The following is a 139,928-nucleotide window of genomic DNA, read 5'->3' on the forward strand; positions in this document are numbered from 1 at the left end:
GGCTGTGGCGGCCATTGGAGGGTGAACCAACGGCAAAGGAAGACCTTTCTCTCTGTCTCTCTCTCTCACTGTCCACTCTGCCTGTCAAAAAAATAAAAAAATAAAAAAAAAAAAAACTTAGGACCCATCGCAGAGAGGGCTGTTTCTCGGGGAAGAGAGGACTGGAGACTAGCTTTCCGCTCTAGGTACTTTTGCATTATTTAAATGTTTTAAAAGCCGCCTGTGTGTCACTTTTAGAACTAGGAAAAAAAAGTACAAATCCCTCAAATGGGAAACCACGGGGTGACTTAACAGCGAAGGGGAGGTTTGCCTTTCACACCTCCCCGTCCTCATGGACGTCTTAATGAGCAAGACAAACCCGCTCTTCAGAACTAAATTCCCCCAGGGCCCAACTGCACTGCTCCAAATAAACGCGCCACGGTGTAGACGGTTCGTTCCTGCAGCACACTTTCGTGAGACTAAGACGCGCGTCCACACGGCTCTGGAAGCTCCCAGCTTTAGCTGATGTGAGAAGAAAAACAAAACCCGAACTGCGCCAAAAACCGACTCCAGGAGCCCAGCGACTTCCCGACGTGCACTCCGGGCGCGGGCACGGCCGCCTCGCCCCGCCCCCTCACGTGACTCTGTGACCCAGGAAGCCATCTTAGGCCTCCGGCCTTACAGAGGAACTACATTTCCCAGGATCCCCGCGCGCGGCGTCGCGCTGGCACTTGCACTAGCCGGGCCTTAGAGTCGAGTCTGTAGCCGGGCGCCATCTTTGACGCTGGCAGTCTTGGATTTCTGCTGGTTTTGCTGCTGGGCGGACGGCGGGCGGCAGCGCTTAAGAAAGAAGAAAGACGTGGCAGCGAGCAGGAGTCGGGGATAGTGTCATCGGTTCGGTAAAGTTTCTGTTCTCTGGTAACTAGACCCGTTTTTTCGTTCCCGGGAGGCTCGGGGCCGGGGAGGTGGGGGAGAGGGCGAGGGGAGTGGCAGCGGCCTCCCCTCGCCCCTGGGTCGCGGCCTAGCCGGGGGAGTCAGAGCGGGGGTCCTTCAGCCCCGCCGGGACGACCCTCCCGCATCCCCCGGCCGCGGCCCGCACGGGGAGCCCCGGGCTCCCGCTCGCTTCTCCGTCTCCCCGCCCCCACCCTCCCTGCGGCGCCTGCTCCGGTCCCGAGCGGCCGCCTCCCCTCCCCCACATCCGGTGTCGGCGACTCGGGCACCCGGGAGCAGCCCCGCTGGCCGGCTCCCGCGGCTCCGGGGGGGGTGAGCTGACACCGGCGAGCTTCCTGCCTCCCCGCCTCCGTCAGGCCGGGTGCCGGGAGCTGAATTTACCTCCTCTCCTTCCTCTCCAGGGCCCCAGCACTTTGGAGGTTTTCTCAAACTCCACACACAGAAAGCCACCGACCGCATTCCGGTATCCTACCCCCATTCCCCACGCTCGCACGCTCCCGCCCCCGCCCGCAGCATCGGAGTCCGGAGCTGCAGGGACACTGCCGATCTCCCCGAGGGGTCGCTGGGACCGTGCTGAGGAGCGCCCCTAGGCTCCCATAAGCGGTGCGGATTCTTAGCGGGCAGGCCTCTGTGCTTGACAGCTTCCAGGCCTTGGCTCTGGGCTGGAGGAGGAGGCGGTGGGGCTAGGGGGTAGCGATGCTTTCTAGGGTGAACGTGCGTAGGCCTTGGGCGGGGAGGGAGCCACCCAGCAGGAGTGCAGGAGCCCCGGCCGGTGGTGAGCTGTGATGCTGCTCCGGGCTAAGCACACCTGCGCCCCAGAGGTACAAACAGGGAGTCAGAAATGCACCTTGCTACCTGGCTTTTCTATCACAGCGTTTTTTCCAGCTATCCGCACTTTTAAAAATTGTGTTACTTTTTAGTTAGAGCCCAAAGAGCTGAACGCGCATTTGCTGTTAATGACCAGTATGTGGAGTCTGATTTAGCTTTCCAGAATTGACTTTGGGGGTTGCATTGGCAAATCTCAGTCCTCTGATGAATGCTGAATGATGCACTATGTTTTTGTTTAAATGAAATTTGCTGAAAATAATTAATTGCAGAGTTAAGGGAAAGTCGATGTTGCTTGCTATGGCGAGGCATCATAAAAACACGTGTCTTGAAAGCCGAAGGCATTTCAGACAGAGTTCTTGATGAAGCAGAAGGAACACGAGCCTGGGATTTGGGAGACCTGGCTTCTAGCTGCTGCCACCAGCTCTGTGCCTGTGGGAGAGTGGACTTCAGCTCTGATTTCTGGAGCATGACAACACTGAACGATTTGAATTCAGAGCTCAGAAAGTTAGAAGGGATCTTAGAGCCCTTTAAGGAAGTGTGTGGGAATGTTCTCCATTGCCCTCAGTTTTCCTGCACAAGTAAGCTGGCTTGGAAGTCATTGGTCCGCAGGGAATCTGACCGCCGTAGAAGCCGGAGGACAGACCCTGCACGCCAGCCGGAGTGGTAGACCCACGAGCCGAGCCCGGCGTGGAGAGGATGAGTGTGTGTGCTCTCAGTGTGCCGGTCTCCTCCCTCTCTCCTGGCAGAAGGTGCAGCACCTTCGGGGGTGCTGGGATTCTGGGGTGCGTTCCTGTTCATTCTAACACCGATGAGGATGACGTGGTAGACGGAAAGATGGTGGCAGAGGCAGTGGACAGAGAGGCAAAACTGCCTGCTAAAAAGAAGAGAAAGAAGGGGCTGCGGATCAAAGGGAAGAGGCGCCGAAAAAAGCTGCTTCTTGCTAAGAAGTTCAGTAAGGACCTGGGCTCGGGGAGGCCTGTTGCAGACACCCCTGCCTTGTTGGCTCCCAGTGCCCCTGAGCAGGATGAGGAGGGGCTTTTCGAGAGCAACATAGAGAAACAGATTTATCTACCCAGCACCAGAGCGAAGACCTCCATCGTGTGGCACTTCTTCCACGTGGACCCCCAGTACACCTGGCGAGCCATCTGCAACCTCTGTGAGAAGAGCGTCAGCAGGGGCAAGCCAGGCAGCCATCTCGGCACGTCCACGCTCCAGCGGCACCTGCAGGCGCGGCATTCGCCGCACTGGACCAGGGCCAACAAATTTGGAGTCACTAGTGGGGAGGAGGACTTCAGCTTGGATGTATCTCTGTCTCCCTCTTCTCCTGGAAGCAATGGAAGCTTTGAATATATTCCCACCGACCCATTAGATGATAGTAGGATGGGTAAGAAACGTGATAAATCAGCGTCTGATGCCCTGAGGGCAGAAAGAGGGAGATTTCTCATCAAAAGTAACATTGTCAAGCATGCCTTGATTCCTGGAACCCGAGCCAAGACATCTGCAGTTTGGAATTTTTTTTACACCGATCCTCAGCACATTTCCAGAGCTGTGTGTAATATTTGTAAGAGGAGCGTGAGCCGGGGCAGGCCAGGCTCCCACTTGGGAACCTCAACCCTTCAGAGACACCTGCAGGCCACGCACCCCATCCACTGGGCTGTTGCCAACAAGGACAGTGGAGCTGTTGGCAACGGCTCAGACGAGGCAGAGACTGAAAGCAATGATCTCTTGAGTGATGCTGTGCACGGAGAGAAGTCCACCGGCAGCCAGGAGCTCACAGCCGAGGACCTCAGTGACTCTGATTCAGACGAACCTCCCGTGTTGGAGGTTGAGAATAGGCCCGAGAGTCCTGTTCCTGCTGTCGAGCAGGGCAGTCTGCAGCCCGTGCCGGAGAAGCAGACCGCGCGTTGTGAGAACCCAGGCTCCAGTCAGATCAGTCAGGCCGTCATTCAGATGATCGTGGAGGACATGCACCCCTACAGCTACTTCTCGAGCCCGGCCTTCCAGCGCTTCCTGCAGGTTGTGGCCCCAGACTACAGACTGCCGTCAGAGACTTACTTTTTCACTAAGGCTGTGCCTCAGTTGTACGACTGTGTCAGAGAAAAAATTTTCTTGACTCTGGAGAATGTTCAGAGCCAAAAGATCCACCTGACTGTTGACATATGGACCCACGACCCATCCACTGACTACTTCATCGTGACTGTACACTGGGTCTCCTTGGAAACTGCCTCTTCCCATGATGACAGGATGCCCAGTTTTAGGAAGTGGGCAGTGCTTTGTGTTACAGGTTTAGCCAAAGACTGTTTGATAACCAACATTTTACAAGAATTGAATGACCAGATCGGTCTGTGGCTTTCACCTAATTTCCTTATCCCTAGCTTCATTGTTTCTGACAATTCCTCAAGTGTGGTACATGCAATCAGAGATGGCGGTTTTACCCATGTGCCGTGCTTCCTGCATTGCTTGAATATAGTCATTCAGGACTTTTTCTGTGAGCACAAAAGCATTGAGAATATGTTAGTGGCAGCTAGGAAAACATGTCATCATTTTAGCCATTCCGTCAAGGCCCGTCAGATACTGCAGGAGTTCCAAAATGATCACCAACTTCCATGGAAGAACCTGAAGCAGGATGAAGCTGGCCATTGGATTTCCACCTTCCATATGTTAAAGTGGCTCTTGGAGCATTGCTACTCAGTGCACCACAGCCTTGGGAGAGCCAGTGGGGTTGTGCTGACTTCCCTGCAGTGGACTCTGATGACCTACGTCTGTGATATTCTGAAGCCTTTTGAGGAGGCCACGCAGAAAGTGAGCGTGAGGACCACAGGACTGAATCAGGTGCTGCCCCTGATCCGCCACCTGCTGCTTTCCTTACAGAGACTCAGAGAGGAGTTTCAGCTCAGAGGCATCACTCAGGCCCTCAATCTGGTGGACAGTTTATCTCTGAAACTCGAGACCGACACCCTGCTGAGTGCCATGCTCAGATCCAAGCCCTGTATCCTGGCTGCTTTGTTAGATCCTTGCTTTAAAAACAGTTTGGAAGACTTTTTCCCTCAAGGTGCTGATTTAGAAACCTACAAACAAATCCTTGCGGAAGAGGTTTGTAATTACATGGCATCGTCACCAGAGGTGTGCCAGGTTGCCTCTTCAGGAGGCTCTGGGCCCTTAGCTGCAGTAGGGGCCGATTCATTTAGCTCCGCTCTGAAAGAAGGCGCCTCCAGTTCAGTGTCTCTCGAGAGCGCAGCTGCAGGCGGTGCTGCGGCTGGAAGCAGAAGCTCCCTGTTCCCTTGTGCTGCAGCAGTAGTGGACGAGTACTTCCAGGAGGAGTACTCAGAGCCCGCGGGAGGCGATGACCCCTTGGTGTACTGGCAGGGGAAGGTGAGCCTCTGGCCAGCGTTGACCCAAGTTGCGGTTCAGTATCTGAGCTGCCCCATGTGTAGCTGGCAGTCTGAATGTATCTTTACTACCAATAGCCACTTTCATCCAAAGCAGATCATGAGCCTGGACTTCGACAATGTAGAACAGCTGATGTTTCTGAAAATGAACTTGAAAAATGTTAACTATGATTATTCTACATTGGTTCTGAGTTGGGATCCTGAGAATGAAGCTGTTCAAAGGACTGAAAAAGAAATACTACCTTAATTTTTTTCCTTTCTCCATTTAAAATGGGAACTTTTTGCTATGTTACCATATCCTTATTGTTATAGTTGTTACATATAGTCATACTAATCACTCTTTATAAAACAAATCTGGGGAAACCTGAAAACACAGAAGGGGCTGAAAATTCCTCAGAGGCAATATGATATTGATAAAGTTAACCTCAGAAAGACTTCACAGTTGTAGCTCAGTGTAGCTAGCACTTGAAATTTTTATATTGACTGAGAGAGAAAATATATTTTTTTAACTAAAAAAAATATAGTGCAGCATTGAAAAGCCTTAGACTGTTTCTGGTTGGTGGGTTGATCTACTAGTAATTGGTTTTAAGTAAAAATTTCCCCCAGTATGGGAAGTTTGATTATTCAGAAACCAATGAAACGAGAGGGAAAAAAACAGGCTACTAAGATGATATTTCCTTTCCCCGCCCCCTCCATTTTTCTCTTTCATTAAAACCCTGGTGCTTACAACTTGGCCAAAAGAAAATCCGCAAATTGTTTTATGATTGGAAATTTACAATTACCTCCTCATACTGGTCAGCTTTATGATTTCAAATTACCAAATGTGATAGTTAGCCTCTATGTTTAGGATGGGATCTATGGGAAACGGAAGCAATAGAAACCAGTTAGGAAAAAATTACGTTTAGTCCTGGAATTGCCTTTTTTAACCTTTATAAAGTAGTATAAAAACAATAAGATTTTACAGGTGCGTTGTATACTTTATGGGTAAATAAGAGGAAGCTTGTAAGAATTGAATGGGAATTGAAATGAAAGTCCTCCGAGCATACTTTGACAAACCCATTATGCATTTCCCAAAGAATGTTTCTCTAACTTCAGGTGCTCTTTTAAAGAACATACCTAATAATCCATAATGCTGTATTCTTAACTAAAAATAAGCAGTCAGTGTTCTCCGTCAGGAATCATTGATGAAGCGAGTGAGTCGATTGCAGTGATCTTTAAGATTCCTTTCCACCCTGGAAATAGGTTTCAGTGATTGAGTGGGAGGCCAGGAAATTTTAGTGAAAGTCTATTAGAAGTTTCAGACTGAATAACTAATGTAAGATCCCAATTTTTCCTTTTTTTCATTTTAGATTTGGGGATATTCCCTGCCCAAAAAAATCCTGGAAAATTGACTAGTATTAAGTGTGAGTAAAAGGTGTCCACTTTTTTTAAGTTTTGATTTTAGTTTTGTCTTGGATAGTATTTGGCAAGATTTAGCCTAGAAATTATGTAGTATTTATTACGTAAAAATCAAAATTGCTTTGTTACTGGGCTGTTTTCAAAAATTTAGAACTCATTTTATGTATCAAGAAAGTTTTTTTTTTTTTTATTTTGTCTTTTTAAAATTTCTTAAATGGTAACTGTACCATTGTGAAATGAAATTTCAACTCCCAAAAGTTTACCCTTTTACTAAGCAGAACAAATGGATAATAACAAAGTCTTCAGCCTTGGCCGTCACTAGTAAAGAATTTGGAACTAGACCGCATGAGCAAGCCTTTGCAGGGCCGGTATTGACTGTCCTGCCGGCGACTCTGGTGCTGCTGTGAGAAGCGAAGCTCCCCCATAGGCGCTGCTCTGACAGTGCGGGCCGGGTCGGAATGGCTCTGCCGCCGCTCTGCCTCCCACAGCTCGCTGCACTGCTCTGCAGTTACTCTGTAACTCTGCGTTTCTATCTTTTTTGGTTAAACACTCCCTGATGGTGATGATAAAACATGCATCTATATTATACACCTCAAACTATAGAAAGGGGTTTCCCTTCTTAATTTTGTGGGCTGTGCAAAATTTAGTGTAATGTTAACTTCATGGTGCTTTGATGTAAGTTCACTATTTTTACAATGAACCCAAATCCAAAGGCTTTTACAGTGTATTTTAAAAGGGGAAACTTACCCAGATGTTTTATTTCTACACCTTTGTGTATATGTATGTGTGTGTTTAAGCCAGTTAGTGTATATGTATATGTATATTTTATACATAAAACACTTTATTTTTACATACAATTATGCTTTTATTATACAGATAATAAAGATGGGGGAAGGTTTCTGTTTTTTTCTTAATAGGTGAAGAAATCTTGAAGACCAGAAATTGGATCTTATTGAATTTTGGTGTGCTTTTTCTTTTTTTTTTTCTTTTTTTTTTCCTTTTTAAAATTACATTGTTCGGCTATGGAAGATGGATTTTTTTATATATATATATAACTTTTAACCTCAAGTTCATCCTTAAATGAACTCTTTTTTTCTTCGTCTTGTTGTTTTTTGGCTTTGAGGAGATAACTAAACCTAGCTGTCTCCAGTCTGACAAAGGTTATTCGAATGGACTTAATCTCCCAGTAGTTGGGGGATATTTTAAAACACATCCTGTGTTTCAATTGTGGATGAGAGGTTTCCTTGGCAATGTGAGGAGGAAAATTCTTTCTGCCTCATTATTATTAATTCATGGATTGAGTGTTGGTTCGACCTACAGGCGTGATAGATTGGACTCAGTGAAGACACAGACGTTCCTGTTGAGAGCAACCAGCTAATGTAAGTGGGATCTTTCATCAGTAAAAGAGTGAATGTTTATAATTTCAGGCCTAATTTTCCTGGATCAGTAAGAAATTAAAAGGTTGTCCATTTTTTTTCCTTGTGATTGTATACAGACTTTTAGATTTTCATCATTTTTCCTTCTTTCCTTTTTGGACTATATATGTATTTATTTATTTATTTATTTATTTATTTATTTATTTATTTTTGACAGGCGGAGTGGATAATGAGAGAGAGACAGAGAGAAAGGTCTTCCTTTGCCTTTGGCTTACCTTCCAATGGCTGCCACGGCTGGCGCGCTGCGGCCGGCGCACCGCGCTGATCCGAAGGCAGGAGCCAGGTGCTTCTCCTGGTCTCCCATGGGGTGCAGGGCCCAAGCACTTGGGCCATCCTCCACTGCACTCCCGGGCCACAGCAGAGAGCCTGCCTGGAAGAGGGGCAACCGGGAAAGAATCTGGCGCCCTGACCAGGACTAGAACCTGGTGTGCCGGTGCCGCTAGGTGGCCTATATATGCATATTGTAAAAGAAAAATAAGACTAGCCCAGGAGACATCTCCTTGTAGTCACACCTCCTCGGGGAAGACACCGGTCATGTTTGCTCACAGCACGGCTTTGCTCTGCATCTTCTTTTCCATGACTGCATAGCGTTCCTGTTGTGGGGATGGATCAGGATTTAGGGGACCGGTGAACTTTGACCATTACAAACAAAAAGAGTAGCAGCCTTCAGCACTCCTCTGTGAATGCCTGAGAAGCAGCTCTTGGGTGCTGATGTTTACAGTTGTTAAGCTAATCTGTAAAGGGGCTGCATCAGTTTTCCCGAACCACTCCTGAGGCCTTTGGGCCCCTTTCAGTAGGTGCAGTCATCTTTGGCCATGGTGCTTGTGGATCTCTTGCTGTGTGAATGCTTTGCATCTTCTCTATCTCTTGATCTCTCTGGCTTTGGAAGGTTTTTCACCCTGAGCTGATGCACTTTTCCCAGTGCTCCGATGATTGTGTGAACAGTGCTGTCTGGAGATCAGGTGTTACTCTCTTCCTCCCACAGGCGTAGGAGACAGTGTCAGGTGTGCTGTGCCTTTTTGCTGAGTGCAGTCATGAATTCTTGAGACTCTTTCTCACTAGCAAACTCTACTTTTAATTCCCCTGAATTCTGCTGATCCGTGTACTTATTTATTTGTTATATTTGAACATTGTTAGATTCACTGTCTGTAGTAAGACTCTCCAGTTCCTTTTTTTTTTTTTTTTTTTTTTTTTGACAGGCAGAGTGGAGAGTGAGAGAGAGACAGAGAGAAAGGTCTTCCTTTGACGTTGGTTCACCCTCCAATGGCCGCCGCGGCCGGCGCGAGGATTAGCCTAGTGAGCCGCGGCGCCGGCCCCAGTTCCTTTTTTAATGTGTTCTCAAACACGTGTTCTGGATGATTTTACAGTCTGTCAGGTTCCAGTAATAACTCGTATCGTAATTTTGACTTGAAATGTGTTCAACATATATTTGGGGGAGAGGTGGTACTTTAAAACTCTACTCCATTTATGTGTGTTATCCAGGTTTTCTGTGCTTTAGTAGTAATTTCATAGTTTTTTGCTTTTCTTTGTAATGTGGCTCTTACACTATTGCGCTATGATTTCTAGTTTTGTTTTGAATGAGACTCTGTGTTTTACCTGAATGATGGTTGCTGGAATAGAGGAAATTTACTGCTTTTTGTGTATCTTCTTTTTTTTAATAGTTGGTATATTTTCTGATTTTTTTCTAATCCCCTGTTACTGTTAAAATAATTAATTTCTTTTATTTTTATTTATTTGAAAGACAGTTACAGAGAAAGGTAGAGACAGAGAGAGAGGTTTTCCATCTGCTGGTTCACTCCCCAAATGGTCGCAACAGCCAGAGCTGCGCCAATCCGAAGGCAGGAGCCAGGAGCTTCTTTTGTGTCCCCCACGCGGGTGCAGGGACCCAAGGACTTGGGCCATCCTCTACTGCTTTCCTAGGCCATAGCAGAGAGCTGGATCGGAATAGGAGCAGCTGGGACTCGAACTAGCAACCATATGGGATGTCGGCGCTTCAGGCCAGGGCTTTAACCTGCTATGCCACAGCACTGGCCCTAAAATAATGAATTTCTAATGTTAAGCCATTCTTATTTTGGGGACAAATCTAAATAAAAGGTCATAATGTGGTTTTTTTTTATTTTTTTAAAGGTTTATTTGTTTGAAATTGAGAGAGAGAGTGAGAGTCTTCCATCCACTGGTTCACTCCCCAGTTGGCTACAACAGCCAGAGCTGTGTCGATCAGGAAGCCAGGAGCTTCCTCCAGGTCTCCTACATGGGTGCAGGGGTCCTTAAGAACTTGGGCCATCTGCTGCTGCTTTCCCAGGCCATAGCAGAGAGCTGGATTGGAAGTAGAGCAGCCTGGACTTGAACCTGCGCCCAAATGGGATGCCGGCACAGCTGGTGGTGGCTTTACCTGCTGTGCCACAGCACCAGCCCCCATAATGTGTTTTAAATGCTGCATGTATGGCAGACATCTTTGACATTATTCAAATGGAAAAAACTGATAATGTCAAATGTAATTTTGTTATCAGTCTTTTTCCCCCCCTGGAAGTTTGTATCATCACTGGAATTCAAAAATTCCTCTGTGAATAGTAGAGAAGTCTTCAGAGAAAAGTTCTGTTTGGCATGTAACAATCCCTTTAAAGAATTAAGTCCTGGGGCCAGTGTTGTGGCATAGTAGGTAAAGCCAACCCCTTGGCACCATCCGGCAACCCATAGGGGCGCTGGTTTGAGCCCCAGGTGCTCTACTTGAGATGCGGCTCCCTGCTCATGTGCCTGAGAAAAGCAATGGAGGATGAGCCAGAGAGAGGTCTTCCATCTGCTGGTTCATTCCCCAGTTGGCCACAACGGCTGGAGCTGCGCTGATCTGAAACCAGGAACCAGGAGCTTCTTCTGGGTCTCCCACGTGGGTGCAGGGGACCAAGGACGTGAGCCATCTGCTGCTGCTTTCCCAGGCCATAGCAGAGAGCTGGATTGGAAGTGGAGCAACCGGGACTCGAACCAGTGCCCATAAGGGATGCTGGCACTGCAGGTGGTGGCTTTACCCACCTCTACACAGTGCCGGCCCTGAACATAAAGTTGTGTTTTGTTTGTTTGTTTTGACAGGCAGAGTGGACAGTGAGAGAGAGACAGACAGAAAGGTCTTCCTTTTCCGTTGGTTCACTGCCCAATGGCCACTGCAGCTGGTGCGCTGCGGCCGGCGCACCGCGCTGATCCGATGGCAGGAGCCAGGAACTTATCCTGGTCTCCCATGGGGTGCAGGGCCCAAGCACTTGGGCCATCCTCCACTGCACTCCCTGGCCACAGCAGAGAGCTGGCCTGGAAGAGGGGCAACCGGGACAGAATCCGGGGCCCCGACCGGGACTAGAACCCGGTGTGCCGGCGCCGCTAGGCGGAGGATTAGCCTGTTGAGCCGTGGCGCCGGCCTGAGGTGGTTTTTTAAGTTACCTTTTGGCACATGCTAGAATGGATTCCCTGGGTTTGAGGTCAAGGGAGCCCTACTGAGTGGATCAGTGAGGTCCAGCCCTTGTCCCAAGCTATAGCAAATCAATAATGGTCAGGCCAACTAGAGCAGGCTTAAATCCTTATTATATATTATATTAGAAAACTTAATTTTTAAAAAAAGATTTATGAATTTATTTGAAAGGCATAGTTACGGGGGAGAAGGGAGGGAGATCTTCAGTCCACACTCACTCCCCAAAATGGCTGCAGCAGCCAGGACTGAATCAGGCCAAAGCCATGAGTCTGAAACTCCCATGTGGGTGGCAGGGGCCCAAGCATTTGGGCCATCCTCTGCTGCTTTTCCAGGTGCATTAGCAGGAAACTGGGACAGAAGTAGAGTACCTGAGACTCAAACCAGTGCTGATGTGGGATGCTGGCATTGCAGGCAGCTAAGCTGAACCCTTTATACCGCAATCCCAAACCCATGTTATTTTTTTTCCTTTTTTTTTTTTTTAAAGACTTATTTATTTTACTGGAAGGGCATTTACAGACAGAGCATCATGTTATTCTGATTGTCAAAATAATACCCTATGCTCTTACCACCATGGCATTAACTGCTGCTAACGTTATAGTGTATATTTTCGGTACTTCCCTGTTCTACGTCTTCATTCTCATTTACTGTTGTCAGTGATTTGAGTTTTAGCCTTTTAAAAAGGAATTTGCGGTCTCTATTAAAATGAAATGGAGGATCCTATTTATTTATTTATTTTTTTAATTTGAAAGAGTCACAGAGAGAGAGGGAGAGACAGAAATCTTTCATCTGCTGGGTCACTCTCCAGATGGCTACAGCTGTCAGGGCTGGGCCAGCCTGAAATCCAGAGCCATTCCAGTCTCCCACGTGGATGCAGGGGCCCAAACACTTGGGCCATCCTCTGCTGACTTTCCCAGGTCATCAGCAGGGAGCTGGATCGGAAGCAGAACTGCTGGGATGCCCATGTGGGATGCTGGTGTCATAGGCAGCGGCAAAATTGGGGATCTTCTCATGTGCTTATTTACCATCTGGCGTTTTGTTTTCTTGTTGAGTTTTAAGAGTTCTTTGTGGATTTTGGGTATCAGTCCTTATCAGATAAGTGTTTCGCAACATTTTTTTCTCCAAGCCTGTGGCTCCTTTCATTCTCTTAGCAGTGCTTTCACAGAGCCAACATTTGTGATTTCCGTGATGTCCAGTAAGGAGCTTTCCTTCAAGAATTTTGCTTTCAGTGTTAAATATGAAGAGTCGTCACCATCCTCAGGGTCACTTGTCTCTTGTGTCTGTAAGAGTTCTGTAGTTTAGTATTTTATATTTAGATCTGTAATCCATTTGAACTTTTGAGAAAGTCAGAGGTTTTTCTCTAGATTGACATTTTTGCTTTAGATAATAGAAATTTGTAACATCACAGTTGTGGAATCTTTTTCCTGAAAAGGTCAGCAGGGTCATTCTCCCTCTAAAACTGGTAGTGGCATCCTTGCCTCCTGTAGCTTCTGGTGTTCTTGCATTCCTTGACAGCAGGTACATGGCTGTCCTCTTCCTGTGTGTCTTCACATCATCTTCCTCATGTGCACGTCTGTCCCTTTCCGTACAAACTGACAGCATGTGTTTCCCCCCGATTTGAAAGGCGGTGTGCAAGAGAGACAGAGGTCTTTAATTCACCGATTCACTCGCTAGATTCCTGTAACAGGGCTGGGCCACACCAAAGTCAGGAGCCAGACAGTATAGGTCTCCCACATGGATGACAGGGACCCAGGTACTCGCGTTGTCGTCCGCTGCCTCCTAGGTTGTGCATTAGCAGGAAGCTGGGATTGGAGGCAGAGGAGCCAGGACTCCAACCACACGGTCAGGTGAGGGATGCAGGCGTGCCTTAGAGGCATCTCAGCTGCTGCGTTGAGCTGGCAGGGATTTTTGCTGGGGTGGTTGATTGGATCCATAGTCACACAGCTCATCTCTTCAGCAAACATCCTTGGCATTCTCTACAAAACAGGCTTCTTAGGGTTTTTTTGCAGTATTGAAAGGCTGAAATTTTACGAGTTTTTCCAAGTTCTGGTTTCTTAATAGTTCATTTTTTATGTATCATTTTCCTCTCTTTTTTTTTTTTAAGATTTATTTATTTATTTGAAAGGCAGAATTACAGAGAGGCAGAGGCAGGGGGTGGTCTTCCATATGGTTCAGTGCTCAGATGGCTGCAATGGCCAGAGCTGCACCTGTCCACAGCCAGGAGCCAGGAGCTTCTTCTGAGTCTCCCATACGGGTGCAGGGGCCCAAGGACTTGGACCATCTTCTGCCTTCCCAGGCCATAACAGAGAGCTGGATCAGAAGTGGAGCATCAGGGACTTGAACTGGTGCCCATATAGGATGCTGGCACTGCAGGTGGCAGCTTTATCCACTAAGCGCCAGCCCCATCCCCTTATATTTTCTTATAAAGCAGCAAGGACAGGACCTCAAAACTCTCAGGCTACATCCATCACCCAATTCCAAAGCTACTCCGCATTTCTAGGTATTCTTTTCCCTGCAGCATCCACTTTTGGTTCCAAACCTTGAAATGTCTGTATATTGTCATATTATATGTATATGTCATAAGGTTTTTTTCTTAGGGTTTATTTATATATTTGAAAAGCAGATTTACAGAGAGGCAGAGGGAGAGAGACAGACAGAGGGAAGTCTTCCATCCAGTGGTTCACTTCCCAAATGGCCTCATGGCTGGAGCTGGGCTGGTTCAAAGCCAGGAGCCAGGAGCTTCTTCAGGGTCTCCCATATGGGTGCAAGGGCCCCAGGACTTGGGCCATCTTCCACTGCTTTCCCAGGCCATAGCAGAGAGCTGGATCAGAAGTGGAACAGCCAGGACTTGAACCTGCGCATCCAATATGGGGTGCTGGCGCTACAGGCCAGCCACAGTGCCAGCCCCTATATCATAAATTTTTTAAACAGTCTCCAACTTTTGAGCATTTGGTTTTATGGGTTGTTGTTTCATGAGTAGAAGCAACATAGTGACAAACTTAGGCATTATAACCTTGAATATTTGTCAGTATTTTTACCCCAGGATAAATTCTAGAAATGGAATTGTGTTAAAAATTTGGGTACATATTTAGGTGCAGACTCTTCCTCCTAATCCAGACTGTTGACTCAAGGCTGGTACTCATCATCATGGCATACTCTTCTTGGTGAGGAATTCCTAGTGGGAGACATGTGGAATTTTACGTGATTTCTGTAGATTTTGTATAGTTTGTAGGTCAGTGTTTCTGAAACCTAATCTTTTGGTATATGACTTTGTAGAAACCCTTCCAGATTCTCTTGTGTGTTTTGTTAGTGTTTTCGCTTTCACAGAAGCTCTCTGAGATCCTGTAGGTGTGGAGAACAGGAAATGGCAGGAAGTAGGCCGAGTTTGGTTGTTTTGTTGAGTCACTGTTCCATGGGAAGAACCAGGAAGATTGAAGCTGCTCCTTGATTGAAATTGGGGTGCAGCTCTTCAGCCAGCTTCTTCTCGAAGCTAGCTTTAGAAGATGCCTCATGAGTATTCTATCTGAATAGGATTTCCCACCTCATAATTACATACTTTTTAAATACAAACATACTTTTCTTAAAAAATTTATTTATTTTACTTGAAAGTCACAGTTACATAGAGAGAGAAGGATAGGCACAGAAGGAGAGAGAGAGGTCTTTCACTCGCTGGTTCACTCCCCAGTTAGGCGCAACGGCCGAACCGAAGCCAGGAGCCAGGAGCATCTTCTGGGTATCCCGTGCGAGTGCAGGGGCCCAAGGACTTGGGCCATCTTCTTCTGCTATCCCAGGCCACAGCAGAGAGCTGGAATGGAAGTGGAGCGGCCAGGACTCGAACTGGCGCCCATATGGGATGCCAGCCAGTACTGCAGGCGGCGGCTTTACCCGCTATGCCCCAGCCCCAGCCCCACAAAAATACTTTTATGAAGGCATTTGAATTCTTTCATTTCAATGAAAACTACTTTATCAAAACTATAAATTTCTTTTTATTTATTTATTTTTAAAGATTTATTTATTATTAACTTGGAAGTCAAGAGTTAAACACAGAGAGAAGTAGAGGCAGAGAGAGAGGGAGAGAGAGGTCTTCAATCCGCTGGTTCACTCCCCAGATGTCCACAATGGCCGGAGCTGCGCCGATCTGAAGCCAGGAGCCAGGAGGTTCTTCTGGGTCTCCCACACAGGTGCAGAGGCCCAAGGATTTGGGCCATCTTCTGCCTTCCTAGGCCATAGCTGAGAGCTGGATTGGAAGAGGAGCTGCCAGGACTAGAACCGGCGCCCATATGGGATGCCTGTGCTTCAGGCCAGGGCTTTAGATCACTGTGCCACAGAGCCGGTCCCCAGGAATATAAATTTAGCATGTATCATGTGTAAATGAATGTAAGCGGGCATAATCTAATCTAAACTACAGATCATTTGTTTAGTTAGCAGTGCTTAATTGTTTGCTGAAGCAACGTTAAGAAGACCTAGAGGTGGCTGGCGCTGTGGCTCACTTGGCTAATCCTCCACCTGCAGCGCCGGCATCCCATATGGGCGCCAGGTTCTAGTCCCGGCTGCTCCTCTTCCAGTCCAGCTCTCTCTGCTGTGGCCCCGGGAAGGCAGTGGAGGATGGCACAAGTGCTTTGGCACCTGCACCCACATGGGAGACCAGGAGGAAGCACCTGGCTCCTGGCTTTGGATTGGTGCAGTGCTGGCCGTAGTGGCCATTTGGGGAGTGGACCAACGGAAGGAAGACCTTTCTCTTTCTCTCTCTCTCTCTCTCTCTCACTGTCTAACTCTATCTGTCAAATAAATTACAAAAAAAAAAAAAAAAAAAAGACCTAGAGAAATAAAAGAAAGGAACGTATTGCAGTCCTTACCAAAAGTGTTACCTTGTCAGTTGGAATATACAGTATTCAGTCTTCATATTCAGCATGCTTGCAAGACTCTGTATAAGGCAAACCAAGCGTTAGTATAATTAAAATTTGATTTTAGCAGTGTCTCATTAATCGAGGTGATTTGGAGGAAGAAGTTGGAAGAATTTCCCTGAAATACTTAATTGATTGTCTTCTCATTTTAGGATTACATTGTAAAGACGATTTCTGTGAGTGAATTGTCATTTGGAAGAATAAACCCATTGCAAGAGGACGTGGAGCTGGTCCTCACCTTGAGGAAGCAGTGGCTTGTTTGAAGAAGCCACTCCTGGTCTGAGAATTTACCCAGCATGCCCAATCAAGGAGAAGATTGCTATTTTTTTTTCTATTCTACATGTACCAAAGTAAGATCATCCTAAGTTGTTTTTAACTAATTTTCTCAAGTTCTACAGAAGAGAAAGCCCATGACGGGCAGTCAGCACTGCATGTGTGTTTTCCACAGTTACCTGTTTAGAGTCCTGTGAAATGGGACCCTTCCCTGTGGCTTGTTTAGAGTCCTATGAAATGGGACCTTTCACCTTGCTAACTTTAATTTTATATGATTTTATTCAGTTGGGTGGGTAAATTGTATTGTACTTCTAGAAACTGTTTTGGGTTGAATTTGACCTCCTCTTTTTCCAGATTTCCTGCTGCCAAAAGTATAAAGCCATCTTTCTAAATATGCTTTGGCAGCTTTTTTGCTTTTTCTTTGTCAACATTTACTTTTTTTTCCCCACTTCTATAACACTATTTGTGTATATCTGCTATTTTCTGTTGCTTTTGACTAGTTCTATAAATTTATGCTGTTAAAAACTTCCTTAAATCATTTTGCTTTGCTCAAAAGTCCATGTCATCCATGTCCTGATAATTTCATTTATTAGCACTTTGCACAGCAGTAGCATTTTGTTTTAGATATTGCCGCTGTATAAAGTATATAGAGGAACATAATTATGTTAATTATATGCTAATTATACTTAGCTTCTTAGATGTGTATTATTTATTTGTTTTTACCTGCTTCCATCTACTGGTTCACTCCCCTAATAGCCACAGCAGCCAGGTCTGGCAAGGCTGAAGCCAGGAGCCAGGAAACTACATCCAGGCCTCCCATGTAGGGTGGCAGGGGTCCACGCTCCTGAGCCACCTGCTGCCTTCCTTGTGCATTAATAGGAAGTAGAGCAGCTGGGACTTGAACCAGCTCTCTGATACGCAAACATTGCAGTAGGCAGCAGTGTAGCCCACTGTCCCAATGCCAGCCCTTCAGGTCGTCTTTTTTTTTTTTTTTTTTTTTTTTTTAAGGATTTATTTATTTGAGAGGCAGAGTTATAGAGAGAAAGAGGCACAGAGAGAGAGAGAGAGAGAGAGAGAAGTCTTCCATCCGATGGTTTATTCCCCAGATGGCAGCAGTGGCTGAAGCTGGGCTGATCTAAAGCCAGGAGTCTGTAGCTTCTTCCGGGTCTCCCATGTGGGCACAGGGGCCCAAGGATGTGGGCCATCTTCTGCTGCTTTCCCAGGCCATAGCAGAGAGCTGGATCGGAAGTGGAGCAGCTGGGACACGAACCGGCGCCCATATGGGATGCTGGCACTGCAGGCAGTGGCTATTCCCGCTATGCCACAGCACCGGCCCCTTAGGTATGCTTTTTTTATTTTTAATTTTTTTTTTTTTTTTTTTTGACAGGCAGAGTGGACAGTGAGAGAGAGAGAGACAGAGAGAAAGGTCTTCCTTTGCCGTTGGTTCACCCTCCAATGGCCGCCGCGGCCGGCGCGCTGTGGCCGGCGCACCGCGCTGATCCGATGGCAGGAGCCAGGAGCCAGGTGCTTTTCCTGGTCTCCCATGGGGTGCAGGGCCCAAGCACCTGGGCCATCCTCCACTGCACTCCCTGGCCACAGCAGAGGGCTGGCCTGGAAGAGGGGCAACCGGGACAGAATCCGGTGCCCCGACCGGGACTAGAACCCGGTGTGCCGGCGCCGCTAGGCGGAGGATATTTTTTATTTTTTTTGACAGGCAGAGTGGACAGTGAGAGAGAGAGACAGAAAGGTTTTCCTTTGCCGTTGGCTCACCCTCCATTGGCCGCCGCGGCCGGCGCACTGCGCTGATCCGATGGCAGGAGCCAGGTGCTTCTCCTGGTCTCCCATGGGGTGCAGGGCCCAAGCACTTGGGCCATCCTCCACTGCACTCCTGGGCCACAGCAGAGAGCTGGCCTGGAAGAGGGGCAACCGGGACAGAATCAGGTGCCCCGACCGGGACTAGAACCTGGTGTGCCGGCGCCACTAGGCGGAGGATTAGCCTAGTGAGCCGCGGCGCCGGCCCCCTTAGGTATTCTTTAAAAATATATTTTATAGACTCTGCTTCTGTCTCTGTAATTTTGCCTTTCAAATAAATAAATAAATACATCTTTAAGATGTGTGTGTGTGTGTGTGTGTATTTTACAGGAGTACTGGGAAGTGTCATTCATGTCAGAGTGGATGAAAGGTGCTAGCAAGGAATATGCTGTAGGAAGCTTGTTGCTCTCAGCATGTCCTTGTCATCCCATCTACTTTGCTCCTTACCAGTTTGTGCTTCTCTCAATTGCAGGAAATGTGTGGGCATTTTACTGGGTTGTGTTTGAGTACCACAGTTCTGTTCTGAGTCCACTCTTTGTTTACAGGGTGATAGCTGCCCGTTCCGTCACTGTGAAGCTGCACTAGGAAATGAAACTGTTTGCACGCTATGGCAAGAAGGGCGCTGCTTTCGACAAGTGTGCAGGTTTCGGCACATGGAGATTGATGTAGGTTTCGATTTGCATCATCATAATATACTAATAGTCTGGGGTCATGGTGGGCCTTGTAAGGACAGAAGTTGCTGGTGCCGTGGCTCAACAGGCTAATCCTCCGCCTTGCGGCGCCGGCACACCGGGTTCTAGTCCCGGTCGGGGCGCCGGATTCTGTCCCGGTTGCCCCTCTTCCAGGCCAGCTCTCTGCTGTGGCCAGGGAGTGCAGTGGAGGATGGCCCAAGTGCTTGGGCCCTGCACCCCATGGGAGACCAGGAGAAGCACCTGGCTCCTGCCTTTGGATCAGCGTGGTGCGCCGGCCACAGCGTGCCAGCCGCAGCGGCCTTTGGAGGGTGAACCAACTGGCAAAGGAAGACCTTTCTCTCTATCTCTCTCTCTCACTGTCCACTCTGCCTGTCAAAAAAATATATATATTTAAAAAATAAAAAAAGGACAAAAGTTATACTTTGCTTTATATGTTGTAACATGGAGGTTGATTTTTTTTTTAATGATCCAGTGAAACTGCCTATGATATTAATGCTCACTTAATATCTCAATGGTAAGGAACTGGAATTGGTATAATTTTTCTAGAAGGCAGTTGGGTAGTATATGTAAGCTTAAAAATGTTGTGTATATTTAAATTAGGGAAAATTCGTCCTTTTTTTTTTTAACTGCATTTTTTTTTTAATTTATTTTTATTTTTTTTTGACAGGCAGAGTGGACAGTGAGAGAGAGAGAGAGAGAAAGGTCTTCCTTTGCCGTTGGTTCACCCTCCAATGGCCGCCACGGCTGGCGCACTGCGGCCGGCGCACCGCGCTGATCCGATGGCAGGAGCCAGGTGCTTCTCCTGGTCTCCCATGGGGTGCAGGGCCTAAGCACTTGGGCCATCCTCCACTGCACTCCCTGGCCACAGCAGAGAGCTGGCCTGGAAGAGGGGCAACCGGGACAGAATCCGGCGCCCCGACCGGGACTAGAACCTGGTGTGCCGGCGCCGCTAGGCGGAGGATTAGCCTAGTGAGCCGCGGCGCCGGCCCTTTTTTAAAAATTTTAAACTCAGAAGTTGCCAATACAGGATAAAATTTCTTTTCTAAGGGATTTGGGAATAAATGCCATTCTCTGTCACTTCCAAACTTTGAGCATTTCCTACAAATAAGGACATTCTCCCACATAGTCACATTACAACCATCAAAATTAGAAAATGAATATTGATGTGTTACTTCCATTGAATCCTGATCCCAGCGGAGTCGCCAGTTGTCCCAGCAGTGTCTGTGCTGTGGAAGGAGCAAGTCCAGACTCAGGTGCTGCGTGCTGTCATCCTGCCGCCTCAGGTGCCTTCAGCAGAGAGCATTGGATCCATCTGTGTCTGCCTGTCATTGACCTTGATATTTTTGGTAGTGATAGCCCAGTTACTTTGTCAGATGTCCCTAAATTAGCATTTGCCTATATCTCCTCATTACTAAATTAAGACTGTGTCTGTAGCAGAATTATGATTACACACCATCAGATGACATGATTTTAATGTTCTCATTACTCTTTTTTTGATTCCTCTTCTATTTGGAAGAGTCAGGCAGATTTTTTTTTTTTTTTTAACATTTATTTCTTTGAAAAGCAGAGTTACAGAGATGGAAAGGTAGAGAGAAAGAGATGCTGTTTTCTATCTGCTATTTCACTCTCCAAGTGGCGGCAGCATCCAGTGCTGAACCAAGCTGAACCAAAGAGCTTCCAGGTCTCCCACGTGGGTGCAGGGGCCCAGGCACTTGGGCATCTTCCACAGCTTTCCCAGGCACATTAGCAGGGAGCTGGATTGGAAGTGAAGCAGCCAGGACAGAAACCAGCACCCCATGGGATGCTGGCATTGCAGGCTTACCCTACTGCACCGCAAGGCCAGCCTGCTCATTACTGGTGATGACCTTTGGTCACCGGATCAACATCATATCTGTCAGATTGCTTCATTATAAAGTTTTTCTTTTTGTATTTAATAATTATTTTGTAAAGGACTATTTCGAAACTGTAAAGAACCATTTCTTTCAACTTTTTCCAGTTATTTATTTGAATTAATAGGACATCCATCATTCTTGGAATACTTCTTTGTTGTTTGGCCTGACAAGATTTTCTAGGCTTTTACTTGTCCTGCTCCTGCTCTGGAGTCCGTCATTTCTCCAGTGTACTCTGGTTCCTTTTAGTGAAGAACAGCAGGTAGAAACAGACTTGAACTTTTTGTTGTTGCTGGCGTTTGTTTTTAATGGCATTGGCCTCTTTGAATTTCTGTTTATTAAATGTTCACTTTACTTGAAAAGCAGAGGACAGAGGAGATCTTTTCATCTACTGGTTTAAGTCCCAAATGCCTACAACAACCAGGGCTGAGCCAGGCCGAAGCCAGGAGCCCTGAACTCCGTGTAGGGCTCCCACGTGGGGGCAGGGGTCCAGGTGCCCAAGCTGTCACCTGTTGTCTTCCAGGATGTGCATTAGCAGGGAACTGGGTCAGAAATGAAGTTGGGGGCCAGTGCTTTAGCGGAGCGAGTAAAGCTGCTGCCTGCCGTGCCAGCATCCTGTATGGGCATTGATTTGAGTCCTGGCCGCTCCACTTCCAATCCAGATCCCTGCTAATGGCCTGGGAAAGCAGCAGAAGATGGCCCAAATGTTTGGACCCCCTGCACCCACATGGGAGACCTGGCTCCTGGCTCATGACTTTGGATTGGCCCAGCCCTGGCTGTTGCGGCCATTTGGGGAGTGAACCAGCAGATGGAAAAACTCTGTCTCTCCCTTTCTCTCTGTAACTTTGTGTGATAGTGATAGTGTGTAACAATAGTTAATTCCTTCTTGTGGGGAGCAGCCGGACTAGACTGAGTTACTGGAATTAAGACTTATTCTATGCATCTGCTCTCCCACAATATGGCGCTGGGAGAGAAGTAAACAGCTTCCGCACAGCTGCCTCCAGTTCAGCTAATAGACTGTAGGACTTGCTCCTGATTGGAGAGCGGCGTACTCGGCGTGTGGGCAGCCGAGTTGGGATTGGCGGAGGAGGACTATAAAGGAGGAGAGAGACGGCATGCACCAGGAACATCTATGGGGAACATCTAAGGGAACCCGTGCAGCCCCCGAGAAAGCCGGCCGGCGGTGTGCCGCTCCCCTGCGGAAGTGGGGAATGCGGCCAGGGGGAACTGCCCTTCCACGGAGGTGGAAGGGATAGTAGCCAACCCGGGAAGAACCAGCAGCAAACCCGGGGAGGGCCGAGCAGACGAAAGAACAGCGCAGGGTCTTGTGTCATTCCTCCACGAAGAGGGGGAGCGACACCTTCTAATTACTGGAGGACATTATGTTGTGTGAATACAATGTATTTATGCATTCTAGTGTTGATACAAGTTTTGGTTGTTTGCAGAATTTTGGAGCTGTGTCTAATAGAATGGCTTTGAACCACAAAACGAATTGTTGAAAAAATATAGGTCTCACTTCACACTTTATTTGAAAACTATGCTCTTCCCTCTTACAGAAAAAACGCAGTGAAATTCCTTGTTATTGGGAAAACCAGCCAATGGGATGTCAAAAATTAAACTGCGCTTTCCACCACAACAGAGGACGTTATGTTGATGGCCTTTTCCTACCTCCAAGCAAAAGTGAGATCACTTTTTAATTTTAAAAGAATAATTAATATTTAGTGAATACCTATTATGCGTACTGTGTGAAATCTTTGTTTAATGGGAGAATAGTAGTTCCACTTAACAAAAGGGTGAACTGAACCCTGTGAAAGTCAGATGACTTGCATGTGGCCATGGAACCAAATATTTCTTCTTCTTTTTTTTTTATTTATTTATTTGCAAGGTAGAGATACAAAGAGGAGGCTAGAGAGATATAGTGGTTCACTCCCCAAATGACTGCAGTGGCCAGAGCTCTGCCGAGCTTCACCTGTGTCTCCCACAAGGGTGCAAGGGCCCAAGCACTTGGGCCATCTTCTGCTTTCCCAGGTGCATAAGCAGGATGCTGATTGGAAGTGGAGCAGCCGGGACTTGATGCTGTGTCCATATGGGATGCCGGCACTGAAGACAGAGGCTTAACCTCCTATGCCACAGTGCTGGCCCTGGAAACAAGTATTTCTTAGCATGCTGACTTAGATCATGCAGCTTACTTCTTTTTTCATTTTCTTACCAGAGATTTTCAGGAGAAACTTGTTTCTCCATACCAGGAGTTGGCAGATCTAGTGCTCTTCCTATTTTGCAAAATAAAGTTTTATTGGAATGGCCTTGCCCTTCATCTACACATTTTTACAGTCAGTTTTGTGCTACTGTTACAGGATTCTGTAATTGAGACAGACACTTTATGGCTCACAAGGCCTAAAATATTAATGTGGCAGGAAAGTTTGCCAGACTTGCTCTGGGCTAAAATAGAACATATACCCTATACAAAACTAGTATTATTTCTTTGTAAAATCCCTTTGAAACAATTTCCTATTGGGATTTTTCACCATTTAAAGGCCACATCTATGTGATAACAATTTGATGCCATATCTTTGACCTCTAGGAGGGAAATGTAGGCTCACTCTTCTGCTTTGGTTCAAACAACCAAAGAGGGAGTGAATGTTTCTCTCTCTCTGTCTCTTAGGTTTATTTTGTTTGAAAGGCAAAGTGACCATAAGAGAATCGGAGGCGCCAGCGCTGTGGTATAGTGGGTAAAGTCGCCACCTGCAGTGCCAGCATCCCCTATGGGTGCCGGTTCGAGTCCCGGCTGCTCCACTTTCAATCCAGTTCTCTGCTAATGGCCTGGGAAAGCAGTAGAAGTTGGCCCAAATGCTTAGGCCCTTGCACCCATGTAGGAGACCTGGAAGAAGCTCCTGCCTGGCCCCTGGCTTTGGATCAGCACAGCTCCAGCTGTTGCAGCCACTTGGGGAGTGAACCAGTGGATGGAAGACCCTTTCTCTCTCTCTCTCTCTCTCTGCCTCTGCAAATCTGCCTTTCAAATAAATAAATAAATCTTCCAAAAAATAAGAAGGTGAGGCACAGAGGCCGCTGGCTCACTTCCTACCTGGCTGCAATGGTCAGAGCCATTGGGCCATGCCAAGGCCAGGAACTCCGTCTGGTTCTACGTGAGTCACAGGTACCCAAGTACTTGGGCCATCCTCCACTGCTTTCTCAGGTGGGTTAGCCAGGAGCTGGGTCAAAAGTGGAGCAGCTGGAACTGCAGTGCTCTCATGTGGAATGCTGGTGTCACAGACAGCAGTTTAGCCCACGGCGCCCCAACACTGGCACCAACTGCTGACTTGTAAAAGCTACATCTTTGCTGAGCAAACCGCCCAGGAGTAAATGTTTGGAATGTGCAAATAGATACTGAGTGTCTGGCCCTATGTTCATTCTGTTTTGAACCTTTTTGTACCATGAAGAGTTATTGAAAGCACATTTTCTGGGACTGATACTGTAGCACAGCAGGTTAAGCCTCTGTCTGTGACACCAGCATTCAGTATGAGCACTGGGTTGATTTGAGTCTCAGCTGTTCCACTTCTGATCCAGCTCCCTGCTGATGTGCCTGGGAAAGCAGTGGAGGATGGCCCATGTGCTTAGGCTCCTGCCTGCCAGGTGGGATACTGGAATGAAGCTCCTGGCTATGGGCTTCTGACTGGCCCTGGCCCAGCCCCAGCTGTTACAGACATTTGGAGAGTGAACCAGTGGGTGGACAATCTCTTTCTGTCTCTTTCTGTTTCTCTCTGTAACTCTGCCTTTCAAATAAATAAATCTAAAAAAAATTTCCCTTCCTGAGAGTTTGGAACTTAAGTGGGAAGATGGACGGAGATTTTTGATGAATTGAGATTATATCTTCTGCTTTTGACTTACGCCTGTTTTGTTTGTCCAGCTGTGTTGCCCACTGTAACCGAGTCTCCAGAAGAGGAAGTGAAGACGAGCCAGCTCACAGCTCAGCAGAACAAGTTGTCCGTCCAGTCCAATCCCTGCCCTCAGCTGCGGAGTGTCATGAAAGTAGAGAGCTCTGAAAATGTTCCCAGCCCCACACACCCCCCAGTTGTAATCAATGCTGCAGATGATGACGAAGATGATGATGGTGAGTGATAGTTCTTTTCTTATGGCAGATGGGTAGTCAGCATCGCTGGGTGGAACCTTGAACTGCAGCTCCACGTGAGTGTTTAATCGTTGCTGTGTCTTAAATGTTGACAGATCAGTTTTCTGAGGAGGGTGATGAAACCAAAACGCCCACCCTACAGCCAACTCCTGAAGTTCATAATGGATTACGAGTGGCTTCTGCCCGGAAACCTGGGGTGAACTTAAAGCAAGGTAAGCGGAAGACTGCGTGGTTGCTAAGTCTCAGCATTATTTTTGATGTGTCCAGATCACTTCGACTGCCTGAAGTTTAGCTCACAGTCACTCACTCACCAGTCCCTTCCCTCCCCCATGCTGTGCTCATCTGTACTTTGTTTTAATCATTTATTCCAAAAATACTCCAATATCTGCTATGTACAGGTGAAATGCAAGGGCAAAGAGGCTGCAGTTGCTCATCTGATTTTCATTTGGGTTTCTCAGGTGAATGTTTGAATTTTGGAATAAAAACTCTGGAGGAAATTAAATCAAAGAAGATGAAGGAAAAATCCAAGAAGCAAGGTGGTAAGTCAGCCCACAGTCTGGCCCCAGCCTGCGGCTGGAGAAGGATGTTAGGGGCACTTCTGGAAGCAGCAGCCATCATGAGCACAAGTGGGCGTCTTCAAGAAAGTCCATGGGAATGTGCTTTCTGAAGAAACTGCATGAATTTCAAAAACATTTTGCACTAAAATAAATTTACCTTTTAATTCAGTTTTCTAATTTCTGAAGTCCTCGTATCAATTTTGATTTCTGTGGCCTGTTTGAAGTAAAACAGATTTACTTAAATTGTGTTTGCTTTTTAAATTGTTTTGGTTCCTAATGATTCAGCTAAGTACATATAATAAATAAGGCACCTAAAAGCCATCTGTCTCTAAAGAGCACCATCTAGGAACCATAACAGGGGCTGGTGCTGTGGCTTAGCAGGTTAAAGCTGTGGCCTACAGCACTGGCATCCATATGGGTGCTGGTTTGAGTCCTGGCTGCTCCACTGCTAATCCAGCTCCCTGTTAATGTGCCTGGGAAAACAGCAGAGGATGGCCCAAGTCCTTGGGCCCCTGCACCCACATGGAGATCCAGAAAAAGCTCCTGTCTTTGGTTTGTCCCTGCCCCAGTCATTGTGGCCATTTGGAGAGCAGAATCAGCACATGGAAGATAGCTCTTTCTAACTCCACCTCTCAAATAAATAAATAAGTCTTAACAAAAAGAACCATAAAAAGAGGGAATTCTTATTTTGTATAGCAGAGATCTTCCTATAGGATTGCTTTGTGGAGCTTACCTCAGCCTGGTTGATTAATGTTCTCAATCATAAAAATTGTGAAAACTGTGAAATGTGATATAGAGAAAAAGGCTAATGGCTGCTTCCAAGAACCCTCTTGTTAAAGCTTTCTTACAGGAACCTGTGAGAGGTTTTGCAGATGCCTGAATGGCTGCTATGTTCCTGAGGTTAACTTTAGAATAATACTGGTAGATAAAGGTGATTGAGTGCGTAAGTCCTCAAAACAATTTTATATTTGTTTTCACATTCTCATGGCTTCCCCCAAAATGGCAGCATTTCCCTGTAGCCAGACAAGAAACAGAGAGGCTAACTGGCTTGTAATCGTATAGCAGGCTGCATTGGGTTTATGTGGTCACAAAAACAATTTCTTGACTTACGACAGCTGTGTTCTCCATCACTTACTTACTGTTCTTCTGTTTGCTTCATTCAGAAGGTTCTTCGGGAGTTTCCGGTCTCTTACTCCAACCTCAGTCCGTTCCAGGTCCTGAAAAAGAGAATGTGCGGACTGTGGTGAGGACAGTGACTCTGTCCAGCAAACAAGGTAAAGGGCTGGTTAGCTTGTCTCAGAGCTGTCAGACTCCTGCTTTCGTATGATTGGAAGATACCCGTGTTTGTGTTTCAGCTTTGATGGACTTGCATAAAGACTTTATCATGTTGATTGGATATAAGGATGAAAAGAAAAATCAGTGCACTTGACTCCACTGTTTAAGCCCTTGATGCACGTACATTTATGTCCTGTTTATTTGCACATGTATTGACTTTACATTATTTGTAAAGAATTGTAAGAAACTTTTGAATTATAGAAAACCGTAAAAGTCTTTTCACTAGTTTTAAACCTATACAACACAAGTTAACTGTAGTGTGTCATTACATTGAAGTGCTTTTGCCATTCAGACAACAAAGAATCGGAAGAAGGAGAGTTCACTTGTTGCTGGGATGATAAGAGGAAGAGTTAGCATTGGAGTAGAGTACAATTTTATTTAATGCCCAAGTACATAAGCGGAAGTACAGCTTGGGTTTTTATCACCAGTTTAAAAGCACTTTATCTTCTTACACTTTACTGCTGTGTTGTTGGTTCTGCTGGGGCCGTGTGAATTGTCACAGGTTTGTTTCTTTACTGTGACAGTCTTCCTTAAGACAGACCTGGTCTACAGAGGACTTTTTGGGTGGGCTTGTACTAAAGTCAGAACATACTTTGTACCCATAGTAGTTGCTGAATACAGCAATGCTGGCTAATGGTAGAGGAATTCTGTTTTTGCTGTTTCAGGAGAAGAACCGTTGGTTAGATTGAGTCTTACCGAGAGACTTGGGAAACGAAAATTCTCTGCAGGTGAGATAAGTTTTGTGTATATCCTGTTTTCTGCTCGTTTGTGAGTTGACACATACTGTCTCCAAACTCTATACAGATCCATGCATGCTGTTTGTCAGTTTTCTCCTGTACACTTGGCTGGAAGCACTTAACAGATTCCCTTGTGTTATTCTTGTATGCATCATTGAAGTTGTAGAATCTTTTAAAAAATGTATTTATTTACTTGAAAGGCAAAAGTGCAGACAGAAAGGGAGAGACAGGCATCTTCCATCTGCTGATTCACTCCCCATATGTCTGTAATGGTTAGGGCTGGGCCAGGCCAAGGCCTGGATCCAGGCGCCTCATCCTGGTCTCCCACATGGGTGCAGGGGCCCAAGTATTTGGGCCATCCCTCCACTGCTTTTGTAGGCGTAAAAGCAGGGAGCTGGATTGGAAATGGAGCAGCCGGACTTGAACTGGCCCCTATATGGGATGCCATGATCACAGGTGACTGCTTAACTTGCTACACCACAACTCTGGCCCCTGAAGTTGTGGAAATGTAAAGTGCTTCAATTTGATTACATTATGACCATAGCAACCTTTTTGGAAGTTACTAGATTTAAAAAACAATAAAGAATACCTCTTCTCTTTGGATAGTTTAAGCATGAGTTTCCTAGGAAAAAATTATGGGGCCAGCAATGTGGTATAGTGGGTTAAGCCACTGGCCTACAATGCTGTCATCCCATATTGGGTGCCAGTTCAAGTCCTGGCTGCTCCATTTCTGATCCAACTCCCCGCTAATGCCCCTAGGAAAGCAGTGGAAGATGATCCAGGTGCTTGAGCCCCTGTACCCATGTGGGAGACCCAGAAGAAGCTCCTGGCTCCTGGTTTCAGTCTGGCCCGGTTTGACTACTGGTGGCCATTTGGGGAGTGAACCACCAGATGAAGATCTCTCTCCTCTTACCTCTATCTGTCCCTCTCTGTAACTCTTGTCTTTCAAATAAAACAAATCTTTTTAAAAAAGTCTTATGTGATTTAATTAATTCAGTGGTGCTGTTTTATGCTTATAGAAATACTTATCGTTATTAAATTATTGTATACCTGCCCTAGTGTGTCCATCTCAAAGAATTTTTTTGAAAATTTTTTGACTTAATAGGTCCCTTAACAAATACTGTTTTAAATGTACTTAAAATCTAATCTCCATTTGTTTTCTTTGACACTGTTAGTGCTGTAACTTCAAAGCTGTTCTGAACTGGTGGCATTTCAAGTTTGCAGATGGTTGGAGAATGTGAATGTGTTACTGAATCAGCTAGGCCATTATTGCAGCAAGTAATTTAAAACAAAAGAAAAACTCGCAGTGAAGAAATCATACCTATGAATGATGTAGGATTACTAGTATCTGCTGTGTGTCAGTGCTTTATATGCGTTTTCACTAATCCCAGCAGCTGTGTGGAAGCTGGGCGTAGTACCTGGCACTCAGTAAATAACAATAAACAGCTTGACGATTAAGCTCAGACTTAGTGGAGTTTAAGTAACTTGCCCAAAGTTATCTTTAAATGAATATATTATTGATTGTGTAGTCATTTCCAAAAAGAGAACTTAGAAATGAGGCAACCTTTAGAAATCTCTGTTTCAAGAAAATGCCATCTTCAATTTTAAGAGCAGTATTTGATTACGTCACTGTGTATTTAGAGCACAAACCAAGCCAGGGTTCCAAAAATGAAACTGTTCAGCTTGGGAGCTTGGGTGAAACTGATTTAGACTTTTTTTTTTTTTTTTTAAAGATTGATTGATTTATTTGAAAGAGAGAGGGAGAGACAGAAAGAAATCTTCCATCTGTTGTTTCAACCCCCAGATGGCCACAATGGCCAGGACTGGGCCAGGCCAAACCTAGGAGCTTCTTCCAGGTCTCCCACATGGAGAGTAGGGGCCTAGGCACTTCAGCCATCTGCTGCTGCTTTCCCAGGTACATTAGCGGGGAGCTGGATCGGAAGTGGAGCAGCCGGGACATGAACTGGCACCTGTATGGAATGTCAGCATAGCAGGCAGAGGCTTTTACCCACTAGGCCACAATGCTGGCCCCTAGAAGTTTCAGATTAAAATAAAAATAGAAGTAAACTATTGTGATATCAGCATACATGCACATTTTACAATTTGGTGTTTTATATTTAAATTTAAATGGTGACAGTCATATTCTGTGAAGACTATCACTTCAATCAAGCAATCCAAAAGCATCTTTAAAAACTGGTTTACAACTTGTGTTAAACATTTTAACAGCTTTAATAAGCAGGAGTCAGGAAATTTGATTTGGGTCTTGGCTTGTCACTAAGCAGTAAGTGATTGGTGGCTGCGCAAGTTACAGAGTCTTTCAGAATTGGTATTGAAGAGGGACTGTGTGACCCTCAGAGTCTTCATATTGCAGGAAAACTTGAAATTTTACGAGTCTTTTTCTGTACTCCGTGTCACCCCAGTACATTTAGCACAAATTCAGCAATTAGCTGGTTAAGGTTTTGTGTGTTTCCTTTGTCAGTAACTCTGGTGAGACTTGGCAAGATTTAATTGTATGTGAAGATTTTTCACATTTCTAAGTGAACGTCATCCTCAACCTGTGCTTACGATCCTTCATTTGTAGTTTAATCAGTTATTTAGGAAATACTTACTTGTGCATTCTAGTTTTTCACCCCTTTTCTTACCTCTTCTTTTTGGGACATATTCCTCTGTAACGCTGAGTTGCAGGAACGCTAGTGAATGAACACTGCAGTATTATTCTGCGTTATCTGTTTTGCTGGTATTTCTTGGCCTTGCTCAAGATTGACTTGAAATAAACTAAGTTCCCCTATTTGTAGGTGGTGACAGCGACCCTCCCTTAAAGCGCAGCCTTGCTCAGAGGCTGGGGAAGAAAGTTGAAGCTCCGGAAACAAACACTGACAAAACACCAAAGAGAGGTTGGTACCTTGCTGTAAAGGCAGTTTGTGAGTGTGTGCAGCAGAACGCTTGTTTCTTGTCATGTTGGCAGCTGTGGCTTGCATTCCTCTGTTTAAGTAAAGTAGCCCATTATTTTCTGGTGGTTTAAGTTCATTCCATTACTCTGAGTTACTCTGCTGGATTCTGAGTATTGAACAAAGTGAATGGCATTGTGTTTCTTGGGAGCTTGTGAATAATGGCAAACGGAAATACTTTGAATGTCATGGTACATGTTGTGATGGGGAAAAGCACCTGGTGCTCAAGGAAGGACACCTAATGCCATCCTGCTAGGAAAGTTCGCAGAGGAGGAAGTTTAGCCCTGCGACTGACAGGAGTTAGAGCTAGGTGAGGTTGGAGGGCCAGGGCCTGTGTTCCAGAGAGTGTTCCTGCGGAGGCACAAAGTTCAGAGAGCACGCTGTGCTCAAGACTCGGAGGATGGGGGTGGGCTGAAGAGCTTGGTTACCAGAGGATCACACAGAGCTTTTGTAGCCGCTTTGGAGTTTGAAAGGTGGTAAACAGAGATCAAAGGCTCAGATTTGCATTTTAGAACCATTACCCTGCCTGAAATGTGAGCATAGTTGGAAGTGGACAAGCATCCTCATCAGGATATGGATTAACGGACTATTGGGACCAGCCAGAGTAAAGGGAGTAGTGGTGTAAATTTTGTGTTATAAATTGATGTGGACTAAATCAAGATATTCGGGAGTTCTGCTGATTTGTAGTTGAAAGAGAGAAACAAGTCAAGGGCTAGGGCTTTGCTCCTCCCTGTGTGACCTGCAAATATTGGAATTGTTTACTAATAAACAGGTACTTTTTTCCCCTCTCACTGTGTTTTGGCTTTGAACATAGGAACCTTCTTTGTGCTTTGCCTTTAGCTCAAGAGGCTTTAATGGATAGATGTTTGTATTGGAGGCCTTCGTGGGTTCTCGGAGCAAGCAGAAGTTATTCTAATTCTTTGCCAAGTTCCCTTCCTCCTTGCCTATTGATTTGAAGATGCGTACAGCTGAAGAGTATATTTCAAATAGATTTAGGGGGAAAAAAACTGTTTGATGCCAGTAACATTTTAGGAGATTGTACAGTAACAAAATTATTTCCCTGGTTTCGGTAATTGCTGCTTTTCAGATCTAAAGAGTAGGGTTTTTTAAAGCTTTCCAGAGTGCGCTAGGCAATCTGATTCACAAAAATCTTTTCTGTGGGGAAGAAAAATGTAAGACCTTGTGAGTGGTTTGTTGTTGTTGTTGTTGTTATTGGAAGAGAAGTATAGTGTAATTTGTAAATTTTGAAAAAGATATTTGACCTATTTTTTTAAAACCTCTGGTTCGGCTCCTTTTTTAATAAAAGACTTATTTGAAAGGCAGAGCAGCAGAGAGCAGAGGGAGATACACAGAGATCTTCCATCTGCTGGTTTGTGCTCAGGCTGTCTTGCCTTCCCAGGGCACTGGCAGAGCGCTGGTGTGCGGGCACAGCAGGTGGCGCTCGAGCCAACACTCTGATTCGGGGTGCTGGAGTTGCAAGCTGGGGCTCAACCTGCTGCACCACAGCATCACTCCCAGCTTTTGGTTTTTGAAATTCTTTCTGCAGTTCAAGTGTCCAAATCTCTGAAGGAGCGATTGGGCACGTCAGCTGGTCCAGACAGCGAGGAGGTGACAGGTAAGACCCGAGGTTTTCTCCTTCGATAAGCCTTTGCTTAACCCACTGCGCCCAGCCCTCGCCTGCTCCTGTAGGTCTTCTGTTCGTTCTGCCCAGGGTCAGTGACCTCTGAATCTGAGTGCTTGTCTCCTTCGGTTCTAGCAGACATTCTTCATGTTTCTATAAGTAGATATCCTCACCTTTATTTTTGTTTTCTTCTTAGAAAAAATTTTTTTTTTTTTTTTTTTTTTTTGAAAGGCCGGGTTACAGAGAGAGAGAAGGGGAGACAGATCTTCCATCCGCTGGTTCATTCCCCAAATGGCTGCCGTGAACAACCTGGCTGGGTTGGGCTGGAGCCAGCAGCTCCTTGTAGGTCTCCTACCTGGTTGCAAGGGCACAAGCACTGGACCATCTTCCACTGATTGTCCGAGCTCATTAGCACAGAGCTGGATCAGAAGTGGAGCACTGGGGTCAGTGCTGAGGCGTAGCGGGTAAAGCCGCCGCCTACAGTGCCAGTATCCCACATGGGCACCAGTTCTAGTCCCGGCTGCTCCACTTTTGATTCAGCTCTCTGCTGTGGCCTGGGAAAGCAATGGAAGATGACCCAAGTCCTTGGGCCCCTGCACCTGCATGGGAGACCCGGAAGAAGCTCCTGGCTTCAGATTGACACAGCTCCAGCCCTTGCAGCCAATTGGGGAATGAACCAGTGGATGGAAGACTTCTCTCTCTTTATTCTCTCTTTATCTCTCTCTGCCTCTCCTCCTCTCTCTCTGTAACTCTTTCAAATAAAATAAATAAATCTTTAAAAATAAAAAACTCCATGTCTCTTGACCTTGCCTTTATACTTTCCTGGCCTTTGTTTTTGGCTTGCCTGCCTGCCTGCCTGCCTGCCTTTCTTTCTTTCTTTCTTTCTTTTTTTTTTTTTTTTTTGATTTATTTATTTATTTATTTGAAAGTTAGTTATACAAAGAGAAGAGAGGCAGAGAGAGAGAGAGAGAGAGAGTTCTTTAATCCGCTGGTTCACTCCCTAACTGGCTGCAATGGCCAGAGCTGTGCTGATCCGAAGCCAGGAGCCAGGAGCTTCTTCTGGGTCTCTCATGTGGGTGCAGGGGCCCAAGCACTTGGGCCATCTTTCACTGCTTTCCCAGGCCATAGCAGAGAGCTGAATCAGAAGTGGAGCAGCCAGGTCTCGAAACGGCACCCATATGGGATGCTATGCCACAGCGCCAGCGCCGGCTCCGGCCTTCCTTTCTATGAACTTTGTTTTCTATGAGGAATTGACAGGTTTTTGTTTTTTTCTCTAAAGGGTCAGATAGTAAATATTTTAGATTTGCTGTTCACAGTGTCTGTTGCAGCTAGTCAACTCTGCTGTCATAGTGTGACAGCCACCATATGTGATATGTAAATGAATGAGTTGGCTGTGTGCCAGCAAAAGTCTACTTAACAGAACTGGGTGGTGGCCACATTAACTCCACAGGCTGTAGTTTTCTTGCCTTGTTGTAAACACCTGATTTGGGACAGCCTTGTCTTCAATATTGAGTCCTTCAAATGAATTTTTTGTGGCACTTTAAGATTTATTTATTTATTTGAAGTCAGAGTGGCATCCTTCCTCAAATGGCAGCAACAGCCAGGACTGAGCCAAGCTGAAGCCGGGAGCCTGGCACCCCATCCAGGTCTCTCACATGTGTGCAGGGGCCCAAGCACTTGGGTCTTCCGTTGATTTTCCAGGTGCATTAGCAGGGAGCTGGGTTGGAAGAAGAGCAGCCAGTTCTGGTGCCCATATGGGCTGCCAGCATTGCAATCAGTGGCTCACCTCCTACGCCACAGTTCGGGCCCTTACTTGTTGCATTTTTTAATGTCTTCTCTGTCAGTTTGATAAAATTTTGGTAGGGGAGGGAAACAGGGTTTCTGTGACTAAGCATGTATTTTCTTAAGAGTGCTCATTTCAAGATGAGTCTGCCATCTTGACATCAAGGACTTGACTTCTTATTTAAAACCTAAAGAAATAATTCAGTGGGGCAGGCATTATGGAGCAGTGGGTTAAGCCACATTGGAATGCCTGGGTTCAAGTCCTGGCTCCACTTCCAATTCTAGCTTCCGGCTAATGTGCACCCTGGGAGACAGCAAGTGATGGCTCAAGTACTTAGCACCCTGCCACCCACATGGTAGACCTGGACATCAAGTCCCCTCTCCTGGCTTCCAGCTGGCCCGGTCCCAGCTGTTGGACTATTGGAGGAGTGAAGTACCAGATGGAAGATCTCTCTCTTTCTTTTTTAAGCAAAATGTTTTTAAAAGGAAAAGAAAAAAAAAAAAAACCAAGCAACTAAATAGTCAAACAAATCAATTTTCTCTTCAAGAGTTTTCCTTGCTGGGCCACTACCAGAAATATGCAATAATCCAAAATTGAGAACAAAACAAATTCTACAGTCTGTCACTTTAATTGCTTGCTTGCAAGATTCCTCTCTGTTGGGCTGATGTGATGATCCAAGAGAAGAGAAATGGTAAATCAGTAAGAGATGAACTCCAGGCCGGCGCCACGGCTCACTTGGCTAATCCTCTGCCTGTGGCTCCAGCACCCAAGTTCTAGTCCCGGTTGGGGCGCCGGATTATGTCCCGGTCACCCCTCTTCTAGTCCAGCTCTCTGCTGTGGCCCGGGAAGACAGTGGAGATGGCCCACGTGCTTGGGCCCTGCACCCCCATGGGAGACCAGGAGGAAGCATCTGGCTCCTGGCTTTGGATCAGCGCAGGACGCCAGGCGTAGCAGCCATTTTGGGGGGGGGTGGGTGAACCAACAACGGAAAAGGAAGACCTTTCTCTCGATCTCTCTCACTGTCTGCCTGCCTGTCAAATAAAATTAAAAAAAATATGAACTCCAAGTCCAATGACATGTTCTTCCCTCATGAAAACAGAGAGAGTTAATAAAGTTGGTGAGATCCACGTGAAGACATTAGAAGAAATTCTTCTTGAAAGAGCCAGTCAGAAACGTGGAGAATTGCAAACCAAGCTCAAGACAGAGGGCCCTTCAAAAGCCGATGATTCTCCTTCAGGGACAAGAGGCTCCTCCACTGTCCGAATTAAAACCTTCTCTGAGGTCCTGGCTGAGAAAAAACATCGGCAGCAGGAAGCTGACAGACAGAAAGGCAAAAAGGATACAGCCTGCATCAAGTTAAAGACTGACAGTGAAACTAAAAAAACAGTGGTTTTGCCAGCCGTAGTTGTCAGCAAAGGACAATCCGAGGAGCCTGTGAGTAGAGCCAAGTCTATGCAGGAGGTGCACATCAAGACACTGGAGGAAATTAAACTGGAGAAGGCTCTGAGGGTGCAGCAGAGCTGCGAGAGCAGTACCAGCTCCCAGCCTCCGCCTGAGGCCACCCCCGGGGCCCGGCGGCTGCTTCGGATCACCAAGAGAGCAGGTAAGGAGAGCTGATCCGAAGGACCTCTTCCCCAAGTCGGACTCCGAGGGGCAGCGTGCCAGGGCGTCTCCCGGGGACTTCTTGGAGAACTTACGCAGCTAATTTTGTAAACTAGTAGATCAAGTGCAGTATAAGCTGCTGCTTTATAACACCACCCTGTGGGCCTTTGGTGTTTAATGTGCATTTCAGGACTGTGAGGGCCAGTGTTTTTTCTCATTTTCTTTGACTTCTTATTTTCATTACGAAAAGGTTTGTTTAACTTCCTCTGTTGTGATGCTGTAGCCTAAAAGGAATAACAGCCAGTGCTGTCTTTAATGTAAACATAGGTGTGAAAGAAGAGAAGAAACTTCAGGAAGGAAGTGAAGTTGCCTCTCAAAGGAGCCTCAGTAGAACAGAGCCTAAAGAGGTGAGTTTTTAATGATCACATGGTTTTATTCACGCCAGACAAAGGCTAGGTGAAGAATGAACAAACTCCCTAGTTCTACAACCCCAGTGGAGCCACCATTAGTTGGGGTTTTTGTTTGGGATTTCTGTTAAACTCTTTGTTTATGCATGCATGCACGTTAATTTGTTTAATTCATGTTTAGAACATAATTGAGAACTTCACAATGTATCTTCAGGGGGCAGGTGTCAGGCCTAACCTTTAAGCTTGTCAGGTAGGATGCCTGCTTCCCACATAGAGTACCTTAGCTCAGTTCTCCACACCAGCTCCTGGTGCCAGCTTCCTGCTAATGCCGACCAGGCAGAGGCAGCAGTGATGGCTCCGGTCAGCCACCTGCCACCCGTGAAGTACACCTGGATTGATTCCCAGGATCCTGGCATCAGCTCTGAGCTGTTGGAAGCATTTATGGAATGAGCCAGCACGTGGAAACCAGCATGATTGCTCGTGCTTACTCCCTCTGTCCCTCTCAAATAAATACATAAAACGGAGAAAGTAATAGTAATTCCTTCTGGTATTTAAATATTTCTACCTTCCACATAATACTCTATTAATATGAATATTTGTGTTTCTGACATTGAAGCTGTTGCGCTACATTGGGGGTTTTGGTTTCTGTTTTATTTGAAAAGCAGACAGATGGAGAGGGATTTTCCATTTGTGGTTCATTACCCAAATGCCTGCAACAGCCAGGGCTGGGCCAGGCTGGAGCCAGAAGCCTGAAACTCAATCTAGGACTCCCATGTGAGTGGCTCAAGGAATTGAGCCATCACCTGCTGCCTCCCACGTGCACAGCAAGAGGACGCTGCATTGGAAACCTGAACAGGCACTCCAGTATGGGATGCAGGCGTCACACATGATGCCTTAATTGCTACACCACTTACCTAGCCCCTGAACATTAAGGTTTTTTTCTTACACTGTAAAAAATATCTTCACATAAACCTCTGTGTAGGGTCCAACATTGTGGTGTAACAGGTTAAGCTGCCATCTACAATGCTGGCATCCCATATGGGCGCTGATTCAAGCAGTCCTGGCTGCCCCACTTCTGATACAGGTTCTTGCTAACACACCTGGTAAGGCAGTGGAGGATGGGTCCCTATACCCACGTGGGAGGCCCGGATGAAGCTCCTGGCTCCTGGCTTTGGCCTGGTGCAGCCCTGGCCGTTGCAGCCATTTGAGGAGTGAACCAGAGGATGGAAGCCCCCTCTCTCTCTAACTCTGCATTTCAGATAAATAAATCTTTTTTTAAAATTATGTCTTAAGTTTTTAGAAATTAATGTTTGACTTAGAGCCATGGTTGTCTAGCCTGTAAAAATCGGGGTTTTATTTTCCCACACAAATTTAATCCTAATCTTTCATCTTTAAAAGTATAATTTATACTTTTTTTCAAGGATTTTATTTATTCGAAAATTAGAGAGTTAGACAGAGAGAGAGGTCTTCCATCCGCTGGTTCACTCCCCAATTGGCCACAACGGCCGGAGCTGTGCTGACCCAAAGCCAGGAGCCAGGAGCCTCCTCTGGGTCCCCCACATGGGCACAGGGACCCATCCTCTACTGCTTTCCCAGGCTACAGCAGAGAGCTAGATTGGAAGAGGAGCAGCCGGGACTAGAACCAGTGCCCACATGTGATGCCGGCACCTCAGGCCAGGGCATTAACCCGCTGCACCCTAGCGCTGGCCCCGTATAATTTATATGTAATTAACATCAGATAAAGAACATTTCCCTGAGGTTCTGGGTCGTGTCTGACTGCCTGACTTAGATCTTAGCTTGCTACTTGATCAGTAGTAATCAGCGGTGGGCCTTTGGTGCAGTGCTACCAGAGACCCTGATTTGGAGTCCTGACTGCTTCAGTGCCAGCCCAGCTGCTTTCTGGGGCCTACCGTGAGAGGCAGCAGAGGAGGAGTCACGGAGCTGGGTCCCTGATAGCCGCACAGGAGACCCAGCTTGAATTTCAAGCTCCTGGCTTTGGCCTACCCCAGCCCTGGCTGTTGGTGTCATTGGGAAATGAACCCACAGATGGACGATCTCTGTGTCCCTCCTGTCTCCCTCTCTCTGCCCCTCCATCCTTCAGTGAAAGGAAATAGGCTGTTCGAGGGACTCGATGTGAATTCTGTCCTGTACGATTTGCCCTCAGGCTTCAGATGAGACCATTGGAGTTGACAGCACTAAAATGCAGGACAAGAGATGTGAAACCACGAAAGAAAAGCACACGCAGAAACAGCCGGAGAAGGGAGCAGCACAGAAGGAAAACTCAGTCCTGGCGCCGCTTCCGGGAGCTGCGCAAGGGGTGGAGTCACCAGTGCTCCCTGCTGTGCCCGGGGGCCCACGGCACCTGGCCAAGCGGCTTCCCACAAAGGTAGCCCAGAAGGTGGAGGTGGAAACCTTAGGGACTGGGGACTCGATATTGAATGTGAAATGTACAGCACAGACCTTGGAGAAAAGAGGTAAAGGTGAGTGTTGCATGCGTGTGTCGCGTCTTGCTGTAGTGTCTGTAGAAAGGCAGAGCTAGCTGAGTTCCTCTCTGTTTAGCATCGCTGTTTTGAAAGTGCGGTAGGCTGTCTTCCCTCTGGCTTTGAGGAAGAGAAACCCCAGGGAGGGGACAACAGTGGTGAAGTACCGAGCCTTAGGAGAGCCTGTGTGTGAGAGCGCCTGTCATCCAGGCTGGGGGTCGTTTTCAGTCTGTGTGCTTCTGATAGGTTTTGATTTTATTTGTAGTATTTCTAATTTGATGGAATTTTGATATTGTGAGTTACTGTCAATGTCAGAGAGAGACTATTACAGCCAATACTTTCTGACCTTTGTAGTTAAACCCAAAGTGAATGTGAAGCCATCCGTGGTTAAAGTTGTCTCCTCCTCCAAGTTGGCTCCCAAACGCAAGGCACTGGAGATGCACCCTGCTGTCGTGGCGGCCGTGAAGCCCCTCAGCGCCAGCAGTGTCCTGGAGGACAGCCCCGCCAAGAGGGCGGCTGTGGTAAGGAGAGGAGTGCTGTAGTGGGGCTGGGTTCTGTTGGAAGACTCGCTCATATATTTATTTGAAAGACAGAGACATCTTCTGTCCTCTGGGCCAGGCCAAAGCCGAGAGCCAGGAACTCCATCTGGGTCTCCCACGTGTGTGGAAAGGCCCAGGAACCTGAGTCATTGCCCACTGCCTTCCTAGGTGTGTGCACAGGAAGCTAGACTGAAAGTGGAGCAGCCAGGACTTGAATTGGTACTTTAGTATGGAGTACTAGCATCATATGTGGTGGCTTAACCTGCTTTGCCACAGTGCCAGTCGCGAAACAACTTTTGTATTATTGATGCTTAAACGGCCAGGCTGAACGAGTAATAGCCAAGGTGAGCCTTGTGGTGCCCTGGGAGGCTAAGCCTCCACCTGCAGCACTGGCATCCCATATGGGCGCCGGTTCAAGTCCTAGCTGCTCCTCTTCTGATCCAGCTCCCTGCTAATGGCCTGGAAAAGCAGCTGAGGATGGCCTCTGCACCCATGTGGGAGACCCGGAAGGAGCTCCTGGCTCCTGGCTTTGGATTGGCCCAGCTCCTGCCATCGCAGCCATTTGGGAAGTGAACCAGTGGATGGAAGTTCTTTCTGCCTCTCCTTCTCTCTGTAACTCTGTCTCTCTCAGATAAATAAAATCTTTTAAAAAAGAAAAAAAAGAAACTGAATGTGCTCAAATGAAAAAGTTGGCTCTCCGGCTGAGTCCCTGTAACACTTTCTTCTGTAGGCTGTCGTCCCACTCCTCACGGAGGACACATCAGTCACCCTGCCTGGGACAGAAGAGCCTGGAGACAGGTAACACCGTATTCTTCTTAACCAAGCTCTGGGACAGTTGCTGTGTCTGCTGTCTCGGGAATAAAACTAATAAACAGCTTTAACTAGGTACTGTTCAGCTACTACCTCTAAATCTGCTGGACTTTCAGAGTAATTGCCAGAATGCATGAAACTCAAGTTTGTTTTTTATACTATTGTTCATGTCTTGCTTATGTTATGTAAAAGATGTTTTTAATACCTGGCTGAATGTAAGTTACGGAAATGCTGGGTTCCAACCATTAGAACAGTTCTGTACGTGTGTCCTCGGACACAGCGACTGCTCACGCTTGTGTATCCCGAGACTGGGGGTTCAGTCACCATTGGAGGGGCTGGTCTTCTCAGAATCTGTCTTGTCTTTTCCTTGCAGTCTTGTGCTGCCTCCAGCTCAGTCCTCTTCAGAGCCCCCACCCCCAGAAGGCTCTGGCCCCTCCTCATCCCAGGTGGCCACGAAAACTCGCCGGCTCAGCTCCGCCTCCACAGGGAGGCCCCCGCTGTCTGTGGAGGACGACTTTGAGAAGCTCATATGGGAGATTTCAGGAGGCAAATTGGAAGCAGAGATTGACCTGGACCCAGGGAAGGATGAAGATGACCTTCTTCTCGAGCTGTCGGAAATGATCGATAGCTGAAGTCGGCAGTGAGAACACTTTAAAAAAAAAAAAACTCACCAAAAAACTGGACTTAGTTTCATCTATTATAATATTTACCTGAAATGATTATCTCTTTAGTCTAGAATTTGCCCCGAATCAGAAGTATACCTCTGAATTACCTGTATGTGTCCTGGATTCCTTGGGGTCAGATTTTTAAAGTCCCTTGATAACCATTTTGTCCGCTTGATGCCACTGTGGCATCTTTGAGGAGAAGTTCTGTCGTACCCTACTCCACAGAAGAGGCTGAGCGGGGAATCCACGCGCAAGGGGGCAAGAGGACCTGGGGGCTCCTTGAGGTGTTCGTCAGCTTTGGCTTTTTTGCCCGTTGTCGTACCCTTTCTTTTGTGTATTGTCTGATGTACTTGATAGCACCTGAGTTGGAAATGGATGAGGACAGCTGCTACCGTTGAGGACCAAATTCCCTGCTGCCACTGAACAGAAAGCCCGCGGAGTCCGTGCTGCGTCGTGTGTCTTTGTAAGCGTCGGGGGACTCAGCCGAGCTCCAGAGGGCGGAGCGGCTCGTTGAGCCTGGTGTGGCTGCTCCTGCTGCCCCGCGAGCCTCTGAAGAGCAATAGCTAACTTATTATTACTGTAATTTTTTAAGGCTTTAAAGTGCCTCGGGGGTCCCCTGAAACTAATTTTCTATTTCTGGGATGCCCTGGATTCTTTGTAAGAGACGTGACGTCCGAGGAGCTATTTCTTAGTATGGACGCGGTCCCTTCTCTAGTACTTGCCTCTTACCGGCACTGAATTATCCCAGGGACAAAAATTGGTTACCTTTTTTATTTCTAACTTTCCCAGCAAACTCTCCTTGCCCAGTATTTATTTGGTGCCCTTTAACCAGCTGAGAGAAAAGAGAAATGAACTTCCTGAAGCTGCCAGGAACGTCTGTGGCCCGTGGCGGCGCGCTGTGCTGCGGCAGGGCGCCCAGACGCTCGGGGGTGTATTGGATACCTTCCAGCTCCTTCGTTTCTGGACGGATTTTCTGTTCTTGATGTTCGTCTCCTTCATCTCACCTCAAGGTTTTGACTTGGGAAGGAACCACATGGGATGGGGTACTGCGCTGGAAGGAGGACGACGTGTCCACTCTGCTGTTCGGCTGCAGGTGGCCGCTTGTGTTGCTCAGACGGCAGTCTGGCCCACCTGTCGCGTTGGCTCCTAAGGAACTGCTGTTCTGAACGGCTCATCGAGAGTTGAACTTCTGTAGCCTTGTTGAGAATGTGGAAAAGGAAAAAAGCCACAGGACTGCGCGTTCAGTCTTGGGAAGAGCTGGGTGACTGCACAGACAACCGCGACTTGGCATTGATGTACAGACACACCTCTCCCAGTCCATCGTCAGCCGGCTGAATGCTGTGTGACGCCCTCCTCTGCAGCAGGGCTGCAATGTTCTGGCTTCACCACAGATTTCTGTTCATTTCATTTTTGGAGTCAGCTTATAGATTCCAGGTCCTTGTTTTGTATATAACCTCTTTCTTTCGCCTTTAAAAAAAAAAATTTGTTTCATATTTAAACCCCTTGTATTAGTCAATGATTCATGTTTCGCATTATTTGAACTATTTGCCATTACAGAAAGACTCATATGTGTTTTAAAATAAAACTGGTGTAGGAAAGGCTCGGTGTGGTGACTAAGTCGTGTTGTATCACATTAGCCAAGGGCCCCGTCAGACTTGGTGGCCTCTGTGCCCCAGGTCTGTGGACATCACTTGACCTCGGCAGCCTCTCACAGGGTGCATCGCCTGACCTCCCCACACGCGGCTCACCTGCAGGCTCCGTTTGCCTCAGGTGAGACTGCAGGCTACTCTGTGTGAGGATTTTTTTTTCCTGACCCTGAGGCTTAGTCTTTCTCGTAACTGAAGTGATGCTGGTAATTTTTTTAAAAGGGGGAGAGGTTTGAGAATGATCCTGAGAGAGGGTGGACATGGTAGTGCAGTGGGTTAGGCCACGCGTGGGCTGTCTGCATCCCGTGTCACAGTGCCAGTCCAGGTCCCAGCTCGCCCACACTTCTGATCCAGCTTCCCACCACCCACATGGGAGACTTGAGTGGAGTTCCTGGCTACTGGTTTTGGCGAGAGCTGCTCCTGGCTGTTGGGAGCATTTGGGGACTAAACCAGCAGTAGATCCCACTCTCTGACTGCCATTCAAATATATAAATCTTTTTTTTACAAAGTGATTTTTTTAAAATGTCTTATGGCAGGGGGAAAAGGCAGCAAGAACCTCCATTTGCTGGTACATTCTGCAAGAGCCAGGGTGGGCCAGACTGAAGCCAGGAGCCAGGAACTCCAATCCGGGGCTCCCACGTGGGTGCAGAACTTGGGCTGTCATCCACTGCCTTCCCAGGCAAATGAACAGGGAGCTGGGTCCAAAGCAGAGAAGCCAGGACTTGAAGCAGTACTCAGATACGGGATGCCAGCTTTTCAGTGGTCAGTTTAACTCACTGTGCCACAATGCCAGCCCTGAAAGTAATCTTAGATTCAGCAAGTGAGAGTTTCCAAGCATAAACATGTAGCATGTGAGAAAATCAGCTCCAAAGAAGCCGGATTTTTCAGATTTTAATTGTTGTAGGGATACATATAAATTTGTCAGCTACCAAAGAACACAGATTTTTCCTATTAGTATAAAATTAGTTCTAACAGGTTAAGTCAGCTTTTGACAAGCAAAGCAAAACCTAGTTTTTTAAATTTGTTTTATTATTTATTTGACAGAATCATAGAGACAGAAAGGTCTTCCTTCCATTGGTTCACTCCCCAAATGGCTGCTATGGTCGGCGCGCTGCGCCAATCCAAAGCCAAGAGCCAGGTGCCTCCTCCTGGTCTGCCATGTGGGTGCAGGGCCGAAGCACTTGGGCCATCCTCCACTGTCCTCTTGGGACACAGCAGAGAGCTGGACTGGAAGAGGAGCAACCGGGACTAGAACCCGGCACCCATATGGGATGCCAGCGCCGCAGGCGGAGGATTAACCAAGTGAGCCACGGAGCCTGCCCCCAAAGCATAGTTTTGATGATGGTTTTAAGTTTGAACTATATAGAAAGGGCCTAGATGTTGTAGTTTGGCCATAGCAAGAAACATGAAGATAGTTTTACAGTTCATGGGTTCATCCCGGAAGTTCTGACTTTGACCCTAAACCCCGATGGGTGATGTGTCATACACCAAGATGTAGTGAATTTTCACCTCAACCAGTCTTTGAAACTACCTGGTGGTAAGGCTGGTGTCTGGTAGTTGCAAAAGTAAACCTTGATTTCTCTTGAAGATTTATTTTAATTATTTGAGAGAGGTAGAAACAGAGAGGTCTCCCATCTGCTCGTTCGTTTACTCCCCAAATGGCTGCAACAGCCGGAGCTGAGCCAATCCGGAACCAGGAGCTGCTGGGTCTCCCACGGGGGTTCAGGAGCCCAAGGACTTGAGCCATCCTCCTTTGTTTTCCCAGCCACATTAGCAGGGAGCTGGATCAGAAGTGTAGCCGCCAGGACTCCAGCCAGTGCCCATATGGGATGTCGATGCTGCAGGCCGGCCCCAAAACTAATCTGATGATTAAAGTTGTGTGAACCTTTGCTAAACTTGTAGCTGTATTTTGCCAAGGTGATTCTGCCATTTAAAAATACTTGATTGTGGGGCTGGCGTTGTGGCGGAGCCAGTAGAGCTGCCACCAGCATCCCTGGTCGGCTCCTTTTGTGTGCCAGCTGCTCTGCTGCCAAGCCGGCGCCCTGCTGCTGGCCTGGGAGAAGCACCAAAGAAGCTTGGGCCCCTGCCACTCATGGGAGCCCCAGCTGAAGCTGGCTGCTGGCTCCTGGCTCAGCTTTGGCCTTGCAGCCACTTGGGGAGTGAACCAGTGGATGGACGATCCCTGTCTCTCCCTATCTGTGTTAATTCTTGACTTAAATAAATCTTTTAAAGTGTACACTTGATTGCTTTGAATTTGGCAGTTAAACGTCAAGAAATGCATGGATTCTGCTGTTTAATAGGTGACTCCAGGGCCCGGCGCCGTGGCTCACTTGATTAATCCTCCGCCTGCAGCGCCAGCATCCCATATGGGCGCCGGGTTCTAGTCCCAGTTGCTCCTCTTCCAGTCCAGCTCTCTGCTGTGGCCCGGGAAGGCAGTGGAGGATGGCCCAAGTGCTTGGGCCCTGGCCCCTGCACCTGCATGGGAGACCAGGAGGAAGCACCTGGCTCCTGGCTTCAGATTGGCACAGCACCAGGCGTAGTGGCCATTTTGGGGGTGAACCCGGAAGGAAGACCTTTCTCTCTCTCTCTCACTGTCTATAACTCTACCTGTCAAATAAGTAAATTTAAAAAAGTATTAAATAGGTGACTAATTTTGTTCTAATTTTTATTTTTATTTGAAAGGCAGAGAAGTAGAAATCTATCGGTTCACTCCCCAAAAGCCCATAACAGCCGAGGATGGACCAGGGGCAAAACTAGGGGCCTAGAATTCAATCCAGGTATCACATGAGTGAGAGACCCAAGTATTGGAACCATCACCTGCTTCCTCCCAGAGGGTGCATTAGCAGGAAGCTGCGGTGGGAAAAGAGCCAGAACCCAGGCATCTGAGGAACGTGGATGTCCATTGCAGCAGCTTAACTGACACACCAAGCTCCACCTCTAGTTCTTTATTAGTTTACTTGCATTTATTTGAAAAGCAGAGAGAGAGAGAGAGAGGTATCTCCCAACTGCTGGTTCCCTCCTCAACAGCCCAAGCGGGGCCAGGCTGAAGCCAGGAGCCCGGAACTCAATTTGGGTCTCCCCTCTAGGTGGCAGGGACTTGGAGTACTTGAGCCATCACTTGGCTGCCTCCCAGGCTGCACTTCTGCAGGAGGCGAGAATCGGAGGTGGAGCATGAATTCAAAAACCCAGACTCCTGTGTGGGACGCAGGTGACCCCAAGGGTGGCTTAACCACCACGCCGTACCTCGCTCCCAGCAGGTTTTTAAACTAACGTTTGTTGAGTGCTTGCTGTGTGTCTTTCATTCCACACAGCCATTTTGCCACCACATCCTATACCGCCTGCACCGTGTGCTCAGATTTGACAGCGAGAAAGCATGCTTCAGTACCACTGGCTTTGACTGATTCAACTTTCAAGAGTTCTTTTTAAGAACCTGGCTTTAGCAACCCATGCAGTAAATCGCTGAAAGTTCCCTCAATCCAGACATCAGACTGCCTTAAAAATCGTCACCAAACTGCGATTTTATTTTGAATTTGCAAAATGATGTTAAGAGCACAACAAGAATACTTGATCTTCACCATTCTCTCCACACTGTACATAAAATGAGGTAGAAATAAGCAATACCCTAAGTTCAGGTTTTGAAAAGATTTGGCATTCAGGTTTACTCTGGGGCCGGCTTAACCGCCGAGCCACTAGGGCCCCTTCCTCTTTCCTTTTGGCAAACTCCTACCTAATCTGTGAGCCCCGGGCTGCACCCCAACGCCCTGCTCCCTCCCCAAAATGGGGTTTAGTGCCTGTCCACGATGTATTAACAAATTCATTGAGTTGGTGATACATTCATTCACACTTCAGAATTTGTATAAGAATATATAAGGCATGTACCATATATATAAATATTTATATAAGTATATATTTGTATGTAAGAATATACAAAAAGTAAAAGCCAGCCTCTGCCCCAACCACGCAGTTCTCCAAAGCCCAGGTGACGAGTGTCTCAGTGTTCTGCAGAGAGATTGTAGGCAGCCACAAGCAAAACACCAGGTGCGCCTCGCTTCGCTGTTGCCAGGGAACACCTCGGACATAAGCAGAGAAGTGTCATAAGCCCCGCGTAGTCTCCAGCTTCACGAATTACAAATTCATGGCCAAGCCTGGTTCAGCTAGACGCATACCAATTTTTTTTTTTTTTTAAAACAGGCAGAGTGGACAGTGAGAGAGAGAGAGAGAAAGGTCTTCCTTTTGCCGTTGGTTCACCCTCCAATGGCCGCCGCGGCCGGCGCGCTGATCTGAAGGCAGGAGCCAGGTGCCTCTCCTGGTCTCCCATGGGGTGCAGGGCCCAAGCACCTGGGCCATCCTCCACTGCACTCCCTGGCCACAGCAGAGAGCTGGCCTGGAAGAGGGGCAACCAGGACAGAATCCGGCGCCCCGACCGGGACTAGAACCCGGTGTGCTGGCGCCGCTAGGCGGAGGATTAGCCTAGTGAGCCGCGGCACCGGCTCCCATACCAACTCTTGTGGGTCCCTGGGCGTGGGACTGGAGTGAAGAAGCAACCAAGCTGGTTGGCACGAGTTGAGGGGTGCTCGGTCTCGGGTTTGTATCTGCACGTAGGAATGTGAAAGTGGATGGAAGCTCTCGACCTCTGTCACTCTGCTTTTCAAAAGGGCGGGTGGGGGTGCTGGTGATGTGGATGGAAGGTTCTTTCTCTGCCTTTCAAATCCTTTGGTGCGCCCCATCTGCGATGCACCCTGCAGCTCCACTGTTACTTTGAAGTGCATCGCCAGCACACCATAGCCCTGACTTTTCTCTCCACGTATATTGTTTACCAGTTCCGTTAGGACTCAGAAGATACACAGCCTTCTTCAATCTTGATCATAGTTGCACAGTAAGTATTACACTATGGACTTGCAGTAGTTTAGCTAGTCCCTACTGATACCCATTTGTTTCCTGGCTTGCTATTTTAAACCACGTGCAATGACTACACTATAACACACCTGCGAGGTTACCTGGAGGATAAAGACATAGAAGTTAGAGTTTAACGATTTCCCACCACTTTTTATGTTTGCCAGTCTCATGGGGGACACGGTGTCTCAGTGTAGTTTTCCTGTCAGTGAGTGGAGTGGCATCTTCCTGCTTCTTGGCTACCATCTGCTCACGTCCATTGCCAGTACTAACCTGGGGTCTTGGTGGCAGACTTAAAGCGCCTGCAAATTCGTTGACAGAGCCTGCATCCTGTTCTTCCAGCCATTGGTTGAGTCTGGCCTGGCGTGTGGACGCCATGCTAGTTCCAGGGCTGGCCCCGTGTGTGGACACTGCTAGTTCCAGGCCTTGGGTTGTAGAAAGCTGCTGGAGGCGCGATGTGGCAAGCGCCCGGGGCTACAGAGCGACAGGGATCAGTGCCAAGACCTAAGATGCCACTCCTGGAGCAGGGGAGCTGCCCCAACAGGCGGCCTCTCAAGTTCTTGACCTACAAAATCCTGAGTTATGACCAGCTTTGGGATATTACACAGCAACAGAGAATCAGAACAGCACTCATTGGAAAGAAACTCTTTAAAAAAAAAAAAAAAAAGATTTATTTTATTTATTTGAAAGACAGAGTTACAGAGAGAGGTAGAGACAGAGAGAGAGGTCCCCCATCCGCTGGTTCACTCCCCAGCTGGCCACAACAACTGGAGCTGAGCTGATCTGAAGCCAGGACCCAGGAGCTTCTTCTGGGTCTCCCATGTGGGTGCAGGGACCCAAGCACTTGGGCCATCTTCCACTGCTTTCCCAGGCCATAGCAGAGAGCTGGATCAGAAGAGGAGCAGCCGGGACTAGAACCGGTGCCCACACGGGATGCCAGCACTTCAGGCCAGGGCCTTAACCCACTGCGCCACAGTGCCAGCCCCAAAGAAACTCTTTATATATTACCAAAACCAGCCATTTATCTGGCATGGTACAGACATTTTGTTTCTAGAACTTTTCACTTTATTTATTGTGGTCATTGCTTAGCCATAGAAAACTTTTTATCATTTTTATGCCGCTAAATTGGTCATTCTGTGCCTGGGGAGGTGGCACGTGATGGCTCAAGTGCCCAAACACAGGTGGTAGACGCGGACGGAGCTCCTGGCTCCTGGCTGCAGCCTGGCCCACCCCTGGCCGTTGCAGGCATTTGAGGAGTGAACCAGCAGAGGAAGATTCTCCCTCTCTCTCCCTTCAATTTTTTTTTTTTTTTTTTTTGACAGGCAGAGTGGACAGTGAGAGAGAGAGACAGAGAGAGAAAGGTCTTCCTTTGCCACTGGTTCACCCTCCAATGGCTGCCGTGGCCAGCGCACCGCGCTGATCCGATGGCAGGAGCCAGGTGCTTCTCCTGGTCTCCCGTGGGGTGCAGGGCCCAAGCACTTGGGCCATCCTCCACTGCCTTCCCGGGCCACAGCAGAGAGCTGGCCTGGAAGAGGGGCAACCGGGACAGAATCTGGCGCCCTGACTGGGACTAGAACCCGGTGTGCCGGCGCCACAAGGCGGAGGATTAGCCTATTGAGCTGCAGCGCCGGCTCAAATAAATTTTTTTTAATTAGAAGAGGAGGGGTGGGCATTTGGCACACACAGCAGTTAGGATGTTGCCCGGGACACCTGCATTCCATGTGCCTGGGATCCAGACCCAACTCCGCTTCCAGTTCCAGTTTCCTGACGATGGGCACCTCAGAGGCAGTAAGTACTTGCGTCCCTGTCACCCAGAGACTTCTGGGCTCCTGGCTTCAGCCAGGCCCACCCCCAGCAACTGCAAACATTTGGAGACTGAACAAGGCATGGAAGATGTTTATCTGCCTCTCTGTCTCTGCCTCCCAAAACTCTATAAACTTGAAATATTTAAAGGAAACTGAACAAACAAAAAGCTTGTGCGTGGATTCTAAAGTAAGTTATACTAGAGCTTAATATAATCACAATAACAATCTAGAAACAGGGGCGCGCATTGTGGTACAGTGGGGTAAGCTGCCCTGTGGGGGGCTGCCCAGATCCCCCATCAGAGTGCCCAGTTCAGGCCCAGCTACTCCAATTTGGATGCAGATTCCTGCTAATGTGCATGGGAGATAGTGGGTGATGGTCCCAGTACTTGGGTTCCTGACACCCACACGAGACCCAGATGGAGTTCCTGGCTCCTGGCTTCGGCCTTGCCCAGTCCTGGTTGTTGGGGCACTTGGTGAGTGAACCAGGAATGGCAGATCTCACCACCTCTCCCTTTCTCTCTGTCCCTCTTTCAAATAAATAAATGTTAAAAAAATTTTAGGAGCCAACATCCTGGCCTAGTGAGTTAAGCCACCACGTGTGATGCCAGCATCCCATGTGGGCACTAGTTCCAGTCCCAGCTGCTCCACTCCAATCCAGCTCCCTGCTACTGTGCCTGGGAGAGCAGTGGAAGATGGCCCAAGCACCTGGGCCCCTGCACCCACGTGGGAGACCGGGAAGAAGCTCCTGTTTCCTGGCCTCGGCCTGGCCCAGCCCCAGCCATCGCAGCCATCTGGGGAGTCAATCAACAGATGGAAGATCTTTCTGTCTCTCCCTCCCTACATCTGTCTGTAACTCTTGACTTTCAAATCAATAAAATTAAATACATCTTTTTTTTTTTTTTTTTTTAAGGATCTTCTCCGGGAGGTGGGCGGCGGACTGAGCCGCTGCGGGGTCCGCAGGCGGAGGGAGAGTTCCGAGGTGCCATGGTCTACCCGGCCATGGCCCCAACACGGTTCGAGCAGCGCGTGTGGACCAGGACTTCACAGAGCATCAGCGCCACCCGCACCCGGGGTGTGTGTATCTCCATGTGTGCATGTGTGTGTCTGGTGTGTGTGTGTGTGCGGGGTGTGTGTGCATCTTTATGTGTGTGTGCATCTGTCTCCATTTGGAACCGGCCACGCACCCCGGGGTGTGTGTGTGTGTGTGTGTCTGGGGTGTGTCCGGGGTGTGTGTGTGCACGTCCGGGGTGTGTGTCCAGGGTGTGTGTGTGTGCGCGTGTGTGCATCTTCGTCTCCGTGTGTGCCCTGAGGGTGTGTGTGTGTGTGTGCATCTTTGTCTCCATTTGGAACTGGCCATGCACCCAGGGTGTGTGTGTGTGTGTCTGGTGTGTGTGTGTGCACGTCCGGGGTGTGTGTGTCCGGGGTGTGTGTGTGTGTGCAACTTTGTCTCCATTTGGAACCGGCCACGCACCCTGGGGTGTGTGTGTTTGTGCGCGCGCGTGTGTGCATCTTCGTCTCCATTTGGAACCGGCCACGCTCCTGCGGGCTCGCGACGCTCTGGAGCTGGATGCGGGCTCGGCGCCATCGCGGGGCGCTGGAAGGCACGCGGGCGGCCTGCGTCGGGGGCCGCGCTGCCCCCTTCTGCCGCAGCGCGCCCAGGAAAGCGCGGGCCTCGGGGAACGCGCGTCACTACATTCTACAGAGGCTGCAGTGACGCAATTCTAGGGTCTTGGAAGTGAACTCAAAATGAACGCTGCCGCGGCTGCCGCCGTGCCCCGAAGGCCCTCGGCGCCTGCCCCGACCGCCCCCAGGTGGCGCTGCAGGACCGACCCAGGTTCCCAAGAGCGCCCGCTCAGCCGCCTCGGATGCTCGGAAACAGAGAGAGGCAACTCGGCTGGCTAGAGAGGTCTTTCCCAGGCCCCGCCCAGCCGCCCACGTGACCACGCGCACTTCCACATCCGGTCCCTAATTCCGGAAGTTGCTTTCCCAGGCGGCGTGTGCGTCCGGTGTGGTCTTTGTGAGATTCCACCATGGCGTACCGTGGCCAGGGCCAGAAAGTGCAGAAGGTGATGGTGCAGCCCATCGTATCTTACGCGGCGTGGTGGGGCGAGGAGGTTCGGGCCAGAACACGAGAGGGCGGGGAGCAGGCCTGAGGGCAGGGACGGCGGGCTCGCATCCCGTGAGCCCCCGCGGCGGCCGAGCCCGGGAGAAAGCGCGGGAGGCGGAGGGGCGGCGGGCCGGGCGGCCGTGCGTGGGGGACGCGGGCAGGCAACTTTGGGGCGCTGTGGAGTGAGAGGGGGGCTCCCGGCGGGCCTGGGTCGCCGGTGGGCTCGGAGCTCGCGTTCGGAAAGCAGAAGCCGGAGCGGAGCCGGGGGGCGGAGTCCGCGCTGTTCCTGCGTTTTTTCCTTAACCGCTGTGGTGCAGAACCTCATCTTCAGATACTTGCAAAACGTACGTAAGTTGTCTGTCGTTGAAGGGGTGCGGGCGAGGCCGGGGGGTGCGGGCGGGACGGCGGCGGCCGGGCGCGGCCCTTCGATGGTGATCAGGACCCTGGAGCCTCTCCGCTCCCTGCTGCTCTCGGAGGAAGCGAACCTGCGCCGCGTGGTGACAGCGCGAGCGTAGGACGCGCGTGGCGGTGCGCAGCCTCGGTGTGGGAGCCGGACAGCACGGTTGCACAGCGACGTAAGCCCGTGTAGCTTCGGCTCCCTGGAGCTGAGGGCCCCGCGGCTGGTGCTCAGCCGTGTGGCGCGCGCGCACAGCGGAGCCTAGGGACAGTCGGGTTGGGAGCAGAGAACATTGCTAAAAAGCGTTGGTCTGTAGCCGCTGCGTCTACACTGGCCGCGGCGCAGCGCGAAGACGCAGCGGGACCGGACGCAGTGAGAAGCGGGGTTGAGTTTCCTGACCACCGGCAGATCTGTTAGCTTGGGTACGCGGAATAGAGTGTCTGCTAAACGAAAATATTGCTTAGCAAGGGTTACTCTGCTTAGGTTTCGCTGACGAGTGGAGCCCCGGCACGTACTCGCTGAAGTGGTTCTTAGGGGCTGTGTTGCTGGTTTCGGACCGCAGCGCTGGGGTTGGTCGGGTCACGTAACGTTTCTGTGTTTGGTCATTTCAGCGGTCTCGCATTCAGGTGTGGCTGTATGAACAAGTGAACATGCGGATAGAGGGCTGCATCATTGTGAGTACCCGCGGACGCTGGTTGGCAGGAGCCCAGGCACCGAGAATGGCAGCCAGAGCCCAGCCCGGGGAGGTGTTCAGGGCCTGCTGTGGCGCTTTGCTCACTGTTCAAGTCGGTGGGAATTATTTTAAAACCAGAAGGGAACTCGAGCTGTGACAATCCCACCCACAGCACGGAAGCCTGTGGGGGGAGGGAAGGAGCGGAGGGCGTGGCTCCCCGTGTGGGTGGCGCCTGACTAGAGCCCGGTGGACTAAGGCAGTGAGACTTCGGGATAGCAGGGGACCCCGAGTGTGTTTTAAAGAAAGGAGGAGCGTGGCTGGCAGCGTTGCTGTTCCAGTTAGACGTGAGTGATTGACAGGTGTGGTAGTGTGTAGGTAGGATGGTTTGTGGGAGGCAGAAGGATGGCCTGGGGTAACCCACGCATGCACACGTCCTCTGTGCTGGGCTTCAAGGGGTGAGGCGAGGGTACTGCCGAGTCTAATGAAGTCCCGCGTGTGTGTGTGTGTGGAGGAAGTGATTCACACTGCTCTGGCTTTGCTGTCCACACGGGGGCTTCAGGGGAGGGGCGTTTGAGCTGGACGTGCACGGGGGCGGGGAGGGGGATGAACTTCCTAAGGCTGGGCTTTCTGCATTTTGATAGGACGGTTTGGGTGTGATTTTACCTGAAGGTGACTGTCAGTTGACCTATTCTAGGGTTTTGATGAATACATGAACCTCGTATTAGATGATGCAGAAGAGATTCATTCTAAAACAAAGTCAAGAAAACAACTGGGTAAGATCTCAGTGCTTTTATGGAATTCTACTGTCGTTTACTTGCAGAATTGGATGAACTCCAGCCCTGTTCATGTTTGAATTGAGTTTACTTTGGAGAAGTTATTTGGGAGAGTATTACACACTGCTGCTTACTTCTTACCCTGTCATTTCTGCTTGTATTTCTTCATTCAGCTTTTTTTTTTCTTTCTTTTTTTTTTTGATAGGCAGAGTGGACAGTGAGAGAGAGAGAAAGGTCTTTCTTTTTCCGTTGGTTCATCCCCCAATGGCCGCTGCAGCCGGCGCACTGCGCTGATCCGAAGCCAGGAGCTTCTCCTGGTCTCCCATGCGGGTGCAGGGCCCAAAGACTTGAGCCATCCTCCACTGTACTCCCGGGCCATAGCAGAGAGCTGGACAGGAAGAAGAGCGACCAGGACAGAATCTGGCGCCCCAACCGGGACTAGAACCCAGGGTGCCGGCACTGCAGGCGGAGGATTAGCCTAGTGAGCCGCAGCGCCAGCTTTCACTCAGCTTTTGCGAAGGTCGTCAAAGACTGGTGACAGTAAATCGAGTGGCCAGGGACAAGCATTTGGCCTAACAGTGAAGACACTGGTGGGGCACCTGCACCCCACATTGGCGTGCCTCGATTCATGTCCCCGCCCCGCTTATATTTTCTCCTTCCTGAATGGAGACCCCAGAAGCAGCAGTTGATGGTTCAAGTAGTCCCACAGGAGAGATCTGGATTGAGTTCCCAGCTCCTGGTTTTGGCCCAGCCCATACCCTGCTATGGAAGAATCTGAGGAGTGAACCAGTGGACAGGAGCTTTCTGTCTCTTAAGTAAAGAAAATAAAGTAACCATCAAAACAAAAGTACTTTGAAATCTGATGGTCAACATCAGACTTCATTTAACTCCTTTTTTCATTAACATAATAAACATTTATGGCATACGGTATGATTTCAGCACATGTATACAGCGTGTACGTGTACTGTTTGAGTCAGAGTAATTGACATTTCCATCTTTTTTTTTTTTTTTTTTGGGACAGAGAGAGAGAAAGGTCTTCCTTTGCCATTGGTTGGTTCACCCTCCAATGGCCGACACGGCCGGTGCGCTGAGGCTGGCGCACCGCGCTGATCTGAAGCCAGGAGCCAGGTGCTTATCCTGGTCTCCCATGTGGGTGCAGGGCCCAAGCACTTGGGCCATCCTCCACTGCACTCCTGGGCCATAGTAGAACCTGGTGTACCGGCGCCTCAAGGCGGAGGATTAGCCTATTGAGCCACGGCACTGGCCGACATTTCCATCTCTTTAAAAAATCTTTTTTCAATTTATTTTTGTTTGAGAAGCAGACATTTATCTACTGGTTCACTCCCCAGATGCCCCAACAGCCTGAGGCAGGCCTGGCTGAAGCCAGGAGCCTGCAGCATGATCAGGTCTCCCACTTTGGTGGTAACGCAGGTACTTGTGCCTTCACCTCTCGCCTCCCAGCAAGTACGCTAGCAAGGAACTGGAATTGAGGGCGGAGCCGGGGCTCAAGCCCAGGCTCTCTGCTGTGGAACATAGGCATCATCTCTGGCACTGCTGTGCCAAAGCCTGCCCCTTTGTCTCTTCATTTAAAGATTATTGATTTGGAAGACAGAGAGAGAGAGAGAGGAGACACAGAGATCCTCCTTCTGCTGGGTCACTTCCCAAACGGCCTCAGTGGCCCAAGCAGGCTGAAGCCAGGGAGAGGCCTAGAACTCACACTGAGGACTCCCATGTATTTGGACCATCGCCTGCTGCCTTCCCAGGTGCATTAGCAGGGAGCTGGATTGGAAGTGGATCAGCCAGGTCTTGAAACAGTGCCCATGTGGGATGCAGGCATCGCAGGCAGATTAACCACTGTGCCACAGTGCTATCTGCTAAGGTTTTTTAAATTTCAGACATTGAATGTGCTCTGATCTGCCGGGTTCATTCCCCAGATGCCTTCGATGGCCAGGATGGGGCAAAGCCGGAAGCAGGAGCTCAGTCTAGGTGTGCCGTGTGGGTGGCAGGATCCCAGTCTGCCGAGCTGGCGCTGCTGCCTCTCAGGGTCTGCATGAGCAGGAAGCTGGCTGGTGTCAGGAACCAGAGCCAGGCTTTGAACCCAGGCACTCCATTATAGCAACTGGGTAGCTTTGTTTGTTTGTTTTTCCCCCAGTACGTGGGTATCTTAACAGATAGCAAAACACCTGCCCCCTCCTTATCACTTGTTTCTGTTTGGAGTCTTTGAGGTCATCTCCTCCTAGTTCTTCATACACGTAAGTCATTGTGAAGTGTAGTCACGTATTCCTGCCGTGTGACCGGGACTCATCCTCCCTGGGCTCCCTCTGCCCCACACTTTTCCTGTCTTTCAGATAAATAAAACGTCTTAAAATGTTCTGTAGAGTCCTCCGGGACTCACCTGATCTCGCTCTGCTTATCTCGCATCGTTTTCGGCCTCATTTTTCTGAGGTTTCAGGTCTTTGAGTCTGCAGGTTTGCCTCACCATGCATTCTGTATATGCTGTTCCCTGTGTTTTTAGGACTCAAGTGAAAAATCACTTCCTCTAAGAAACTCAGGGTTTAATTTGGTGTTGCTGGGGGTGGGGAGAGGGTAGGGAGTGATAATGCTCTCTGAGTCTGTAGTAAAACATGCGTTGATGGGATTATTTATTAATATCTTTCCCATCAGACTAGATGGCCCATAAGTGCCCGAGTCATGTCTCTCTCAGTCCCTGATATGCTCTGTACCTAACTAAATGGCTCGTACGTAGTAGAAATTTATTTCATTTGAAAGTCAGAGTTACACAGAAAGGAGAGGCAGAGACAGACAGACAGACAGGTCTTCCATCCGGTGGTTTACTCCCCAATTGGCTGCAACGGCTGAAACTGCACCAATCTGAAGCCAGGAGCTTCTTCTGGTCTCCCACGTGGGTGCAGGGGCCCAAGGGCCTGGGCCATCTTCAGCTGCTTTCCCAGGCCATAGCAGAGAGCTGGACAGGAAGTGGAGCAGCCGGTCTCAAACCAGCGCCCATATGGGATGCCGGCGCTTCAGGCCAGGGCGTTAACCCACTGCGCCACAGTGCCAGCCCCGTTTTTTGTTTTTGTTTTTGTTTTTGTTTTTGTTTTTTTCCTTTCTAGAAATGATTTTTTTTTTTTTAAGGTTGATTTGTTTATTTGAGAGGGAAAAGCAGAGAGAAATCTTCCTTCTACTGATTCTCTCCCCAAATGGCCACAATGGCCAGGGCTAGGCCAGAACAAAGCCAGCAGCTTCCTCTGGGTCTCCTACGTGGGTGCAGGGGCCCAAGCACTTGGGGCGTCTTCCACTGCTTCCCCAGGCCATAGCAGGGAGCTGGATGGGAAGTGGAGCAGCTGGGACTCGAACCAGGGCCCAGATTGTGGCTTTCCTGCTGTACCGCAACACTGGCCCCGATGCAGTTTCTTAACCGTTAGTGCAGTCTTGAAGACTGATGATTTTATGTGGAGACACAGAATGGCTTGTCCCCGCAGCCCATCACCATGAAGTTAATTTGGCATTTTGTCCGTTAAATGCTCATCCACAGTTCACTGGTGCATCAGTAGTGGGTTTCAGGTGTCTGTGTGCCAGACCTTGAGGATCTCTTGAACCTCTACGGGATAAGTGGACAGTAGATTCTGAGAAGTGCTGGCGTGTTTTGCTGTGCTTCTTCCTGGTTAAGCTATTTTTATGAAAGCTTTTTTTTTTTTTTTTTCATATTTAAAGATCTTTGTCTTACGAAGAAGGGTAAACCAACCTTTTTGAGGTCATATTATTTATAAATTATTTGCCAAATGTTAAATTCCCGTGGTATTGTCCATGTAAAATAGACTGACACCTCCTGTAGAGGCCTGGGAAAGTCCCAAACAGAGTTTTGTGGTTTCTTTTTTTCTTTTCTTTTCTTTTTCTTTTTCTTTTTTTCTTTTTTTTTTTTAAGATTTGCTTATTTTATTTGAAAGAGTTGGAGCAGTTACAGATTGAGGGAGAGGGAAGACTTCCATCCGCTGATTCACTCCAAATGGCTACAACAGCCAGAGCTGAGCTGGTCCAAAACCAGGAGCCAGGAGCTTCTTCCAGATCTCTCATGTGGGTGCAGTGGCCCAAAGACTTGGGCTGTCTTCCACTGCTTTCCCAGGCCATTAGCAAGGAGCTGGATCAGATGTGGAGCAGCCAGGACTTGAACCACTGGCCGTATAGGATGCCACATGGCCACAGTGCCAGTCCCAGGGTCACAGTTTCATTTCTGTTGGAGTTGATCAGCATTTCTACAGGTTTTACCTGTGCCTGAAGATGTTTATAGATGTTTTTCAGAAAAAAAAAAAGTCTTTTCAAAGAAGTTTAGGTAATACTGGGTAAAGGGGCTAGTCTTGTGCCGAGGGTTAACCCACCTGGTGCGGTGCCAGCGTTTCCACATCAGAGCACGGGTTTGACTCCTGCTGCTCCACCTCCGATCCAGCTCCCCGCTGATGTGCTTTGCAAAGCAGTGGAAGACGCCCAAGTACCAAGTGGGAGACCCAACTGGAGTTCTGGGCTCCTGACTTTGGCCTGGTCCAGCCCTGACAGTTATGGCTGTTTGGGGATTGTGAACCACAAGATAGAAGATATGTCCTTCTCTGTCACTCTGTCTTTCAAATAAATAGATAAATTTATTGCAGGATAGTTTTTTTAGTGTACTGAGAGCTCAAAGAATGGGCTAATATGCTGCATTTCCCAAACTTGACATTCAGCTCATTTCTACACGTTTACAGATGTTTTCATTTTCAGTGTTGGGAAATGTGAAGTTACGTTCAGTTGACTTCACCTGTAGAAATTGTACTTTTCATAAAATAAATCTCTTTATTAAGTTACTGTTGGAAAGATTCATGGGTGCTAATGGAGCTGGAGGGCCTTTCAGAAGAATATGGATGCATACTTTCCCAAGAGAAAACGCTTTCAAAATATTGTTCAAAAACTGGATAGAAAAGTCAGGCTAACAGATGATTGTATGTCCCAGTGGGTGACTCCTAAAAGCTTTTTTGTTTTTTTGTTGCAGGTCGGATCATGCTAAAAGGAGATAATATTACTTTGCTACAAAGTGTCTCCAACTAGAAATGATGGATGAAGTGAGAAAATACTGAGAAGGCAATGCTGTGTGTTTTGGTTTGTTTTGTAGGTGCCCTTTCATTGCGAGTGTAGTTCCAAAACACTTGTTCATGTTGTTTTTATTACCCTTATGTTATTACAAGAAGACAATAAATACAGTGGGAATTTTATTAAAAATTTTACTTTGCTTCTTTCTATCCAGTGGTAGAGACCTTTTCCTCAGTGGTGCTGTTAGCTGTTGGTGTTTCAAGTTTCTGGGGGTGGCAGTTGCCCTGAGTATTTGTTTTTCTCAGAGCTTGGACCTGTAGATGCCTGAGGGAGGCAGAGTGGGAGGTCTGACAGGTAGCTTCCAGTCTTGGTGGTGGAGAGGAGGAGGGCTGTGTAGACTAAGTGAGACCAGCACATTACTGTATATTTCGATCAGTACTGATTCTGGGTGCTAGCGTTTCTAACCAAAATGGATCGAGGGTGGTTGGAAGCTCCAGTATTTCCTCCGTAGTCTCCTTGAGTTACCGTGAGATCTTTGTGAATCTTATCACTGTGATCAGAAGGTGGCATTTTTTAAAATATTATTTTATTTTATTAAGATTTTTTTTTTTTTTTTTGACAGGCAGAATGGACAGTGAGAGAGAGAGACAGAGAGAAAGGTCTTCCTTTGCCGTTGGTTCACCCTCCAATGGCCACTGCGGTCGGTGCGCTGCGGCCAGCACACCGCGCTGATCCGATGGCAGGAGCCAGGAGCCAGGTGCTTTTCCTGGTCTCCCATGGGGTGCAGGGCCCAAGCACCTGGGACATCCTCCACTGCACTCCCGGGCCACAGCAGAGAGCTGGCCTGGAAGAGGGGCAGCCGGGACAGAATCCGGCGCCCCAACCGGGACTAGAACCCGGTGTGCTGGCGCCACTAGGCGGAGGATTAGCCTAGTGAGCCGCGGCGCCGGCTATTTTATTAAGATTTTTATTTGAGAGGTAGAGTTAGAGAGAGGGAGAGACAGAGAGGTCTTCCATCCACTGGTTCACTCCCCAGATGGTTGCAATGGCCAGAGCTGGGCTGATCCGAAGCCAGGAACTTCTTCTGGGTTTCCCATGTGAATACAGGGGCCCAAGGATTTGGGCCATGCTTTCCCAGGCCATCAGCAGGGAGCTGGATTGGAAGTAGAACACCTGGGACTTAAACTGGCGCCTGTATGGGATGCTGGCACTGTAGGTTGGTGGCTTTACCTACTATGTCACATTAGTTTATAAATGTCATTTTTGCCATAAAATTTCTTATTTATTTCAGAGATGTGTCAATTCACTCCCGAAATACCCTTGACAGCCAGGGCTGAGCTGCACAAAAACTGGGATCCAGGAACTCAGTGCGGGTCTTTCACTGAGCCATCACGTGCTGCCCCCTGGGGTGTGCACGAGCAGGAAGCTGGAATTGGGAGCAGAGTCAGGACTCAAACCCAGGCACTTTGGTATGGGGTACAGTGGGTTCTTAACCACCGCAGCAGATGTCTCCCCAGAGAATGTGAGGAGTATTTGGGCATAGGCAAGGAATGAAGTATCTTTAAAATACATTAAAGACAAACTCTGTTAGGAGTTAACAGGAAGGAGTCTTGGTAAAATTCATTGTCTAAGAAAGGCCACAAGCAGAGCTGATAAGTTGTTAGGCAGAACAGTAGTATGTTGTAAAAATACACCCCTTACTCCTACCTCTGAGGGTATTGATTCCGCCCCGTGGTTTATCTCCCAGTTCTTGTGTGGACAAGCCTCTCTCCCTCCTGTATTTCAGGGTGGTTCTGGTTGGGCTTCTTTGTACTAGTTATTGCACGTCTGCTGTTGGTCACACAGCTGAGGAAGGGCAGTGAGACAGGCTGGTAAACCGCTAGCCTCAGTGCCGGGCGCTACGTGCTAGTTAAACTGCATCTTGAAAGGTGAGTACGTTCTACCTTGAATTCTGCAAAAGGCAGTGTTAATAGTGGTGGGCAAGGAAGCACCATGGAGTCCAGCTCCTGCTTTTTCTTGACACAGGGGGGAGGTAGAGAATTTGTTAAACTGGGGATAGAGAAGACCTGTAATGTGTGTAAAAGTCCAACATTGAAATTTGCGTTTCAGTTGTGGTCCTCTCCTATCTGATCTGTGCCTTTTTAATTAAAGGCTGCTTTACTTATTTTGACATATTTTGGGTCTGAAATTCATTAAATCAGCCGTAGCATGCAAAGATACTGCTGAGCAGCAGAGGGAGTTGCAGCCCTGAGTCTGCTTCAGCCCTGCTGGTGAGAAGGTGGACGCTTTGCAGGGCCGAGCGGAGAGCTCCCTGCAGCTTCCTCGGTGTTAGAACAGCTGGGAAGGAGGATGAAAGCTGGGCGGCCTAATCCCCAAGAAAACCTGCTGGCTGCCTTTCCACTTCCCTGCGCCACCTTTCTGACCCGGCTGCCCTCCGTCAGCAGAGCTGTGCCTGCTGTGGCTCACTCTGAATGGATCAAGACACGGACGTTCTATTTTTGACAGAGCAGATGATGACAGTGAGAAATAGGTACAGTGAACGCTTACAATTGGGCTCCGTGTGCGCTCTGCTCCACTGGAGCCGGTGCGGTTTGCTTTGTAAGTTGCATTTTTGCACAGTCTGTGTGTCCCTTTCCTCGACCAGAATCTGTGTGGCAGGAGGCGTTCCTCTCCGCTTCCTTAAGGCTGCTGGGCCGCTGCTCTTGGCAACAGCCCGTGGGGCCTGAGCAGTTACTTCTCTGGAATGGCTGTTGGTGTCTGAGGGGGTCTTGCTCACCACCCGTTAACTCTTTTGTAACATTCTTGAAGAGAGAGTAGGAGGACTAGAATCAGGCCCTGAAGGAAAAGAAGTGCTGGTGTGGGCTGACGGCCTGCCAGTAGCGATGAAGGACAAGAAAAGCGTTGGAAAACAGTGGGATCTAGTGTGTGTTGGTGGCACATCTTGGATCCCATTTGTCAGCAGTTTGAGGATTAGTGACTGGATCTCAATCTAATTTGGCTTAGAGCCCAAGGCCTGGGACTTTTTGCACATTCCTCATATATGAATTTCAGAAATTTTCTTTTAATTCTATTTTTCTTGAACCTCATTTTTTTTAAGGTGAGAATGTTTAAAATTTTATTCTAAGAAATTTTGAAATGCATAGTACACTACTATATTCATAATGCCATGTAATTAAAAAAAAAAAAAAAACCTTATTCTTGGGCTTGTCACTGTGGTACAGCAGGTTAAAGGTTAAACCTCTGCCTGGGATGCCAGCATCCCATAGGAGCACCGGTTCAAGTCTGGCCGCTCCACTTCTGACTCCACTTCCTGCTAATGTTTCTGGGAAAGCAGCAGAAGATGGCCCCTGCAGTCCAAGTGGGAGATGCGGGTGGAGCTCCAGGCTCCTGGAGAATCTCTCTGCAGCTCTGCCTTTCAAGTAAACAAATCTTTAGAAATGAAAAAACAAAAACCTCCTCCTCCTATCAGATTTTGTTGTCCCCTTTGGCCATCATTTCCCCATTCCTTTATTTCTATTTATTTCTCTGTCTCTATTCCTTTATTTCATTTATTTATAAATGACAGAGGGAGAGACAAAGATCTTCTATTCACTGATTTACTCCCAAAATGTTTGCAACACGTAGTGTTGGACAAGCCAAAGCTAAGAGCCAGGAGATCCTATTTGGGCCTCCCCTGTGGGTGGCAAGAACCCAGGTATGTGGGCCATCATCCACTGCCTTCCAGGCACATTGGCAGAAAGCTAGATCAGAAGTGGAACTCGTACTCCGTGTGGGATGTGACTGTCCTGAGTGGCAGCTCTGCGCTGCACCGCAACTCCTACTGCTTCCTGTTACTTCTACCTCTGAACCTCTGTAAGCAGTGTTCTGCTCCCTCTTTCTATGGCCTCAGTTGCTTTAGATTCTATGTGTAAGTGGGAAAAACACATTCCTTGTCTTTCTCTGCCTGGTTGTTGCAAATTACCGAGGTGTTTTTGTTATCTCTTTTAAAAGATTTATTTATTTTAAAGAGTTACACAGAGAAAGAAGGAGAGGCAGAGAGAGAGATTGTCCATCCTCTGGTTCACTCCTCAGTTGGCCGCAACAGCCAGAGCTGCGCTGATCCAAAGCCAGGAGGCAGGAACTTTTTCTGAGTCTCCCATGCAGCTGCAGAGGCCCAAGGACTTGGGCCATCTTCTACTGCTTTCCCAGGCCATAGCAGAGAGCTGGATCAGAAGTGGAGCAGCTGGAACTCGAACCAGTACCCATATGGGATGCCAGCACTGCAGGCAGCAGCTTTACCCGCTACACCACAACACCAGCCCCCAGGTTTTTGTGTGTGTGTGTTTAAAATTTACTTTATTTACTTGAAAGGGATATTTACAGAGGAAGGAAAAGAGAGATCCTCCATTCTCTAGTTCACTTCCTAGATGGCCCCCCAGCTGGGGCTGGGCCAGGCTGAAGCCAGGAGCCAGAAACTGTCTCCCACGTGGGTAGCAGGGGCCCAAATACTTGAGCCATTTTCAGCTGCCTTCCCAGGCACATTAGCAGGGAGCATGGTCAGAAGTGGAGCAGCCAGGACTCAAAACTGGTGCTCACATGGGATGCTGGTATTGCAGGCAGTGGAGTGACCTTGCCCACTATGCCACAACACCAGCTCCAGAGCTTTCTTTTTCAAAGTATGTTGTGTTTCTATACCACATTTTCTTTCTTTCTTTTTTTTTTTTTAAAAGCTTTATTTTATTTATTTGAAATGCAGAGTTAAGAGAAAGTTGGAGATAGAGATAGAGATGTCTTCATCCACTGGTTCACTCCTCAAATGGCTGGATCTGGGCCAGGCTGGAGCCAGCAACTTCTGCATCTCCAGTGGGTTTGTGACAAGTACTTGAGTGGTTCTCCACTGCTTCCCCAGGTGCAGGGGGTGCTGGATAGGAAGTAGAACAGCTGGGACTCGAACCAGCACCCATATGGGATGCCAGCACTGCAGGCAGTGGCTTTACATGCTATGCCATAGCACCCTGCCCCCCACCCCCCGCCTACCATTTTTAAAATGTTTTTTTATTTGTTTAAAGGCAGAGTTAGAGTAAGAGGGAGAGACAGATTTCTATCTACTGGTTCACTCCCCATATGCTGCAACAGCCTGGCTAGGCCAGGCCAAAGCCAGGAGCTTCTTCCAGGTCTCCCACGTGGGTGCAGGGGCCCAAACATTTGGGCCATCCTCTGCTGCTTTCTCAGGCAAATTAGCAGGGAGCTGGGTCAGAAAGTGGAGCAGCCATGACTCCCAACTAGCACTCATGGGATGCTGGCATCATAGGTGGTGGCTTTTCTTGCTGTGCCACAGTGCCAGCTTCATCTCTTGTATTTTCGATAGTAGCCATTCTGACAGGCTTGAGATGGCATCTCATTAAGGGTTTATTTGGTTTGGGGGGATTTTATTTTTAGTAAATTATTTATTTATTTGAGAGGCAAAGTGAAAGTGATCTTCCGTCTGCGGGTTCACTCCCCAAATGGCCACGATGGCCAGGGCTGGGCCAGGCTGAACCAGGAGCCACGAGCTCCATCCCTGTCTCCAGTGTGGGTAGCAGGGGCCCACATCTTTCCCAGCCCTCCAGACACATGAGCAGGAAGCTGGATCTAGGGAGGCAGTGGGAGTCAAACTGGCTTTGAAATCACAAGTGTGATTCACCAGCTGTGCCACATCAGCATCCTTCAGTTTTTTTAAAAGAATTTATTAATAACATTTTATCCTCAGGGTCACAGCAGATGCCTGGTAATTACTACAGCACAGTTCTCATCAATTCTCATGTTAATTTGATATTAGTACAAAGAACAGATTGAATGTAGTCCACAGATAGAATTATACGAGTGTGATGATACTTCCCTCTTTCCCTCTCTCCCTGCCCTCTTCATTTTCTTTAACCTACATTTAATTTTCCAAATACAGGTCTCCCACCTCCTTGATTAAATTTGTACCTGTGTTTTTCTTCTTGCCCTTGTAAGAGGACAGTGTTGGCACAGGGAGTTAAGGCTGCCTATGATGCTGGCATCTCATGTGAAAACCCTGGGTGGGATTCCTGGCTCCGGGCTTATGCCTCACGTGCCCTGGCTGTTGCATACATTTGGAGAGTAAACTAATGGAAGATTTCTCTCTCTGTTTTCTCCCTCTGTAACCCTGCCTTTCAAATAATTTTGTTTTTAAACAACTGTTCTCTTGATTTCTTTTTCAAATAGTGGTTAATGTGTAAAATGTTACTGATTTTTGGTATTAATTCTATATCCTGCAGCCGTACTTATTAATTTTATTTATTTATTTATTTGTACTGTTAGTTTCTTGGTGGTGTCCTTCAGGTTTTAACAGGGACAATTTCATTTCTTCCTCCTATTTGGGTGCCTTTTCTTTCTTTCTTGCCTAATGGTGCTGGCAACAACACCCAATATCCTGTTGAATAGAAGTGGTAAGATTGGGCATCCTTTCCTTTTTTTTTTTTTTTTTTTAAAGATTTATTTATTTATTTGAAAGGAAGAGTTACAGAGAGGCAGAGGCAGAAGCAGGCACAGAGGGAGCTCTTCCATCCGATGGTGCACTCCCCAAATGGCCTCAACCGCCAGGGCCGGGTCAGGCCGAAGCCAGGAGTCAGGAGCTTCTTCCATGTCTCCCACGCGGGTGCAGAGGCCCAAGGACTTAGGCCATCTCCTGTTGTTTTCCAGGCACATTAGCAGGGAGCTAATGTGGAACAGATGGGACTTGAACCAGCACCGATTTGGGATGCCAGCACTGTAGGCGTCAGCTTTACTCTACATCACAGCACCAGCTGGGGCATCCTTGTCTTGTTTCAGATCTCAGAGGAATGAATGGTTTTGAATTTTTCACTGTTGAGTGATTAGATGTGGGATTACACAATGGCCTTTATTGTGTTGAGGTACATTCCTCCCATACCCAATTCATTGAGTTTTTTTTTTTTTTTTTTTTTTTCATGAGAGGATGTTGGGTTTTGTCCAGTGTTTTTTGATACCTAATGAGATGATCAGTCATAGGGATTTTGTCTGAAATTCTGTAAGTGTTGTTGGAGGAGATTTAGTGGAGCAGTAAGAAGCTACTTAGGATGTCCCCGTCCTTTATCAGCATGCCTGGGTGCAAGTCCTGGCTCCACTCAGCTTCCCGCTGATGCTCACTCTGAGAGGTAGCAGATGATGGCTGAAGTGCTTGGGTTCCTACCACCTTCGTGCAAGACCTGGATGGAATTCCCAGCTCCTAGTGAATTGACTATCTGTCTCTCTGCCATTCAAATATAATGAAAATAAATAGGGGTTAGCATTGTGGTGTAGCAGGTAAAGCCGCCACCTGCAGTACCGGCATCCTATATGGGCACCGGTTCAAGTCCTGGCTGCTCCACTTCTAATCCAGCTCTGCTGTGTCCTGGGAAAGCAGTAGAAGATGGCCCAAGTCGTTGGGCCCCTGCACCGGATGGGAAGACCCAGAGGAAGCTCCAGGCTTCTGGCTTCTGGCCGTTGTGGCCAACTGGGGAGTGAACCAGTGGATGGAAGATTCCTCTTATCTCTCTGTGTAACTCTGACTTTCAAATAAATCTTTAAGAAAAAAAAAAAGAATTAGGAAAAAAAAAATCTGAATTCAATTTGCCAGTATTTTGCTGAAGTTTTTTTGGCTTTAATTTTTTTGTGTTTTAATTTTTAGTTTTATCAGAGCTGGATGGAAATGGAGTGGCCGGGACACAAACCAACGCCTGTATGGGAAGCCAGCATCGTAGACAGTGGCTTAACCTGCTGTGCCGCAACATTGGCCCCTGCATTATTTTTCTAGTCATATTTTATTATTTCTGTTCCAATCTTAATATTTCATTCCTTCTGCTATCTTTGGCCTTAGTTTGTCCTTTTTCTGGTTTCTTGAAGAGTGATATTTGAATTCTTTTTATGTAAGTGTTATTGTTATACACTTTATTAGAATTCCTTTGTGTGGGGCTGGTGTTGAAGCTTAATGGGCTTAAGCTGCTATGTACAACATTGGCATTCCATATGGATGCCAGTTCAAGTCCCGGCTGCTCCACTTCCAGCTTCCTGCTAATGTGTCTGAAAAAGCAGCAAAAGATATCTCAAGTGGTTGGGCTCCTATCATCCATGTGGGAGACCTGGAAAAATCTTTAAAACAAAATTTCCTCTGTGTGTGTGTGTGTGTGTGTGTGTGTGTGTAAACATTTATTGGCTGATTAGGAAAGATACAGCCCCACAGTGAAGAGGACTTCACATGCCGAGGTTTTTCCGTGTTGACACGCATTATCAAGTGGCTGCTGGCTGGAGTTCGCCCCATCCCAGTCTTATCTCCCTCCCATCCATAGGGCCAAGGCCCTGCCCGCTGTGGACAGGTTCCTGCCACCCGCTCCCTGTCTGCCGCTGCCCAGCTCTGGTCTCCTTTCCCAGCGTTGATGGTGGGGCTCGTGGGCAGTGTTAAGGCTGTGTCCTGGTTCCCCGTGTAATGCCTTAGCTGTCTGCGAGTCCTCTGGTCACGCCTGTGTGTGGGCTTTGCTGTAGGAAGCATATCTCAGACTGACCTGTGGCTCTGGCTGATGGAAAAACTGTTGGTGGGGGGATGTGAAGATTCGTGCTAGGAGTGGACCAGTGAGGAAAGTCACCGTCCTTCCCCCCCAAGCACATCACAACTTCAAGCAAGAATCATCACTGGATGCCAATCCATCATGGAAGGGTTGGTGACGACTCGGTCCTTGTCACATGGGGATGAGTCTCACTGTCCCCAAGTGCCACCCCTGCTGGCTCCTGGTGTCCTGTGTTTGACTAGGCGACCATCCCTGGTTTCCAGCTTGATACCTCCCATGATGGCCTTGCCAGTGAAAGAGTCTAAAAGAATGTTTCCCTGGCCGGCGCTGTGGCGTAGTGGGTAAAGCTGCCACCTGCAGTGCCGGCATCCTGTATGGGCGCCAGTTTGAGACCCGGTTGCTCCACTTCCAATCCAGCTCTCTGCTATGGCCTGGGAAAGCAGTGGAAGATGGCCCAAGCCCTTGGGCCCCTGCACCCATGTGGGAGACCCAGAAGAGGCTCCTGGCTCCTGGTTTTGGATCAGTGCAGCTCCAGCTGCTGCGGCCAATTGCTGGGGGTGAACCGGTGGATGAAAGACCTCACCCTCTCCTCTCTCTGTAACTCTTGACTTTCAAATAAATAAATCTTAAAAAAAGTTCAAGAATAAAATACTATGAAATAATTCAGAGTGCTTCAAAAAACAGATGGAGATGTGATACACTGTTAGCAGTGGTTAAACCTGGGCTGTGGTGCGAGGAAATGCTTGATCCAGTTTGTATTTGGGGAAGACACCCGGCAGTGGTTTTCCGAGTGTGCCCCCATCACCTGCACGCTTCCTGGGGGAAGTGCTGCACTGAGCCCCCAGCGGCTTCTGCCACTGCAAACACAGAGCCTCTGCTGCTGGGTGTGGTGCAGTCGGGAACAGCTTGGGGTGGGAGAGGCCTTCTGCTGTTGGACGTGACCTGCCGAGATCGGGCTGATCTTGCCAAGGTTAGTCCGTGCTGTGGAGGCCGGCATGAAAAGGGACTTCAGGTTTCTCTTAATTTTTTGCTGTTAATTTCCATGTGTTGTGAATTTTCTGATATCTCCCTCTTTTATTGACTTGTAGTTTTCTGCCATGGTGGTGAGAAGAGACTTGATATGATTTTGTTATTACATTTGCTAAGCTTGTTTTGTGCCTTATATGGGATGTTAGGAGAATGTTCCCTGTGTATGTGTGAAGAATGTTTGTTGCTGAGGTTGGATAGGATGTTCTCTGTGTGTATTTGAATTCCATGTGGTCTGAAGTGTTGTTCAAGGTGTTTCCTTATTTTTCTCTGGGTGATCAGTCCATTGCTGAAGGTGGGTATTGACTTACAGCCCCTGCATTGGTTGCAATGTCTCTTCCTTCGGGTCCTTTACGCTTGTTTTACTTTACAGAGATCTGTGCTCTGATCCTGGGTACGTCCATATTTCCAAGTGCTCTATCCTCTTGATGAGTTGATCCCTTATCATTATATAATGTCCTTCTTTGTCTATTTTTAGTTTCTGATTTAAAGTTTATTTTGCTGACAGGAGTGTAACTACCCCTGTTCTCTTTTGGTTTCCATTTGCTGATAGAATATCTTTTTCTTTTTTTAAGATTTATTTATTTATTTGTGTCGCTCCCCGTCTTCATGGAGGAACGACACAGGACCCTGCGCTGTTCTTTCGTCTGCTCGGCCCTCCCCGGGTTTGCTGCTGGTTCTTCCCGGGTTGGCTACCGTCCCTCCACCTCCGTGGAAGGGCGGTTCCCCCTGCCACATTCCCCACTTCTGCGGGGGAGCGGCACACCGCTGGCCGGCTCTCTCGGGGGCTGCACAGGTGTTCCCCTTAGATGTTCCTGGTGCATGTTGTCTCTCTCCTCCTTTATAGTCCTCTTCCGCCAATCCCAACTCGGCTGCCCACACGCCGAGTACGCTGCTCTCCTCCAATCAGGAGCAGGTCCTACAGTTTATTGGTTGAACTGGAGGCAGCTGTGTAGAAGCTGTTTTCTCCTCTCCCAGTGCCATATTGTGGGAGAGCAGATGCATAGAATAAGTCTTAATTCCAGTAACAGTCTAGTCCGGGTTGCTCCCCACAATTTGAAGGTCAGAGTTACAAGGAGAGAGAAGGAGAGGCAGAGAGAGAGAGAGAGAGATGTCTTCCATCCACTGGTTCACTTCCCAATTGGCCACAATGGCCAGAGCTGCGCCAATCAGGAGCCAGGAGCCAGGAGCTTCTTCCAGGTCTTACACGGGTGCAGGGACCCAAGGACTTGGGCCATCTGCTGCTTTCCCAGGGCATAGCAGAGAGCTGGATCGGAAGTGGAGCAGCCGGGACATGAACTGGCGCCGATAGGGGATGCCTACACTGCAGGTGGAGGCTTAGCCTACTACGCCACAGCACCAGCTCCTGGCTCCTGGCCTCAGCCTAGGTGAATGTGGACATCTGGGGGAGTGAACCAGCAGACAGTTCCCTCTCACAAGCTCACTCTCTCACTCTGTCTCTCAATAAATTGTTGAAATTCTTCTAAATTACCTTCTAAAGTAATATGAATATTTTCTCCTATCAGCCAACTATCAGGCAGTAGTTTTAATGAAACTCACAGGCCCACTGTGAGGCCAAGGGTGAAATAACTGCCGGCCTCCTAACAATGCCAGAGCAGAAAAAAACTTTTTAATTAACTTTGTTGAACCAGTGAATTAATCAACTCTCAAACCTCCCTACAACCGAGCTTGTTATATGAAGTAATAATTGTCCATATTTCTTTAGCCAGTGGTGGTGGTGTTTTCTGTTACTTACAGACTAAAGCATTGTAACTGATAGTGTCAGACCCCAGCTGTCTTGTAGGCCTCCACAGAGGATCCGGTGTTCCGTGATGAATTGTTAAGTGTTAAAGATTTGTAAACGCTGGTGTTAAAGTGATAATGTGGGGCTATATGGACGAATACAAATGAAGCGTAAAACCAGTGTAACATGGCTAACATTGTCATGTAAACATTGCTCCCTTCCCTAGTTAACTCCTAAGAAAGATGATCGCCATTCCATGTCCATAGAAACTGATGTCTCTGGAGTATTGACAGATTAGCTTTGTCCCCAGTGCCATCCCAAGTTAAGAGGGGAACTGAGAATAAACACACAAACAAAATGCCTCTTCTTGATAGACAGCATTGCTAAGCCAGAGATGAGGAGGGCAAGAGTGGGGTGGGGAGAGAAGTGTTTTCTGTAGAAAAACAGTGCCTTTTATTTTATTTTTTTAAAAGATGTATTTTATTTATTTGAAAGACAGAGTTACAGAGAGGTAGAGCCAGAGAGAGAGGTCTTTCATTCCACTGGTTCACTCCCCAAATGACCGCAATGGCCAGAACTGAGCTGATCAGGAGCCAGGAGCTTCTTCTGGGTCTCCCACTTGGGTGCAGGGGCCCAAGCACTTGGGCCATCTTCTACTGATTTCCCAGGCCACAGCAGAGAGCGGATTGGAAGAGGAGCATCTGGGACTTGAACTGCCGCCCATGTTGGGTACCGTTGCTGCAGGCTGGGACTTTAACCCACTGCGCCACAGCACTGGCCCCAAGCAATGCCTTTTAGATCCTATATATGATAAGGGACCCATATGGGAGAGTATTTCTTAATTTTCACCAGTGTTGGCTCTTACTGGGTAATTACTCTATGCTAGGCACCATGAAGAATATCAAATTCAGTTTCTGTCTTTGGAGATTTGGGTATGCAGTACAGAACAGAGGGAAAGTTGAGATCAGGAGTCCAGTGTACCAAGTTTAGATTCCAGCTGTGTCATTACCGGGCCCTCAGCCGCAGTTTCATAGGGTTAAGTTAACGAGATAATTCCAGTGAAGTACCTGAGGCCTCGAGAGTGCACTGGAAAAGGATACATTGTAGTTGCCGTGATTTACTAGGACCAGGTGGAAGGCAAAGGCAAGTCCAGACCTGTTCTGTCCAGGCTAAGGCTACAATCTCGAGGATCAGTTTGATTTAGGTTTTATTTTATTTATTTGAAAGACACAGAGAAAGGGAGAGATTGTTCATCTACTAGCTCACTCTCCAGGTGCCTACAGCAGCTACAACTGGGTCAGGTGGAGCCAGGAGCCGGGAACTGCATCCAGGTCTCCTGTGTGAGTGGCAGGAACCCACATACTTGGAGCATCCCCTGCTCCCCTCCGAGGTGCATTAGCAGGGAACTGGACTTGAAGCAGAGGAGCTGGCGTTCCAGCAAGACCCTGTAACATGGGATGTGGGCAACCGAACCCACAGTGCCACGATGCCCACCCCCATTAATACAGCTATGGATATCACTGGTTTAAGTAGACCACCTGGTAGGAGACAGTTCTCTATGTCTCTTGTGTTTCTGTTGTCTTGCAAGCAAGGCACTGACAAACTTCTTTCTCAAGAATGTCCATTTACACACAGCCTTTGAGGACGGAGATGGGGCCCCCCTGCAGAGTTAGGGGCAGGCACACTTAATGCTTACATAAAACATTGGATTTGCAGGGGCCGGCGTTGCCGCACAGCAGGTTAAGCCACAGCTTGATACTGGCGTCCTGTGTTGTGTTGGAGCGCCAGTTCCAGTCCCGGCTGCTCCACTTCTGATCCAGCCCCAGTAATGCACCTGGGAAAGTAGCAGAAGGTGATCCAAATACCTGGGCCCCTGACACCCACATTGGAGACCAGATGGAGTTCCTGGCAGGTCTTCAGCCTGGCCCAGCCCTGGTTGTGGCCTTTGGGGGAGTGAACCAGCAGATGGAAGATCTCCTTTCTCTGTCATTCTGCCTTTCATGTAATGAAACCTTAAAAACGAGAGATTTAGTCCCCCAAACTGACTGCGTGTCCGTATCGTGCGGCCTTGGTAGCATTGCCGTGTGGAGTCCATACCCTACTGTAGGTTGTCTTCAGTAGTGTTTTACCACCTTGTGGCGTAGGAGCTTTATGCCTTCAGCTCCTCCCTCCTAGCCCTGGTGCCTTCTTTTGTCGTCGTCTCCGATGTAGGTCCCACCACACTGTACACCGTTTGCTCTAAACCATTACCAGTAGTTCACACTGCGTACTTGTGTAGCATGCGGGAAAATGTCTCATAGTTTCTATCTTTTGAATTTTAAGAAATTTTATTAACTTTCAGATTCAAAGTAATTCATTATTATGTTATTTTTTGCCAAGTGGGTCTTGGCTTGGCCTCTGGGGAAATCTTTCCCTACACGATCTTGCCCTGGTGGCTGGTTCCACCGTGTAGGGGCTGCTTGCAGGGAGGCTGGAGGGAGGTCCCGAGGGCATCTCCTGTTCTCTATGTTAACTCCCTCAGACAGCTGAAGAAAAGGAAAGACACTCCCTGCTCTCGTTCCTATGTCTCACTTCAACTATACGGTGCTCCTTTTTGTCCAGATACCATTGCTAAAGCAGTTTATTGTGACTTTTAGGAATTTTAAAAATCATCCGTTATCTTGCCTTTTTTTTTTTTTTTTTTTTCCCACAGGCAGAGTGGATAGTGAAAGAGAGAGAGAAAGGTCTTCCTTTTGCCGTTGGTTCACCCTCCAATGGCTGTCACGGCTGGCGCGCTGCAGCTGGCGCACCGTGCTGATCCGAAGGCAGGAGCCAGGTGCTTCTCCTGGTCTCCCATGGGGTGCAGGGCCCAAGGACTTGGGCCATCCTCCACTGCCTTCCCGGGCCACAGCAGAGAGCTGGCCTGGAAGAGGGGCAACCGGGACAGAATCCGGCGCCCCGACCGGGACTAGAACCCGGTGTGCCGGTGCTGCTAGGCGGAGGATTAGCCTATTGAGCCGCGGCACCGACCTATCTTGCTTCCTGTGATAACCACTTCCTGCTGGCCTTCAGACGTTGTGCATATTCCACTGAGTTGACAATCAAAATTTATGAAACATTTATGTAGCTTCAGCTTTTCACGGTTATTAATTATGCCACAGTGAACATCTTTGTGCATTTCCTTTGTGACTTAGGTACAAAAATCCACTGGTGCATTTCTATAATTTAGAATTATATGCACTTTATAGTTACTATCATATATCATAAAAGTAAATTAGGGGCTGGCACTGTGGCGTAGCGGGTGGGGCCACTGCCTGCAGTGCCGGCATCCCATATGGGCGCCCATTTGAGTCCCAGCTGTGCCACTTTTGATCCAGCTCTCTGCGTGGCCTGGGGAAACAGTGGAAGATGGCCCAAGTCTTTGGGCTCCCGCACCCTCATGGGAGACCCGGAGGAAGCTCCCGGCTTCACATTGGCCCAGCTCCAGCCATTGTGGCCATTTGGAGAATGAACCAACAGACGCTCTCTCTCTGCCTCTCTCTCTCTCTCTCTCTGCCTCTCTGTAACTCTGCCTTTCAAATAAATAAATAATCTTAAAAAAAAAAAGAAAGCAAAATTTGGAACATACGCGCTCGAGGAATCAGTTCTGTAGCTTTGCCTCGAGGCGCGGGTTTGGGCAGTGTGCGGTGCATGGTTCCTGCAGCGCAGCACCGGGGCCGAGGAGGTACCCACCGTGTCGCTCTGCATGAAGGGCCTGTGCTCGCCCTGAGCAGCACACGTGGGCGCCGAGTCCTTGAAGTGGGGCTGCCAGGACGAAGGAGCCTGCTTTCTGATGTAGAAGACTCTGTGCTTGGAACAACTTGGATGTGGGAACCTATTGTTTTGGTTGTTCATGAATGAAACTTCACTACAGATCAGGGGCCAGCGTGGTGCGGTGGGCTAAGCTGCCGCCTGCGATGCGTATGAGCAGCGGTTCCAGTCCTGGCTGCTCTGCTGCAGATCCAGCTCCCTGCTAGTACTCCTGGGAGAGCAGTGGAGGATGGCTCAAGGCCTTGGGCCCTGCACCCACATGGAGACCCTAATGGAATCCCAGACTCCTGGCTTCAGCCTGGCTGGCCTCTGCTCTTTTTCTTTTTCTTTTTCTTTTGACAGGCAGAGTTAGACAGAGAGAGAGAAAGGTCTTCCTTCTGTTGGTTCACCCCCCAAAGGCTGCCACGGCCGGCGTGCTATGCTGATCAAAGCCAGGAGCCAGGTGCTTCTCCTGGTCTCCCATGTGGGTGCAGGGCCCAAGCACTTGGGCCATCCTCCACTGCCTTCCCGGGCCACAGCAGAGAGCTGGACTGGAAGAGGAGCAACCAGGACTAGAACCCGGGGTACCGGCACCGCAGGCAGAGGATTAAGCAAGTGAGTCGCAGCGCCGGCCCTTGTTTTTTGCTTTAAAGATTTATTTATTAATTGAAAGGCAGAGTAGGCAGAGGCAGAGAGACAGAGAGGTCTTCCACCCGCTGGTTCACTTCCCAAATGGCCACAGTAGCCGGGGCTGGGCCAATCCAAAGCCAGGAGCTTCTTCCGGGTCTCCCACATAGATGCAGGGGCCCAAAGACTTGGGCCATCTTCCACTGCTTTCCCAGGTGCGTCAGCAGGGAGCTAGATCAGAAGTGGAGCAGCTGGGACTCAAACTGTTAGGTAGGAAGTCAGATGAGCTTATGTGTGTGTGACAAAGGCCAAAGAGACATCTGTGTCCAGCATACGCATCTCAGAGTCATCCCCATAACCTTCCGGGGCAGCCCAGTGTCTGCATCCTGCCCTGCCCCTTCTACCCGATAACCTGCCAGGTGTGGGTCCCCGCCCCTTCTGCCTGATCATCTTCCAGGTGCAGCCCAGTAGCTGCATTTCAAATATCCTGCCCCAGATCAGAACTTCCAGGGGTTCCTGCTCATTCTTCCTCTAACCCGGGCGGCACCAGCCAGGCTTCCTCCTGTCTGGTGACTTCAGGGGGAAAACTCAGATAGGAATTTTTGTATTTACATCCAAAAAGTCCTTTGTTCCAAGAGGAGCAGAGGTGGAGAGGCAAGACCCATGCCCTTAAAAACCCCCTGGCCTCAACTGGACTGCGCGCTCAGCCCTCCGCCTCTCTGCTGAGCCGCCCGCCTGCCTGCCCAGGTGTACTCTCTCCACTCAACCATGTGACCCTGCTCTCCCCCAGTCTGAGCGACTGGGCGCTCTCGGGTTCTGTCCAGAGAAGTGCCCATCCGTTCTTACGGATGTCCCTGCCCTAATAAACCTTGCTGTTTGCTTTCCACTACTCTCTGTCTCATGCCTGAATACTTTCTTGCTCGAAGACAGGGACCCTGTAGTTCTCCGGTAACAAAACTATCACCCATATGAGATGCCGGCACTGCAGGTGGCGGCTTTACCCGCTATGCCACAGCACTAGCCCCTGACCTCTTGTGTTTGGGGACTAAAGGCATTGAACAGCTGAGGCTCGAACTGGGACTCTAATATGGGATGTCAGTGTCGCAAGGTGCAGCTTATCCCACTGTGCCACAGTGCCAGCACTCTGTGTTAAATTTTTTTTATAAGAGTAAGCATGATGATTGAGGAAGCATTAAAATAATGAAAAAGAGGCTGGCGCCGCAGTTCACTAGGCTAATCCTCTGCCTGCAGCGCCAGCACCCCGGGTTCTAGTCCTGGTCGGGGCGCCGGATTCTGTCCCAGTTGCTCCTCTTCCAGTCCAGCTCTGCTGTGGCCTGGGAAGGCAGTGGAGGATGGCCCAAGTGCTTGGGCCCTGCACCCGCATGGGAGACCAGGAGAAGCACCTGGCTCCTAGCTTCGGATCAGCACAGCGCGCTGGCCGCAGCACACCGACCGCAGCGGCCACTGGGAGGTGAACCAACAGAAAAAAGGAAGACCTTTGTCTCTGTCTCTCTCACTGTCCACTCTGTCTGTCAAAAATAATAATAATAATAATAATAATGAAAAAGTGATTAAATGCTAAAGAGAAACATAAGGATAGAATTAACAGAAAAGAAACTCAAGAAGATTCAAAGGAAAAAGAGTTCTAAACATCAGCTCTGTGAACCCCCTGTGGATATGAGAGCTGGTTAGCCTACCTGAAATTATGTTAAAAATTGGGAGGAAAGTTACAATTTTTAAGGAAATGTAGTGAGTAGCTTTCATTAGGTTCACAAGGGGGGTTACACCGCTACCCCCTCGCAGCAGGCTCAGAACATGGCTGTGAAAACAGTAAGCTTCTATTCAAGGTGGAGGAAAAGGGATGAGCGTCACCTCCCTCTGGAAAGAGCTAAGTATCTGACAAGATGTGTGAAGTGACGGGTCTCAGACGCAGGACTTGAGGCTTTACGGGACAGTGTTCCCTCAGAGGGAGCCCACGTGCTGAGCTGGGCGGTTGCCCTAACTTGCTGTCTGGAGGGATTTCCCCCTCAGGTGTTAGTACAGGGAGAGGAACCTGCATGGACGCCAGGCATTGCTGAGTGGAGGTGGAGACGGGAGTGTGGGCAGGACAAGCGAGCCCTGGCGAGGGGGGTGGAGAGGCAGACGCTCCCCGTGTCTTCCCTGAGCACTGGCCGTGTCACCTCCTGTCCCAGGCAGCGGGATGAACACCACGATGACAGAGTGAGCAGTCCTTCCAGGCAGCTCGCCAAGGGCTGCAAGTTCCTGTCCCCATCAGCCGTGGAGGAAAGTTCCCGCTTTCCACAGGGATAGGAAGACTTCACAGGACACGGCAGTGGTAAGATTAAGGCTTGTTTGGTCTCTCCTAAGAGAGCTTATGCAGCCTTTGAAAGGGGACGTACTGTTTCCTAAAAACCTCCCTGGTCCCAGTACAGAGCTCTCGGATAGTAGAAGAATACAGAAATACTTGGGACCCAAAAGAATCAAATTCAACGACTGGCATACAAATGAAAGTTATCAGGCATCAAAGAAATAGGAAAAAAAAATCAGTATCAGGAGAAAATACATCAAGTACACTTGGAAATACACAAGTGATAGAATTAATTGATAAGGATATAAGGATGAATATATTCTGTCCAAGGAAATAGAGTATTGCTCATTCAAAGATTAACAAAAGCAAAAAGACACCCAGCTTCTGGGGATGCAAACACTGGGTCGGATGAAAGCAGAGAGACACTGTGGACGAGAAGGGTCATGAACTGAAGCCAGCATAGCAAGTATCCAAAACGAAACATGCAGAGAAAAAAGACGGAAGTGAACAGACGGGCAGTCAGCTCTGAGTCGGTGCCCTGTGTCTGTGTCGCTGGAGTCCCGAGGAGAGGAGCATAGGACAGAAAAGGCGTCTGGAGAATTGCTGTGACGCCTTCCAAATCTGATAGACTAAGCCCACGGGCCCGTGGGCGCCAAGCATGAGGAACGCGAGGAAAACGATCAAAACACACAGTACTCCAAAGTGCTCAAGCCAGAGCATCAAAGGCAGTCAGCGGATAAGACTCCATTCAGAGAAACTAAGAATGACAGCATATTTCTCATTAGATGCAATGCAAGTGTGCAGACAGTGGGACAGCAGCATCTTTAAGTACTGGAATGGAAAAAAATCCACTTTGAATTCTATTCCTAGCCAAAATATCTTTGTGAAGATTATTTCAGAAATACAAAAAAAAATTCATTCCCAGCAGCTTTGCATTACAAGAAATGTTTAAAGAAGTCCTCCAGGGACAAGGAAGAAGACATCAGACCTACAGAAAAGAATGAGGAGCAAAATGATTTAAGAATAACTGTTGGGGCCAGCGCTGTGGTGTAGTGGGTAAAGCTGCTGCCTGCAGTGCTGGCATCCCATATGGGCGCTGGTTCACATCCCGGCTGCTCCATTTCCCATCCAGCTCTCTGCTATGGCCTGGGAAAGCAGTGGTAGATGGCCCAGGTCCTTGGGCCCCTGCACACACGCAGGAGACCCGGAGGAAGCTCCTAGCTCCTGGCTTTGGATCAGCCCTGCTCCAGCCATTGTGACCATTTGAGGAGTGAACCAGCAGATGGAAGATCTCTTTCTTTGCCCCTGCCTCTCTGTAACTTTGCTTTTCAAATAAATAAATCTTTTTTTTTAAGTAATAAGTAAATTTTTTATTTGACAGAGAGAGAGAGACAGAGAGAAAGGTCTTCCTTCCATTGGTTCACCCTCCAAATGGCTGCCACGGCCGGCGTGCTATGCTGATCCAAAGCCAGGAGCCAGGTACTTCTCCTGGTCTCCCATGGGGTGCAGGGCCCAAGCACTTGAGCCATCCTCCACTGCACTCCCTGGCCACAGCAGAGAGCTGGACTGGAAGAGGAGCAACCGGGACTAGAACCAGCACCCATATGGGATGCCAGCACCACAGGTGGAGGATTAACCAAGTGAGCCACAGTGCTGGCCCCGTAAATTAGATCTTTTTAAATGCTTATTGCTGAAAAGGAAATTTTGAAATTAATCATGAGGCTTATAAACTCCATGGGAATAAAGTGTATGACAGCGGTAGAACAGCAGTCAGGAAGAGGAAGCGGGATATTACTGAGGTAAAAGTCTTCTATATAAAGTGATTTATGAGGGTACTTCAGAAAGTTGATGGAAAATGTAATCAAAAGGTAAGATAGGGGCCAGTGTTGTAATGCCGTGGCTCAAGCCTCCGCTTGCGATGCTGGCGTCCGTATCGGAGTGCCAATTTGACTCCTTGTGCTCCACTTCTGGTGCAGCTTCCTGCTCATGCACCTGGGAAGGCAGTTGCCGATGGCCCAGGTGTTTGCTGTCCATGTGGGAGACCTGGCTGGAGTTCTCAGCTCCTGGCCGCAACATGGCTCAGATATGGCTGTTGCAGCCATTGGGGAACGAACCAGTGAATGGAAGATGTCTCTTTCTCTCTCCCTCTCACTCTGCCTTTCAAATACATAAATAAATCTTTTTTTAGATAAATTAATTTTGTTGCAAAATAATTTGAGATCTATCCATAGTTTCTACATAATACACAATTTTCCTGAACTTTACCATATATGGTAAACACTAAAGCAATCACAAGAAAAAAACTAATCAACCAACAGCAGATATTTAATTCAATCATAAAATTCTCAATTTGAAAGAAGGAAGACACAGAGGAGCAGGACATTCTGAGACAAATAGCGAGGTGTCCGTGGACAGCCAACACTATCAGTAGTTAGGTCTGCGGAAGCATGTGCAAACGGCCCCCAGGAATCAGAGCAGGTGGAAGACAGGCTGCTTACAAAGTACTGAAGATATAAAGAGACAAATTGATTAAATAGAAAAGGATGAAAAGGATTCCATCCTACCTCCAATAAAAAAGCTGGAGAAGCTGTGTTTGTGTACGGCAGATGAGGGCCAGCCTTGTGGCGCAGTGGGTCCCGTCACCACCTGTGACCCCCGCCGTCTGGTACTGGATTGCCAGTTCGTCACAGTTGCTCCCCAACTTCCTGCTCACCCCAGGAAGGCTGGATCCTGCAGGGGTCACGCTGCTGCTTGTGATTCGGCATGCCATATTGGAGCACCAGTGCGAGTCTCCCCCTGCTGCTCACCAGCTCCCTGCTAGTGTGCCTGGGTGCAGCAGAAGATGGCCCAAGTGCTTCGCCACCTGCCGCCGATATGGGCATCCTTTGTGGAGTTCCTGGCTCCTGGCTTTATCCTAGCCTAGCCCTGGCTGTTCTAAACATTTGGGGAATAAACCAGAAGATGGAAAATAATCTCTCTCTGCCTTTCACATAAACAAATCTTAAAATAGACAAATAGGTTTTAGAAAATAATCACAATAAAAGGGACAAAAGGATTGTACCATGAAGACTGGGGTCAGACCAGAGTTGTGGTATAGACGGTTAAGTCCCCACATCCGACGTTCATTTACATCCCGGCTGCTCTGCTTCCAATCCAGCTCCCTGCTGATGTGCCTGGGAAAGCAGCAGAGGATGGCCCACGTCCTTGGGTCTCTGCACTCATGTAGGAGACCTGGAAGGAGCTCCTGGCTTCAAACTGGCCCAGCTCTGGCTGTTACAGCCATTTGGAGAGTGAACCAGCAGATGGAAGATTGCTCTCTCTGTCTCTGCCTCTCTGTAAACACTCCCTTTCAATTAAATAAATAAATATTACACACACACACACACACACATTCGGGACAACAGGGTGAGTCCCCAAGCATTACAAGGATTCAGATCATTCGAGTATGTTCTTTGACCTCATTGAAATTAAATCAGAAATTTTATAACATGGGGCCAGTGCTGTGGTGTGGCAGGTGAGGCTGCTGCCTGCAGTGCCAGCATCCCATATGGGCGCCCGTTCAAGTCCTGGCTGCTCCACGTCCGATCCAGCTCTCTGCTGTGGCCTAGGAAAGCAGTAGAGGACGGCCCAAGTCCCTGGGCCCCTGCACCCACATGGGAGACCTGGAGGAAGCTCCTGGCTCCTGATTGGTGCAGCTCTGGCCGTTGTGGCCAATTGGGGAGTGAATCAGCAAATGGAAGACCTCTCTCTCTCTGCCTCTCCTTCTCTCTCTGTGTAACTCTTTCAAATAAATAAATAAATCTTAAAAAAAAAAAAAAACAGACATTTGAGAAATCCCCAAATATATTAACACTAAATAATGCCTTTCTGCATCGTCCAAGGATCATCTAAGAAACCCGAAGAGAAATTGGGAGCTTATTTTGGACAGGACGAGAGATGGAACACAACGTACCAAAATGCGCGGGAGATTCCTGGAGCAGGGCTCGGGGACTTTTGACAGCATAAATACCTGTGTTTGAAAAGAGCGTCTTCAATCAAGGACCTTAGCTTCTACCTTAAACTAGAAAATGAAAAGCAAATGAAACCCAAAGTGAGCAGAAGAAAAGATAAGGGTGGAAATCAATGAAGTTTAAAAAAACTATAAACAACAAATAGAAAAATAATAGAGAAACTCAGTGGGAACACTACCTCGTTTTTTTAGAAGACCGGTGAAATTGATAAACCTCTAGCTGGACTGATCAAGAAAAAAAATGCCATAAACTAGCAATATAAGGAATAAGACAAGTGGGTGCCACGGCTCACTAGGCCAGTACCCCAGGTTCTAGTCCCAGTCGGGGCGCTGGATTCTGTCCCGGTTGCTCCTCTTCCAGGCCAGCTCTCTGCTGTGGCCCTGGAGTGCAGTGGAGGATGGTCCAAGTGCTTGGGCCCTGCACCCGCATGGAAGACCAGGAGAAGCACCTGGCTCCTGGCTTTGGATTGGTGCAGCATGCCTGCGGTGGCGGCCATTTGGGGGGTGAACCAACGGAAGGAAGACCTTTCTCTCTCAGCTTTTTTTTTTTTTTTTTTTTTGACAGGCAGAGTGGACAGTAAGAGAGAGAGACAGAGAGAAAGGTCTTCCTTTGCTGTTGGTTCACCCTCCAATGGCCGGCGCACCACGCTGATCCGAAGGCAGGAGCCAGGTACTTATCCTGGTCTCCCATGGGGTGCAGGGCCCAAGCACTTGGGCCATCCTCCACTGCACTCCCAGGCCACAGCAGAGAGCTGGCCTGGAAGAGGGGCAACTGGGACAGAATCCGGCGCCCTGACCGGGACTAGAACCCGGTGTGCCAGCGCCGCAGGTGGAGGATTAGCCTAGTGAGCCGCAGCGCCAGCTCAAGACCTTTCTCTCTCTCTCTCTCTCTCTCTCTCTCTCACTCTCACTCTCTCACTGTCTAACTCTGCCTGTAAAAAAAAAAAAAAAAAAAAAAGGAATAAGGCAACATTGCTACAAAATCGGCATGTATTGAAAGAACAATAAGGGGTTATTATGAGTAGTTTTATGCCAGTTAATTAGACATTTTGTACCTTGAAACAGAAACTTACCAAGTTCCTACCGGAAGTTTATTCATTCAAGAAGTATTTTTAGTAGTTACAAAACAAGAATTTGGATTTGTACTTAGAAATGCCACAAGGACAATACCATGCCCTTATGGCTTTGCAGTTGAATTCTACCATTCATTTAAGAAGAAAATGAAACAAATTCTTACGGAGGCCGGCGCCGCGGCTCACTAGGCTAATCCTTCACCTAGCGGCGCCGGCACACCGGGTTCTAGTCCTGGTCGGGGTGCCGGATTCTGTCCCGGTTGCCCCTCTTCCAGGCCAGCTCTCTGCTGTGGCCAGGGAGTGCAGTGGAGGATGGCCCAAGTGCTTGGGCCCTGCACCCCATGGGAGACCAGGATAAGTACCTGGCTCCTGCCATCGGATCAGCGCGGTGCGCCGGCCATTGGAGGGTGAACCAACAGCAAAGGAAGACCTTTCTCTCTGTCTCTCTCTCTTACTGTCCACTCTGCCTGTCAAAAAAAAAAAAAAAAAAATTCTCACGGGCTTCCAGACTGCCTACGAGGACAAAGTCTCCCTAACGCACTCCAGGTCAAACGTCGTAATTCTTCAGGACAGACTAGAAGAATCACGTCTCAACACTGCAGAACGGACGGTGACAAGGTCAGCATCCATGCCTCGTAGCCTCAGCGAGCCGGGAGTAGCCGTTTACCAACACCTGTATCCGTGCCATGGTCGGCCTGTGTGTCAGGAGGAGGCCAGTGCTGTGTTGCCCCCCCGCCCCGGCCCTGGGCAGTGCTGTGCTGTCCCCCGCCCCCCCGCCCCCTGGGCAGTGCTGTGTTGCCCCCCCGCCCCCTGGGCAGTGCTGTGTTATCCCCCCGCCCAGGCCCTGGGCAGTGCTGTGTTGTCCCCCCCCCGCCCCCTGGGCAGTGCTGTGTTATCCCCCCGCCCCCTGGGCAGTGCTGTGTTGTCCCCCCCCCGCCCCCTGGGCAGTGCTGTGTTATCCCCCTGCCCTCTGGGCAGTGCTGTGTTGCCCCCCAGCCCCCTGGGCAGTGCTGTGCTGTCCCCCGCCCCCCACTGTTCTGTATGGAGCTGTGAACCGTCTCACCAGAGCAATGAGGCAGGGACAAGTGAGCCGAGACAGAACGCGCACTCGAACACGGATTTGACCTTCCGACTGAAACAACTAAAGCGCTGGACAAAACATCTGCAACTGGTTCTCAGGATGACGGCCGCGGGGCTGCTAAGCACACTGGTCTGTGAGCAGCAGAAACGGAGCCCTGCCGTGGCCTGAGATCAGTCGCTAGGATGGATAGAGGGGAACCCAGCTGTCCCCCAGACGCCCTGCTGCATCAGGATGGGGCTGGGACAGGGAGGGGGAGTTCTCAGGGCAGGTGCCGGCGAGGAGAGCTGGGGGGGGGGGGGGGGGCACTGGGTTCAGGTGCTGGCTGAGCAAAGGAGCCAGGGCCTGCAGGAAGCAAGGGAAGTGCAGACGGCTTTGCAGGGTCTCACGGGAGCGATGCTGGGCAGGCCCGGCCGAAGATGGAGTGGCTGGCCACGGCGCGTCACCTGTGAAGTCACATACATGTGCATTTGTAGAGAAGATAGTCCCGTGAAGCTTTAGGGCCTGAACCTCGTTTACCCACTTTGTGTCTAACCTTGCGATCTTAACCCAGCGTCTTTTCCTTTTTACCTAGTGAGACTGTGTGTTCTTCCTGCGCCCTGGGACCGAGGGTGCAGCACCTTGTGGTCCTGTGAGTCTGTACTAGAACATTCTGTGCCCCTCCCCAGATGCCCACAACAGCCAGGGCTGGGCCGGGCCGAAGCCAGGACCCTGAACTCCATGTGGTGTTCCGCCTGGTGTCAGGAGCCCCGGTCCTTGGGTCGTCTTCTGCTGGCTTCCCAGGTGAATTAGCAGGGAGCTGGGTTGGAAGCAGAGCGGCCAGGACTGGAAAAGACCCTCCAACCCGGCTGCCCGCAGCACGGGCAGAGGCTTGACCTGCTGTGCCACACGCCGGCCCTGCTGTGTCGAGGGAAAATACAGACCGTGAGTGGTTTTCTGTGCCGTCTTGTCTGTAATCGGGGTGCTCAGCTTCCACCTGTGAACACGCACAGCCGTTGCTTGTGGACTGTAAAATCTGGAATCACACCGTGCATGAAGGACTACACCGTCTCAGTCCTCCACGCCTTACACGCTGTCCTCCGTCATGGATACTGGGGTGCGACAGTCTCCCACGGTCACTGTATCTTTATCACTTTCTCATTCCCCGCCCATCAAGCTACGCTGCTCATTTAGCTGGTCAGTTCTTCTGTCAGGTTCCATCGTTAGCCGTCTGCTGTCATGCCCAGTGACTGCTCCCGCCCTAGTGCTTTGCCCGGGTTCTGTTGCATCGGACACTGATATTGCACGCACTTCCTTTTTGGTAAGTTTGGTTTACTGTGGACCTTTCTCTTATGTTCCACCTTTGTAGCTCTTGGACTTCAAGTAGCTAAAAAATAACATACTACTTTGTCGCTCCCCCTCTTCATGGAGGAACGACACTAAACCCTGCGCTGTTCTTTTGTCTGCTCGGCCCTTCCCGGGTTTGCTGCTGGTTCTTCCCGGGTTGGCTACCGACCCTTCCACCTCCGTGGAAGGGCGGCTCCCCCTGCCACTTTCCCCACTTCCGCGGGGGAGCGGCACACCGCTGGCCGGCTCTCTCGGGGGCTGCTCAGATGTTATCCGGATGTTCCCCTTAGATGTTCCTGGTGCATGTTGTCTCTCTCCTCCTTTATAGTCCTCTTCCACCAATCCCAACTCTGCTACCCACACGCCGAGTACGCTGCTCTCCTCCAATCAGGAGCAGGATCAGCTCCTGCAGGTTATTGGTCGAACTGGAGGCAGCTGTGTAGAAGTTGTTTGCTCCTCTCCCAGCACCATATTGTGGGAGAGCAGATGCATAGAATAAGTCTTAATTCCAGTAACTTAGTCTAGTCCAAGTTGCTCCCCACATTACTTCCATTTTTTTTTTTTTTTTTTGAGAGAGAGAGAGAGAGACAGAGAAAAAGGCCGCCGCAGCCAGCACGCTGCACTGATCCGAAGCCAGGAGCCAGGTGCTTTTCCTGGGGTGCAGGGCCCAAGCACTTGGGCCATCCTCCACTGCACTCCCGGGCCACAGCAGAGAGCTGGACTGGAAGAGGAGCAACCGGGACAGAATCCGGTGCCCCAACCGGGACTAGAACCCGGTGTGCCGGTACTGCAGGTGGAGGATTAGCCTAGTGAGCCACGGCGCCAGCCCCTTCCCTGGTTTTTAAGTAATTTATAATTGGTTTATCTTAGTTCCCATTTTGTGCTTTTTAGTCTTTATTTTTTCTTCAGTTCTGCCTTTCCTATGGGCTTTGCTTTTTTTTTTAATATTTATTTATTTATTTACTTGACAGGTAGAGTTATATATATAGAGAGAGAGACAGAGAGAAAGGTCTTCCCTCATTGGTTCACCCTCCCAAATGGCCGATATGGCTGGCACTGCGCTGATCTGAAGCCAGGAGCCAGGTGCTTCCTCCTGGTCTCCCATGCGGGTGCAGGCGCCCAAACACTTGGGCCATCCTCCACTGCCCTCCCGGGCCACAGCAGAGAGTTGAACTGGAAGAGGAGCAACCAGGACTAGAACTTGGTGCCCATACAGGATGCTGGCACCGCAGGCGGAGGATTAACCAAGTGAGCCACGGTGCCGGGCCCTTTGCTTTCCCTTTTTTTTTTTTTTAATATTTATTTTTATTTTATTTTATTTTTGTGACAGGCAGAGTGGACAGTGAGAGAGAGAGAGAGAGAGAAAGGTCTTCCTTTGCCGTTGGTTCACCCTCCAATGGCCATCCTCCACTGCACTCCCTGGCCACAGCAGAGAGCAGGCCTGGAAGAGGGACAACCGGGACAGAATCCGGCGCCCCGACCGGGACTAGAACCTGGTGTGCCAGCGCCGCAAGGCAGAGAATTAGCCTAGTGAGCCACGGCGCCAGCCCTGCTTTCCCTTTTTAAGATTTATTTATGTATTTGAAAAGCAGAGTCACAGAGAGGCAGAGAGAGTGAGAGAGAGAGAGAGGTCTTCCATCTGCTGGTTCACTCCCCAAATGGCCACAATGGCCAGAGCTGGGCCCATCTGAAGCCAGGAGCCAGGAATTTTCTCCGGGTCTCCCACATAGGTGCAGGGGCCCAAGGACTTGGGCCATCTTCTACTGCTTTCCTAGGTGCATTAGCAGGGAGCTGGATCAGAAGTGGAGCAGCCGGGACTTGAACCATCGCCTGTATGGGAGGCCTGCACTGCAGGTGGCAGCTTTATCCGCTATGCCACAGCACTGGCCCCCCACGTTGTTTTCTTAATGTCTTGAATTTGTAAGGGAAACGTAGCAGCTTAAACACGTGCTGTCTGACCAGACTTCTGAAAGTCCGCGATCCAGTGGTGGTTCCCCTGGGCGGCTCCAGCACAGGATTTCCCGCACGGTTGTTGTCTGCCGGCTGCATTAGACTTCGAGGATCTGAGGGCCAGTGAGTGTCCTCCAGGCTCACTCCCAGGGCTGTGGTCAAGAGGCCAGAGGTGTCTGTCTTCACCACCCAGATCTCACGTGGCGGTGCCCAGCCTGGCAGCTGGCTCACTCCTTCTCCCGAGTGATGTGATACCGTTGCTGTGTTCTCGGTCACGCGCAACGACCCCATTCAGTCTGGGTAGGGAACGCCCAGGATGGCGACGCCCATAGGAGCTGTCCTGAAGGCTGGCCACCTCAGGCACCCTACTGTATTTTATTTTTAATAATTTATTTATTTATTTGGAAGGCAGAGCCGGGGGGGGGGGAGAGGAAGAGAGAGAGAGAGAGAGATCTTTTCATCTGTTGGTTCATTCCGCAAATGGCCACAATGGCCAGGACTGGGCCAGGCTGAAGCCAGGAGCTTCTTCCAGGTCTCCCACATGGGTGGCAGGGCCCCAAGCACTTGGGCCATCTACCACTGCTTTTCCCAGGCCATGAGCTTGGAAGTGGAGCAGCCGTGACATGAACCAGCTCCCATACAGGATGCCGGCACTGCAGGTGGCAGCTTTACCTGCTACACCACAGCACTGGCCCTCCAGCACCTATTTCACTGTTGCTGGTAAATACCTTAAGTCTGTAGACATCTTTACCCAACATTCACCTACTTTAACTGTCTAATAAAAAATAACTTCGGGGCGGGCATTGTGGCACAGCAATGGCGACGCTGCTTGGGGCACCTGCCAATGTGCGTTCTGGGAGGAAGCAGGTGACGGCGCCGATACGTGGGCTCCTGCCACCCACGGTGGAGACTTTGACTGAGTTCCTGGCTCCCAGCTCTGGCCTGGTCCAGCGCCATTTGTTGTGAGACTTGGGAGTGAACTAGCAGACGAGAGCTCTCTCTCTGTCTCTGTCTCTCTGCCTTTCAAACTAATTAGTAAAAAGAAAGACAACACTGCATGATCTTATCTGGGAAACTGAACAATCGAACTCATAGAAACAGAGAATAAAACGGTGGTTACCAGCAGAGCTGTTGGAAGGGAGAAGGCCGAGACAGCATGGTGACTGTAGGACTGTAGGAAGGGACAGTGTTCACGCTAAAGGGTTTTAAATGTTCTCAACACAAAGAATGAACATTTGGGGCCGGCACTGTGGCGTAGCAGATAAAGCGGCTGCCCATGACACTGGCATCTCATATGGGTGCTGGTTTGTGTCCCGGCTGCTCCACTTCTGATTCAGCTCCCTGCTAGTGGCCTGCCTGGGACAAGCAGCAGAAGATGGCTCAAGTGTTTGGAGCCGTGTTACCTGCGTGGGAGACTCGGAAGAAACTCCTGGCCTCGGCCAAAGCCCAAACCAGGTCATTATGGTCATCTGGGGAATGAACCAGTGGATGAAAGATTGCTCCTTTTGTTTCCTCCTGTCTCTCTGTAAAGATGATTCTCAGATAAATGAGTAGATTTTTTTTCTTCTGAATAAATTTTTTAAAAAAGTATTTGAGGTCATTCATGTGTTATTTAGCTCAACAGGGCCAGTCTACTTTGTGTGCATATTTCAAAACATGTTGCACACAGCAAAGTATATAGTTTTTTATGAATTAAGAAATTTTAATTAATGCTTATAAAAGAGATGGTTGCAATGGCCCAGGTGAGGGCTAACAGTGGCCTGGACGGGGAGTGGAGGGCACCAGCCGCTTGCAGCGTTTCCTGATGGGTTGGCCAGGAGGTTAAAGGCTGGATGCAGATGTCTCAGAGGCTTAGGCCTGAGCAACCAAAACCAGGAGACGAAGGGGGTCAAGGATTTCCTGGAGAATCAAGCTTCAAAATGGACATAAAGGGGCTGCGTTGTGACACAGAGGATTAAGCTGCCACTTGCCGCACTGGCATTCCGTATTGGAGGGCGGGTTCCGCTCCAGCTGCTCTGTTTCCCGTCCAGCTCCCTGCTGATGCACCTGGGAAAGCTGCAAAGGATGGCCCTTGGGAGACCTGGATGGAGCTCCAGGCTCCCGGCTCCAGCCCGCTCCAGCCCTGGCTCTTGTGGACATTTGGTGAGCAACCCCGTGGATGGAAGGTCTCGGGGTGTGTGTGTGTGTGTCTTTCTCTGTCTCTCCTTCTCTCTCTGCCACTCTGCCTTTCAAATAAATAAATGCTTTCTTTAAAGGCATAAATAAAGGTGAGGAGGGAGTCACACCCACTGCCAAGAGCATACCATGCGGCCAGCCTGTTGACACCCTCCTCGCTGTCGCACTGGACCCTGCACCCAGGTGGGGTGAGAAGTGGGACGTTGCTGTCGCTGCTTCTTCCTGCACAGGCTTCCCCGAGGCATCCTGCAGGGTGGACATGTCCAGTCGACCAGGCCCAGCCCCCATCCTACTCCTTTGCCGCAGGAGGTGCTGGGAAGTGCCTGTGTTCCGCTTTACAGTGGGACCCTAGCCCTGCGATTTGCAGCAGCCCGAAGGGTGGAGAATTTCCCAATCGGCAGGCAGGGTCAGGTGCTGGGTAGCCACAGAAGCAAGGAACGGCCATCCACCAAGTCAGAACGGTGCACTGGACTGCTGATGTGGGAAGGGACCCTAACTCTGGAAGAGCCAGAGGTCTTCAAGGAATTAAAAAACACACATCTGAGGGGCTGGCGCTGCGGCATAGCGGGTCAAGCCTCGCCTGCAGTGCCGGCATCCCAAATGAGCTCCAGTGAGTCCCAGCTGCTCCACTTCCGATCCAGCTCCCTGCTAATGTGTCCTTGGGCCCCCTGCACCCACGTGGGGGACCCGGAAGAAGCTCCTGGCTCCTGGCTTCAGCCTGGCTCAGCCTGGTCGTTGTGGCCATTTGGGGAGTGAACCAGCAGATGGAAGACCTCTCTCTCTCTCTCTCTAACTCTGCTTTTCAAATAAATAAAATAAATGTTAAAAAGAAAGAAAGAAACCTGAGATAATTTCCTTCTTAATTGTGGAAGAACGGCCAGCTCTTCAGCAGGAAGACAGCAGCCGGGACTCGAACCGGGGCCCCTATGGGACACAGGCAGCCATGCTAACGCGCTGTGCACAATGCTGGCTCTCATGGAAGACGGGAGGTCCGGTCCACTGTGCCTGGTGTCCAGCACGTGGCGACAGTGACAGAAGCAGTGCCCCCTCCCCCGGCCTGAGGATGCCATCTGTGCTCAGGCCTGCCTCACGGCCCTGATGTATTGCCGCTGAAGTTCAGGTTCTAATTTATGAGCCCTGTTGTTGAAGGGGGCACCGCCCGGCTCTGCTCACCCAGGTCCTGCTCTCCCTTCTCCCCTACTGGGTTCCGAGGCTTCCTCCCCAGAGACTGTTCTCCAAGGCCCTGGGGGAGGCTGATCGGCTTGAAAACGCCCCCTTCCCAGCAGCCGGGGCATCCTGGCACAGCGGCTGGTCCGAGGCTTGGGTGGAGCTCCGCTGGGAGGCAGGCCCGGCTGGCTGCCTTTGCTCAGGACTCGGAGCCCGTCCACTGCTTGTCCTAAGTCCTCTTCCGGGGCCGGGCCCTCACAGCACTCCTGCCTTGGGGGGGCGACCTCCCTGGTCTGGCCACAGCCAGAAGGATGAGACTGACAGCATGTCAGTGGCAGGCCAGAGGCCGGAGGCACTGCCCGCTCACGGCGAAGACACCGGGAGTGGAGGGAAGTGTTCCGAGTGTGTGGGGCCGTGCACGGAGCTGCAGGACGCACTTACAGGGTGTGATTTGGCACCAGACGGGAAACACATTTTTTAAATTAAAAACATAATTACATATATAAAATGTTACATATAAACATACACACTTTTAAAAAAAATATTTATTTATTTACTTGAAAGTCAGTTATACAGAGAGGAAAGGAGAAGGAGAGAGAGAGAGAGAGAGGTCTTCCATCTGCTGGTTCACTCCCCAGTTGGCCACAAGGGCTGGAGCTGCGCCAATCTGAAGCCAGGAGCCAGGAGCTTCTTCTGGGTCTCCCACGCAGGTGCAGGGGTCCAAGGGCTTGGGCCATCTTCTACTGCTTTCCCAGGCCACAGAAGAGAGCCAGTTGGGAAATGGAGCAGCCCAGACTCAAACAGGCGCCCATATGCGATGCTGGCACTGCGGGCGGCAGCTTTACCTGCTATGCCACAGCACCGCCCGCCCCCCCCCCCCCCCCCCGCCACATATGAAGTGGCTTCTTATTTATGTATCTTGCTTGGGACCCTTGTTGTTCCAAACATACGAAATGGAGAAAGAGATAAAGGTGGTCTTTTGACTTACTGCTGTGATTTGAAGCCCCCTCCAGAAATCACATTGGAATTTAATTGTCACTGTAGCCATATTAAGAGGTAGGGCCTTGGGCCCAGCATTGCGGTGCAGCAGGTTAAGCCAGCACTCGGGATACACGCATCCCATATCTGAGTGCCAGGTGGAGTCCCGGCTGCTCCACCTCTGATCCAGCTCTCTGCTAATGAGCCTGGGAAAGCAGCAGAAGGCGGCCCAAGTCCTTGGCCCCAATCCACCGAGGTGGGAGACCAGGATGGAGTTCAGGCAGATGGAAGATTCCCTCTCTCTCTCTCTCAGCTGGCACTGTGGCACAGCAGGTTAGGCTACTGCCTGATACCAGCATCCACTGTGAGCACTGGTTTGAGTCCCTGCTGCTCTGCTTCTTATCCAGCTTCCTGCTAGTGGATCTGAGAAGGCAGCAGAAGATGGCCCAACACTGGGCCCCTGCTGCCCACAGGGAGACCTGGATGGAGCTCCTGGCTCCTGGCTTCAGCCTGGCCCGGCCCCAGCTGTTGTGGCCATTTGGGGAGTGAACCAGCAGCTGGAAGATCTCCCTCTCCCTGCTCACTACCCCTCACTCTTGTAACTCTGCCTTTTAAATAAATAATATTTTTAAAAAATCTATCTATGCCTCTCTATCACCCTGACTTTCAAGTAAGTAAATAAATCTTTAAAATAAAAATGAAAAGGAGGGGCCGACTAGGCCAGCAGGGCTCTGCCCGGGCGAGTGGACGGAGGCCGTTAGCGAGGGTGGCTTGGTCGCCAGCGGGGCCCTGTCCTGTGGACGTGCTCTTCGCCTCTGTCCTGGCCACCTTGCAGCAGAGGCTCTCCCCAGCTGTGGCCCAGGACTCCAGGACAGGGAGCTCGGTGACCGTGCACTGTGTACCACTTTCCCAGTCTTCGGTTTTCAGCACAGCTGCAGAAGATGGACTGGGACCAGACCGTGTCCTCGGAAAACATCTTGGAAGAGAATGATGACTCAGCCCCCGAGCTTCCTCGTGCCCGTGGGATGCTGCTCTTTTTCCTTTCATGAAAGAAGGGACTTGCGAGTGAGGCTTTTTCTTTTTTAATTCTGTTTATTTGAGAGGGAGACAGACACAGAGAGCTCCCATCTGCTAGTCCACACCTCAAATACTGCAGCAGCCAGGGCCAGGCCAGGCCAGGGCAGGGAGCTGGGAACTTAGCCCACGTCTCCCACGTGGGCGGCATGAACCTAATGACTGGGCCCTCGCAGCTGCCTCCCACCGTCTGCACCCGCGGTGCCGGTGAAGTCAGCTGGAGCCGGGGATGGGACCCCGTATCCCAGCGTGGCTGTGGGCATCTTGTCTGCTGGGCTAACAGCCACTCCCACGAGTATTCTTTTACTGTGCCTTCATTTCCCACCTGGTAACGTGTGTGTTTAAATGCACATGTTGCCAGACTCTACCACAGAGGATCAGAGCCGCTGCCTGACTTCCATGGAGTCAGATTTAATGGAGGGGCGGTGCTGTGGTGCAGCGGCGAGGCCACTTCCCGGGATGCCCACATCTCCTGTCCTGACACTGCCTCCACTTCCCAGTCCAGCTCCCTGCTGATGCGCACCTGGGAGGCAGAGGAGGAGGGTCAGGTACTTGGACTCCTGCCACGCCTGTGGGAGACCCAGCTGCATTTCCTGGCTCCTAGCTTGGGCCTGGCCCAGCCCCAGCTGTTGAGAGCATTTGGGGAATGGAACCAGCAAATAGAAGATTTCTCTCTCTCTCTCTCTCTCTCTCTCTCTCTCTCTCTCTCTCTCTCTGTCGCTCTGCCTTTCAAATAAATAAACTTTAAAAAGCCTAATGCAGGTATTTGAACATCCAACTTGCACATCAGACAATGCAAACCAGATCAGCAACAGTGAAGCAAAAATAAGCTGTTTTCCTAAAAAGTAAGTAAAGTTTAGAGTTGAGAATGAAGGAACTCTTGAAAATGAAAGCTGAGTTCAGTGAACTCCATCGAATCTACTCGCTTTGTATAAATATCACATTAACATGAGAATTGATGAGAACTGTGTTGTAGTAATTATCATGCATTTGCTGTGACCCTGAGAATCTAATGTATTAATAAATTCCTTAATGAAAAAAAAAAGCTCATAGTTCGGTGTTTAGGGGACGCATTCAGCCAGACGGTTGCTAAAGAGGGGAGTATTACTGGAGACGTTGAAATAAAATTCATTCTTTATACTCCCTGCACATTGGGAGGATCTCAAGGGCTTTAGGACCCTGCGGGGGAGGGGGAAGGTGCTTAATTCCCATCTGGGAACTCAGGCGCCGCCGCGGGTCCTCGGTCCTTGGGCCGCAGGATGCTACTGCGAGGGGGCAAGGGGTGGCCGCTGCACGCCCCACACCATCGGTTACCACTGGTCACACGGCGCACGTCCAGCTGAGACGGCCCCTGCAGGTCTGGAAAGCAGCAAAGCCCTTAACGCCTCAGCTGGGCAGGCACAGGGGGCCGCCCAGGAAGTGTCCGCCCTGGGCCGTGGGGGCGGGCTCGTGTTCCTCTACCATCGGAACAGGGAGCTCAAGGCTGATGGCAGTGACTCAATGGCAAAGCAGGCCGTGGCTGAGTGTGAGCTCAGCTGCCCGGGCTGAGACGCCGCAAGGTGGCCGGTCCTAAGCGCTGCCCATCAGGAGGAGAAAGCCCCGGCACCCGAGCCGGCGCTAGGGCTCAGCACCAGAACTTTCCTCTGGACACTGCCCTTTTACTTGAAATCCTTCCCACCCCTTTGAACAATTTATTTTACTTAGGAATCTGATAAGAATACATTGAGGGGCCAGCGCTGTGGCGTAGTGCGTAAAGCCGCCACCTGCAGTGCCAGCATCCCATATGGGCACCTGTTCGAGTCCTGGCTGCTCCACTTCTGATCCAGCTCTCTGCTGTGGCCTGGGAAAGCAGAAGATGGCCCAAGGCCTTGGGCCCCTGCACCTATGTGGGAGACCCGGAAGAAGCTCCAGGCTCCTGGCTTCAGATGGGCCCAGCTTCGGCCATTGCGGCCATCTGGGGAGCAAACCAGTGGGTGGAAGAACTCTCTCTCTGTCTCTACCTCTCTCTGTAACTCTGTCTCTCCTTCTCACTGTGTAACTCTGACTTTCAAATGAATAAATAAATCTTTTTTAAAAAGCAACAAATAAAAACTGTTCACCAAATACACACAATTCTATGCTAGGCCTTTGGGGGAAGCAAAGCAATAGTGAGACCTGCGTTCCCAGAACTCTTCCCGCTTTCCCAGGTGCTCCGGCCACCTTCCCGGGAAGCCTTCTCCCGGGGACTTCACTCTGTCAAGGGAGTGATCTTTGCACTCACACACACTGGCGCCCGCCTACGTCCGATCAGCGTCCAGGTGTGTGCATACGACGTGAAACCCCTGATCCGAGCGGCACCTACATCTCAGCAGGTGGCCCCGAAGCCCCCCTGAGGACTAGAATTCTGTGTCCTCCAATAGGACGGCTGTGCGAGGGCTGGGACGACCTGATTCCTGAGGGCAGCGACAGGTTCGACAGAAGACGGGGCAGGTGGAGGGGGCCCGTGGCTGCCAGGACTTCACGTCCATGCTTAAGGAGTTCCCATGGGAGTTGTGGTTTTGCATAGGGAAAGTCTATGCAAGATGGGTAGGGGGACAAACACTGGGAGAAGGGGAGAGGCTACTTCATTCGTCTGACACAAACCAGCAGGGCGAGAGGGCAGGGAGTGGAAGGCAGAGCAGCGTCTGGTTGAGCTAGAGGGTGGGCAGGGGCCAGGGCATGTAGGTCGTGTGAGGCGTGGGCCTCGTGCAAGTTTGCCATTGGTGCACCCAAGTGTGAGTGATGAAGCCAGTTGCCATGATGGGAAACCCCACAGGTGGAAGGTTTTGAGGAAAGATAATACTGAGTGTGGGGGCCGGCGCGGTAGTGTAGTGGGTGAAGCCGCCGCCTGCAGTGCCGGCATCCCATATGGGTGCTGGTTCGAGTCCTGGGTGCTCCACTTCCAATCAAGCTCCCTGCTATGGCCTGGGAAAGCAGTAGAAGATGGCCCAAGTGTTTGGGGCCCTTGCACCCATGTGGGAGACCCAGAGGAAGCTCCTGGCTCCTGGCTTCGGATCTGCACAGCTCCAGCCGTTGTGGCCAACTGGGGAGTGAACCAGTGGATGGAGGACCTCTCTCTCTCTCTCTCTCTCTCTCCCCGCCTGCCTCTCCTTCTCTCTGTGTGTAACTCTGACTTTCAAATAAATAAATAAATAAATCTTTAAAAAAAAAAAAAAAAACACTGAGCGTGAGGTGCCTGCCCGATGTCCTGGCAGTGGGCGGGCGGGTGCGTGGATGTAGGTGCGCGGGCGCCACAGGCAGATTGCTAACGTGGAAAGTCCCGGGCTGGGAGCTCCCTGGGGTCTTCTCCCAGCCTGGCTCACGTCGGCCACGTGAGAGAGCACGGGGAGCGGCCCCCTGAGCACAGGAGGGTCAGAACCAGGAAGTCACCGGGAGGACGCTGCGGGGTGCAGCTGGCGCAGGGGGCCTGGCAGGCCTGGCTCCAGACCCGTCCCCCGTGGTCACTCGGCCTCCCGCTCCCTGCACACTGCGATGCCTCCATTGTGAAGCCTGCTGGACCACTTAAGATGCAGGCGACAGAGACATCTTCGCCACCCGGCCTGGCCTCCCACTGCACCACTTGATTCCGGGGGTGGTGCTGGAGAGGCGGTGATGTGTCACACGGCAGAATGAAAGTAACATTCTGGGGCAGGCGTTGGGTGCAGCCAGCAACTGCCTGCCTCAGGACACCTGCGTCCCACGTCGCAGGGCCTGGATTCGAGTCCTGGCTCCTGTTCCAGTTCCAGTTCCTGCGAGCGTGCGCCCATCTCCTCTCTCTCTCTCTTTCTGTAATTTTGCTTCTCAAGTAAATAAACCTTTTTAAATCTACCTTTTATCTTTTATGAGTGTGTGTGTTGTCTGTTCTTTTTTTTTTTTTTTTTTTTTTTTTTTTTTTTTTTTGACAGGCAGAGTGGACAGTGAGAGAGAGAGACAGAGAGAAAGGTCTTCCCTTGCCGTTGGTTCACCCTCCAATGGCCACTGCGGCCAGCGTACCGCGCTGATCCGAAGGCAGGAGCAGGTACTTATCCTAGTCTCCCATGGGGTGCAGGGCCCAAGCACTTGGGCCATCCTCCACTGCACTCCCTGGCCACAGCAGAGAGCTGGCCTGGAAGAGGGGCAACCGGGGCAGAACCCGGCGCCCCGACCGGGACTAGAACCCGGTGTGCCGGCACCACAAGGTGGAGGATTAGCCTAGTGAGCCGTGGTGCCGGCCTGTTGTCTGTTCTAACAGGAGACAGCTGCAGTGCCCTGTGTTTCTGCGTCCAATCTGCTGTAACACAGTGTCGGTGTCTTGGGTGGGCAACATGAAGAAAACCTGCCCTCACGTATACAGTTGGGAGGGGAGAAATCTTTTAATATCTCTTCAGATAATCCTACATATTCTTCTTTTAAAAATATTTATTTTCATTTATTTGAAAGGCACAGCGAGCGAGTGAGAGAGAGAAAGCGAGCGAGCGCATCTTCCATCCACGGCTCACTCCTCAAATGCCCTCAAAGCCAGGCCTGGGCCAGACCAAAGCTAGGAGCCAGGAATTCCATCTGGGTCTCCCACGTGGGTGGCGGGGACCCGAGTTCTTGGGCCACCTTCTGCTGCCTTCCCACGCACGTTAGCAGGAAGCTGGCTGGGAAGCGCCCGGGACTGCAAACTGGCGCTGTAATAAGGGATACGGGCGCCTGGGCGGCGGCTTAACCCGCTGTGCACAGCAGCCGCCTGCTGCCTGCTTGGCCTGCAGACGGCACTTCCTGTCCGCAGTTTCTTTTGCCCCACTTTTATTTCCTGAAACACATTCACCATTTATTTCCGATTCTGTGACTGATAAATCCAGTCCAGGGGGCATTTGCATTTCTGCTGCTGCTGTCAGTCGCTGTAGGGTTCTGGGATTCCTTTCTTTGCCATTTATCTTCAGTAACTCCCTGAGGCCTGGGCGGGCAAATAAGCTCTTCCTAAGAAACTCTGTATTGGTTTCCGCTGGCTGCTACATTTCCACGTGGAATTTCTCCGACTCACCTGTTGTGGGCACAGGTGCATCGCTACTTGTACAACAAATGACAGAAAACTTGGCGGCCTGCACAATAAACACTGGTTACTATCGCGTGGTCACGTGATCTCGGCGGGCGCCAGGCGGATCTGACCTGGGGGGGTCCAGCTCCAGTTTCACCTGGGGGTGCACCGAAGCTGCAGCTGGCATTCCTCTCCTAGACCACCCGGGGTGGGCGGGCGGATAGGCGGCCAAGTAGCCCCAGCTTCGAGAAGGGGCCTCGATTCCTGCCTCTCCGCGGAGACTCTTCCCGGCAGGTGGCGGGTTTCCCCCAGAGCGAAAACTGCAGCAGAGGGAGAATGGGGCGACCCAGCCTCCGACCCCGCACGGCATCGTTTCTGCACCGTCCCGGCAGGCACAGACTCGGCCCTGCCCGACCCTGGCGGGTGCTACACCCAGAAGCGAGCACTCCCAGGTCCGGCTTCCACGGGCGAGACGGCCCAGTCGTAGAATGACCAGGGAGAACTTCTGCTCCTACCCCCCAGGACGAGGTCCGCCGGGTATGTTTCCTTGTCACCTGGCTTTTTACCACAGGGTTGGATTTTGTTTACTGTAAACAGCCAGTTCCCATGAAGCCCTGTGCTTGTCCCTGAGGGTCCCTCTTGAATCCTGTGGCCCACGTAGCCCTCCAGGGGTCGCCAAGGGGCTGGCGTTCGGCACTTGGAACGGCTGCGTCCCTTCCCAGGGCGCCTGGGTTCGAGCCCCAGCTCTGCTTCCAACCCCAGCTTCCTATGCGTGTGCGCCCCGGGAGGCCGTGGATCCGGCTCTGGTATCAGGCCCTGCTGCTCCCTGCCTTGCGCTCCTGGCTCCTGGCTTCCGCCAGCCCAGTCCTGGCCATTGAGGGCACCTGCGGAATGAACCAGCAGATGGGCACTTTCCTCTCTCTCTGTTTCCCTCCCTCCGCCTTTCCAATTAAAAAAAAAAAAAGCAGTTAGATCTTTGGTTTCTAGGCAGTTGTGGAAAATGAGGAGTGGTGGCTGATAGGGAGCTGTTTTCCTGGGTTGATGGGAACACTCTAGAATGTGATGGCGATGGCAGATGTGTGACTCTAAATCCACCAAGAGCCTTTGGGTTATACACGCCCAAAGGCGGCGTGTGAATTACAGCTCAGCTACCCACCCCCCCCAATAAAACCCTGAAGTCTCTATCATAGTAGCAAACCATGTTTCCGATAAAAGCATGTTACTGAGGACAGAGAGGACCGTTCCGTAACGACTGAGCTGCCATGGAGGATGCGTGAGGATGCGGGACACTGGGACGGGCAGAGAATCGCCATGGGCCCCAGTTTGTGTATGTGAAGTGCATGAAGCTGTAGTCCTTAAGCAAAATAAGAATAAATAAAAAATCAAGGATACAGACACTGTGTGAATTCATGGATCATGAAGACGTGGCACAAGGTATATACGTCCCGGTACAGCTGGAGATCTTAACACCTGTCTCCATGATGAACGTAGAAGGATGAACAGGAATAGTTCAGGTGTAGGGGCCGGCGCTGTGGCGCAGTGGGTTAACGCCCTGGCCTGAAGTGCCGGCATCCCATATGGGCGCCGGTTCGAGACCCACCTGCTCCACTTCCGATCCAGCTCTCTGCTATGGCCTAGGAAAGCAGTGGAAGATGGCCTAAATCCTTGGGCCCCTGCACCCGCGTTGGGGATCTGGAAGAAGCTCCTGGCTCCTGGCTTCGGATCGGCATGGCTCTGGCCGTTGCAGCCAACTGGGGAGTGAACCATCGGATGGAAAATCTCTCTCTCCCTCTCTCCCTCTCCTCTCTCTGTGTAACTCTGACTTTCAAATAAATAAATCTTAAAAAAAAAAAAAAAAAAAAGAAATAGTTAAGGTGGAAGACTCGGCCCTTGGCCTCAAGAAATTTGCCCTGACTGACAGTTTTAGAAACGCTGCCCCGCCACAGAATTGTGTGGTGAAGAGCGGGGCCTGGCCTTTGCGCTGGCTCCAGGCGGGCGGACAACCTGCGCCGTATCCCACGGGAGAGCCTCTCCCTAGGGCGGGGCTGGCCACACCTCCTGGGGGTGGAACCTGGAGACTGAATTCAGTGGCAATCAGCTGTGCCTGTAGAATAAAGTCCGCAAAATCTCTCAACAGACCGTTGTTCGCTGCAGTAGCTGAGACACCACTAGGGGGCCGGCGCTGTGGCGCAGCAGGTAAAGCCTCCACCTGCAACGCCCGCATCCCATCTGGGTGCTGGTTCCAGTCCCAGCTGCTCCACTCCCATCCAACTCCCTGCTAGTACACCTGGGAAAGCAGCAGAAGATGACCCAAGTGCTTGGGCCCCTGCACTCACGTGGGAGAGCCGGTAGAAGTTCTTGGCTTCAAACTGGCCCCGCCCCAGCTATTGGGGCCATTTGGGGAGTGAACCAGTGGATGGAAGACCTCTCTCTCCCCTCTCTTGCTAACTCTGCTTTTCAAATAAATCAATCTTAAAAAAAAAAAAAAAAAGAAAGACTCCCTTGGGACACCTATATCTGCATCCCATATCCAGTGCCTGGTTCACGCCCTGGCTCCTCGGCTTCTTGCTGCTGCAAGCTCTGGGAGGCAGCGGGTGACAACTCTGGCACTTGGGCCCCTGCCGCTGCATGGCTGGGTTGCAGGACACTGGCTTTAGCCCGGCCCAACCCTGGATGTTGTAGGCATTTGAGGAGTGGAACCAGCAGATTAAAAAATCTCTGTGTCTGCCTCTCTGTCTCTTCCTGCCCTTCCAACAAAACCAACCAACCAGACAAAAGCTCTGGACAGAAAGGCTCGGGTAAGCTGTTTGGGTGGCAGCACTCGGTGTGTGAGAGAATTGTCACACGCTAGTGCCAAGAAAGTGGTGACACCACACAGAGCGGAAACAGCCCCGTGCTTGGTGCTCCTCTTGGACTCTGACAGACGCACTTCTGTGGAAGAATATGTTATATATATTATAATGTATAATATAATACATTCTGCATAATATAATATTAATATAATTAATATATAATGTAACAATATAATAAACACACCCGCGGGTGGGCAGACTTTCAGTGACCGCTCTGAGTTTGTCTGGCGGATTGTCAAAACTGAAGGTGATCTGGGGAACGTCCTGAACTTGCACTTGAAATGAGGGCAACCTTGCGGCTTTACCTGTGACTTTACAGTTGGCCCCAAATTTTACAAGAATATTCTAATTTTTGTGCAAATGGGACCCTAGACCGTGGACCGCATGCTAGGTCATAAAACAAGTCTCGATAAATTGAAAAGAAGCTGCATCGTGTGAAGTTTGTTCTCTAACCTCCACGGGATTGAATCCGCGATCAGGAAGAAAGGGGGGCAAGGGAGGCCCCGAATTCATGCCTGGCCGTCACGAGGCGCCCCCTCCCCTGGGCTCAGGGTCTCGCCTGAGCATCCTTTGTGCATTTGGGAGGGGGGCTCCGTGGGAGGTCAGCTGGAAGCAGGAGGGACTGTGGGTGTTTTCAGGCAGATGCAGGGTCCGAGCAGTGCGGAAGACCATGCGTGCACGTCAGTGGAGCCCCTGACAGCATCATCGGAGGCCGCACGCAGACGAGGCGAGGCCAGAGCGAGCGGCCGGAGCGGGAGGCCCCTGCGCTTTTGATTCGGGTCGGACTGATGTCTCACACAGGAAGGGCTCCAGTGACTGGGGAGTTCAAGGCCGGGGGTGTTTGGAAGGCGGCCCTCTAAGGACAGGCCGCCGTCTCCAGGGAGTCTGGGCCGAGGCTGGGAATTTCTGCTCCTCTCGGGCACACGCAGCTTCGGCCGCCTCTGAGAAGCAGGCCCCAGACTCAGAAATCCCTGACGCTGGTGTTGGTGACGGAGCTGGGGTAGCCCAGATCCATCCTCCCTCCCTCCCTCCCTCCCTCCCTCGCTCCCTCCCTTCCTCCCTTCCTCCCTTACTCCCTTCCTCCCTTTCTCCCTTCGACAGGAGATTCAGAGAGAGAGGTCTTCCATCCGCTGGTTCACTCCCCCAATTGGCCACCATGGCCGGAGCTGCGGCAATCTGAGGTCAGAAGCCAGTCGCTTCTTCCAGGTCTCCCACGTGGGTGCAGGGGCCCAAGGACTTGGGCCATTTTCCACTGCTTTCCCAGGCCACAGCAGAGAGCTGGAATGGAAGTGGAGCAGCCGGGACTTGTACCGGCGCCCATCTGGGATGCTGGCACTGCAGGTGGCGGCTTTACCCACTATGCCACAGCGCCAGCCCCCAGATAACTTCTGATCTGTGGAGACAAAGCAACTTTGCGTTTTGTGTGATGTCACGGCCCACAGATGGACTTGGCTTTGAGAAAGCGAGCTTACCCTCAGAGAGACTGTCCCTTGTTCGTTCCCGTTCTCTGTACACGGAGGAGCCCGACTTTCCCAGGCTGTCGATCTGGGTCATCATGTTGTGTGAGGATAGAACCCTAGCAGAACCGGATGTCCCCAAGGTTGCGGGGACTGCAGGAGGCTGCATAACCGTGTGTGAGCTGCTGGTTGTCCCGCGTGAAGGCGAGCACTGTGCGTGTGCTTCCTAAGGCACCTGAGGAAGACTACGAAGTGGGCTGGGCTGGCACGGGGGACAGGGCAGTGAGGAGGCACCACTTGTCCCCCCGACACCTGTGTGAAGTGGTGGCTGAGCCTGTGTGCCTTTTCCATGCTCGGGCTGGGATTCCTGTTGGATTAGCGCCAGGAAGAATGGGCCTTCTCTGTACACAAGACAGGAAAAGCTAAAGACCGCCAGCATGGAGCAGGTGTGGGGTGCACCAGCTGAGACTGCTTGGGGTGCCCACGTCCCACATCGCAGAACCTGGGTTTGAGTCCCCGCCTCCCCTTTTTGATTCAGGTTCCTGTTAGTGACACCCTGGGAGGCAGCAGGTGCTGGCCTGGGTACTTGGGTCCTTGATACCCACATGGGACACCCAGATGGAGTCCTAGGCCCCCGGCTTCAGCCTGGCCCAGCCCTGACCATGTAGACATTTGGAGAGTGAGCCAGCAGATGCAAGATCCCTGTATGTCTCTGTCTCTCTGCCTTTCAGAGATATATATAAAAATTTTTAAAAAGAACTTCGGGGCTGGTGCTGTGGCATAGCGGTAAAGTTGCCGCCTACAGTGCCGGCATCCCATACGGGCGCTAGTCCTGGCTGCTCCACTCTGGTCCAGCTCTCTGCTATGGCCTGGGAGATCAGTAGAAGATGGCCCACGTCTTTGGGCCCCTGCACCTATGTGGGAGACCCGGAAGAAGCTCCTGGCTCCTGGCTTCGGATGGGCAAAGCTCCAGCCATTGCAGCCAGCTGCGGAGTGAACCAGCGGGTGGAAGACCTCTTTCTCTCTCTCTGCCTCTCCTTCTCTGTGTAACTGTGACTTTCAAATAAATCTTTAAAAAATATAAAAAGACTTTCAACATTTTTCTTTAAAAAACAAAAAAAGAGAAGTCATGAGGGCCAGTGCTGTGGTATAGCAGGGTAAGCTGCTGCCTACAGCACCGGCATCCCACGTGGGCACCAGCTGGTGTCCCGGCTGCTCCACTTCCTAGCCAGCTCCCTGCTAATGCGCCTGGCAAAACAGCAGAAAATGGCCCGAGTGCTTGGGCCCCTGCACTGATGTGAGTGACCTGGAGGAAGCTCCTGGCTCCTGGCTTTGGCCTGGCCCAGCCCCTGTTGTGGTGGTCATTTGGGGACTGGACCAGCAAATAGATCGCTCTCTGTTCCTCTCTCTCTCTCTCTCTCTCTCTCTCTCTCTGTAATTCTGCCTTTCAAATAAAATCATTTTTTTGGCATTTGAGATTTATTTATTTATTTGAGAGGCAGAATTTCAGAGAGAGGGAAAGTCAGATCTTCCATCCGCTGGTTCACTCCCCAAATGGCTGCACTGGACAGAGCTGTACCTATCAGAAGCCGGGAGCCAGGAGCTTCTTCCAGGGCAAGCACTTGGGCCATCTTCCACTGCTTTCCCCAAAGAGGAGCAGCCGGGACTTGAACCAGTGCTCATATAGGATGCCAGCACTGCAGGTGGAGGCTTAGGCCACTACACCACAGCATCAGCCCCCAAATAAATAAAATCTTAAAAAAAAGATTTGAGGGGCCGGCGCTGCCGCTCACCAGGCTAATCCTCCACCTTGCGGCGCCGGCACACCGGGTTCTAGTCCCGGTCGGGGCGCCGGATTCTGTCCCGGTTGCCCCTCTTCCAGGCCAGCTCTCTGCTGTGGCCAGGGAGTGCAGTGGAGGATGGCCCAGGTGCTTGGGCCCTGCACCCGCATGGGAGACCAGGAGAAGCACCTGGCTCCTGGCTTCAGATTGGCGTAGCTCCAGCTGTAGCGGCCATTTGGGGAGTGAACCAACGGAAGGAAGACCTTTCTCTCTCTCTCTCTCTCTGTAATTCTAAAAAAAAAAAAATTAAAAAAAAATGTATTAGAGGTTCAATTTTAGGGATGCAAGAGACTTGATAATGTCATTTGGCGATGCTGTCTGGAATTAGGGAAATACTGCACGTTCCCACGAGAGGGAAAGCGCTGCCTGAATTCGACCCCGGGAGGCAGCAGGGATGGCTCAAGCGATCGAGTTTCTGTCACCACGTGAGTGACCTGAACTGAGTTCTCAATCCCAGCTTCCAGTCGCCCTAACCCCAGCTGTCGCGGGCGTTTGAGGAGTGAAACCATGGGTGCATCTCTCTTCTAGCTATGTCTCTGCCTCTCAAGTCTATTTTTTTTTAAGATTTATTTATTTTACTTGAAATTCAGAGTTGCACAGAGAGAGAAGGAGAGGCAGAGAGAGAGAGAGGTCTTCCATCTGCTGGTTCACTCCCCAACTGGCCACAACGGCTGGAGCTGTGCCGATCTGGAGCCAGGAGCCAGGAGCCAGGAGCCAGGAGCTTCTTCTGGGTCTTGCACATGGGTGAAGGGTTCCAAGGGCTTGGGCTGTCTACTGCTTTCCCAGGCCATAGCAGAGAGCTGGCTGGGAAGTGGAGCAGCCGGGACTCGAACCAGCACCCATATGGGATGCCAGCACTGCAGGCAGCGGCTTACCCGCTACGCCACAGCGCCAGCCCCTCAAATCTTTTTTTTTTTTTTTTTTTTTTTTGACAGGCAGAGTGGACAGTGAGAGAGAGAGAGAGAGAGACAGAGAGAAAGGTCTTCCTTTTTGCCGTTGGTTCACCCTCCAATGGCCACCGCGGCCGGCACACTGTGGCCGGCTCACCACGCTGATCCGAAGCCAGGAGCCAGGTACTTATCCTGGCCTCCCATGGGGTGCAGGGCCCAAGCACTTGGGCCATCCTCCACTGCACTCCCGGGCCACAGCAGAGAGCTGGCCTGGAAGAGGGGCAACCGGGAGAGAACCCGGCGCCCACATGGGATGCGGCGCTGCAGGTGGAGGATTAACCAAGTGAGCCACAGCACCGGCCTGAATCTCTAATACTTTTAACATGAAAAAAGAGGTTCTTACAGAAACTCACTCATGAAAAACTCTAAGAATTTAAAGGGAGCAGAGCAGGTTGGGCCGTCACTTGTGATGCTGGAACCCCACATGGGAACCGGATGTGGGGAGAGACCCAGCACACGGAAGCTCCATCTCCTCACCGTATGGCAGCAGAGGCCACAGGATGGGTCTGACTTTCTGCTCCCGCGACATGGGCTGTGATCTGAGGGTCCCTTCTGGGAGCAGCAGGTGGGCGGCCAGGCCCAGGCACCGGCCCTGGACCGCAGTGCACTGGTGCCCCCAGAGCTTCCTCAGGCTGGGTTTCCCCAGATAGGTGATTTGCATCTCTGGGCAGAGCTGCAGAGCTGTGTCCCTTTCACCTTAGGAGACTCCAGCACATGGCCACCCTTCCACATGAATAAATAAATCTTTTAGAAAAAGACTAGTTTAGTAATTTTAGTTTTGTAAAAGCAGCCAGTTTTCTGAGTTACGGGCACTGAATGAGACGTGTTAATTGATGAAGTGTAAATTAAAGTTTATTCTGCGTAGGTGTGTCTGCAATTTACCCAAGTTTACTTGTTTAACAACACTTTTAAAAAATATTTATTTGAAAGAGTTACACAGAGAAGACGGAGAGGCAGAGAGAGAGAAAAAGAGAGGTCTTCCATCTGCTGGTTCACTCCCCAACTGACTGTGATGGCCAGAGCTGGGCCGATCCAAAGCCAGGAGCCAGGAGCTTCTTCCAGGACTCCCACATGGGTGCAGGGGCCAAGGACTTGGGCCATCTTCCACTGCTTTTCCAGGAGCATTAGCAGGGAGCTGGATTGGAAGTGGAGCAGCTGGGACTCGAACCGGCGCCCATAGGGGATGCTGGCTCTGCAGGCAGCAGCTTTTACTTGCTACATCACAGTGCTGGCCCCTAGCATTACTTTTACTTAATGTTTAATATTATTGGAGGAATAAATTTGTATTTAACCAAATAATATAATTATCCCGACTAGTTTCATCTCAACTACAATTCATCTTGTAGATTTCAAGACCTGTGGCGAGTGAAAACTGGACAGTTAGCGACTTGAGTTCGTCAGGAGATGCTTGTAAGTCACGGAGATTCCGGGGTGGCGACTACGCAGCCAACTCCAAGGGGCTCAGCTTATTTTGAAACACTCCAGAGAGACCGTCGTAGATCTGGGTCTCTAATAAACATACTCACTTCTGCCGCTTTGAGAAGTGTAAAAATGCCATAAAAAACGTCCTTACCCGTGAGGAAAGAAACCCATTTCCTCTTACTCCTACATTCCAGAGCTGGGAGCCCAGAACCCAACTAAGGAAAAGTGAACAAGGAAATCCTCACAGCCTGTTAGCGCGGGGACACGCATGCACACAGGTGAGCCGGGGCGAGGGGCCGGCAGCGAGGGTTAGGGCGGGAGCCCGGTGGACCTCAGGGCTGTCTTCCTAACAGCTGGTACGCACAGTCCTCCCGGAGCCACTCAGGGTCTGGCGCTGCGTCCAGAGCTTGTCTGACAGCTGTCGCCACTTCCTGTCACCCTTGGAGCCGGCTCTGCAGACGGAAGTTTGTGTCTTGCCTTTAGGCAAATAAGGAGGAGGGCAGGGTGCCTTTTTTTTTTTTTTTAAAGAATTATTTCAGTTCCTTAAATAAAAGATTTCTCGGGGTGGGGGGGATAATTATTTCATTAATTTATTTGAAAGAATGACAGAATGAGAGATCTTCCATCTATTGGTTCACCCTCCAAATGGCTGCACTTGCCGGGGCTGGGCCAGGCTGACGCCAGGAGCCAGGACCTCCATCCGGGTCTCCCATGTGGGTGGCAGGGGCACAAGCACTTGCCATCCTGTGCTGCCTTCCCAGATGTGTCAGCAGGGAGCTGGATTGGAAGCGGAGCAGCCGGGACTCAGAGATGGGATGCCAGCATGGCAAGCGGTGCCTAGACTCACTGGGCCACAACACGGCCCCTACTTGATTCCTGTGTATTTCCAACCCGAGCATAAGCTCCGTGAAAGCGGGGATGTTAGTTAAACAGTGCCCGTGGCTTCAAGGGCAAGCGCGTGTCTGAGCAGGTGGCTGTGGAACAGCGGGGCAAGCTGCCACCGTGACACCAGCATCACACACGAGTGCCTGGCGTCCGTATGGCCCAGCCCTGGACATTCCAGCCACTGGGGGAGTGAACTACAGGATGGAAGATCTTTCTCTCTCTCTCTCTCTCTCTCTCTCTCTCTCTCTCTCTCTCTCTCTCTCCCAAGTAAATAAATAAGTCTTTAAAAAACAAAACCAGGCGGGCGCTGCGGCTCACTAGGCTAATCCTCCGCCTTGTGGCGCCGGCACACCGGGTTCTAGTCCTGGTCGGGGCGCCGGATTCTGTCCCGGTTGCCCCTCTTCCAGGCCAGCTCTCTGCTGTGGCCCGGGAGTGCAGTGGAGGATGGCCCAAGTGCTTGGGCCCTGCACCCCATGGGAGACCAGGAGAAGCACCTGGCTCCTGCCATTGGATCAGCGCGGTGTGCTGTCCGCAGCACGCTGGCCACAGCGGCCATTGGAGGGTGAACCAACGGCAAAGGAAGACCTTTCTCTCTGTCTGTCTCTCTCACTGTCCACTCTGCCTGTCAAAAAAATTAAAATAAAATAAAAAAAAAAAACCAGCCAAACAAGAACACGTGTGGCTGTAGTGAGAACTTGGGGGAACGTCTGCATTGGTTGGTCAGCAGTAGCCTTTCCAGTCTGGCCTGTGGCACCCCCACCCCTCCCGGGCAGCCGAGCCAGGCCACTGCCAGAACCACTGGGCTTCATTTCTTAGCTTGTCCATGACCTCAGCCTGCAGGCGCAGGCCTAGGACAAAGCAGGGGATGGTGGGTCGCCCGGGAATCCCAGGAGTGTTGCCCCCGCCCCCAAACTGCATTCCTGTATGAGCCTCGGGGTGGGAGGCCGCTCAGAGGGGCCGCGGCCAGGGCTTCAGCAGCGTTCATTCCTGTCTTCCCCAGGCCCCCCGTGAGGTTTGCACGATGCCGCTTCTGCCCGGCCCGGTGCATCTCCATCGCGCGTCCGAGAGGCCGCAATCGCAGCATTCCCTCCGCTGCACTTGGACCTGGAGGGCTCTGCGTTTATCCATGTGGACTTCGGAAGCTGACTTGGAGTTTCCTTCCAGCCTAGCAACCTTCAGTCGGAAATTGTCTGCGTGTGCCTTGTCAGAACAACCGAACCACCGCCCTCTGATTCGGCTCCTGCCCATTCGGTAGTCACATACGCGGTGCCTACTGTATACCAGATACCACCGTAAGCACTCAGGGCTGGGCCACAGCGACAGAGCAGCACACAGTCTAGGGGTCCCGGGGTGGGCCGAGCAGCAAGGAAACTAAGAAATCAGTGAACTGTGCAGGGTGGTGGAAGGGGCGAAGTGTTTTTGGAGAAAAGAAAAAGGAGATGGGAGTAAAGAGATCGGGGTGCAGTTTTAGACGGAGGAGCCTAGTGCAGGTCATGACCACCCGACCAGTGACTTGCAGGTGAGCGCCGGCCAAGGGGATGCTCCTGAGAAGGAGTTTAAGGCAGGACGGTGCCTGCAGTGTGGAGTGACAGCTGAGCTGGACAGGAGAGAGCGGGGATGGGGGTGAGCGCACCTGGCACCTTGCAGCCACCGTCAGGACGAGGGCTTTGAGTACCACAAGGTGTCACGGCAGGGTCCTCGACAGAAAGGGGTGGGGACCCTAAGTTTTCAAAGGCTCGCTCAGGCGGCTCTGCTGAGAGGAGACCACGGACGCCCGGGTCAGGAGCTGGGAGACCTGCTTCCTTCCTTAGCAGTCCAAGCAAGAAGGGCCGGTGGTGGCAGGAAACGGTGACAGACAGACTGAAAATAAGGCCACAGGAAGAGATGGGTACGGCATTTGAGAGCAAGACAGCAGTCAAAAGTGACACTGGGGCTTACACTTGGGCTCTGTGAACGGTGACGTCACCATCAGCTGAGCGGGGAAGGGGGACGAGCCTCCGAGACCCCCAAGTGAAGTGGAGCAGGGGTCCCGAGGACTGGTACGGACGCGGAAGTGTCCGTAGAAGGGTAGGTTCAGGAATTCTCAGCACACAGTACGTAAACCACACAAGCAGTGAGAGGGGCTGGCACTGTGGCGCAGTGGTGACACCAGCCTCCCAGATGGGTGTCGGTTCAAGTCCTGGCTGGCTGCCCCACTTCTGATTGAGCTCCCTGTTAATGCGCCTGGGAAAGCAGTGGAAGATGGCCCAAGTCCTTGGGCCCCTGCACCCACGTGGGAGACCCGGAAGAAGCTCCTGGCTCCTGGCTTTGGATCAGCTCAGCTCTGACCATTGCGGTCATTTGGAGAGTGAACCAGCGGATGGAAGACCTCTCTCTCTCTCTGGCTCTACCTCTCTCTGTAACTCAGTCTTTCAAATAAATTAAATACTAAAAAAATTAAAATAAATAGTCTTTCTGATTTTAGATAACATAAATCACCCCACATTAGGTAAATCCAATAAAGGGAGGCCGGTGGCTGTGCAGCGCTGAGCAGGTGCTCTCGGCACACCTGCCCCCTCCCGCCCCAGCAGACCTCAGCTTCTGCTGCTCCGTCCTCAGCCCCATGACCCTGCCCACCAGTCACCACCTCGCCCAGCCTCCCAGCTCACCCTTACCCTTGAACTGAGGTTAAGCTGTGGACCCTTTTTTTTTTTGTTTTGGAAACTTTGAAAATGCATAATTATGGGGCTGACGCTGTGGTACAGCAGGTTAAAGCCCCAACCTGCCTGGCTGGCATCCCACATGGTTGCTGGTTCGAGTCCTAGCTGCTCTGCTTCCAATCCAGCTCCCTGCTAATGCACCTGGGAAAGCAGCGGAGGATGGTCTGAGTCCTTGGGCTCCTGCACCCATTCGGGAGACCCAGAAGACGCTCCTGGATCCTAGCTTTGGATTGGCCCAGCTCTGGCCATTTTGGCCATTTGGGGAGTGACCCAATAGATGGAAGACCGCTCTGTCTTTACCTCTCTCTATATATAACTCTTTCAAATAAGTAAAATAAATCTTTTTTAAAAAAAGAAAATACATGATAGTGGGCACAGTGGGTTAAGCTACCGCCTGTGATGCCGGCATCCCATATGGGCACTGGTTCATGTGGGGAGCAACTCGGACTAGACTAAGTTACTGGAATTAAGACTTATTCTATGCATCTGCTCTCCCACAATATGGCGCTGAGAAGGGAAACAGCTTCTACACAGCTGCCTCCAGTTCAACCAATAAACTGTAGGACCTGCTCCTGATTGGAGGAGAGCAGCGTACTCGGCGTGTGGGTAGCAGAGTTGGGATTGGTGAAGAGGACTATAAAGGAGGAGAGAGACAACATGCACCAGGACCATCTAAGGGGAACATCTATCTGAAGGAACACCTGTGCAGCCCCCGAGAGAGCCGGCCGGTGGTGTGCCGCTCCCCCGCGGAAATAGGGAAGGTGGCAGGGGGCCCACCCCTCCACGGAGGTGGAAGGGACTGCAGCCAACCCGGGAAGAACCAGCAGCAAACCCGGGGAGGGCCGAGCAGACAAGAGAACAGCGCAGGGTCCTGTGTCGTTCCTCCATGAAGAGGGGGAGCGACAGTTCAAGTCCCGGCTGCTCCACTTCCCATCCAGCTCCCTGCTGCTGTGCCTGGGAAAGCAGCAGCTGATGGCCCAGATGCTTGGGCCCTGCCACACGCGTGGATGGAGCTCCAGGCTCCTGGCTTCAGCCTGGCCCAGCCCCGGCTGTTGCAGCCTTTTGGAGAGTGAAACGGGGGGGTGGAAGACCTCTCTCTGTCTCTCCCTCTTTCTGTAACTCTGCCTTTCAGGTAAATAAGTACATGATCAGCTGTCTTTCTCCTCCTCAGACTTAACAGCCACTAAGAGTCCTGTTCCTGCACCTTTGTGCTGTGCGTGTTGTGGCTGATGTATCACCATCCCCAAATACTGCAGGGTCACGGGCACCCCAGCCCCTGCCTGGTGCTGAGGCTGAAAAGGCGCTGGGCTCCGTCCTCTTTGACGCGGTGGCCCTGCCATGTCCCTCTCCCTCTGCCGTGAGGACAACTTCTCCCCAAGAGAAACTTGGCCTTCCACTTAAATCCAGGATCAGAGGACAGAGAGAGCAGAGCCCTGCTCCAGCTGAGCTGACATGGGCAGGAACTGCACCGAGGTGATGGCCGCCTGGGGACGCGGGGACGCTGCTTGCACCCGCGGCACCGCCCCCCACGCAGTGCCTGCTGCACCACGCGTGTGACGGGTGCCCGATCTCCTGTTCACCTTTGCACCCCGCATCTCTCTCCTTCAGGACCCACTTTTCTTCTTGTTCAAACAGCTCTTCCAGTGAGAGCCTGTCGTCAGTAAGACTGCCGGGTTCTCATTTGCCTAAAGGTGTCTTAGGGCTTAGAAGTTTCCATGTAACGTGATTTTATTTCAGCGTGTTGAGGATCTTATTCCATTGTCTTTCGGCACCTGCTGTGACTTGGGCGAGAGCCTGGTGTCAGTCTGATTCTTGCTCCCTGCTAATACTCTGTCTTCCCTCTTTGTTGTTTTCAGTTGTCTATGAAATTTTTTTTAAAGATTTATTTATTTATTTGGATGTCAGAGTTATACAGAGAGAGAAGGAGAAGCAGAGAGAGAGAGAGAGAGAGAGAGAGAGAAGTCTTCCATCTGCTGGTTCACTCCCCAATTGGCTGCAATGGCCAGAGCTGTGCCGATTCGAAGCCAGGAGCTTCTTCCATGTCTCCTACACAGGTGCAGGGCCCAAGGACTCGGGCCATCTTCTACTGCTTTCCCAGGCCACAGCAGAGAGCTGGATCAGAAGTGGAGCAGCTGGGACTCAAACTGGTGCCCATATGGGTGCTGGCACTGCAGGCAGTGGCTTTACCCGCTATGCCACCATGGCGGCCCCGAGTCTATGCACTTTTAAACCAATTTTCCATCTCATTTTATGCGTTTGGAGGAGGAGGAGGTTGCAGCGTGTGCTCCGGCTGCTGTCTGGACCCAGAACTGGCTTCCTGCGCTGCTCAATGGGGTGGGCTTGCCTGCCCGGTGCACGCCCGTCGTTTTGAATCATCCGTTTTTGTGTGGTGTTGCAGAAGCCTGATGCCCCTCGGGCCCTGACGAAGCTTACAGGGACATTTCGCTTTACGCTGTGTCGTGAGTAGTTTCAAACCTCTGTGTTCCCGTAGCTCTTAGGTCTTCTTTCCCCCTTCTCCTCCTGCAGGCTGTCGGCTGCTGCTTCATTCTGACGTCCGCCGACCCACCCGTGGCCATCTTCCGCATCTGCTCGCACGCCGCTTTCTCTCCCTGCTCCCAGCCACCTCCCGCTTCTCCTGTGCTCTCTCCAGACTCTGCAAAACTCACAGGCTCATTCACACACTCAGGAAGCAGCGCAGTGTCTCTGCTGACTCCTTTTCCCGCCATCAGTTCAGCAAACAGAGAGAAAGGGTATAGAAATGCATTTCTTCCTTTGTATATCAGCAAAGAACTTTGTCTGATTCCTAATAAGAAAGGCTCCAATTAGCATCTTTAAAAGTTTATTTATTTGAAAGGCAGAGTGTCAGAGAGAGAGAGAGAGAGAGAGAAAGGGATTGGCAAACTTAACCCCCAGGGTTCTCAGTGAATTCAGTTCCAGGCCTACTGTGCGCACAGAGGGGCCAGGTGCCAGCAGGAGGTCCTGGGGACAGCCCCGGGCAGGGCAGCCAACAAGGTTTTACCACGAGGGGATCGCGCGTGTCTTTGAAAGGCGCTCAGATCAGGAAGGGTGAGCAGGAAGAAGACCTCGGCCGGAAGCCTAAGACACATCCTAGAGGCCAAGCACTGTCCTGCATTGCTGTGCCGTCGCTGTCCACCAACCACACTCCACGCCGTCGCTGTCCACGAACCACACTCCGCGCTGTTGGTGTCCATGAACCACACTCCGCGCCGTCGCTGTCCATTGAACCACACTCCACGCCATCGCTGTCCACTAACCACACTCCGCGCCGTCGCTGTCCATGAACCACACTCCACGCCGTCGCTGTCCACTAACCACACTCCGCACTGTCGCTGTCCATGAACCCCGGTCCATGCCCGATCTGGCGCAGAGCCCCCACCTCCGTCGCTGGGTTCCACGCTTACCCTGCCAGGGCCCTGGGATGGCCCAGGTGAGAGTCGGTGGCAGCATCGCTCATCCACTCTTCCCACATCCACGCAGCTCTTGCAAGGCTCTGGGCTCCCTGCTACGGGCTAGGGTGGCCAAGTCGGATGGGACCCGCTTCCTGTCTTCAATCTGCTCGCTTCTCTTTCTGCTTCAGGGTCCTAAGGCTCTGGAGCTGATCTTGGCTGGGGAAGGAGAGAGAAGGATTAGAGCAGAAATGGGCAGCGGGGCCGGGAGGGCCAAGGTGGCCCCGGGCCAGCAGTGGTTTTCCTTAACCCCAGACTGCTCCCGCCCACCCCCGCCCCTCCCCTTCCTCCTCCACTTCCTGCCCCTCCCGCCTCCTCGCAGCCCGGCCTGGCTCTCCTGCAGACCTTCCGGAAATCCCCTGCCCCACTTCCAGCTCGGAAACAGTGACTCTGGAGACTGTTCCCATTGTCCTTGGAACTGGACCGGTGGGACCCTAGAGCCTCCTCTCTGGCTGCAGGCCTGCCACCTCCTAAGGGAAGCTTCCCCAGGGCTCTGGTCACTGGTCCCGGGTTGCAAGGCAGGAAAGTGGGGGAGGTAGAAGACAAAGCTGATCTGCAAGTCAGGCTCCACCCCTACCCCTGTGTGGGCCTTCCTCCAGCCAGGACACCTGCCTGCGCCCCATTGTCTCGAACCCCTTGGATGCCTCAGTTTCCCCACTGCCACTGAGGCGGAAGGACCAGAGGCCGTTCTGGAACCCAGACTGGCAGCCTGGACTTTCTCATCGCCTACTCTGCTGTCACTCCCAGCTCTGACCCCGGGAGACCCCCGTCCCCTCTCTTACCCAGCGCAGCCCCAGGGCTGCGGGGTGGGGGAGGGGCGTGGGCGGGGCTTTCCCCGCACCACCCTGGCGCCTGCCTGGATCGGGTTACTGGAGGCAGCCTGGATTTGAATGTGCAAATAAACACAAGTCTCTTTGATCCGCCAGCCTGTGAGGGAGGGGGGAGAAAGCTGAACGCCCCATCCGAGAAGTGCACGCTGGGCACTTGAAAGGGGGCTTGGGGGATGCGGCAGGACAGCGCCCCATCCCTTTGACCGGGCCCAAAACCCACTTTGTTTAAAAAAAAAAAAAGAAGAAGAAGAAGAAGAAAGAAAAGACAAACAGAGGCGATCCAGAAAGAGGACCCGCGTCGGGCACTCTGGCTCTGGGAACCCGATACCCCACCGACCCGGGTCCTCCCCGTTCCCAGGGTGGGGGGCTGGGACGCCCCCGCCCCCGCGGCTCCCTGCCCTTTGGCCTTATTGGGTGCCCCCGGGAGGAGCGGGAGAGGCCACAGGGGACTCTGGAGGGTGAGTGGCTCGGGGTGGGGCCGTCGGGTGGGCGGGGGAGGGCCTATTGTCTCCTGGGCACCAATCCACAGCCGCAGGCAGACAAAGGCAGCAGGAATGAAATGGTAAGTAAAGGCAACAAAAGTGAGGCGGGGGAGACAAAAGCTGGGAACAATATTCCCCAGGCAATAGGCTGGGGACAATAGGGACAGTGACAGCCCCACAAAGACACCAGTGTCTGCAAGTAGACGCTATCTCAGGCAGTGGCTGGCAGCCCGCGCGCGCCGCGCTATTTTCAGCCCAGCTTTTGTGCCGTGCTGAACAATATTCCTTGCATGGCTGCTGATAGAAAGATGAGAAGCTTGCTTCTTTCTCTCCCCTCCTCCTCTTTTCCCAACCCCTGCCAGCTCCAGGCATTCTGAGCGCAAGCCCCTGGCCAGGCTAGGGGCGCGCGCGGGTGTGAGTGTGCCTGCGTCTCGCCTCAACCTTGGGCAAACAGGGACTCGGGGCCTGGGGTGGGCAAGGGCCAGGGTGCAGCTGGCAGTTCATTTCATTGCCAAGGCCATGGTGGGGGGTGGGGGGGGTCCCACCCTGTCATTCCTTCCTTGTGTCCCCAAGTGCTCTCCACCCCACCCCTCAAAGCCAATGCCTCCTCCCACCCTTAGTTATGGTTTTACCAGTCTTGGAACCAGTTCCCAACTTGCCTCCCCACCTCTGCCACGGGAAGCTGACCCCAAGGGAGCAGGAAAACTAGACCTAGGTTGGGCAAAGACTGTGTGGCACGCACTGGTGTTTCTGTAGGCCCCATGACCCTTCCCATGGGGGCGTACGTACTTGGCTCCCTGCCGGTGTCAGCCGGTCCCCAGTGTCTCCCCGGCTCCTCCCGAGGAGCTGACTCTGGACTGTTGGGTGGGAGGTGTCCTTGCCCAGGCTATCTGTGGTTCCGGCTGGCGGGGTCCTCTCGGTTCTCTCCACTGTGGCTGTCCCCGTGGGCTTGGAGGGAACCTTGCACTCTTTGATCATCATTATTTTGGTTTTCATCACGTTTCTAGGCAGCCAAACTACTGCATCTCAGGTCCGTGGCTCCCTCCCAAAAACTGAGACGGAACTTGTTGGGAAGGCGCTCCTTCACGGCTTCCCAGGAGAACGCCTCCCTCAGAGGCCGGTCCTTATGTCGTTGTGCCACCTGTGGACTAAGTGTCCAGCTTTCTAAATGTAAGTTGGCTCTTAGCAGGCGGAAACACGTCTCATACCTCTGCTGGCCACCTCGTGGCCTCACGGTATATGGTAAGTTCTCAGTGGATGCCTGCTGAGTGGGACTGAGTTGAGGGAATCAGATGGGAACTTAAAGCTCATCTGGGACCTTGCTTCTCAACAAGTGGTCTCTGCACCTGCGGTGCCTGGGAGCCTGTGGGAGGTGCAGACTCTCAGCTCCTGGATCCCAGCCTGCATCCCAGCAAGGCCCCCAGTAAGAAGCCGGGACAGAGCACAGCTTCCTCTGCCCCGTTCCTGCTGCCATCCACCACCCGGAGTCCTAGACCAGCGACTAGACCCGGCCATCCGGCCGGCACCCAGGGAAGACCCCCGCAGGGTGAACTCTCGCCCCGTGGCAAGTCGGGGCCACAGCTGGAGTCAGATCAGGGCGAAGAGAATTCAGTTGGCATCCAAAGGCTCTTAGGCGTGGGGCCTGGCGCTTAGCACTTGCTCCTTCTGGGTTTACTGGGAGGAAGTTGAATGATCTCCTAAGCGCCCCCCACCGTGGTCATGTGATGGTGAGCGTTATGACCCCCCACCATGGTCATGTGATGGTGAGCGTTATGTGTCCACTTGGCTGGGACATGGGGGTGCCACACATGTGCATGGCTGGGAGGGCATTTCTAGATGAGGCTGCCATTCCAGCCTGAAGACTGGTGGGTTTCCCTCCCTAATGTGTGTGGGTCTCATCAGTTGGTTGCAGGCCGGACCAGAACAAACCAGCGAGTGAGGGGAACCTTGCCCGCCTGGCCACAGGAGCCGCACCCCACCTCTCCTTCCCAGCCTTTCAGACTCGGCCTGAAGTGGCAGCTCTTCTCCTGGGACTCAAGCCTGCTGCCTTTTGCTTCTTTGCTTTTTACTTTTTTTTTTTTTTTTAAGATGGATTTATTTATTTGAAAGGCGGAGCTGGGAGTGTGGAGGGGAAAGAGAGACCTTCCACCTACTGGGTGGGAGTAGACCAGGCTGAAACCAGGAGCCTGGAACTCCATCTGGGTCTTCCACATGGGTGCAGGGGCCCAAGCACTTGAGCCATTCACAGCTGCTTTCCCAGGCGCACCAGCAGGGAGCTGGATCAGAAGTGGAGCGGCTGGGACTCAAACCGGTGGTCATATGGGATGCCGGCACCATAGGTGGCAGCTTAGCCCACTGCACCATAATACTGGCCCCTACTCCTTTACTTTGTAAAAGACTTATTAATTTATTTGAAAGGCAGAGTGACAGAAAGGGAGACGACACCCCCACCCACCCCAAGTATACAAATCCTATCGGTTCTGTGTCTGGAGAACTCTTAATATAATTTAGGTACTGAATAATTGGGTGCTGCAGTAACCAAACGTGTAGAACCACTCTGGAGCTGGGGGAGGGGTAGAAGCAGGAAGATCTTTGGGGTGTCTGCGAGAACTCTGGGTGTTATGGGTGACTCTGCCGTAGTCTCAGATGGGAAGGAGGACCATGTCCTTAGACGCTGGGTCAAGAGTGATACTTTTTCTAAAGTGGCGGGGCTCTCCACTGAACTGAGAGCTGCTGTTTTGTGCAAAGTGTAACTATGACCACTGAAGTTAGAAATTTAGCAGGGGCCAGCGCTGTGGTGTAGCGGGTAAAGTGACCGCCTGCAGTACCAGCACCCCATATGGGTGCCGGTTCCAGTCCCAGTTGCTCCACTTCCAATCCAGCTCCCTGCTAATGCTCCTGGGAAAGCAGTAGAAGGTGGCCCAAGTCCTTGGGCCCCTGCACCCATGTGGGAGACCCGGAAGAAGTTCCTGGCTCCGGAAGAATCTCTTGGCTCCTGGCTTTGGATTGGCCCAGTTCTGGCCATTGCGGCCACTTGGGGAGTGAACCAGCAGATGGAAGATCTCTCTCCCTCTCCCTCCCTCCCTCCCTCTTTTCTTCTCTCTCTGTGTAACTCTGACTTTCAAATAAATAAATAAATCTTTAAAAAAAAGTGGATATGCTAAGAAAAAAAGAGAAATGAACACTTTCTTTTAAAAAATTTAGCAGAGGGGATTTCTCGGCAAAGCATTGAAAGAGCAGAGAAATGGATTAAAGAAGGAACCGCTAAGCAAAACCAAACTAGAATGTGAAGATTTGGAAATGTTCAGCTTATCCACGCTGTAAACAGTGAGAAAGCTTATCCTGAACAGAACACCAAGGGTGTGGCTGGAAAAACATGGAATAAAGAGATCATGAGAAGGGGGAGGGGCATCCTGGCACGGTGGGTTCAGCCGCCCTTGGGGACACGGCATCCCATACAGAGCACCAGGTCACGTCCTGGCTGCTCTGCTTCCAATCCAGCTCCCTGCTAATGCCCCTGGGAGGCAGCAGGTGATGGCCCAAGTACCCGAGTCCCTGCCACCCATGTGGGAGGTCATGGCCCAGCCCTGGCTGTTGTGGCCATTTGGGGAGTGAATCAGCAGATGGAGATCTCTCTCTCTCTCTCTCTCTCTCTCCCTCATTCTGCCTTTCAAATAAACAAATACATCTTATAAAGGAGAGAGTGACCACGGTGGGACCCATGGCCTTAATCCAGAGTCTTGGAACACAAGCTGAGGGTTGGGAGTGGGTCATCCCGGCCAAGACACTGCGAGTTCAAATGAAATGAAAGGGACAGAGAGGGACAGAGGAAGTGAAGGGAGGGCCGTGGGACTCCCTGGATCCCGTGTAAGAACCAGAGAGCTTGTGAACAGAGACAGATCTCTGCGGAAAGGGCCAAGTGACCCGAGGTTTCCTAGGGTGGGGCCACGGCCTCAGTTCCAGGAGGTGGGGCTGTCTCGGACCCAAGCCCCAGGATGGGTGGCCCTGGGGAGCTTTAGGGCTGGGAACCTACACCCAGCAGGGCCCCAGGGATGGGACGCTGGCTGGAACCCCAGCCCAGGAGGCTTTGGAGGGGGAACAGTCTTCCACGGGGTCTGAAGGGGGGTTTTCCTGCTACATCATGGATTTGTCCGAGCCCCTCCCTCCCCCCCCCCCACACAGTGGAGTCTGTGCTATGGCCGCCGCCCACCGTGGGATTTCAGGCGCATGAAACTTCTCTCAAGTCACAGGCTCATAACTGGAGGGCAGTTGTGCCTCCGGGTGAATGAAGGTCAGGCCTCACTTATATTTGATTTAGATGGCTTTATTTATTTATTTTGACAGGCAGAGTTAGACAGTGAGAGAGAGACAGAGAGAAAGGTCTTCCTTCCATTGGTTCACCCCCAAAGTGGCCACTACAGCTGGCGTGCTGCGTCGATCCGAAGCCAGGAGCCAGATGCCTCCTCCTGGTCTCCCATGGGGGTGCAGGGACCCAAGCACTTGGGCCACAGCAGAGAGCTGGCCTGGAAGAGGGGCAACCGGGACAGAATCCGGCGCCCCGACCAGGACTAGAACCCGGTGTGCCGGCGCCACAGGCGGAGGATTAGCCAAGTAAGCCGCGGCGCCAGCCTTAGATGACTTTTAAAAAGGACTTTTTATTCATTTGAAGGGCAGATTCCAGACACAGAGCCCTGCAGAGCCAAAATCGAAATGGAGCGAGTGTGCCTCACAGCTAATTGCAGCTCTCTTGCTTCTGTCCGTGTCACCTCTGCTTGCTAGCGGCTAAGGGTGCATCTTGTGAAACTGCAGCCCAGATTCCGGGAACGGAGAAAGGGCCCCACGCCAGTGCGCTGCCTAAGTCGACAGAATGCGCCCTGCACAGTTATCGTACAACCATATCTTGGGTTTGTTATTGTGCCCGGGTTTGTTATTGTTAACTGTTATCTTACAACCGTATTCTGGGTTTGTTATTGTTCACTGCATACCAGGGGTTTGAAATCGTGAGCCCTAGTGGACAGAATACTATAAAAAGCTGGGTAACTCGCTGGTGGGGGCCGCACTCTGGTAAGGAGTATCGGTCCCAATCTGTTACCTCGCCTCTCATTTTCAATAAAATTCATGTGTGACGGTCACTGGTTTTGTAATATTCTATTTTAACTGATGAGTGGATGCAACATTTCCATCCACTGGTTCACTCCACAAACTGGTGCCACAGCCAGGGCTGGGCCAAGTGGAAGCCAGGAGCCTGGAGCTCCATCTGGGTCTCTCAGGTCAGTGGCAGGGGCCCAGGGGCTTGGGCCATTTGCTGCTGCTTTCCTAGGAGCGTTAGCAGGGAGCTGGATCAGAAGTGGAGCAGCCAGGACTCTAACCAGCACCAATAGTGGATCCCAGCGTCCCTGGTGGCAGCTTAACCTGCCAAGCCACAACACCGGCTCTTAAATAATATTTTTGAATTAAATGTTTCCTCCTGTTGATTAGAAAAACAAAGCCCTTTTGCTGGTCCTTGGTCAAACCCCATTGTCCCCAGGGCTGTTTTACCCCTGATGTGTTAACTGTCACCGTGTTCTGTGAAGGCTACCAGCGACACCTGGGCACTCAACCAGGCCAGACCGATGGAGGAGGCACTGCAGCCCATCTATGGCGCTGTCTCTGTCCAGTGAAATGAACAGTTGCTGGTCTCCGGGATTTGGTGCTGTGGGGAGGAGCTGGCAGTCTGTTGGCAGCCACACCGGAAACTCACAAGCTTGCCGCTGCCTCCTCCCTCCGCCCCTCACCCCATGTCAAAAGGAGGGCAGCAAGGGGACCACCCTGAGTGTGTGTGTGATTCATTCTGGGCCGGCGGACAGGGTCAGAGGCATCCTCTGTGTTGTTTCCAGAACCAGTAAGCAGTGGCGCCATGACAGCAGCTGTGCCCAGAGCTCTCCTAGTGCCCAGCGCAGCCACTGGGCAGGACGGGCAACAGCGGCCCCTGCGCGTGGCTTTGCTGGCATGACCTGAACATCCCAGAGCCACCTGAGGCATGGGAAGGAAGGTCCCTCGGCCAACCCACGTGCAGCGTGTGCACCTGTACCTAGAGTGGCATTGTGGTCCTGGGTCTGAGAGTGTTCCTGTAGGACTGAGGGGGCCAGTGCTGGGCCGTGGCTCAGTGCTGGCTGTGGCTCAGGGCCATGCCGTAGCTCAGCGCTGGCTGTGGCTCAGGGCCACTCTGTGGCTCAGTGCTGGCCATGGCTCAGGGCCGCGCCGTAGCTCAGTGTTGGGCCGTGGTTCAGGGCCACACCGTGGCTCAATGCTGGCTGTGGCTCAGGGCCACACCGTGGCTCAGTGCTGGGCTGTGGTTCAGAGTCATGCCATGGCTCAATGCTGGCTGTGGCTCAGGGCCATGCCGTGGCTCAGCACTGGGCCGTGGCTCAGGCTCATGTGTGGCTGCCTCGCCTTTGGGGAGACTCCACCCTCAGCCTGCCCTCCGCTTCTCAGGAGGCGCTAGCCGAGGCTGTGCTGGTGGACCGGGTGTCCGACACCAAGATCTGCTCCTCTAGGTAGGAGGTTTAAGTTCTCGGTCGCAAGGGCCGCTCTTCAAATCCTGCTCCAGACTCGTGTGTGCTAGGGTTGCAGCCTGGACCAAGGAGCCCGGCTGTGGGCCTCTGTCCCTCAGGGTTTGCTATCTTGCACTTGCTCCTGGTCCGAGTTCTCTCCATGAGCGATCTTACTGTTTTCATTAGGCTTCGAGCTCCATGACGCAGGTGGCTTCATCGAGTCCTGCCCCGGGAGCGACACCAAGCCCACCAACGCTGTCCACACGACTGTCGGGTGTGGAAGTCCCAGACGATGAGCAGAGACGCAAGGCGACCCCTGCCTTCCCGCTGTTGGGAGCTGATTGCAGAGACTGACCCTGTGGGATTCCAGCTCGGCAGCTGAAGAGGCAGAAGGATGGAAGAGAAGATCCACCATCTCCTGGTAGCTGAGGATCAATCCGGAGCTCCGGGGCCGGCGCTGGAGTGCAGCAGGTTTAGCTGTGGCCTGAGACGCCGGAGTCCCATACAGGCACCGGTTCAAGACCCAGCTGCTCCACTTGCGATCCAGCTGCCTGCTATGGCCTGGGGAAGCAGTGAAAGCTGGTCCAAGTGCTTGGGCCCCTGCACCACGTGGGAGCTCAGGTTGCAATTCCAGTCTCTTGGCTTTGGCCTGGCCCAGCCCAGCCGGTGCTGCCATTTGGGGAATGAACCAGCAGCTGAAAGATCTCTCTCTCTCTCTCTCCATCTTTCTCTGTAACTCTGCCTTTCAAATGAATATAAAGAAGTCTCTCTCTCTATTTTTTTTTTACATAAGTGAACCTTAAACAGCCCAGTGCACTGACAACACAAGACGCCAGTGAGGAGGTGGAGCCACAGGAGGTCTCTCGTTGTTGGTGATGGTGCAAACGGTGCGGCTGCTTTGGAAGACAGCTTGGTGGTGGCGTCCAAAACCGCCATGCTCTCACCATCCAACCCAGCAGCCATGCACCTCGCCAAGCACCCAGAGCTGCTGGGGCCTTCCGTCCACACGAAACAACCATGCACCTCTCCAAGCACCCAGAGCTGCTGGGACCTTCCGTCCACACGAAACAACCATGCACCTCGCCAAGCACCCAGAGCTGCTGGGGCCTTCCATCCACACGAAACAACCACGCACCTCACCAAGCACCCAGAGCTGCTGGGACCTTCCGTCCACACGAAAGCCGCACCTGGATGTTTGCAGCAGCTTCATCCATAGCTGCTGAACACTGGGAGCAACTGGAATGCCCTCGCAGGTGAATGGAGAAGCAAACTGCGATCGGGCCAGACAGCGGGGTGTGAGCTGTCAGGCTAACGAGCCACGAAAAGGCGCGGAAGGAAACTGTACAATGCTGGAAAGCCTCCATCCCGTGTGACTCGGGGGATCTGGCGTTCTGGAAAAGACAAAGCTATGAAGACAGATCGGTGGTTGCCGGGGGTTGGGGGAGGGAGGGAGGAACAGGTGCAGCACAGGGGATTTTAGGGCCGTGAGACTACTCTGCGTGGGATGGCGGCTGCCGTCTTACAGGTGTGGCCAAACCCAGGCGACATCCAGAGGGAGCCCTAAAGGAAACCACGGTCTCTCCCTGCGATGACGCTGTGGCTTCCCAGCCCTGACGGACGGACGGGTCCCTTCGGCAGGCAGGTGGGTAATGGGGTGGCCGTGCAGATTTAGGGGCAAGGGGCATATGGGAACCCTCAGTCCCTTCTGCCCAATTTTGCTATGAACCTAGAATGGCTCTAAAAAAATAAAATCCATTTTTAAAAAGTAAGAGGGAAGCCTAGGAATGTCCAAAGAAGAGAAAGTTTCATGTAGACAACAGAGGAGAGGTGGGAAATGGACCCTTAAACAGGTGGCTCCGGCCAGGGAAAAGCAGACGGCACGGTCTTGGAAAAGGATGGAAACAAGGACACAGGCAGCTCGGCTCGCGTCTTGTTTTGAAAACACGAATTTGTTCCAACCCGATTCGTACATCAGGGAGCAGCTCGAGCGGAGCACAAAGTTTGCTGAGGCTTGTGCTGTATCTGGCCCTTAGAGACTCTGGGTAAACGGAGGCGGCCGCTCCCCGCTGCTCCCCGCAGCTCCACAAGCACACCCCCACACGCCCATCCCCGCGTGAGTCCACGGGTGCCCTAGAGACGCCCCGTCCCCTCTGCCCTGTAACTGCTTCCATGCTCAGACAGCCCCTCCCACGCCTCACAGTTACATAGAAGCTCCGCCCCTTCCTACACGTACCTCCGTATGAAAAACCATGTGTTTCAAGATGTCGTGCCATATTTAGTGTAGCATTTACATATTTCTTAACCATTTAACATGTGTAAACTGTGCTATTACCTTTTTTTAAAAGCAGAAAACTTGTATGTTTAAATTTTTTTTAAAAAGATTTATTTATTTATTTATTAGGTAGAGTTACAGAGATACAGAGGGAGAGAGAGGGAGAGAGAGGTCTTCCACCTGCTAGTTTGCTCCCCAAATGGCCAGAGTGGCTGGAGCTGAGCTGATCTGAAGGCAGGAGCCAGGAGCTTCTTCCGGGTCTCCCACCTGGGTGCAGGGGCCCAAGGACTAGGACCATCCTCCACAGCTTTCCCAGGTGCATTAGCAGGGAGCTGGATTGAACGTGGAGCAGCTGGGACTTGAACCAGTGCCCATATGGGATGCCGGCACTGTAGGCAACAGCTTTATCCACTACACTACGGGGCCAGCCCCTGTGGTGTTGTTGTTGTTGTTGTTGTTGTTGTTTTTGCATTTACTTGAGAGGCGGAGAGAGACAGAGACAGAAAAAGAGAGAATCCCCATCCAGTGGTTCACTCCCCAGATGCCTACAGTAACGGCCCCAGGGATGGAGCGAAGATCCTAATGGGGTCTCCTACATGGGTGCAGGGACACAGGGACTTGAGCTGTTATTGTTGCCTCCCAGGGTCTGCACAGTGGGAAGCTGGTGTCAGGAGCCGGAGCGTGATGGGGGATGTGTAGTCTCAGCCGATGTCTTTACCACTCAGCCACACACCCGTCTCTAGCTACCACTTCATTAGACTCCTGTGTTTGGGTGTTACTGACCTCGTTTTGGGTGTTGTACCTTCTAACTCTTATTGCATAATTTTTGCATAGCACCGTGATTTTTAGGAGAAGTGGCAGTATGGGCTTTGGAATAAAAATAATACTTGGACAACTGTAACTAAGTGACTTGAATTCTCACTGATTTTATGTAGGAGAATTTTCAGACAGAAATCTGGAATTAGATTCATTCAGTTATCATTCATTTGACCAGTATTTGCCACATGCCTACTCTGTTCCAAGTACTGGAGATGTGGCAGTGGGGAAAAAAAAGAAAAAGATCATCCTATGTAGATGAGACACCGGCAGCAAACACGGAAGCCTGATGCATGTCAAGTTCAGCCAATGGCAATCTGGCTGGGGCAGAGTGAGCCGAGAGGCTGAGGGGGAGCAGCTGCCAAACAGGTGACAGGTGGGGGCCGGGTGGCGGCACAGTGGGATCAGCTGCTGCAGTGTCACCAGCGTCCCATATCCAAGCACTGCTTCAAGTCCCCACAGCTGCACTTCTGGTCCACCTCCCTGCTAACGTGTCTGGGACAGCAGCAGCAGGGGGCCCAGCGCTTGGGCCCTTGCCACCCACGTGGGAGACCCGGATGGCGTTATGGGCTCCTGGCCGAGTCCTGGCACTTGCAGCCATTTTGGGGAGTGAATCAGCAGGTGGAAGTTCCCATAATGGAACCGAACACGTCTAGTTGCAGAGTTGAGAACAGACCGCTAGAAAGCCAGAGCAGAAGCAGGGAGACAGTTAAGTGGATTATGATGCCGGCGAGAAGTGGACTAATACTGAGAACAGGTAAGATTTGCTGATGACTGCATGTAGGGAATAAGAGGAAGAGGAGTTGGGGCTGGGGCTGTGAGGGTGGAAGATTAAGCCGGCATCCCATATGGGTGCCAGTTCTAGTCCCAGCTGCTCTACTTCTGATCCAGCTCTCTTGCTATGGCCTGGGAAAGCAGTAGAAGATGGCCCAGGTTCTTGGGCCCTTGCATCCATGTGGGAGACCTGGAAGAAGCTCCTGGCTTCAGTCCTGACCCAGCCCCAGCTGTTGTGGCCATCTGGGGAGTGACCCAGCAAATGGACAATCTCTCTCTCTCTGAATCTCTGCCTTTAAAATAAATAAATAAATAAATGCATCTTTTTTTTAAAAAAAGATTTATTTTATTTACTTGAAAGGCAGAGTTACAGAGAGAGGTAAGAGCCAGAGAGAGGTCTTCCATCCACTGGTTCACTCCCCAATTGATGGTAACAGCCAGAGCTGAGCTGAGCTGAAGGCAGGAGCCAGGAGCTTATTCAGGGTCTCCCACGTGGGTGCAGGGGCCCAAGGACTTGGACCATCTTCCACTGCTTTCTCAGGCCATAGCAGAGCACTGGGTCGGAAGAGAAGCAGCTGGGACTCGAACCGGCATCCATACGGGATGCTGGCACTGCAGCATCTTAATCTTCCACCCCACAGCACTGGCCCCAGTAAATGCATCTTTAAGAGAGAGGAGTCACCGATAACTCCAAGGTGTTCTATTTTTTTCTTCTCTAAGTAGCAGGATGAATGGAGTCGCCTTTACCTTACATTTATTGAGTCCAGGAGGAACCTGCTGGGGTAAACAGCAGGTGCTCAATCTAGGACTGTGAGACACCCAGATAGCAATGTTGAGCAACCAATCGGAGAATGAAGGCGGAGTCCTGGAAAGAGGTTCAGTTAGAGACGCAAACCTGGGAGTCCGCAGAGGCAGGTGGCGGTTACAGCCCTGAGACTGGAGATCAAGCACCTAAGAGTGAGTGTGGATTAATAAAGGGGGGAGGTGAGGCCCAGGGACTGAGCCTGGGGTCCCCCGGGAGCACTTGCAGATGGAGACAAGGAAGAATCAGCCAGAGAGAGAGAAAGAGTGGGCGGAGGGACAAGAGGGCCTCGGTGGAGGCAGCAGGTGGCGGCCATCAGCACAGGTGCAGCTGGGGGATGTGGGGATGGCGGCCAATCCTCGCCATCAGGTGAGGCCAGGTGAGAGGCAGGTAGTGGAGACTGAGCATTCTTAAAGAAGTTTGCAGGAGCAGAGGGACCTGGGGTCGCCGCTGAAGGGAAAGTGAACTCCAGAGAGAGTTCTTCAAAGAAAGGAGAGGCGGCCACGTATGTGTGCGCAGAGGCAATGGCAATGACTGGCGGGAGGCGCTGGTGAAGCAGGTGCGAGAGCGGAGAGGCGCTGGGCGGAGCGGGGGGCGGGGCGGGCAGACCGGATCCCGTGTGCGTGTGGACGTGGAGGGGCGGCAGCCTCTGGCCGCACAGACCCTGGGAAGAGGCTCCGTGGCCGCAGTAAGATCCTCAGCTCAGAGTCGGGCCACGGGGAGAAGGAGTGCGTCAGGGGCGCGATGGCGGTGCGGCCCCGGGGTCAGGAGAGAGACGGCCCCGGTGGGCAGCCAGGCGGAGGCCACGGCTGTTTCTGGAAGGGGTGGTGCAGAGCACAGGAGCGCTGGATGTGGTTTGGCCAAGCAGACTGACAGGTGCCTGGGCTCCCTTAGCTCGGTTCCTGGAGCCGTGAGGACCGCCTGCGCTGCCTGCCCCGGGTGGTCTGAGGTTACCCTGTTGTCCCAGTGATTCTTCTACTCTCAAAATGGTCTGGATGCGGATAATGAATCCTTCATTTACCCAGACCCAGCGCGGGTCATTGGAGCTTCCTGGACAGACTCCATCAGTGTGGACCATAACACATTCTAATTGGATGGGGCTTCCCTGAGCCCCATGACCGGGTTTCCTACCTCTGCTACCAGCGGAACTTTGACAAGGGGTCTCCCGTCTCTCAGCTGACTCAGCAAAAACAGGGCTGACTCAGACCTAGAGAGCCGTTGGGGGTTACCCCAACGTTAGGAAAACTCTCCTGGCTCCCAGAGGGAAAAGGAAAGGGATGGAGGCCATGTTCACACTGAGAGGCCCCTTCTCATGCTGCCGGGCAGGATTAGGAGGACAGAGGCTTGAGCAGGTGGGAGGAGAAGGGAGCCCAAGCACGCGTGGGGCCGTGGAGGGCGGGGCATTTGGCACCCAGGCTGACAGGGCTGCAGCTGCTCAGAGCGCCTTGGGTAATCCAATGGCGTCCATGGCAGCTGAAAGCTTCAAGAACAAATGTGCTAGGGGGCAGCGTGGTGCACAGTGAGCTAAGCTGCCCACTGCCGCTCCAGCGTCCCATATTTAAATCCCGGCTGCTCTGCTTCCAATCCAGCTCTCTGCTATGGCCTGGGGAAGCAGTGGAAGATGGCCCAGGTGCTTGGGCCCCTACACCCATGTGGGAGACCTGGAAGAAGCTCCAGATTCCTGGCTTCAGATCGGCCCAGCTCCGGCTATTGCAGCCATTTGGGGAGTGAACCAGTGGATGGAAGACCTTTCTGTCTCTCCCTCTCTATGTCTGTAACTCTGCCTCTCAAATAAATAAATACATCTTAAAAAAAAAAATAAGAAACAGGGCTGGCATTGTGGCACAGTGGGTAAAGCTGTTGCCTGGGATGCCAATACATCTTATGGTGCCAGTTCAAGTCCTGGCTGCTCCAATTCCAGTCCAGCTCCATACTAATGGCCTGGGCAAAGCAGCAGAAGATGGCCCAAGTCCTTGGTCTCCGTACCCACGTGGGAGACGTGGATGAAGCTCCTGGCTTCAGGTTGGCCCAGCCCTGGCCACTCTGTCTAGAGGGTGAACCTTTCTCTCTCTCTCTCTCTCTCTCTCTCTCTCTCTCTATCTGGCTTTCAAATAAATACATAAATCTTAAAGGGTAAGAAATGTCTGTGCACATTAAGCATGATTAAACTGCCAAATCAGTTCAAAAAATTTTTAAATTTCTTTTTAAGCTTTTTATTCGGTGAGAGAAGTGCATGGGAGAGCGAGGGCTCTGAGAGAGAGAAAGGGAAATCTGGATTCACACCAAGAGAGAGCAGCAAGTGTTTGGTCATGTGTAGCTACCAGAAGCAGAGCGAAGGCAGAGCGCGCGGGCAGCCCGAAGGTGTGGGGCAGCGAGGGGATCCAGGGCAGTGAGGGAAATAAGGGAAAAAAGGGGGAAAGGGAAAAAAGTTCAAAAATGTTAAAGATTTATTTATTTGAAAGGCAGAGTTATCTCTTTCATCTGCTGGTTCACTCCCCAAGTGGTTGCTGCAAGTGGGGCTGGGCAGGCCGAAGCCAGGAGAAGTGATCTCCATCCAGGTCTCCCAGCGGCTGCAGGGGCCCAGAGAACTGGGATGTCTGCTGCTTTCCCAGGTGCATTAGGAAACTGGATCAAAAGTGGGGCAGCTGGGACTCGAACCTGCACGCATAGATGATGTGGCCAGCATAGGCGGGAGCTTAAGCCATTGTGCCACAGGCCGACTCCATGTCAGCTCAGATAAGACTCCGTCTTGAGGGGCAGGCGCCATGGTGCTATGGGTTGAGCTACAGCTCTCGTGTCTGAGTGCCTGGTTCAAGCCCCAGCCACTCTGCCAGTGCTCCTGGGAGGCAGCAGATGAGGGCCAGAGTGCTTGAGTCCCTGCCACTCGTGTGGGAGACCCATCGAGTTCCTGGCCCCTGGGTTCAGCCTGGACCAGCCCCGCTGTTGCAGGTGGAGGATCCCTCCCTGCCTGTCTCTTCCTTTCGCTGTCACTCTGCCTTTTATCAATCAATCCATCTTTTAAGGGCCTGAATGATTAAAAGGGTGAAATAACTTTCAAAAGTTACGATGCTGTAAATAACTGTAAGAAACCCGGAAGTAAGGAATTTCGTGTTCATCTTTGGAGCAGCAGCTGATCCAGCCCCTTAGGGGTGTCACAGCCAGCCAGCTGTCCTGCTCAAGCTGAGGCCGCTGTCCTCCAACTTGCGGCTGCACCGGCGGGCTTCTCTTCCAGGGCACACAGTGATCTGAGCGTCTGGGTTCTCAGTCCCTCACCTCTGCCGCTGGACTGGCACCATTTGGCAGGGGTGCTGCCTGTCCGGCCCGGTGAGGTCACTGGGTCCGGCCCCGCCAAGCGACTGTAGCTGGACTCGAAATTCAAGAAATCTACAGCAGGTTGCTTTTATGTTAAAGATTTATTTATTTATTTGAAAGGCACTGTTAACAGGGAGAGAGAGGGAGAGAGAGAGAGGTCTTCCAACCACTGGTTCACTCTCCAGATGGCCACAATGGCTGGGGCTGGATCAGGGCTGAAGCCAGGAGCCTGAAGCTCCTTCCAGGTCTCCCAAGTGGGTGCAGGGGTCCAAGTACTCGGTCATATTGCGCTGCTTTCCCAGGTGCATTGGCAGGGAGCTGGATCAGAAATGGGGTAGCCTGCCGGCGCCACGGCTCACTAGGCTAATCCTCCGCCTAGCGGTGCTGGCACACCGGGTTCTAGTCCCGGTCAGGGCGCCAGATTCTGTCCCAGTTGCCCATCTTCCAGGCCAGCTCTCTGCTGTGGCCTGGGAGTGCAGCGGAGGATGGCCCAAGTGCTTGGGCCCTGCACCCCATGGGAGACCAGGAGAAGTACCTGGCTCCTGCCATCGGATCAGCGCGGTGCGCCGGTCGCAGCGCGGCGGCCATTGAAGGGTGAACCAACGGCAAAGGAAGACCTTTCTCTCTATCTCTCTCTCTCACTGTCCACTCTGCCTGTCAAAAAAAAAAAAAAAAAAAAAAAAAAAAAAAAAAAAAAAGAAGAAGAAGAAGAAATGGGGTAGCCGAGACTCAAACCAGTGCCCACATGGAGTACCGTTGTCACAGGGGGCAGCTTAACCTGCCATGCCACAGTGCTGGCCCCCAGGATAAATTTTTTTTTCGAAAGCTTTTATTTAAGGAGTACGAATTTCATAGGTACAGCTTTAGTAATATAACAGTTCTTCCCCCCATACCTGCACTCCCACCTCTACTCCCCGCCCCCACCTCCTACTCCCTCTCCTGTCCCATTCTTCATTAATATTCAATTTTAATTATCTTTATATACAGAAGACCAACTCTATACTAAGTGAAAATTTCAACAGTTTGCATCCACACAGACACACAAAGTATAAAGTAGTGTTTGAAGACTAGTTTTACCATTAATTCTCAGTACAACTCATTAAGGACAGAGGTCAGGATAATTTTTCTTAAGATTTTATTTATGGCTGGCGCCACGGCTCAATAGGCTAATCCTCCACCTGCGGTACCGGCACCCTGGGTTCTAGTCCTGGTCGGGGCACTGGATTCTGTCCTGGTTGCCCCTCTTCCAGTCCAGCTCTCTGCTGTGGCCCAGGAAGGCAGTGGAGGATGGCCCAGGTCCTTGGGCCCTGTACCCACATGGGAGACCAGGAGAAGCTCCTGGCTCCTGGCTTCAGATCAGCGCGGTGCGCCAGCCGCAGTGCGCTGGCCGCAGTGGGCATTGGGGGCTGAACCAACGGCAAAAAGGAAGACCTTTCTCTCTGTCTCTCTCTCTCACTGTGCACTCTGCCTGTCCAAAAAAAAAAAAATTTATTTATTCAAGAGACAGGGTTACAGACAGTGAGAGGGAGAGATAGAGAGAGGTCTTCCATCCGCTGGTTCACTCCCCAGTTGGCCACAACAGCTGGAGCTGCACCAATCCGAAGCCAGGAGCCAGGTGCTTCCTCCTTGTCTCCCATGCGGGTGCAGGGCCCAAGCACTTGGGCCATCCTCTACTGCCTTCCTGGGCCACAGCAGAGAGCTGGCCTGGAAGAGGAGCGGCTGGGACTGGAACTGGCGCCCGTATGGGATGCTGGCGCCGCAGGCGGAGGATTGACCTACTGTACCATGGCGCCAGCCCCTAGGATAATTTTTTTAAAAGATTATTTATTTATTTATTTATTTGAAAGCAGAGTTACGCAGAGAGAGGAGAGGCAGAGAGAGAGGGAGAGATCTTTTATCAGCTGGTTCACTCCCCAGTTGGCCACAATTGCTGGAGCTGCACTGATCCAAAGCCAGGAGCCAGGAGCTTCTTCTGGGTCTCCCATGTGGGTGCAGGGGTCCTAGGACTTGGGCCATCTTTCACTGCTTTCCCAGGCCACAGCAGAGAGCTGGATCGGAAGTGGAGCAGCTGGGACTCGAACTGGTGCCCAGGTGGGATGCTTGCACTACAGGTGCGGCTTTACCCGCTACACCACAGCACCAGCCACCAGGATAATTTTTCAGTTGATAATGTTGTATGGCCCACGGTTGATGTTATAAATATCCAAATGGCACTAGACAGAAAAAAGGAGAGGAGTCAGCTCACTGCACCCTTGAACGCCTAGGGCGCTGGGCTTGCTTCTCTCCGCAGACCGCCGGGAAAAGTCTGCAGCGAGAGCGGCGCGGGCTGTTGGGCGTCGAGTTTTTCTGCAGTGTCTTTGAGGAGCAGGTTGTAGGAGAGACTGGAACCAGAAGCCAGATTCCTGGGACCTGTCCCCTGGGAGAGCTGCTCAGGCGGTGACTAAGCCCAAGTTACTTTGAATCATTTACTGAAAATGAAACCACCCGCTGATGTGTTGACTTCAGCCAGAGGAATTCGGAGGGAGCAGAGAGCACGCATAGGCTTGACGTGTCTCCTTGTAGGCTTCCGGCCGGGAGGCACGGAAGGTCTGGTGAGTTGGTGCCTTTTTTGTATTTTCAGGACGGCTCTTCCAGGATCACGGGTGCCAGGGACAAAGTTGAGCGGCGTCTGGGGACGACGGGTCGAGATCATGTAAGTGAGAAAGCCAACACCTGCTCGCTCACACAGTCCACCTCGTCCTGGCCCCGGGCCTCCCGCGAGAGCTGAGCTGGACCTCTTCCCCTCGGTACAACCCGACCGCACGCAAGATCCACCCGAAGGTAAACTGTGGCGAAAGCAAGCCAAGCTCTGCCGGACTCGCTTCCTCTCCCTCCCCTCGACAAAGCCCTTCCACGGTGTGTCGGTCATCCATGGCCTCGTCCCAAATTGCTCTAAAAGACGACAAATACTTATCACCTCTCAGTTCTGGGGGTCGGGTGTTCCAGAGAGACGTGGCAGGCGGTTCCGGTCCTGAGTCTCCTGTGCGGTCACTCGTGGGCCTGCTGAGGGCTGGGGAGTGACCCGATGGCGCGTTCCAGGACCCGTGGCTGAAGGCCTCGGTCCCTCCTTGGGTGCTGTGTGTGTGTTCCGTGGTGTGTTGGGAATCACCTCCAGATAGCCGGGGAAGACTTCGCAGTGCCCATCATGAGCTAGTCTCCAAATCCAAAGGTTGTCACTTTTTTAAAAAAAAAAAAAAAAGATTTATTTATTCGTTTGAAAGTCGGAGTTAGAGAGAGAGAGAGGTCTTCCATCCGATGGTTCACTCCCCAGATGGGCGCAATGGCCAGAGCTGTGCCGATCCGAAGCTGGGAGCTTCTTCCAGGTCTCCCATGTGGGTGCAGGGGCCCAAGGACTTGGGCCATCTCCCACTGCTTTCCCAGGCCACAGCAGAGAGCTGGATGGGAAGTGGAGCAGCCAGGTCTCAAACCGGTGCCCAAATGGGTTGCCGGTGCTTCAGGCCAGGGCGTTAACCCACTGTGCCACAACGCCGGCCCCAGGTTGTCACTTAAAAAAATTTTTTTTATTCATTTGAAAAACAGTATCAGGGAGAGGGAGAGGGAGAGGGAGAGGGGGAGGGAGGGAGGGAGGGAGGGAGGGAGGGAGGGAGGGAGGGAGGGAGAGAGAGAGAGAGAGAGAGAGAGAGAGAGAGAGAGATCTTCCATCTGCTGGTTCACTTCCCAGATGGTTGTAACGGCCGGAATTGTGCCAAGCCGGAGCCAGGAGCTGCTTCTGGGTCTCCCATGCGGGTGCAGGGGCCCAAGCACCTGGGCCATCTTCCACTGCTTTCCCAGGCCATAGCAGGGAGCTGGATCAGAAGTGGAGCAGCCAGGAATGGAACCTGCACCCATATGGGATGTCGGCACCGCAGGCTTTACCTGCTATGCCATAGCGCCGGCCCCCAAAATTTGTCACTTCTTAGAAGTGAGTCATTGACTTTAACCCACACTTCAGGGGAGGAGAATTAGGTGCCACTTTAAAAACAAAGATTTATTTATTTGAAAGATAGAGTGGCAAAGACAGAGGGGTGGGGGAAATAAGGGGGTGGGAAGAGAGAGGGAGAGAGAGCGAGCCAGCTATCTTCCATCTGCAATTTCACTCTCTGATTGCCTACAACACCCAGGGCTGGGCCATACCTAAGCCAGGATCCCGAGACCCCCTTGGGTCTCCCACATAGGTGGCAAGAACCCCAGACCTTGGCCCCTCACCCTGCACATGGGCAGGACGCTGGGTCTGAAGCAGAGGCAGGACTTGACCCTGTGCACTCTGATCTGGGACACGGGCGACCCAAGGGACAGCCCAACCCACTGCACCACAGCATCCACCCCGTGGTGTGTTTTCAAACAGCCGCACCCGTGCTCTGCAGCAGGCCGCGCTCCTGGGTGTCTCCGCGTCCATCTGCGTCCTTTGTCCCTCTCCATGTCCATCTGTGTCCTTTGTATTGTTCCTGTCCCTTGGGTGTTGCATCCTGTAGCTTCTCTTCATCTCACTCCACCTGTCGGCCCTGGGCTTCTCTCCACACCTGTGCACATCTGCACACAACCCCTGTGGGCCAGGGGTCGACAAACCCCTTCTGACCGGGCGCATGGCTTGGCGGGCCACATGGCGTCTGTCGGAAGCAGTCCTCTGCTACCATGGTGCGAGTGTGGCCCGAGGCGGCACAGAAGTGAGCAGGCGGCAAGTGTTCCCATATTTTCCTTGCAAAACAGGCTGCCAGGCCGCTGCCCAGCGCCTGCTGCCCTGCTCCAGCCTCTGCTGGACTCTGGGCACTGCTTCCGGGACGTCTCAGAGGTAGTGGCAGCTCAGCTCCACGTGTGTTCCGCCCTGGGCGCCTGGTTTTCTGGGTCCTCCCTCGTGAGCGCCATCACCAGCTCTGTGGATGTGGAGCCAGAAGGGAGATGTGGTCCCGGCTCATTCTTCCCACTCCCCACTCCCATCACTCACCAGTCAGTCCCTCCTAAGTCACTCCCCTTAAAACAGCGGGAGACTCCAAGGGCTTGGGCTCCTGCCACACATGTGGGAGACCCCGACGGAGTTCCTGGCTCCTGGCTTCAGCCGGCCCAGCCCTGGCTGTTTGCCGGCATCTGGGGAGTGAACCAGCAGATAGAAGACCTTTCTCAGTCTCTGCGTGTCACTCTCCTTGTCCACTGCTGTCCCCTGCTGTCCCCTGGTTCGAGCTGTGCCTGAGGGTAGAACAATTCCCCCTCCTGCCCCAAGCTGTCCCCGTCCCGATCTCCGGAGCCGTTGCCTTCCAGGGCAGCAGGGATCTTGCTGACGAGATCGGGAAGGCTCTCGGACGGGACGCTTACCTGGGCCGTGCGGGGCATCCAGGGGGCTCAGTGTAGCCACAGGTCAGAGCCAGACCCAGGGCGGGGAAGGGGCCGGGGGAGTGGAGATTGGAGCGCTCGGCTCCCTTAAGATGGACGAAGGGCTGGAGCTCACGGAGCACAGGTGGCCCCCACACGCTGGGGCGGAGGGGGTGGATTTTCCTCCAAGCCTGTGGAAGGAGGCAGCCCTGCCAGCCTCTCACCTTGAGCCCAGAGTGTGAGTCCAGTGGGACAACGTGTGCATGTGCATGTGTATGTGTGTGTATGCGTGTATACTTATGCATATATATGTGTGATGTGCATGTGTGTATATGTGTGTACATGTGTGTGCACGTGCATGTGTGTACATGCGCCTGTTTGTGTATGGGTGTGTGCATGCCTGTGTGTGATGTGCATGTGTGTATGTGTACATGTGTGTGCATGTGTGCGTATATGTGCATGTGTGTGCATACATGTGTGCATGTGTGTACATGTGCCTGGGTTTGTGTATGGGTGTGTGCATGTCTGTGTGTGCATGTGTGTACGTGCGCCTGTGTTTGTATGTGTGTGCATGTCTATGTGTGTGTGTATATGGTCTGAGGCCACTGTCGCCCGGGTAACTGGTCCGAGCGGCAGCAGGAAGCAGCACCCCTTGTGACCCTCCCTGCAGGCCAGCTACACTCGTGCCACAGCCAGATGTGAGCTGTCGCATCCCCATGGAAGGGCTGCAGCGACTCCTCAGGCTGGACTCCACGCTCCTTAGCTGACTCCATCACCAGCCCCCAACAGGTCACGGACAACCACCAACCACGATGAGCTCTGTGCCTGCTCATCCCCGTTAGCTGGACGCCCTCTGCTCTACTCCCCTCCCCCCCCCCCCAGGGCTCCCGGCCCCTTCAGCTTTCAGTTTACACAGCAGCTGCTCTGGGACCCCTGTCCTGAGGTCATCCCCCTGCCACCCCGCCAGCCACACTGTGTCATTGGGATGCTGCACATGTGTCTGGCTGGCCACTCTGCAGCCAGCACTGGCCTGGCTGGCACACACCAGTGCACAGTGAGGGGCTGAGCAAGTGGCACAAGCAGGAGTTCCCGGGAGACTTCCCGGAGGTGGTGGTGAGGGCCCATGGTACCTGCGTCCCCTCGAGGGGCCGGAGCCGGCGGTGGGAGGTGAGCTGCCCTGTTTCCCTTACCGCTCAGTCCCGGTGGGGCAGGTGCCGGGAAGGGCAGCGGGCACCACAGCCCGGCCGCCACAATTAGCTGAACCTTTCATTCCCCCTCTACAAAGCGGAGAGAGCGAATCAAAGCGAGATAAAAGTGTGTGTCCCACAAAGGACTCCGCGAGGAGGGAGAGGGAAGGGAGGCGGTGGCAGAGCGAGGCAGAGGCGGAGAGAAAGCCCTGCAGCCCAAACAAAAGCCTAAAACCAGCCCATCCCAAGGATCAGACGGCGGGGACGCGGGGCCAGGAAGAGCGCGGGCCGCTGAGGAGGAGGAGAGGGCAGGAGTGGGGACAGAGACGGATGAAAAGCCCGCGGGAATGGCCGGGGAAGAGGGTGGAGACGGACAAAAGCATAAAAAGACAAGCCTGCCACCGTCCCAGCCCCGGAGCCGCTCCACCCTGCACACAAAGAGGAGCCAAGACAAAGGCAGAGGGAGACGGCGGCCCGGCCAGGGCGCCCACCGGCAGGCCCTGGCCGAGGTGTCAGCTTGGGGGGGCTCAGCACTTGGCTCTCCAAGAGGGCTCTGGCAGGAGGAGGCAAGACGCTGGCCTACATTTAGCGAAGAAAGCCCTGCCTGGTTGGGCTCTTTGTTCTGGAACTTCCTGTCGAGGGGATTTAAGGAGTGAACAGACAAGCCTGGGGCGGCCTCCGGCCTTGCAGCGCGGGTTTTCAGTCCTGGCTTCTCTCTCTCCGTGTTAGGAGGCTGTTTGCAGTGGAGCCAGCTCACCGTCACTGCTGTATAGTATTCCGCCGTGCACCTGTGCCGCCGCCGGTGATCCGTCCGTCCTCCTGGCCCGGGAGAGCGGGGTTTGAATTTGGGTCTGAAATCTGTTAGCTGACACTTGAGGGCCAGGTGCGTTTCGGAACGTTGGAGAGTGAGGCTCCAACTGCTCTCCACCGCGGGCTCTGACAGTCGGAGGTTGTTTCTACAAGGCCTGAGGACTAGCGCCACTGCAGGTCAGGTCAGGTGGCCTTGGCCAGATTGGGTTATGCCTCCATATAAGAGATGACCGTGAGTTCAGTTTCCAGGGATTTTTTGATTTCAGAACCGAGAATTTGGTGCCGGGTAACTGTGATGGCTCAACCACCACCTATTAGTAACAGCCAGAAACCAGAAATCAAGGCCCAGAGGCCAGTGTTTGGCACGGTGGTTAAGCCACTGCCGGCAACGCCGGTATCACGGTGCTGGCTCCCATCCCAGCTGCTCCACTTCCCATCCAGCTTCCCGCTAATGCACCTGGGAAGGCAGCAGAAGATGGTCCAATTGCTGGGGCCTCTGCCACCCACCGTGGGAGACCAGGATGGAGTTCCCGGCTCCGGGCTTCTGCCTGGCCCAGCCCTGGCTGTTGTGGCCATTTGGGAGAACGAACCAGTGCATGATGGAAGATTTCTGTCTGTGTCTCTCTCTGTCACCTGCCTTTCTAATAAATACATAAATCTTTTTTAAAGCAGGAGGAGAAAGGCGACGCCCGGGGTGCTTAGGCAGAGGGCTGAGCTCTGAAAGGGGCCTGGTGCTGGTTACCCTGCGGCTGTGGTGACCGTGTGAGGAGTCGGGGCGGGCCCTGCACCCTGCTGGCCCTCCGGTGCTCCTGGGGCCACGCCCCCTGGAACGGGGTCAGCGCCTTTGCTTTCACAGCCCCAGATCCTGATCTCGGTCTCATCAGTGGTGGATTACATTTCTCCTACAATTTTACTGGATCGTTGATTTCTTCCAGCTCCCGGTCTTTGTCTCTGTTTTTCCTTATCTCTGTTGTGTCCTTTAGAATTTTCCATCACATTCTTGCAGCTCCCCTCCTCACCTCACTCACCTCATTTTCCTTGTCATTGTGTTCTTTCCTGGTGACTGGGAGAAGACCCCGGGTTTGGAGGAGGCAGCAGAGGTAATGCACCTGCTGTTCCCCAGGCGGGGGGGGGGGGGGGCTCTGTGTGCCGGGGACTCCCCAGGGCTTACGCTCCCACCTCAACTAGGAGCTGAGCCGATCTGAAGCCAGGAGCCAGGAGCTTCTTCTGGGTCTCTCATGCAGGTGCAGGGGCCCAAGCACTTGGGCCATCTTCCACTGCTTTCCCAGGCCATGGCAGAAGCTGGATCGGAAGTGGAGTGGCTAGGACTAGAATCTGCGTCCATATGGGATGCCAGCGCTGCAGCGGAGAATTAACCTACTGCGCCATGGTGTTGGCCCCAGATTGTTTACTTTAGTTCATTGAATCATTTACATTGTTTTAATAATCTCTTTATTTCTTCTCATTTACTTCATTTTTTTAATTGACTGTTGCATTTGTCTTCCTCTCTCCCCCACTTTCCACCTTTCACCTGAAAGACCTGATGGGGAAGCCCAGGCCTAGGGGAGCCAAGGGCCAGCCTCACCTGGGGGTGGGGGCGAGTACTCCCAGATGCCCTTCCAGGCTCCTCTGGTGCAGGGACCCCTCCTGACTCTTACAAATGTCTCCCTGGGGGCCAGCACCATGACACAGCAGGTTAAACTGCTGCCTAGAATGCCAGCATCCCGGGTGAGCTCCGGTTCAAGTCCCGGCTGCTCCACTTCCAATCCAGCTCCCTGCTAATGCACCTGGGAAAGCAGCAGAAGATGGCCAAGTGCTTGGGCCCTGCACCTAAAGGGGAGACCATGCCTCAGCCTGGCCCAGCCCTGGCTCTTGCGGGCACTCGGGCATGACCCAGCAGAGGGACAATCTTTCTCTCCCAGTCACTCTGCTTTCCAAATAAGTAGCAATAAATAAACATGGAATTCTGAAGAGGCAAATGTAAACATGCATGAAGCAGGAGACAGACCCTGTGCCCCTGGTTTCTGCCCTTGTCCAGGCTGTGCAGGCTTGCTAACGTAGCAGTGTGTAGCTCAGACAGACACTTGCCTGTTTCAAAATAGCTCCGGTTCCCAGGCTGTGTGGGGTCAGGACATGGGGTCCACATGTATGGCCTTTGTCCATTGACCACCAGGAGAGCCCCAGCCTTGCAGCAGGGGTTGTTGTCCCATGGGGGAGGACACGCCCACAGCTCCAGAGGTCAGAGCTCCCTCCCCTTACTCCCCTCCCCCGTGCCCTGGAAGATAGGCAGGTGTCTGTCCTTGTGTTCCCATCGGCAGACGGCACCAAGTGCCAAGTGTGAGTCATGCCTGAAAGTCTGCAGGAGTCTCCCCTCTACCCCCACCCCCACGGCGTCTGACAGCGCCACGTGGGCCGGCTTCCCAGCCTTGAGCGTGCCCAGCAGGGGCTGCGCCTAGGGACGTGGTCTCCTGGCATCCATGGTGGTGGGGTGAGGCGCGTGGGGTGGGCAGGAAGGAGGTGGGTGTGGATCACCTAGTCCGCTTCAGACACCTCTACCTGCAGGTGAGAGGAGGAGCAGGAGGCACCTGCACTCCCAGTAAACTCGTGTGGCCATCAGGTGGGGGCAGGCAGGGGTGAGGAGAGGAGGGGAGTGAGCTCGCTGGAAGGAGCCCTCCTGTGGCCCCGGCCTAGGGACCCCAAGGCCAGGCACTGGTGGGCAGGTGAGCACCCGTGTCCACTGCAGGCACTGGTGGGCAGGTGAGCCCCGTGTCCACTGCAGGCACTGGTGGGCGGGTGAACGCTGTATCCACGGCAGGCACTGGTCTGACTTTTCCTCCCAGAGTAAACTGAACACAGTCCTGAATTTTGTTACTTAGAGTTAAGATGGACTCCATCGTCTTCCGTAAGACATGGATGTCCCAGAGAGAGAGAGAGAGACAGACATCAGAGGGCCACAGTCAGGGCCAGGCGCTGCATGGGTCTTTTGGGGTCCACCTGCGTGTGGTGAGTGGGGGTCTCTGACATGGCTTAACAAACTCTTATGCTCTGCCTGCCTCCAAATAGAACAAAATATCTGCTGAGAAGTGGCAATTTGAGTCAACAAGCATGTTTTATTATTTTTTAGAGATTTAGATATTTATTTGAAAGAGAGTGACAGAGAAAGGGAGAGAGAGAAAGATCTTCATCTGTTGGTTTACTCCCCAAATACCCGCAACAGCCAGGGCTGGGCCAGGCAGAAGCCAGGAGCTGGGAACTCCATCCGGGTCTCCCACATGGATTTCAGGACCCCAAGTACTTGAGCCATCATCTGCTGCCTCCCAGGGGTGCCCCCAGGAAGCTGGGTGGGAAGCAGAGGCGAGACTTGCACTTGTTAGTGGCAGGGACGTTGGCAGCGTCCTAGCCCAGGAGACACGGGTGGAAGCCGTACGTGGGTTTAGGGAGACGCTCGCCTTTCTTAGTGAATGGGACAGATGGCCCCTCCATTCCATTCCCTGGATGGGGCTGTGATGCCTGGGGCTTTGGTATCCACGTTGTGACTCTTGGAGAAAGATCAGGAAAACTATAGGATATTCTTCCTAATTTGTTGTGCCCTCGACCAACGCCACCCACTGATAACCTCTGGGCTTTTCGCTACATAAAGAAAATAAAGTCCCACCGTCTGGCTTTTCTGTCTGTTGTCCGTTGAATGCATTCTCACGTGGCAGACCTGTTGTGTGTGTGTTCACGGGAAGGAGGCTTCAGGAGCTGCTATTTTTTTTTTTTTTAAGATTTATTTATTAGAGAAACAGACAGATTAATCTTCCCTCTGCTGGTTCACTCCCCAAATGGCCACAACAGCCAGGGCTGGGCAAGGCTGAAGCCAGGAGCCAAGAGCTCCATCTGGGTCTCCACATGGGTGCAGGGACCCAGCACTTGGGCCATCTTCTGCTGCCTTCCCCGGCACATTAGCAGGGCGCTGGATCTGAAACAGAGCAGCGGGGACAGGAACCAGCGCTCTGAGATGGATGCCAGTATCTGCAGGGGGTGCCTAACCACTGAACACACGCCTGCCCCTACAGTCCTGTGGGGAGAGGATGACATTTCCATCTGGGAGAGGAACCTCCCCCTTGCTCCCTGGCAGGACCTGTCCCCCCGCCCCCAGCTCCGCCCACTGTGCCCCCTGGGTTGTGCATTCCAGTATGGGAGAAGTCTAGGCTCTTGGGCTGAATGCCAAAGAGGGCTGAGTGCCCCCCACCCCCACCCCCGGTTCAGCTGCCGCGTGCCAGGGGGCGCTCACTCCCGACAGCGGCAGCGCAGGTGTGAGTTGATGTGCTCATCCCCCACGGTCCCCGGGGGTGCTGGGAGCAGCAGCTCCCTCTCCAGGGGCTCTGCAGACAACCTCAGGGCCTGCAGTACAAAGCACAGACCCCAGGGAAGAAGCAGGAGGCAACCGGAGTCCTTGGTGCCGTTGTTAGGGGCTGACGTAGTTAACCCTCTATAACTGCCCGCTGCCTCCTTCCAGGGCTCCTCTGCCCGCCTCGTCTCTTCTCGCTCTCCTGCCTCGGCCAGGTTTATGGTTTCCATCGCTCCCTGCGCCCTCCCGGTCTCTGGGTCTCGGTCCTAGCCAGACTTCCCTCCCAAACTCCAGCCTCAAATGAGAACCCAGCTGTTTCTTGCATATCTGCTCTCGAGCACCAAAACCCTATCCTGTCCCAAACACAGATCTGTTGTCCCCAGGGCTGCTCCAACCCCGGCACAGGTCCATGGCACCTGCACCCTCATGTTGATTTCCTATTGCTACTGTAGCTAATTCTCACAAACACAGTGGCTCACAACTTCATGGGTTAATTTTAAAAATAAGTGTCTATTGTATTTGAACCAATATTCTTTTTTAAATTTTCATCTAGTTGGAAGGCAGAGTGGAGAGAGAGCGAGCGAGTGAGAGCGAGCGAGCGAGCGAGCTTCCATCCACTGGTTCACTCTCCAAATGATACAACTGCCAGGGCTGGGCAGGGCTGAAGCCAGGAGTCAGGAGCTTCTTCCAGGTCTCCCATGTGGGTGCAGGGCCCCAAGCACTTAGGCCATCTTCTACTGCTTCACAGGCACATTAGCAGGGAGCTGGATCAGAAGTGGAGCATCCGGGACTCGAACTGGTGCCCATAAGGAATGCCAGCACTGCAAGTAGAGGCTTAACATGCTATGCCACACAGCACCGGCCCCTTGAGGATCCTTTAACAAACGTCAGGGGCCCTCCTGGGCTCACAGGGCAGCCAGAGCTCCTCAGGACGCTCACCCGCATCCATGCGGCTGGGTACCTGGGGCAGTGCCTGGGCTGGCTGCATCCCTCCCTCTGTTGCATCTCCAGGGATATGCCAGAGCGCTGGG

The 139,928-nt window shown here is 51.4% G+C and overlaps 3 protein-coding genes and 1 long non-coding RNA gene across 20 annotated transcripts; 3 read left to right on the top strand and 1 right to left on the bottom strand.

Moving 5' to 3' along the window:
• The first annotated feature begins 670 nt into the window (after positions 1 to 670).
• ZC3H11A (zinc finger CCCH-type containing 11A) lies at positions 671 to 42,210 on the top strand. Of its 16 annotated transcripts, none has more exons than XM_070055136.1 (20): positions 701 to 878; positions 1,332 to 1,533; positions 6,497 to 7,924; positions 16,489 to 16,686; positions 17,716 to 17,950; positions 18,967 to 19,086; positions 22,559 to 22,682; positions 24,907 to 25,110; positions 25,224 to 25,340; positions 25,587 to 25,667; positions 26,849 to 26,959; positions 27,686 to 27,748; positions 30,553 to 30,651; positions 32,252 to 32,320; positions 35,209 to 35,712; positions 36,039 to 36,118; positions 38,283 to 38,598; positions 38,953 to 39,119; positions 39,868 to 39,935; positions 40,321 to 42,210. In XM_070055136.1, exons 6-20 carry the CDS (start codon positions 19,075 to 19,077, stop codon positions 40,577 to 40,579), a joined length of 2,274 nt encoding a protein of 757 aa, XP_069911237.1. In that variant the 5' UTR covers positions 701 to 878; positions 1,332 to 1,533; positions 6,497 to 7,924; positions 16,489 to 16,686; positions 17,716 to 17,950; positions 18,967 to 19,074; the 3' UTR covers positions 40,580 to 42,210. The 16 variants fall into 16 exon arrangements, with proteins under 16 accessions (XP_051677113.2, XP_069911232.1, XP_069911237.1 ...); XM_070055137.1 differs by lacking the exon at positions 1,332 to 1,533 and having other exon boundaries at positions 713 to 897; positions 6,497 to 6,550; positions 7,463 to 7,924; XM_070055133.1 differs by lacking the exon at positions 17,716 to 17,950 and having other exon boundaries at positions 722 to 897; positions 6,497 to 6,550; positions 7,866 to 7,924.
• Positions 1,626 to 6,298, top strand: ZBED6 (zinc finger BED-type containing 6). Its single transcript, XM_070055124.1, has one exon. The coding sequence runs from the start codon at positions 2,455 to 2,457 to the stop codon at positions 5,392 to 5,394; it is 2,940 nt and encodes a 979-aa protein (XP_069911225.1). The 5' UTR covers positions 1,626 to 2,454; the 3' UTR covers positions 5,395 to 6,298.
• Positions 42,211 to 50,876: 8,666 nt separating the features above from the next.
• Positions 50,877 to 58,169, top strand: SNRPE (small nuclear ribonucleoprotein polypeptide E). Of its 2 annotated transcripts, XM_002717576.5 has the most exons (5): positions 50,877 to 51,040; positions 51,381 to 51,407; positions 52,072 to 52,134; positions 52,828 to 52,906; positions 57,927 to 58,169. In XM_002717576.5, the coding sequence occupies exons 1-5, from the start codon at positions 50,987 to 50,989 to the stop codon at positions 57,980 to 57,982; spliced, it is 279 nt and encodes a 92-aa protein (XP_002717622.1). In that variant the 5' UTR covers positions 50,877 to 50,986; the 3' UTR covers positions 57,983 to 58,169. The 2 variants fall into 2 exon arrangements, with proteins under 2 accessions (XP_002717622.1, XP_069911241.1); XM_070055140.1 differs by lacking the exon at positions 51,381 to 51,407 and having other exon boundaries at positions 50,913 to 51,022.
• A 51,635-nt stretch (positions 58,170 to 109,804) lies between these two features.
• On the bottom strand, positions 109,805 to 111,650 carry LOC138845057 (uncharacterized). Its single transcript, XR_011381790.1, has 2 exons — positions 111,359 to 111,650; positions 109,805 to 110,739 (listed from the first exon to the last, which is right to left on the bottom strand). It is a non-coding gene; the product is annotated as an uncharacterized lncRNA (long non-coding RNA).
• Between the last annotated feature and the right edge of the window lie 28,278 nt (positions 111,651 to 139,928).

Source organism: Oryctolagus cuniculus, chromosome 13, assembly GCF_964237555.1.
Source record: "Oryctolagus cuniculus chromosome 13, mOryCun1.1, whole genome shotgun sequence".
In the NCBI taxonomy this organism is placed as follows: domain Eukaryota; kingdom Metazoa; phylum Chordata; class Mammalia; order Lagomorpha; family Leporidae; genus Oryctolagus; species Oryctolagus cuniculus.

Coding starts and splice junctions, on each gene's coding strand:
- ZBED6 (XM_070055124.1), top strand. CDS start 2,455: ATGAGTGTGTGTGCTCTCAGTGTGCCGGTCTCCTCCCTCTCTCCTGGC.
- ZC3H11A (XM_051821153.2), top strand. CDS start 16,633: ATGCCCAATCAAGGAGAAGATTGCTATTTTTTTTTCTATTCTACATGT. Junction 36,119..38,282: donor GTAGAACAGAGCCTAAAGAG/GTGAGTTTTTAA, acceptor ATTTGCCCTCAG/GCTTCAGATGAGACCATTGG. Junction 38,599..38,952: donor CTTGGAGAAAAGAGGTAAAG/GTGAGTGTTGCA, acceptor TGACCTTTGTAG/TTAAACCCAAAGTGAATGTG.
- SNRPE (XM_002717576.5), top strand. CDS start 50,987: ATGGCGTACCGTGGCCAGGGCCAGAAAGTGCAGAAGGTGATGGTGCAG. Junction 51,408..52,071: donor TCTTCAGATACTTGCAAAAC/GTACGTAAGTTG, acceptor TGGTCATTTCAG/CGGTCTCGCATTCAGGTGTG. Junction 52,907..57,926: donor AAAGTCAAGAAAACAACTGG/GTAAGATCTCAG, acceptor TTTTTGTTGCAG/GTCGGATCATGCTAAAAGGA.